At 38.1% G+C, this 144,179-nt stretch overlaps 5 protein-coding genes and 1 pseudogene across 8 annotated transcripts; 5 read left to right on the top strand and 1 right to left on the bottom strand.

Moving 5' to 3' along the window:
- The first annotated feature begins 303 nt into the window (after nt 1-303).
- On the top strand, nt 304-4,125 carry LOC308694175 (cytochrome P450 2M1-like). Its single transcript, XM_081371541.1, has 8 exons — nt 304-460; nt 602-751; nt 1,699-1,859; nt 2,685-2,861; nt 2,988-3,129; nt 3,198-3,385; nt 3,475-3,616; nt 3,859-4,125. Exons 1-8 carry the CDS (start codon nt 388-390, stop codon nt 4,041-4,043), a joined length of 1,218 nt encoding a protein of 405 aa, XP_081227667.1. The 5' UTR covers nt 304-387; the 3' UTR covers nt 4,044-4,125.
- Nucleotides 4,126-6,945: 2,820 nt separating this feature from the next.
- LOC308693738 (cytochrome P450 2M1-like) lies at nt 6,946-16,357 on the top strand (annotated as a pseudogene). Its single transcript has 9 exons — nt 6,946-7,005; nt 13,445-13,607; nt 13,768-13,917; nt 14,128-14,255; nt 15,007-15,183; nt 15,305-15,445; nt 15,514-15,701; nt 15,791-15,932; nt 16,173-16,357. The product of its transcript is annotated as a cytochrome P450 2M1-like (transcript).
- A 16,143-nt stretch (nt 16,358-32,500) lies between these two features.
- Nucleotides 32,501-37,081, top strand: LOC308693737 (cytochrome P450 2M1-like; the record flags this gene model as incomplete). Its single annotated transcript, XM_081370834.1, has 9 exons — nt 32,501-32,692; nt 34,142-34,304; nt 34,435-34,584; nt 34,790-34,950; nt 35,702-35,878; nt 36,029-36,170; nt 36,239-36,426; nt 36,516-36,657; nt 36,897-37,081. The coding sequence occupies 9 exons, from the start codon at nt 32,501-32,503 to the stop codon at nt 37,079-37,081; spliced, it is 1,500 nt and encodes a 499-aa protein (XP_081226960.1).
- Nucleotides 37,082-43,812: 6,731 nt separating this feature from the next.
- On the bottom strand, nt 43,813-83,235 carry gipr (gastric inhibitory polypeptide receptor). The gene is made up of 14 exons (XM_081371535.1): nt 83,172-83,235; nt 54,925-55,084; nt 54,058-54,154; nt 53,615-53,722; nt 53,177-53,298; nt 51,576-51,682; nt 51,066-51,219; nt 50,138-50,297; nt 49,747-49,807; nt 49,573-49,642; nt 48,148-48,236; nt 47,423-47,561; nt 47,227-47,268; nt 43,813-45,005 (listed from the first exon to the last, which is right to left on the bottom strand). The coding sequence occupies exons 2-14, from the start codon at nt 54,979-54,981 to the stop codon at nt 44,652-44,654; spliced, it is 1,560 nt and encodes a 519-aa protein (XP_081227661.1). The 5' UTR covers nt 54,982-55,084; nt 83,172-83,235; the 3' UTR covers nt 43,813-44,651.
- A 557-nt stretch (nt 83,236-83,792) lies between these two features.
- eml2 (EMAP like 2) lies at nt 83,793-105,793 on the top strand. 2 transcript variants are annotated; one of them, XM_081371526.1, is made up of 23 exons: nt 83,793-83,890; nt 84,748-84,988; nt 90,656-90,841; nt 91,121-91,247; nt 91,709-91,813; nt 95,781-95,809; nt 96,629-96,758; nt 97,279-97,428; nt 98,169-98,238; nt 98,718-98,828; nt 98,999-99,094; nt 99,627-99,761; nt 99,942-100,041; nt 100,240-100,394; nt 100,674-100,799; nt 101,261-101,392; nt 102,002-102,069; nt 102,306-102,394; nt 103,333-103,430; nt 103,542-103,629; nt 103,721-103,816; nt 103,997-104,127; nt 104,757-105,793. In XM_081371526.1, exons 2-23 carry the CDS (start codon nt 84,919-84,921, stop codon nt 104,880-104,882), a joined length of 2,418 nt encoding a protein of 805 aa, XP_081227652.1. In that variant the 5' UTR covers nt 83,793-83,890; nt 84,748-84,918; the 3' UTR covers nt 104,883-105,793. The 2 variants fall into 2 exon arrangements, with proteins under 2 accessions (XP_081227652.1, XP_081227651.1); XM_081371525.1 differs by lacking the exons at nt 83,793-83,890; nt 84,748-84,988; nt 90,656-90,841; nt 91,121-91,247; nt 91,709-91,813 and adding an exon at nt 93,288-93,549.
- Nucleotides 105,794-114,327: 8,534 nt separating this feature from the next.
- gpr4 (G protein-coupled receptor 4) lies at nt 114,328-132,931 on the top strand. Of its 2 annotated transcripts, none has more exons than XM_081371543.1 (2): nt 114,328-114,503; nt 129,883-132,931. In XM_081371543.1, the coding sequence occupies exon 2, from the start codon at nt 130,290-130,292 to the stop codon at nt 131,382-131,384; it is 1,095 nt and encodes a 364-aa protein (XP_081227669.1). In that variant the 5' UTR covers nt 114,328-114,503; nt 129,883-130,289; the 3' UTR covers nt 131,385-132,931. The 2 variants fall into 2 exon arrangements, with proteins under 2 accessions (XP_081227669.1, XP_081227668.1); XM_081371542.1 differs by lacking the exon at nt 114,328-114,503 and adding an exon at nt 114,596-115,246.
- The last annotated feature ends 11,248 nt before the right edge of the window (nt 132,932-144,179 follow it).

The following is a 144,179-nucleotide window of genomic DNA, read 5'->3' as shown; positions in this document are numbered from 1 at the left end:
GAAGTTTAAGAGGGCTGAAAGTAGCTCCCTGTATTTATGTTGCTCAAAAATTATTTTCACTTTTTCACACACTGAATCGCTGTTGGTAGCACTTCAGTGCTATCTGTATCCAAACTTGCACTACAATCAAAATTCTTCATCAAAGAACAATGCACTAATTTATATTGTTTTTGACTCCATTAAAGCAGAATTATGTCAACTACATTTGAGGTTGTTAGAGCTAATTCGAAGTGTCATTTGAATACACATATAACATAGAATGTCCCATATCAAGCCATATATCCTTTCTTCCCGTAGCTCAGTAAGAAGTATGGCTCTGTTGTCACCCTCTGGTTTGCAAACACTCCTGTAGTGATCATTTCTGGATATGAAGCCCTAAAGGAAACTATGATTGGTCTTGGTGAAGAATTCAGTGGCAGGGCCAACTATGCCCTGATCATGAAGTCCACTCTTGGATATGGTGAGGTCGCTTGATGCCCAATGTTTTACATGGTTTATTTGATCTGTTATATATATATATATATATATATATATATATATATATATATATATATATATATATATATACGTAGTAGACCAGAAACATTTTCTCTATGCGCAGGTGTTGTGTCCACCAGTGGACACAGATGGAAGGAGATGCGCAAATTCTCTCTCATGACACTGAAGAACTTTGGAATGGGCCGCAGGAGCATCGAGGAACGAGTCAGGGAGGAGGCTGAATATCTTGTGGAAATGATTAAAAAATTTGAAGGTTAATTCATTTTTATACAATCTTATATTCAGATTATCAGATGAAACAAACTGCAGACATAAACTACAAAAAACATCTGACAAAGGGTGCATCTGTAACGACTGAAACAAATCAGACAGAAGAATTTGTTATAGTTTAACAAATAATATTTAAAACTCACTCTGGGATCTGTGGTCCCATCCCCCCAACAAGGGCAAGAAGGTCTTAGTTACCATGACCACGATCAGAAAAGTTGGTTTTATGGCAGTTAAAAATGGTCACGTGGTCGAGACAGAGACAATGGGGAAGACAGAAACAGACTTTGCTGCATTAATCTGATCTATAAATGAACATGCATCCCAGAAAATTGTGTGAATGATTTACTGTCTTGTATAGTGTTTTTAATTCTATTATTTTCTTGATATGGTCAATGTAACCTCACCTATACCATGTTTGGTCTCTATAAATTGGTACTTTGAAGATCGAAATGATTGTGTACATGATATGCCGATAGCTGCGCAACATATTAGTATTACAAGAATCTTCCTTAGTTTCTTCATCAGAAACCAGTCCAGCTGCACATGCAAATGAGCACGCTTAAAACAAAGATTCATAAATCAACCACAGAGGAATTTTCCCAATAGGAAATTCCACCCTTCTCATTGGTCAAGCAAACCCGGAGAGGTGGGGCCTTTATCAGACTTTATTAGAGACAAATTCACAGTGACCCCCCTCTCTCTTCTTCTGGCTCTCTACTGCTGCTTCTTCTGGGTTGATGTCTGTGCCCCCGAATTATAAAAAGTTATGAGTTATTATTAATATTTCCCCTTTGAGCTAACTCGTTACAGTCAATAAAACAAAAAAGAACTATAATGTGTCACATCTCATGTTACTGAGCATGGTGTGAGTTTTTACAAAACTCTAAATTGAAGAAACCTGATCTCTTTGCTCTTCTTTTCTTCTTAAAGGCTCTGCAATCAGCCCTGCAGACATGCTGTCTAATGCCGTGGCCAATGTGATCTGCAGCATTGTCTTTGGTCATAGGTTTGGATTTGAGGATCCACAGTTTAAGTTTCTCCTTCAGACTGTAAATGCTTACTTCAGTATCCTCAATAGCCCTCTTGGACAGGTTTGCACTCTAAAGATTTATATATATAAAGAGTTCAGATGCAAAAGCCTCTAAGTGCCATCTGAAATTTTCTTCTAGAATGATCATTTTTATCAAGCTTGTATATTTAAGTTCAGTAATTTCACTTAAATGACAACTAATAGGTAATCTTTGTTGCCATTTAAGTGAAATTACTGAACTTATATATACAAGCTTGATAAAATTGCATTTATTAGATCAAAATACAGTGAAAACAGTAATATTGCGAATTATCTTTAAAATTCAAAATAGCTAAATAGCAAAATATATTTTTTGTTCCATTTTAATGTATTTTCAAATATAATTTATTTCTGTGATGCAAAACTGAATTTTCAGCATCATTACTCCAGTCTTCAGTGTCACATGATCTTTCATAAAGCATTCTGATATGCTGATTTGCTCTTCAAGAAACATTTATTATTATTTTCACAGTTGCTTAATGCTTAATGTTTTTGTGGACACCGTGATACATTTTGTTTTTCAGCTTTAATGAATATAAAGTTTAAAAGAACAGCATTTATTTGAAATGGAAATCTTTTGTAACTTTATAAACATCGTTACTGTCACTTTTGATCAATTTAATGCATTCTTGCTGAATACAAGTATAAATTTATTTTAAAAAAGAGAAAAATCTTACTGACCCAAAACAGGTGAAAGGTCGTGCACATAATTTTTTTTTTTTTTTTAATTAATTAAACAATTTTTAAACTGTAAAATAGTACACACAAAAAATAAAAATTATTATAAATTATTATTTTGAGACTCCTTGATGAAAGAAACCTTGATGTTTCTTTATTTTCTTCTCAGCTCTATAATGTATTCCCTAAGTTAGTCAGTCTCTTCCCTGGTAAACACCATCAGCTGTTTAAAGACCTAGAAGAGGGCAGAGAGTACTTCAAGCGTGAGGCACAAGCTCGGATGAATAATGTGGATCCCTCTTGCCCACAGGACTTCATTGAGGCCTTTGTGTTAAAAATGAAAGAGGTAAATCATTGAAAGAAATGGTCATTTAAACATATTTAGCCATGGTCCTGAATATCTGGTGGTGAGACCATGACATGATGTCAATTAAACACAATGTTAACATTTCTTACCTGTTCTCTTTTGCAGGAGAAAGACAAGCCTGACACAGAATATAATTTTGACAACTTGGTTTCTTTAGTATGGAACATGTTCAGCGCCGGCACAGAAACCACTTCATCCACCGTCAGACACTCTTTACTTCTAATGATGAAGCACCCAGATGTTCAAGGTGAGGTCAAACTAATGCTTCTCTCTCCAAGCATTAAGTGTGATTTTACTTTCACTTGTTCTGTACAGAGCGTGTTCAGAGAGAAATCGATGAGGTTGTAGGACAGGACCGTTGGCCCTCCATTGAAGACAGACAGAGGCTGCCATATACAGATGCTGTAATTCACGAGGTCCAGCGCAGCATGGATCTCACCCCCATCGCTGTCCCACACAAGACCATGTGCGACACTGAATACAACGGCTATGTCATTCCTAAGGTATTCTTCTCTCGTATACATCATCTTGATTCATTAAGTGTTTATATTATTTACATCTTTCTATTTATTTGTAAAATACTTTCTTGAAGGGAACAATGGTTTTTCCACTACTATCCTCCGTGCTTAAAGACCCCAAACTGTGGAAGAACCCAAATTGTTTCGATCCAGAAAACTTCCTGGATGGAGATGGCCGATTCAAGAAGAATGATGCATTTGTTGTATTCGGCATGGGTGAGCTCAGATCTTCATTGTGCATATTAGACCATAAAAATGTTGCTCTTAGATGAAAACTGTCAACACATCCTACATAATTATGTTTATCAGTGTTTTAGTCATTCTGGGACAAAAAATAACCATGTTAAATAATTGATTCCTCAGCCTTTAAAGAACAAATCACAGACAAAAATGGATGATACATAGAGAAAAGATTCTTAAAAAGATTTTAAACCAACTTCTGTGTGCTCTCTTGACAGGCAAGCGTGTGTGTCTCGGTGAGGCTCTGGCTCGCACAGAACTCTTCCTCTTCTTCACTTCCCTCCTTCAGCACTTCACCTTCAAAGCCATGGTGCCACCAGAGGAGCTCGACACAACACCTACAAATTGCAGTTTTGGCCGCATGCCCCGCACATACGAGTGCTATGCCATTCCTAGGATCTAGAGGAACAGTCCACAAAATAACAAAGAAAGCATTCAACATACTCTCATTTCATATTGATGCTTTAATGGAAATAAATATGTCCAAAATGATATTATTGCACAAGTGTTTTTTTTTTTTGGCAAATACAAAATTGATATTTAGAATCCATGTTCAAGTCCTCAAGGAGTCTAGACGTTACCCACTTTCTGCAGTGTACATGCTGATGAATTAAAGCCTCCAATACCTGTTTTTTTACACAGAAGCTTATCATGTCTGTGGAATGTTTTGAGGACATGAGCAACTATTTTTACAGGTCAAACAATATTATTGGCACTTTTACAAATAATGCAGTTTAACATCTGAGTTGGCACAGTCTTTTATTTTGTTTTTTTTTCTACACCTGGGAGCTTTTATCAAAGGTAGTTCAAAGGTACACTGTGACTTTGTTCAAAATTAACGAAATTTTAATTATTAGTCAATACATCATCAATCCTTCATCTACAGTGTTTTTGTCTCACCCTAATTCACTATGGTAAGCCTATTAGGCTATGCTATCAGTGTGTGAAGAGTGGGAGAACAGGGTTGCATTGACCTATTAGGCTATGCTATCAGTGTGTGAAGAGTGGGAGAACAGGGTTGCATTGACAATCCAGCACAATGGGCATCATATTGAACACATTTTATAAGTGGTCAGAACTTGTAAATAACTCATGAACGCATAAAGTTACGTTGAAACCAAGCACACCATTGTTTTCCTTGTGACATTACCAATAAGTTTTATGTGTCACATGGCCCTCTTCCTATTGAAAAAACAAAAGTTGTATCCAAGATGGCCGACTTCTAAATGGCCACCATGGTCACCACCCATCTTGAGGAGTTTGCCCCCTCACATATACTAATGTGCCACAAACAGGACTTTAATATCACCAACCATTCCCATGTTATTACGGTGTATCCATATAAATGGCCCACCCTGTACTTCAACTTCCAGTTGTCTGCTTTAATTAATCATTAACTAATGATTTGCAAATGTATCATTATGTTATGACTTTACTTGTTTGTTTGTAGCACAAGCATGATCTGGCGTGTGCTAGAGACCGCTGTATACCCTGGTGTGCCGCATGAAGTCGTTTCAGCACTTCTGGTCACAGTGCACGAGGGATGATGATGCGATCATCTTTCATGAGTAGCTCATCATCTATGCTAATAGTGTGTCTGACTGGCCAATAAGCTTGAGCAGCCATTGGGACATTTTTCTTTCTGTCCGGCCATCCTTGCTCATGTAGCTGCCGTATCAGGTGAAGCTCAGGATCTGACTGTGTAGCTTGTTGGATCCTGTGCATGATGTTACCACAAAGTATTTTATGATTCTCCATAATTTTATGATATTAAATGATTCTCCATTCACTGCATAGATGACTTTCTCTTCGCTCAGGTCTAGACTCTCTGTTGCATTAGACTGAATGTATGCTCTGGACAGCGTGTCTGCGATGTGCATCTGGTTGCCTGGAGTGTAAACAATGTGAATATCATACCTTTGTAGCTGGAGAAGCATTCTTTGAAGGCATGCTGGTGCTGCACCTATGGGTTTGGAGAATATCGCCTCAAGTGGTTTGTGATCTGACTGAACTCTAATGGGCACACCATAAACACGCTGGTGGAACTTTCTCAGAGCAAACACTATGGCCAGTAGCTCTTTTTCTATCTAGGCATAGTTCTTTTCAGCCGCAGATAGTGCTCTCGAAGCGTATGCAATTGGTTGCTGTTTCTGCATTAGAGTGGCCAACCCATCTTTTGAGGCATCTGCCTGCACTTCTATAGGCTCCTTTGGGTCAAAATGCCCAAGAACAGGTGCAGTTGCTATGGCTGTTCTGAGTTTTTCAAGTGCTAACTGCTGTTCAGGATGCCATTGCCAGTCTATATCTTTCCTTAGCAACAGCCTGAGCGGTGCAGTGAGGGTGGCTTCGTTGGGAATGTATTGTGACAGGTAGCGTGTCATACCTAGCAGACGTTGAAGGGCTTTTCTGTCAGTGGGAGGGGGAAATTGCAGTATTGCTGAAACCTTGGACTTCACTCCTTCAGCGGTGATAACATGGCCTAGGTAAGTCACCTCATTGACCATATACTGCAACTTGTCTTTGTTGAATTTCACGTTTAGACTCACCGCTCTCTTCATCACTTTCTCTAGGATGACATCATGCTCTGCTTTGGTGGATGTCGCTATGATCATGTCATCGGCCACCATGAAAACACCTTCAAGTTCAAGCGTTGAAATACCTCGCTCGCTGACTTTATGCCAAAAGGCATGCGATGAAAACGATACCTGCCCCACGGCGTGTTGAAAGCACAGAGATCTGCTGACTCCTCATCTAGTTGAATCTGCCAATAGCCGTCCTTCTCATCCAAGATTGTGAACAACTTTTTGCCAGCTAACTTACTCCGTATGTCCTCCAGGGTGGGAATATTGTAGTGCTGGCGGAGTATGTTTAGGTCTCTGGGGTCTAGGCAGACTCTCAGTGCGCCATTTTTCTTTTCTGTGATGCAGAGACTGCTAACCCATGCAGTAGTTTTAGAGACTTTGCTTATGACACCCCTTTTCTCCAATTCATCCAGTGTCTCTCTGAGTCGGTCATGGACTGCATTCGGTATCTTCCTGCAGCCGTGTATTACCGTGGTATTTTATTACCGTGTATCACACAGGGTCTGTGTGAATATGGTGCAGTCCTGGAAACTGGTCCAAACCTTGAATCACAGATGCATAGCAGCTGAGGAGCTCAGTTTTTGTGGCGGGTGATGATGGTGTGAGAGCGTCTACTTTTCTTATGAGGTCCAACTGCACACATGCCTGTCTCCCCAGTAGGGTCATATCTGACGCTGTATTCACAAAGAACATCATGTCAGTTGTTTTATTTTTAGACTGCACATGGAGTTTAACAACACCTTCTGGTTTGAAGCGGGTGCCTCCATACGACACAAGCACTGTGTTTGTCTTTTGGATGTTGAACCTGAAGCTGATCAATGCTTTTCTTTGGAATGACGTCTGTTTTAGCGCCCGTGTCGAGCTTGAAGTTAACGACTGTGCCTGCCATACTCAGATTTGTGTGCCAGCCTGTCTCTGACGTGTTTGAGTGAACTGCAGTACCGACAAACAGTGTGTCTATCCCAGATATCTCGGTATCTATGTCGAGCGCGTCCATTTTGGCTTTTGATTTGCACACAAGTGCAAAGTGGTTCTTTTTGTCAAATTTTTTACACACTTCATTATAGGCAGGGCACTGCCTTGGCATGTGAATGCGTCCGCATTTGCCACAATTTTTTTAATGTCCTCTGGTTTGTTATTCGGTGGATACATTGACTTCTGACACCATGTTGTGGTCTTTGTTAAAGGGGTGGTAAAACACCTTTTTTCGAAGGCTTGATTGTGTTTGTGGGGTGCACTGTAACATGTATTCATGCTTCGTTTTTAAAAATTCACATTATTTTTCACATATTTAACCATGATTCTACACTGCTCTGTCCCTCCTAGTAAAAACCATAGACAGTATATAAACTGGACACAGCGACCCCATTGGATTCAACGGAGAAAAGTGAAGTCATTTAGAAGCTCTCACTTTCTGATGGCTGAGCAGACTGCGCAGACTCAAACTGAGCTTTACGACGTAGATGTGACATGAGCAACCCATCTGTCTTCTAGTAGCTGTGCCAAGAGAAATCTGAATCATTCCCTTCCGAAACTTGCAGAGACGGAGAGTGAGAGTAGGAAGTGTCCATGAGCTAGGAGCAGGAGCAACTTTTGCTAAGTTTTCTGATTAATTATTTTGTCATTTGCCTCCACGTCCCCCCGATTGCGTGCAAGCTTCTCCTCCTGTCCATATGGTAATCTCTCTACTGTGCGACAGAGAGTCGCGTGGTTATGACGCAATCGTTAGCCTATTTTTACAAAAACTGCTTCTACGGGGCCATAACGTAAGATACAAGGTAATGGAGCCTTTTATACATTTTCGTGTTTCTTTAGAAATAAATAATGGACAAATGGAGTCTTTAAACGCCTCAGATGTAAAGTTATTCGCTGTCAAAGTGACGCCAAAATGAATGGGAGTCAATGGAATGCTAACAGCAGGTGGGGGTCCGCTAATCAATGGCGGCGCCCGGGGAAGCTTCAATATTTTATGAAACCAGAGCCCGTCTACGGAGGGCTTGCCCACTCCCTATTAAGTCCTATTGTACCGAATTTTGGTTGTAGTTCCACCCGAGTTCCACTGGGGGAGATCGGCCATGAGTGCAAAATGAATGGGAGTCTATGGGGCTAGACGGCTAAATTTGTCTCTTTCACCCGATTGCCGTTGAGAAATTTCAGATTCGATTGTAGGTTTTGCAAGTTCAACATGGGTTATAGGTCGAAAGTTGAATGAACGAGTACTTTTTCTTACAGGTTGAGTTGTTGTTGCCCATAACATGCTAGCATTCTGCTAATGAACGCTGATTGGTCAGTGAAGGACTGATTACGACCAGAGATACCGCTTGATGGCATCGTGGCATCCGAAGCGGGAACAGAAACAAACAAAACAAAAACTCGTCTAGCACGTGTATTTCCCTGTGTAAGCTGTGTTGTCAATGCCTCGAGAGAAAAGAAAGTGCAGAGCGCGAAAGCACCAAAGTGACTGAAGGATTGCCGTAAAGCAGTATCTCTGGTCGTACGATGTGTATGACGTCATTGACATTTTAAAAGACTTTTTAAAGCAAATAAGTGACTCTAAAAAATTTAACACCCAGCAATGTGTAATTTCTTTGCATCTCCTTTCGAATACAATATTCAAATTACTAGACAAAAAATTAGATCCTGAGAAAAGTGGATTTTGAGGGGTATAGCGCCATAGACCTCCATTCATTCTGCACTCGTCCTGTGAGCGCCCTCATATGGAATCAGAGTGGAACTGCAACCATTTCAGAAGCCGGAAGTTTACTGAGAGTGGAAGTTCTCGCCTTATTAGACATTCTCTGATGAAACTCTACCCCCCTGGTAAAAACGGTTGGATGATTTCTGGGTTCTATGAATCCGTGAACTTGATAAATGTTGATAAATGTTGATAACTGTTTTACTATGCACAAACAAATGCCTTTCAACTTATGTGTGCAAAATTCAGAATTAAATGAATGTGCAACAATTTGTACAAATAGAGAGTCTGTAGGCTAGGCCTAGGCTACTATACGTGTTGTAGCCATTAAATAAGCGTATTTAGTTTCATATTTGTTAAAAAATTATAATGTTATTTTTTTCCATCTATGTTGATTATGAAAAGCGAACAGCACGAGTAAGATAGGATGCGCAATATATCGGGAGACATAGAGTGGGTCAGACATGATTTTGACCACTTCATTAAAGGAGAACTTGGTAGCTTTTTTAACTTAATAAAACTGTCTAGAAATCATTTGGATGGTTAAACAACCTGTTCTGGTGATATTGGTGACTTTCCCCGCTCCCCCCAGCGTTCCCAGGCGGAAAACCAACCTTGCAACTTGTTCACTACCGTCCCGGCAAGATAGAAATTGGAAGTCTCGTGAGAAGCGAAAGCGAGAACGAGAACGAGCGCGAAACACAAATTGCTTTACGGCAATTCGACATAAACACACACGCATTTATGATGTATTACCAGATTACCCACCTCAGTAGACATAGCTCCACGCGATACAGTTGGCTTGCTCCGATCAAAACAAACGCACATGAGCAGCGGTAGAGAGGGGGAGGAGGCCGCCGCAAGTGAGTTTTTTACGACTGTGTTGTGAAATATACGCCCCACCACAGCTGTAGGGGGAGCTCGTGGGGAAAACATGCGACAACAAAAGGGAAAATCAGCGAAGAAGTGACTAGAGTTCGCTAGAGTTGCCGAGTTCTCCTTTAAGTTTTTTTTTGTCTTTAAAGTGAATTTAGTTTTGTATAAATTGTATTTTAATTTCTATATTTTTTATCAACCAATTGCCTGGATTTAATGAATAAGAAGCAAATATAATCATGGCATGGAGGCGCCGGCGCGGTCACTTGCATTGCAAACTGGAGGCATGATGCATCTCTTCATAAATTAACAGAAACTCAGTGCATGCCTCACAGACATGAGAACTATATCTAAAGAAAGCTTGAAATGTCTTTAAACGAAACAATTCAAAATGAAAAGAAATAGGCTAGCCTACTCTCTGATTATGTAATCCATGATGTGCATTTCTCCACATATAGGCGCGTTAACTACGGAGATGGTGATCATCAGCTTAGCTGACACTGACAGAAAACACTAGTTTATTAATAAAAGTCAATGCAGGCGTCACCGGATTTACAAATACACATCTTGCTTGTTGTACGCACACATATTATGTCGAAATAACAAGATAGTATGCTGAAATAACATTAGGCTATTAATAATAATAAATCTTTAAGAATATTTGATTGAATGCTGAATGTTGTGCTTGTTCAATTTAAAAAATTAATACTTTAATTGTGACAATTAAAATAATTGAATATTAAATATTAAGTGGCCAATTTTTGTAATAGTAGGCAATTTATATAGGCTATAATATATCTAGCACCCCCTCAGCACCTGCGTTAAAAAATTCCCTGGCGCCACCCCTGGTTATAACGGCCCACGTATTAAAAAATGGTTGGATTTAAATCGGGCTCGGGCTCATAATTACAGTGTCGGGCTGGGCCGGGCTCGGACACAACATGCACGGGCTCGGGTAGGGTCGGGCTTCATTTTTTAGGCCCGATCTAAAGTACCGGCAGAGATGGGCATAAATACATGGAAATGCATTTAAAATACAATACAAAATACTGTGTGGAAAAATGTATTCAAATACAAATACAGTATTTTGTATTTTAAAAAAAATACACAAAATAGCCTACATGTGAAATTGGCCAACCAGTGCAGGTAGGTCACAGTGGATGAAGAAACTACATAGGCCTACTGACTTTTCATTCCTAACCTCATCTCTGCACTCTCTGACCAAAATCTCAATTTTACAGTAACAATATCATGAATTCATAAATCTCAATATCAGTTTTGATTCCACAGCATAAACTGAATTTCAAACTCTTTTGAGTTTTTTGTTGTTGTTGTTGTTGTTGTTGTAATTTGATGTTTATTTTATATAAAGTTGATTTGATTCTATAAGTTTATTAAAATTAGAAAGTGTATCTAAAATTTTAAATTAGAATTAATTTAGATTCATTTGACACTATTTACCCCTTTTTTATTATTATTTTTTACGTACAATAAAACTAAAAGCTGAAGATTTTTGTGGTGTATAATTCATCAGTGTTTGTTTTTCCACTCCAACGTTCCAGTAATTCCTGCCCACTAAAAGCTGCACAGATAAATTTGCTTACCCCACAAATAGGCCCATCTATGTAAACGATTTAGAAAAAGTTCCATCAATTCAAACTTTATATCATCGCTATGATATTTAGTGTCATATCTGGGCTGCTTTCCAAGAAACACAAATACTATAGGCCTACAGAGTACATTCAAACAGAGGGAACAAGAACAGCTTCTCCCCTCTCCCCCTTGCAGCCTAGTCCATAGGGTTCAGAAAAGTAAAGGTGAGAAGTTTATCTTACATATCTAGCTATACATCTAAATAAACAAATTACACTGTAGTTTTTTACAGGCTTTGTGAGGTGCATCTGCTCCACCGTTACTAGGTGAGCGCCTATTCTGGGATTTCTAAACCCAGAAGTTTAAGAGGGCTGAATGTAGCTCCCTGTATGTTGCTCAAAAAATTATTTTCACTTTTTCACACACTGCATTGCTGTTTGTAGCACTTCAGTGCTATCTGTATCCAAACTTGCACTATACAAAATCTTCATCAAAGAACAATGCACTAATTTACATTGTTTTTGACCCCATTAAAGCAGAATTATGTCACTGTAAAATGTTTAACTATAATTTACTAAAAAAAATTGGTGAAACATTTTTACACTCAAAAAAATTGAGTAAATTTTAAAGCTGTGAAATCAATGAAATACTGTATGAATTGAGTAAATGCAAGTAAAAAAATTAAGTAAATCTGAGAAACTGCATCTGGTACATTAACAAATAAAATTGAGTAGAAATAATTTAACATTTAAACATTTAAAAACAATATTTATGAGTAATATTAGCTGTTTTTATTTATGAGTAATATTAACTTTTTTTATTTTCTCTAAACCTTAGTAGTAGCCTATTCCATATACAACCACCAAATAGTAGACTATATTACAACCACCAGTATGACATTGGCCTTTATTGTCGATGAGTACAGCAATACAGCACATTTTACACTGTTTTTAACATATTGCCTACATTTAAACTCATTTGACACTCATTAGAAGTAAAAATGAAACATTTAAACATTCAGATAGCCTAATTCAAATGTAATCAACCAGTCTGTTATCCAATATCCACCGGATCCGCACTGGTTCTCATGCCGGAGACAGACTCGCCCTCTGCGGGTGAACTTTGAACTTTAGACCTCATAGCCGAAAGATACTGCGAGCGACTGACATAACCTGCAAATAAACAAAAATGACAGTTCTGTGGACATTTTATCATCCAAATTAATTATATTCATTATCATTTGGGATAAAGTAGTGTGTTTATGCAAGGCGTTTCAATCACGCGAAAAGACAGTCGCGACTCTCGTTTAGCTGTCGAATTACGCCTCTGTATGTTGTTTTGCATTAAATAAAATGATTTAAAGCACAGTAATGATTTTATAGATAAAATAAATCATACACAAACCTGAATTTCACAGAGGAAATGCACCAATTATGCAACGCTGAGAAGAGAACTGTTGCTCTGGAGACTGGAGAGAGTTCAAAAAGCCCGCGCTCACTCAACCAACCATTGAGTTGTTGTCAGGTCAGGGGGTGGGAGGGGTGCATTGTTTTAATTGAGTAAACTTACTCAGTTTCTTAAGAATGTGTTAAATATTGTAATATGTGTAATAATATTGATTTGAATTAAGTAATATTTTTGTTTCTTGAAACAGATCAGTTTAATTCAACATTCTCAAATATTTTTATAGAAAAATATATTTCTATATTTCTATAGAAATATAGAAATTTCACAAATATATTAAGTGTATTAAATAATTGGCTAGTCAAATACTAAATCATTTTATTGGAAAAAACTTAAATATATCTGTAAATTTTAGATAAAATTTACTGTTGGATTTTTACTCAATTATTTTGGTATGTTTAACTCAAACAATCAAGTAAACGAGATTCAGAGATTTTATTAAGTTAATAAAGTTATAAATATTTCTGTAATATTTACTAAGCCACAGAATTATTTTTTAGAGTGTACATTTGAGGTTGTTAGAGCTCATTTGAAGTGTCTTTGGAATACACATTGAATGTCCCATATCAAGCCATATATCCTTTCTTCCCGTAGCTCAGTAAGAAGTATGGCTCTGTTGTCACCCTCTGGTTTGCAAACACTCCTGTAGTGATCATTTCTGGATATGAAGCCCTAAAGGAAACTATGATTGGTCTTGGTGAAGAATTCAGTGGCAGGGCCAACTATGCCCTGATCATGAAGGTCACACTTGGATATGGTGAGGTCGCTTGATGCCCAATGTTTTACATGGTTTATTTAATCTATATATATATATATATATATATATATATATATATATATATATATATATATATATATATATATATATATATATATATATTCAGGTAGTAGACCAGAAACATTTTCTCTATGCGCAGGTGTTCTGTCCACCAGTGGACAAAGATGGAAGGAGATGCGCAAATTCTCTCTCATGACACTGAAGAACTTTGGAATGGGCCGCAGGAGCATCGAGGAACGAGTCAGGGAGGAGGCTGAATATCTTGTGGAAATTATAAAAAAATGTGAAGGTTAAATCATTTTTATACAATCTTATATTCAGATTATCATATGAAACAAACTGCAGACATACACTACAAAAACATGTGACAAAGGGTGTGTCAATAAAACAAAAAAGAACTATAATGTGTCACATCTCACGTTACAGAGCATGGTGTGAGTTTTTACAAAACTCTAAATTGAAGAAACCTGATCTCTTTGCTCTACTTTTCTTCTTAAAGGCTCTGCAATCAGCCCTGCAGACATGCTGTCTAATGCCGTGGCCAATGTGATCTGCAGCATTGTCTTTGGTCATAGGCTTCAGACTGTAAATGCTCTCTTCGTTATCCTCAGTAGCCCTCTTGGACAGGTTTGGACTAAAGATTTATATATATATATTATCGTTCAGAAGTCTTTTATGCTCACAAAGGCTGCATTTGTTTGATCAAAAATACAGTGAAAAACGGTAATATTGTGAATTATCATTAAATCATCATTCCATTTTAATGTATTTTCAAATATAATTTATTTCTGTGATGCAAAACTGAATTTTCAGCATCATTACTCCGGTCTTCAGTGTCACATGATCTTTCAGAAATCATTCTGATATGCTGATTTGCTCTTCAAGAAACATTTATTATTATTTTCACAGTTGCTTAATGCTTAATGTTTTTGTGGACTTGGACACCGTGATACATTTGTTTTTCAGGATTCTTTGATGAATATAAAGTTTGAAAGAACAGCATTTATTTGAAATGATTTATTTGATCAATTTAATGCATTCTTGCTGAATACAAGTAAGTTTATTTAAAAAAAGAGAAAAATCTTACTGACCCAAAATGGGTGAAGGGTCGTGCACATAAAAAAAAATGTAAACAAATTTTAACCTATAAAATAGTACACACACACACACACACATCACACACACACACACACACACACACACACACACACACACACACACACACACACACACACACACACATACACACACACACACACACACACACACACACACACACACACACACACACACACACACAATAGACAAAAACATTTTTTGCATAAATTATTTATTGTATTTTGAGACTCAACTTGATGTTTCTTTATTTTCTTCTCAGCTCTATAATGTATTCCCTAAGTTAGTCAGTCTCTTCCCTGGTAAACACCATCAGCTGTTTAAAGACCTAGAAGAGGGCAGAGAGTACTTCAAGCGTGAGGCACAAGCTCGGATGAATAATGTGGATCCCTCTTGCCCACAGGACTTCATTGAGGCCTTTGTGTTAAAAATGAAAGAGGTAAATCATTGAAAGAAATGGTCATTCCTGAATACATTTACTTGCACCATCTGGTGGTGAGACCATGACATGATGTCAATTAAACACAATGTTAACATTTCTTACCTGTTCTCTTTTGCAGGAGAAAGACAAGCCTGACACAGAATATAATTTTGACAACTTGGTTTCTTTAGTATGGAACATGTTCAGCGCCGGCACAGAAACCACTTCATCCACCGTTAGACACTCTTTACTATAATGATGAAGCACCCAGATGTTCAAGGTGAGGTCAAACTAATGCTTCTCTCTCCAATCATTAAGTGTGATTTTACTTTCACTTGTTCTGTACAGAGCGTGTTCAGAGAGAAATCGATGAGGTTGTAGGACAGGACCGTTGGCCCTCCATTGAAGACAGACAGAGGCTGCCATATACAGATGCTGTAATTCACGAGGTCCAGCGCAGCATGGATCTCACCCCCATCGCTGTCCCACACAAGACCATGTGCGACACTGAATACAACGGCTATGTCATTCCTAAGGTATTCTTCTCTCGTATACATCATCTTGATTCATTAAGTGTTTATATTATTTACACCTTTCTATTTATTTGTAAAATACTTTCTTGAAGGGAACAATGGTTTTTCCGCTACTATCCTCCATGCTTAAAGACCCCAAACTGTGGAAGAACCCAAATTGTTTCGATCCAGAAAACTTCCTGGATGGAGATGGCCGATTCAAGAAGAATGATGCATTTGTTGTATTCGGCATGGGTGAGCTCAGATCTTCATTGTGCATATTAGACCATAAAAATGTTGCTCTTAGATGAAAACTGAAGTCAACACATCCTACATAATTATGTTTATCAGTGTTTTAGTCATTCTGGGACAAAAAAGAACCATGTTAAATAATTGATTCCTCAGTAGTTGCCTTTAAAGAACAAATCACAGACAAAAATGAATGATACATAAAGAAAAGATTTTTAAACCAACTTCTGTGTGCTCTCTTGACAGGCAAGCGTGTGTGTCTCGGTGAGGCTCTGGCTCGCACAGAACTCTTCCTCTTCTTCACTTCCCTCCTTCAGCACTTCACCTTCAAAGCCATGGTGCCACCAGAGGAGCTCGACACAACACCTACAAATTGCAGTTTTGGCCGCATGCCCCGCACATACGAGTGCTATGCCATTCCTAGGATCTAGAGGAACAGTCCACAAAATAACAAAGAAAGCATTCAACATACTCTCATTTTATATTGATGCTTTAATGGAAATAAATATGTCCAAAATGATATTATTGCTTAAGTGTTTTTTTTTTTTTTTGGCAAATACAAAATTGATATTTAGAATCCATGTTCAAGTCCTCAAGGAGTCTAGACGTTACCCACTTTCTGCAGTGTACATGCTGATGAATTAAAGCCTCCAATACCTGTTTTTTTACACAGAAGCTTATCATGTCTGTGGAATGTTTTGAGGACATGAGCAACTATTTTTACAGGTCAAACAATATTATTGGCACTTTTAAAAATAATGCAGTTCAACATTTGAGTTGGCACAGTCTTTTATTTTTCTACATATGGGGGCATATTACGAAATTGTAATTATGAGTCAATACATCATCAGTCCTTCATCTACAGTGTTTTTGTCTCACCCTAATTCACTATGGTAAGCCTAGGCTATACTTGTTTATATTTTAGACCCAGCGGGATGTTTTTTGCGGAAAACTGCATACATGTCACTTGCCCAGGCATGTCTCATAATATCCGTAAATAGAGCAAAGTTGCTCCGACTACAGGGGCGGGAGGCATAAGCCCTGCCTCCCCTGAGAAATGATCTGTCCATCTGATGATAAATTAAAATTTAAAAGTGGATTGTTTTGTGCATATTTTTCCATCGCTAGCAGATGGGTCTGACCCAACAAAAATCCAGTTTGGCGCCGTTTGACAGTGCACACGCGCTTCGGGTGTATGCGCTCAGAAAAAGTGCATCATGTGAGAACAGAACACCAATGAAATGTTTATATGAAATGTTTGAAATGTTTAGCAAATAATGAACTTTTGTGAATAAAAATAAAAGTTGCGAATAAGTGCAGTTTCCTGTGAGTGTAACTCTACCGCTGCACCGCATTAACATGTGATGTGAATGTAGGCTACGTCGAGTTTTACAGTATTGGGACTGAGGCGCCAGAACTGCAGCTGATAGAATGTGCGCTGTAGCACGATACTACCATATGTTAGTTGCCATGCTTAATGTGTTTCCACAACAATGTCAGTGAGTAAATCTACTGAAATGGCCACCATATAACAGTGGAGTATGTGATGTGTAAGACGAGAAAGCCGTGTGCAGTGCGTATGCGGTACAGGAGCAGCGCTATAGTGCTTTCACATGTGCTGCGTTTGCAGTTTGTAGGTTAACTGATCCGCGGCTGTAGCAGAAACACATATAGTCCATGAGCCAGGGCCCCAAATTTGGTCCATCAGTATCATCTGGGGACAAAGTCTCATAGTGATTTTTGGCAAGGTATACACCCCTAGTACTAGAAAAATCATGATAGCAGTGCAGGGGTGGTAGCGAAATCACTTTTTTCAGCTTATGAAGTTACTAACCCCCTAAGATAAATTCTGTTTTTGAAATCTGGTGTATATCTGGTTTAGGCTCATGCTAGGCATATTGTCAATATTCTATAATATGGTGCTTGGTATCGTTGGAACCCCTACCTTTTAGGCTTTCATTTAAGCCCAGTAGGCCTACTGAATCATTCTGACAAACACAGAGGTCACATGACTTCTTTAAACCATAAATAACACACATTTTTTCACAATTTCCACCTAAACTGTATGCTTTCTTTTATCCCTGTGGCATGAAAGAACACCACGGACACAAAACTCAACAACTTCAATACTCAAGGCACTCTGGTGACTCAGAAAATGTATAATATACCCATACTATTTATTTGTGAGAGCCTTAAATTAGACTTGTGCAGCCAGTACAAGTCTTCAAAATACAATAGAGCCAATAGAATGGACAAATAGAATACCCTATTAGTCCAGGGCCAAATGGCCTATTTATTCATGTACAGTTGTAATAAAAAGTAATTGTTTCAATAGTGTTGTCAACATAACACTTGTAAGTGGTTTAACAAAATGTTTCTATCATGTATTTTGATATTCACCCTTTCAGTTAGAATGTCAGAAACTCATGCACGGAATGTTGATGGATTTTGACAGTTTGACAAGGTTTTGTCAGTTTTGTGAAAAGATTGTTGGTTCAGTTGACTGGTTATTACAACACTACCAACTTTGCTATCTTTAAATCAACTTCCATTGAGTTCCAGGGGTATTAAATGTAAGTACAAAATACTTTTTCTCTTGTGCTTGTGAATTGGTGGGAAATAGTAGCGGTAGCTAATGTAAGCTTGGTGTTTTTAGCAGGCTAGCTAGCTTGCAGGTTAAACAGTGTAACAGTAACTGCTACAGTGCAGTCAGGGCTCTCAAGTGTCACATGACAGTCACTCATTTCGGTCTTTTGTCAGGCCCTCTCGCCACACATTATATTTCTCACGTGGAAAAACTATTTATAATAAATTTAATATGCGGCATCGCCCAAAATGTCTCTGGTTGCGCCAGTCTCATTATTTAACCGGCAGGAATCAATCGCTGTAAAAATAGAGAGATGAGCAGCGCGCCGTCCGTGGTCTGTGCATCTTCAGGTTTATAATGGACGCGCGCTGCTGTGGAGATGCTGCGGCAGATGTGTCGCGTTTGAGCTCCGTGTTTCTCTTACGAGAGTACTCTCGTGTTGTGTAAATTTAGCTACGTGAAAACTCCTTTTCTCGAGAATACTGAAGCAAAAAATTATCCTTAATTTTTAGAATGTAAAACGCATTTGCTGCAGCAGGAAAACCTAGGCGAGACAGCTTGTGCGCCTATTGGCTGCTCTGCGGCAACTGCTGCAACCTATCAGTGCGTCAGTCATGACGTCAGCACCAATGAGAGGCTCGCCTCACGCTATCATCATGGCCCGTCAAGATGGGTGTGGCCTTAGCCTATAAATACCCATCGCCCAGGTTACACAATGATTTAGTCTCTTTTCAGCGAGTGACTACACTTTGCTGGATCTCTGAGAGAAGAAGCTGCACCGTCGAACAGCACTATCAATGGGACAAGCTCGAGTTCTGAGGACGCCGGCTGGATATTCGCCACCTTCACTCGCCGTACCTGCTGCGCTATCTGGCGCCTATATCCTTTCACTGAACACACACGTTTCTCTCTAAAAGAGCCAGGCATTTCTAAATGCCTCCCATGTTCTGCGGCTCGTGCAGAGCCGTCCTCAGCGACGGGGACCGCCACGTGCTGTGCACTTCCTGCCTGGGTAAAGAACACGCGGACCATGCGGCTGCCATGAATGCGAGTCATTGCTTCTTTCGACCCTGCAGGCTCGACAGGCTTTGTTCGCCATCAAGTCCACCTCTCCCATGCCTTCTGTTGGGCCGTGCCGTAAGAAGCGCCGCTCACAAAGGCCACCAGAAGCTTCGGTGAAGGAGCACTCGCCGGCGGCGTCCCCGCGAGCCTCCTTCTCGGAGTCCACCGTCTCCTTCCTTGTCGATGGAATGGACGGATGGAAGGGGATGTTGTGGAGGACGACAGCTGCTCTCTCCTTGCGTCCGGGAGCGAGGAATAGTTGGGCTCCATCCTTGACCCCGCCCCGTCAACACAGGAGTCCAGCGTAAGGGCCTCTGTCGACGCTGAGCTTCTCCGCCTCCTCACGGAGACCGTGGAGGACCTTGGCCTTGATGGCGTCCTCTCTAGGTCGTGGGGAGCCCCGTACTCGGCCAGGCTGAGGTCCTCTGTCTCTCCACGGTTGACGGTGCGAAAGACAGGGGATATCTCTCTGTTCCTCCCGTGGAGGAAGCTGTAGCGATGCACTTGTGTCCACCCTCTGTGGGATGGCGGGCCAAGTCGAGTCTACCTACCAAAGCCTGCCGGACCACTTCGGTATTGAAGTGGTCCTATGTGGCCGCCAGTCAAGCCGCATCTGCTCTCCACACCATGGCTGTTTTGCAAATTTACCAGGCCAACCTTCGCCATTCACTGGACGAGGCTGGACCAACAAAGGAGTGTGTGACGGACTTACGGATTGAGACAGACTTAGCTCTCAGAGCTACTAAAGCCGCTGCCCAGGCCATTGGCCGCAACATGGCCTCCCTCACTGTCACAGAGCGTCACCTGTGGCTAACGCTGTCTGACATGTCTGAGTCTGACCATGCCACCTTTCTGGATGCTCCTGTTTCACCAGCCGGTCTTTTCGGCCCCTCAGTGAAGGGCTTTACGGAGCGATACTCGGAGGTGCAGAAAACGTCTCAAGCTATGAGACACTTTTTGCCGCGGCGCTCCAGCCCTGCAGCAGGCCGCGCTAAGAAGCAGCCGCCCGCTCGAAGAACAAGAAGTCTGCCCCGCATCATCGCCAGGCCCGGGATGCACGTAAGCACTAGCCGCCGCAGACCGCCTCCTCCCCGGGGACCCAGGCCCAAGCTAGCGCCGAGCTTCGAGCCTTCTAAGTCTTCCTAGCCCCCCTAGGAAAGACGCCTATTTTCAGATCCAAATAGCAGCCCATCACAGGCCATTCTTGAGATTCGCCTTCGAGGGCCAGGCTTATCAGTACACCGTCCTTCCGTTTGGCCTGTCTTTAGCACCTCGTACATTTACGAAATGTATGGACACGGCGCTTGCTCCCCTCAGATGAAGGGGCGTGAGAGTCCTGAACTATCTGGACGACTGGCTAATTATAGCACAGTCGAAGGAGGACCTGGTGTTACACAAAGCATTACTGCTGGCCCATCTGGAACAGTTGGGTCTCAGAGTCAACTGGGCCAAAAGTATTCTATCCCCCAGCCAGGAAATATCCTTTCTGGGGATAGAGTTGGACTCCAGGTCTATGGTGGCGCACCTGACGCAAGAACGCGCAGCAGCGATCCAGCGCCTAGCAGCGACATTCACTGTAGGGAAGAATCTTCCCCTCAGAGTGTTTCAGATGATGATGGGTCTCATGGCCTCAGCCTCGACGGTGCTGCGGCTGGGTCTGCTACACATGCGCCCTTTTCAGCTGTGGCTGAGACGGCGTGTGCCAGCGTGAGCGTGGACATCAGGTTTGCTTCGTCTCACGGTGAATCAGACTGGCGCAGCAGCTCTGAAACCGTGGATGAAAGCCGGCTAGTACCAGTCCGGCATGAACCTGGGCATCGCCTCAAGAATCAGAGTAGTCTCGACGTATGCTTCCTACACGGGTTGGGGCGCCCTATACGAAGGGAGACTATCTATGGGCCTGTGGTCAGACGCGGAGAAGCGTCTACACATAAACTGTCTAGAGTTAAGACTTTTTAGAGTTAAGAGTTAAGCTTTCCTCCCCGCGTTAAGGTGGCCTCAGGTCCCGGAGCCTTCTTGCAATAGCAAAACGCCTCCTCATATGGGGCAAGCACAATCTGTGCCCAGATATGCTATCCAGGGCCAAACTTTCCCCAGGGGAGTGGTCCCTGCATCCACTGACGGTGCAAGACATCTGGGATATTTTTGGCAGAGCAGAGGTAGACCTGTTCGCGTCGCAAACCAATGCTCACTGCCCAATGTTCTTTTCAAAAGAAAGAGACACGCTGGCCTTAAACTGGCCCAGGCGTCCTCTCTATGCGTTTCCCCCGCTCGCCTTGTTACCACAGGTAATCAAGCGAGTCAGGGAGAGCAAATGCTCGATACTCCTGGTAGCCTTGCTATGGGATAATCAAGTTTGGTTCCCACAACTGATAGAACTGGGGAACACAGCTCCATGGCCAATTCCGCTGAGGAAGGACCTGTTGTCCCAGGGCGCAATTTGGCAGCCATACCCCGAGCTGTGGGCCCTACATGTGTGGGCGATCAACTATCATTATTTCACCTCCCGGAGGGAGTGCTGAACACGATCACAGAGGCTAGAGCTCCGTCTACTAGACGGCTCTATGCATAAATGGTCAGTGTTCGCTGAATGGTGCTCAGCTCATGACTTAAACCCGCTAGATTGTGAGGTAACGGTGGTGCTTTCTTTCCTACAAGAGCTGTTGGACAGCGGCAGAACCCCATCCACGCTCAAGGTGTATGTGGCAGCTATAATGGCTTTTGCGAAGCTTGTGAATGGCCAGTTGCTGGGAAAGAATGACCTCATAATCCGTTTCCTCAGGGGAGCTAGGAGGCTGAACCCTCCTCGGCCACCCTCGGTTCCAGCATGGGACCTTTCCACAGTCCTAGAGGCCATGAAAGGTGGACCATTCGAACCATTACACGCGGTGGAATTTGGGCCTAAAGGCCATTGCACACTGAGTCCGAAATTCGCATCCGAAATTTTCGCACGTTAAAAAAAAAATTCAACCTCACGTTATGTCAATCACGCTTGTCTACGAAACCTTCGTCCGTAATAAAAAAATTCGGATCGGGTTCGATTTTCTGTGTTTTTCGCATCCACAGCCAGTATTTTGAGAGTTTTTTTTTTTGACAATTCAGAGCCACCGTACAAGCGAACGACAAAATCCAGCTGTTCGGTTCTGTCTGCCCAGTGCTTCCGCCGGCCACGCGCGCGTGTGTGTGTGTTGAGTCCATACCTTGGCTTAGACATACTGCCAGTCTCTGTTCAGGATGGATTGGTTCACGGAAATTGGTGGTCTTCTTTTTAATATATGGCTCCAGTATCGCTAGCAAAGCATCAAACTGTTCCACTGACATTCTGAGGTAAATTTTGAATTGCTCGGGATAATTTCGCAACTCCTTGATAAGCAGGTGAAACTCTCCTTCCTCTCGGCGCAATCTCAGGTTTGGATGGACCCAATATTTCCTCTTTCTTTTTTCTCTTTTTAAGAAGAAAGAGGGCAACAAAATCATCCTCACTGCTTGACAAATCCATTTTGTATTTTTTGCGTTTTTTTCCGCAAAGGTTTAAAAAATATGTATAGGACTCAGTGTGCAAGGTTTTTGTGCGTTGCGAATTTTAAGGCTGACGAACACGAAAAAACGCATACGAAAATTTCGGACTCAGTGTGCAATGGCCTTAATGACTCTAAGGTCATCCTCAAACCAAGGCATGGTTATGTCCCAAAGGTGCTTGCGACCCCTTTTAGAGTGCAAGTTATTTCCCTTTCGGCCCTCCCTGCATCTGACAGTGAGGCTGGGGTTAACTACCTTTGCCCAGTAAGGGCTTTAAGGATTTATGTGGAGCACTCTGCTGCCTTTAGGCAAACAGAGCAGCTTTTCGTTTCGTTCGGTGGCCGCGTCAAAGGGCTAGCCATCTCGAAACAAACCCTGTCCAGATGGATAGTAGACGCTATCGCGTCGGCTTATGCGTCCAAGGGCCTGGATTGCCCTTTGGGGGTTAGGGCCCACTTGACTAGAGGCATTGCCTCGTCGTGGGCCTGGACAAGTGGGGTCTCACTTCATGACATTTGTATGGCCGCAGGCTGGGCCTCACTGTCTAAATTTGTAAGGTTCTATAACCTGGAAGTACCCGCCCTACAGGTCAGGCTGTTCTCAGTCTGATTATGCCATATTAACATTGTCTACCCAACTCAGTTTGATTAGACTGTTGATATGCTGCAACGTCCTGTGGGCTTATGCAGTTTCAAGGTTGATATACTGCCTTAACTGTATATTTGTGTATGCACCTATCTCATAATACCGAGTCGTCCCACCCTGTTCTGCCATTTGCGACCGCTCCACTTATACATGAGCCCCGGGCTACTGCCCTTGGGACATAAGTGTTGGAACCTCAGCACGCACGGCACTTTACATAGGGTTCCTGTGGCGTAAGCTAAACTTACGCAACACGAGAGTACTCTCAAGCACACTCGGTTACTAACGTAACCTCGGTTCTCTCTAGAGAGGGAACGAGTGTTGCGTAGCCCGCCGTGCTTGTGCTGCGTTATGGTTTCGCTTCCAGTCGACTGAAATCATTGCAACCTGGGCGATGGGTATTTATAGGCTCAGGCCACACCCATCTTGGCGGGCCATGACGACAGCGCAAGGCGAGCCTCTCTGTAGTGTTTTGAGTTTTGTGAACATTCCAGCAAACTTTGTCCTCCCTCCCAGAAATATATAAAATCTATTTCTATTTTATTTTTGTGTTTCTGGACACGTTTTACTGTTTGTATCCTATACAGAATCTAGGAAAAATGTACGTTTTTGTTTTAAAATGCTGTATTAAGTTTTATAGTTGAGTGACGTCATTTCCACTGCCGAGTCATCCAATCGCGTTTCGCTCAATGCTCAGAACAGCTTTGGATTTGAGCGAGACAGGTATGTTATAAATGAGCTCTGAAGTAAAGTGTTTAAATTTAAGAAATTAAGTAAAAATGTTGACCAATATCGGTGGATGACGTGTTTTAATGATGGATTGAGTCACTTAGTGTGCTGGAATACTAATATTTTTGTGCATATTCTGAGTTTTGTGTTAATTAGCTCTTAATATGTTGGTTCAAATTGCCGCCCGCACGCCATTTTGAACGGCGGGTTTCTAAATAATATAGTTCATAAATATTACTAAAAAGGGTGGATTACATTCAAATAATATCATGCAGTTACATTTGTCAAAGTATATTGTCTTTATCTGTCTAGTATTGTGTACTGTGTACTTGAAATTTTAGTTTAAAGCAGATGCAGTTACAGTGTTAATGGGGGAGGGGTTCACTATTCTCTTTTCACACTCCTCACAGAGATCACAGAACTGAGAGTGTGTCGAGTGTATTAACCCTGTCCTGTCTTTAATAAACTGCAGGTATGTAATATTGCAACAGAGAAAATTCCACTATACGATCATATGTCATTGTAATGTTAGATTGAAACATATTTAAATGTATTTTCAAAGTATTTTCAAAGTATCAAATATATACATTGAACATTTTATTATATGCATTTATTATATATATATATTGTCTTGATTTGAATATGTGTCTGATATGTGTTATATGTAATTTGTGATGTATGTTATGAAAGAAAACAAACAAAAAGAGTGTTTTGTTAATGCTTTATTAGTAAATACAGAACAGCTTTGGATTTGAGCGAGACAGAGATCACAGAACTGAGAGTGTGTCGAGTGTATTAACCCTGTCCTGTCTTTAATAAACTGCAGTGATTCCCCGAAGAGCCTGGTGTCGGTGGTTCTTTTGTGGTGCTGGGTGAAATCCGCTACAAATTTGGTGCCGTGACCCGGATTTCAAGAGATCAGCCATCGCAGATCGCCGGGAGAAACCTCCGCTGACATCACCTTTAAGGAGAACTTTGGGGAGCAGATAAGCAGTTAAATTTAAACATGGACCGTTACAGTTATACACACACCAGATCACATGAAGAGTTGCAAGATGTAGATGTTGACCATGTGAATGTTACTCCTCTGAATGTTGCTCCAAGGTTACCAAGGGTTTCAACCAGTTTAGGGCGGGGAGCATTATTGAATAGTATGCTAGAGCATGACATGATCGCTACCCCAGTAGGGCCCCCACCAATCACGAACACAAGTCAGTCAGGTGTAAGATGTGACTCACCAGCCTTTCATAGTGAGAGACATGATTCTGTTGGAGGTGACCAACCAAACCAGTGGCAGACTATGGCAGACCTAATGAAGCAGTTAGGCAGTGAAATAGGTAACCAGATCGCTGCCAGCTTGTCATCAGCAGGGCAAAATGCCCAGAAAGAAAATGCCCAACAGTCCTCAGCTCAGCCTCCTGACTGGTCAAATCTCAACCTAGTTCTCAGACATCAGGATATCAAAGAACCTCCGACATTCAGAGGTGACAAAACTGATAGATGCACTATTGGTGAATGGGAGGAGTTGATGCAAACATATCTGAACAGAAAAGGATTCAGTGTGTCAGAACAAGGCCAGGAGATTCTTGATAGGCTAATGGGTCGTGCTAAAGATGTTGTAAGGACCTGTATTCGAAATAACCCGCTGATTAATGATAACCCTCGGAATGGCTAATTATTATTCTCATTTCATAGAGGGTCTCTCAGCATTAGCCAAGCCACTGTTTAAGCTGACCGCTGGGCAGAAGACCAGGAAGAAAGGTGGGAAAGATCGCTCCTGTTTTCCCAAACCCAAACGTTTGAGCCCTGAAGACTGGACTGCAGAATGTGACCTTGCTGTGGAAAAGATCAAACAGTCGCTCACAGACACAGCTACTCTAGCACATCCAGACTTTAAGAGACCATTCCTCTTGTCCACCGATGCATCTATGGATGGGTTAGGTGCGGTTTTGAGTCAAATACCGGAGGGAGAGAGGAAGCCCCGACCAGTAGCCTTCGCGAGTAAGACCCTGTCGAGGGCTCAGTCCCGTTATCCAGCTCATAGATTAGAGTTTTATGCTCTAAAGTGGGCAGTTTGCGAAAAGTTCGCTCACTGGTTGAAAGGGACTACGTTCACAGTGCTAACGGATAACAATCCTTTGACGTATATTATGTCTAAGCCTAAGTTAGATGCCTGTGAACAAAGGTGGGTATCCAAGCTGGCCCCCTTTGACTTTGACTTGAAATACATACCCGGAACCCAGAACATTCCTGCTGATCTATTGAGTCGACGTCCCTTTGCCAGAACTCTGGAAGTCTGTGAAGCCTTGGAGAGTAAGGCTCATCATGTAACCTTGGAATCGGTTCAAGAAGCTTTCCGATTGTCAGTGAATGTACTCCATCAAAATTCTGAGGATAGTGCTCAGAGTGTCCAAGTTGGGAGCTTGAGTCAGATAACAAGTGAAGGTGTGAAAGCTATTTTTGAGTCCTGTCTAGATTGGGAATCCAGCAGACCTGTACGTGGTGTTCAGCTGACCCGCTGTGCCAGCAGGTTGGTTCATGGAGGAGTGGATACACTCTCAGTCTTTTCGATGGAGGAAATACGGGGAAAACAGAGAGCTGACCCCACCGTCGCTCGTGTGATATCCTTTGTTGACAGAAGACGGAGACCATCACGAAGAGAGAGGGATAATGAATCCGCTCTGGTATTGAGACTGCTGAAACACTGGGAAAAGTTGGAAGTCAAGGACAGTGTTCTTTACCGCAGATCCAAGGACAGGGTGGGAAAAATCAGGTACCAGCTTGTACTTCTCTGAGAGCGGCTGCCCTAAAAGGGACTCATGATGATGCCGGTCATCAAGGGCAAAGTAGAACTCTCCACCTGGTGCGTCAGAGATTCTTTTGGTCCGGTATGGATGCAGACGTTAAAAGATATGTCTCTCACTGTAAGCGCTGTGTAGTCGGGAAGACTCAGGAACCCGAGGCTAGAGCACCTCTTGAATCTATCAAGACAAGTGTGCCGCTGGAACTTGTATGTATAGATTTCTGGTCTGCAGAAGGGAGACATGGGGAAAATGTTGACGTTCTTGTTATAACGGACCACTTTACAAAGTTAGCCCATGCGTTCCCTTGCCCAAACCAGACAGCTAAAGTTGTGGCTCAGAAGTTGTGGAATCAGTTTTTCTGTATATATGGTTTCCCGCAGAGGATACACTCAGACAAAGGAGCCAACTTTGAAAGTAAGTTGATCGCTGAGTTGCTGTTGGTGTCTGGTGTCCGCAAGTCCCATACTACTCCTTACCACCCGATGGGCAATGGGCAAACGGAAAGATTCAACCGCACACTTGGAAATATGATTCGCTCCTTACCCCCTCGATTGAAAGAGAGATGGCCTCAGATGATACAGACACTTACGTTTTCCTACAACTGTACCACTCATGAGACAACGGGATTTGCACCATTCTACTTGATGTTTGGCAGGGTGCCTAGGTTGCCTGTAGATATAATGTTTGGGAGTGCCCTGAGGAATGAGGATGTGCAGACTTACGATGAATATGTGGAGTCTCTTCAGAAGGATCTTGGGGAGGCGATGAGGATTGCTCAAGGAAACACCACAGGAGCCCAGAGAAGGCAAGCAAAGGAGTACAATAAGAAATCCAAAGGTGTTGCCTTGGAAGTTGGAGATCGCGTCCTTCTGGTGAATAAGAAAGAAAAGGGAAAAAGAAAGCTTGCGGATGTGTGGGACTCAGTGGTTCATGTGGTGACATGGAAAGACCCAATGTTACACATCTACAGGGTTGAAGATCCAACCACAAGGAAAAGTAAGGTGGTTCACCGTAACTTCCTCCTCCCTGTAAACTTTTTGCCCTTGGAGGAGCCAGGAGTTGAGTCCACAATGTTCTCCACAGTCTCTGAAGAAGAAATAAGTGAGACAAAAGACCAAGGACATAGATCTCTGTTAAGTTCTGAAAGGGAATCAAGGAGCAACAGGATAGCTGCTTGGGTCTTACAAGGCCAGGGCCCAAAACCATCTCAGCCTGTTAGGGCACATTCTGTTCAAGGACAGGGCATTTGGCAAGTCACAGGGATTCATGCTTCGGCCTCAACCGATCACATGAGACATGGTGGCCCTTCGATCACCAATGAGGGGAGCAAACCCAGCAAATTGTCTAGTGATTGTGATACAGATGACGTCCAAGAAAGTGAGTGGAGTGCAGATGATTTGAGCAGTGCATCCGAGTCAGATTCGGCCAGTGAAGGCATTGATGAAGAAGAAAGGCCTGGAGGGTCTGTGAACAGTCACAGTGTTCAAGCAGAACCAGTTACCATGCCAAGAGAATCTAGCTCTGATAACAGATCAGATCATTGCTCAAGGGTTCAAGCCTCAAGTAGTAGATCTAGAGTCACACTGAAAGCTTCCCCAAGAAAAGTGACAGGGTCAGACACAATCCCAAAAGCAAGTGAGAGAACTATGAGAACCAGGTCAGGCAGGTTAGTGAAACCTGTTAAAAGACTGCTTGAGTGCATGAGCATGATATTATCTGAGCCAAATCAAAGAGATCCATTAGCAGAATTGTTAAGAGTTCTTTCCAGTTTTGTGAGGAGTTAGATTAAGCTATACAAAGATATGTTTTATTTTCGAAAAGTGATTAGAATTATGTAGAGGAAAACTTTAAGAGGAATTGAGAAGTACTTCATTGAGGAATGTATGGTTATATGTATAAGGGCATATTTCTCCCTAGCAAAATGTTTTGCTATTCGTTTGAATGACTGACGTCTGGGTATCCCTCTTTGAAGGAAAATATCTCACCTACGGCTTTAAAGTTTGCTGAAATTTAGGAGGGGAGAGTGTAGTGTTTTGAGTTTTGTGAACATTCCAGCAAACTTTGTCCTCCCTCCCAGAAATATATAAAATCTATTTCTATTTTATTTTTGTGTTTCTGGACACGTTTTACTGTTTGTATCCTATACAGAATCTAGGAAAAATGTACGTTTTTGTTTTAAAATGCTGTATTAAGTTTTATAGTTGAGTGACGTCATTTCCACTGCCGAGTCATCCAATCGCGTCTCGCTCAATGCTCAGAACAGCTTTGGATTTGAGCGAGACAGAGATCACAGAACTGAGAGTGTGTCGAGTGTATTAACCCTGTCCTGTCTTTAATAAACTGCAGTGATTCCCCGAAGAGCCTGGTGTCGGTGGTTCTTTTGTGGTGCTGGGTGAAATCCGCTACATCTCATTGGCTCTGACGTACTGATAGGTTGCAGCAGTTGCCGCCGAGCAGCCAATAGGCGCGCGAGCTGACTCGCCTAGGTCTGCCTGCTGCAGCAAATGCGTTTTACATTCTAAAAATTAAGAAAGAGAAAAGGAGTTTTCCCGTAGTGTAAGCTAAACTTACGCAACACTCGTTCCCTCTCTAGAGAGAACCGAGGTTACGTTAGTAACCGAGTGTCGATTTCTGCCGTAGTTTCGGGTTTCCACCTCTGATGTAGAGCAGCGTACATCAACTTCCCTAAACTTTGTCTCATTCAGAGACCAGAGACCCAAACGGGGCTCTGAGTCTGTCAGAAGGTCTGAGATCTACCGTATCAGCAGAGCAATCACGTAATGCACATCAGACTAAGATTATTTTCTGAAATATAGTGACTTTATTCTTGTAATAGCCTATTAAAACTTTATTTTTCTCAAAATAGGATGACTCCTCCAAATCTCAGAGAACACACACACACACATATATATATATATATATATGTGTTGCGATTTTCTAGGCTATATGGCTAGGAACTATAGGCTACTCTCATTCCTGCGTAATAATCAAGAAACTTTGCTGCCGTACCGATATGCGTAATGATATGACGCAGCGCCTGAAAATAGTCCCTAGTAGAGGTCTTCACGGGTCCACTTGGATCCGAAAACCCGAGGTCCGACCCGAGACACGAGCGGTTTCGGGTCCAAAACTCCGACGAGTGTCTCGGATACGGGTCGGGTTCGGTATTAGTGGCCTCGGGTCTCGGGTAATTTAAAATAAATATGCCTTTTCCAAATGGACCCGAGAAGACCCGAATTCTTTACAGTAAGCTGTTTACAGTAAAGTTGCGAAAATAAAGACATGCCTACATGATAAATTCTGCTATGGCGGTTCTAATGCCCCGTTTTTTAATCTGGTTTTATCTAAACAACTTTTTAACAACGGGATTGTAGGCTAAATAACAGTCAATGACTGGGAGACTTTGGATATTTAATTGAAAATCTGTTATAGGCTACATTTGAAAAATAGCCATCGGTAAATTTTACCCTGTGGTGGTTCTAATGTTAATCATCGTATGGTCCGGTAAATAACATTATGCCAAATTTTATAGGACGTAGGACGCAAATTTCACTTCAGAGCGCAGGCTGTGCACAATGTAAATGCCGTTTACGTTCGGGTCCAGTCGGGTTCTAAAGGACATGCCGTCAGGTCGGGTCGGACTCGGGTCTAATTTTATCGGGTCTGTCTCGGGTCGAGTTTTTCTTTAAAAAAAAAAATAATTTATGCACGTCGGGTTCGGGTAGTGATTCGGGTCGGGTACAGTTTTTAGGACCCGAGAAGACCTCTAGTCCCCAGCTCAGTAACTTCCAACGTGACCGGGACTAAGTTATTAGACCTATTTTCAGGCGCTGCGTCATATCATTATGCCTGCTGGACTCATGGTACTGCAGCAAAGTTTCTTGATTATTACGCAGGAATGAGAGTAGGCCTATAGTTCCATATCAGCCTAGAAAATCGCAACTTTACATTTTCCGTCGGTCTTAGTAGCCTACACGATGTATGTAACTACAGAAGAGTCAAGTTTTAAATAGGAAAAATATCGAAACTCTTTGGTAATTTTTTTTGAGAAAGATGCTAATGGTCTTGTCCGATTCAATGATCTATCTATGCTATACTGTGTGCGGAGAGCATTCACTCAATAGTCAATATTATCTTATTTTTGACAGAGGTGGCTTTTAGAGGCGTTTGCATCGGAGGTCTTCAGTTGTAGGCCTACTTTTTGACTTGTGCGCCGTGTTTTTAAAACGCTAAAAGAAGTTTAACCAGAGATGGTCTTATTATATTATTGTTTTTACTTTTTCATTCCAGTGCCCTGCATTTCGCGTTTTTAAGCGTAAAATAAAAACTGTTCTGTGTAAAAATAGAGGTTGATAGTAGCCTATGTATGATAGCCCAACTATTAACGGTTTACAGTGGCTTCATCAGAACTAGACAAACTGTAACAGAGACTACAACAAAGACATCTTATATTTTGACAAATTCATGCCTGAACACAAACTCTTTGCACTCGGTTAATGTCATTCAGGCAGCACTGAGAGGATGGTAAGAAATTTCCTCAGGGGACGAACGCAACTCTACAACACACCTGTGCAGTTCTCTCTACGTCCACTAGGCTTTAGGCGTCAATGGATCCAGGGAATAACCTCAATGTGAAAACAACAGAATAACAGCCTCCGCTTGATGCATGAAATTTAGAAATTACATAATAAATTGCCTAAACAGTGAAAGCTCACGTAGACATCACTATTATTATTGAACTCTTCCATTCATAGCAACAGAAAAAGAATGTGTCCAGTGAAGTGAAAGCGTATAGATCTTAGTAGCCTACTTTGTGAGTGGTTAAAAAAAAAAAGGGGATACACTGATTTAGCCTTCATAAAGTTTTGGAAACAATCTGTTTCAATGTTTGATAATGTTGTTACTGTTAACTAATAACTAAATTACCCTCTTATTCTTTTAGACATACAGTTCACACTTGGTTTCTGTCATGGCACTGAATGAAAAAGGATTAAGCCATCGAGTGTAATGCAGAAACATAAAAAAGGAATTAGATTTCCTGTTGTTTAAGAGAGTGCCTACTGCACCGTTCTGGTTGAGCGGGTTACACAAGAGCCATACAAAACCTTCATGTTAGACATTTAATGCCTCCGCCCACCCAATTAACAAATTCTTATTCAACCTGAACAAACGTCAGTTTTGGTTACTTTCTGCGAGTCGTCTCAAAAGAACAGTCAAGTGAAATTTGAAGGATGGATATATTGTTGGCATTGAAGACAAATGCAGTGTCTGTTGTCATGACTGTCTTGGTTATGTTACTGCTGTGGAAAATTCGAGGAAAGCAGAGCAGTTTAGGACGGCTGCCTCCAGGACCCCCTCCGAATCCACTGCTGGGAAATTTATTTCAATTTAATTTCAAGGAAGCCTACAAATATTACCAAGAGGTTAGTAGGCCTATTCATTAAAATAATTCAATCATATAATTGGCTGCTTGTATGATTGTGTTCAAGGCTTATAAAGATGCGCAGGTAGCCTGTAGTGTTTCTAACACCTGTGCAGGTAAACCAGTTAACCTTTAAGTGCACAGAATACAAAAACGTAATGAAAGTATAATAGCCTATAAATAAAAACAAATATATTCACCTGAAATCGTTGATACACTCTTCAAAATAAAAGGTTTAAAAAATAATAATAATTGGGGCTTTCGCAGCGATTCCAAAGAAGAACCATTTGTGTTCTTCAAAGAACCGCAGCAAATGCGGGCTGAAATCGCGCAAGATTCCGCTGTTGGTGACACTGTGTCCTTCGCCACGGACTTTCCGCGGTCGCTGCCCCTATGTGTAGCCTACTATAATAAAACTGTTTGTACTGTAACACACTGACAATGTTTCAGGGGTGGTGTAGCAACCGTCCAATAATGAGAATATACATTACATCATATAGAATCTGAGACAAAGAGAAAAACAAGTTAATCTATTGCAAATTTCTCCTATATTTGCCTGGTACCCATATCTGGGCTGCTTTCAATAAAACACATATATACAGAGTACATTCAAACAGAGGGAACAAGAACAGCTTCTCCCCTCTCCCCCTTGCAGCCTAGCCCATAGGGTTCAGAAAAGTCAGGGTGAGAGGTTTATCTTATATATCTAGCTATACATCTAAATAAACAAATTACAATGTATTTTTTACAGGCTTTGTGAGGTGCATCTGCTCCACCGTTACTAGGTGAGCACCACTATTCTGGGATTTCTAAACCCCTAGAGAAGTTTAAGAGGGCTGAAAGTAGCTCCCTGTATTTCTGTTGCTCAAAAATTATTTTCACTTTTTCACACACTGCATTGCTGTTTGTAGCACTTCAGTGCTATCTGTATCCAAACTTGCACTACAAACATAATCTTTATCAAAGAACAATGCACTATTTACATTGTTTTTGACCCCATTAAAGCAGAATTATGTCAAATACATTTGAGGTTGTTAGAGCTAATTTGAAATGATGTTTTATTAACAAGGTTCGGGAGGAGCAGGTGCAGATAATTAACCCAATTAGCACAAGTGGAGATCAATCAGTAATCCACTCAGGACAATATAAATAACAGCAGAACACACCTCTGTTTCTTGACAGTTTATTCAGCATCCCACCTCCACCCCATCTCCTCATTTTAGTTCCATCTCCTCACTTCTAGTTCCATCTTACCAACGGGGGGAGTACTCTGGGTTCGGGCAGAAATTCCGAGCTCGGAGCCCTCCACCCGGACAGCACGCCAAATACGCATAACCTTTACCGTAATAATTTTATGTAGTTGTGAACTCGTGAAGTGTCATTTGAATACAACTTGAGTAACATTGAATGTCCCATATCAAACCATAGCCTATATCCTTTCTTCCCGTAGCTCAGTAAGAAGTATGGCTCTGTTGTCACCCTCTGGTTTGCAAACACTCCTGTAGTGATCATTTCTGGATATGAAGCCCTAAAGGAAACTATGATTGGTCTTGGTGAAGAATTCAGTGGCAGGGCCAACTATGCCCTGATCATGAAGTCCACTCTTGGATATGGTGAGGTCGCTTGATGCCCAATGTTTTACATGGTTTATTTGATCTCTTTATATGTGTGTGTGTGTATATATAATATATATGTACAGAATATATTCACGTAGTAGACCAGAAACATTTTCTCAATGGGCAGGTGTTCTGTCCACCAGTGGACAAAGATGGAAGGAGATGCGCAAATTCTCTCTCATGACACTGAAGAACTTTGGAATGGGCCGCAGGAGCATCGAGGAACGAGTCAGGGAGGAGGCTGAATATCTTGTGGAAATTATAAAAAAATGTGAAGGTTAAATCATTTTTATACAATCTTATATTCAGATTATCATATGAAACAAACTGCAGACATACAAAAACATGTGACAAAGGGTGTGTCAATAAAACAAAAAAGAACTATAATGTGTCACATCTCACGTTACAGAGCATAGTGTGAGTTTTTACAAAACTCTAAATTGAAGAAACCTGATCTCTTTGCTCTTCTTTTCTTCTTAAAGGCTCTGCAATCAGCCCTGCAGACATGCTGTCTAATGCCGTGGCCAATGTGATCTGCAGCATTGTCTTTGGTCATAGGTTTGGATTTGAGGATCCACAGTTTAAGTTTCTCCTTCAGACTGTAAATGCTTACTTCAGTATCCTCAGTAGCCCTCTTGGACAGGTTTGCACTCTAAAGATTTATATATACATATATATATATATTATCATTCAGAAGTCTTTTATGCTCACAAAGGCTGCATTTGTTTGATCAAAAATACAGTGAAAAAAACGTAATCATCGTAAAAACCGTAATATTGTGAATTATCATTAAAATTCAAAATAGATCTTTTAATATATATTTTATTCCATTTAATATATTTTCAAATAAAATGTATTCCTGTGATGCAAAACTGAATTTTCAGCGGTACTATACGGTTATCCGGACCACATGTGTTTACCTACCCCAACCCCGCCCCTAAACCTATACCGTCACTGGGGTTACGACCAACCAAGAGCGGTTGTGGTCATATGGTCAGGTGTGGTCCGGATAACCGTATAGTACCTTAGGCTATTATTATTTTCACATTTGCTTAATGCTTAATGTTTTTGTGGACACCGTGATACATTTGTTTTTCAGGATTCTTTAATGAATATAAAGTTTGAAAGAACAGCATTTATTTGAAATGGAAATCTTTTGTAACTTTATAAACATCTTTACTGTCACTTTTGATCAATTTAATGCATTCTTGCTGAATACAAGTATACATTTATTTAAAAAAGAGAAAAATCTTACTGATCCAAAACGGGTGAAGGGTCGTGCACATAAAAAAAAAAATAGTACATACAAAAACAAAAAAAATGTTTTTGCATAAATTATTTATTGTATTGTATTGTATTTATTGTAACTTGATGTTTCTTTATTTTGTTCTCAGCTCTATAATGTATTCCCTAAGTTAGTCAGTCTCTTCCCTGGTAAACACCATCAACTGTTTAAAGACCTAGAAGAGGGCAGAGAGTACTTCAAGCGTGAGGCACAAGCTCGGATGAATAATGTGGATCCCTCTTGCCCACAGGACTTCATTGAGGCCTTTGTGTTAAAAATGAAAGAGGTAAATCATTGAAAGAAACGGTCATTTAAACATATTTAGCCATGGTCCTGAATACATTTACACCAGATACTTGCACCATCTGGTGGTGAGACCATGACATGATGTCAATTAAACACAATGTTAACATTTCTTACCTGTTCTCTTTTGCAGGAGAAAGACAAGCCTGACACAGAATATAATTTTGACAACTTGGTTTCTTTAGTATGGAACATGTTCAGCGCCGGCACAGAAACCACTTCATCCACCATCAGACACTCTTTACTTCTAATGATGAAGCACCCAGATGTTCAAGGTGAGGTCAAACTAATGCTTCTCTCTCCAAGCATTAAGTGTGATTTTACTTTCAGTTGTTCTGTACAGAGCGTGTTCAGAGAGAAATCGATGAGGTTGTAGGACAGGACCGTTGGCCCTCCATTGAAGACAGACAGAGGCTGCCATATACAGATGCTGTAATTCACGAGGTCCAGCGCAGCATGGATCTCGCCCCCATCGCTGTCCCACACAAGACCATGTGCGACACTGAATACAACGGCTATGTCATTCCTAAGGTATTCTTCTCTCGTATACATCATCTTGATTCAATAAGTGTTTATATTATTTACATCTTTCTATTTATTTGTAAAATACTTTCTTGAAGGGAACAATGGTTTTTCCGCTACTATCCTCCGTGCTTAAAGACCCCAAACTGTGGAAGAACCCAAATTGTTTCGATCCAGAAAACTTCCTGGATGGAGATGGCCGATTCAAGAAGAATGATGCATTTGTTGTATTCGGCATGGGTGAGCTCAGATCTTCATTGTGCATATTAGACCATAAAAATGTTGCTCTTAGATGAAAACTGAAGTCAACACATCCTACATAATTATGTTTATCAGTGTTTTAGTCATTCTGGGACAAAAAAGAACCATGTTAAATAATTGATTCCTCAGTAGCTGCCTTTAAAGAACAAATCACAGACAAAAATGAATGATACATAAAGAAAAGATTTTAAACCAACTTCTGTGTGCTCTCTTGACAGGCAAGCGTGTGTGTCTCGGTGAGGCTCTGGCTCGCACAGAACTCTTCCTCTTCTTCACTTCCCTCCTTCAGCACTTCACCTTCAAAGCCATGGTGCCACCAGAGGAGCTCGACACAACACCTACAAATTGCAGTTTTGGCCGCATGCCCCGCACATACGAGTGCTATGCCATTCCTAGGATCTAGAGGAACAGTCCACAAAATAACAAAGAAAGCATTCAACATACTCTCATTTTATATTGATGCTTTAATGGAAATAAATATGTCCAAAATTATATTATTGGCAAATACAAAATTGATATTTAGAATCCATGTTCAAGTCCTCAAGGAGTCTAGACGTTACCAGAGACAATTTATATGAGACATGCCACTTCCTCAATCCTCAATACAACTATATAAGGAAAACCCGTAACGGCAAAGATGGCGGTTGTATGCACATGTCCCGCCCCTCCCGCTGGAAAGCCAATCATCTGCTTTTAACAGTCAGCAGCTGACCACTAAGGAGCGAATGTACAGTGACGTGACATAACTGCCATATTCAACCTGTGCTTTCGCGCTGTGGTTGGCGCTGAGCCAAAGACGGACGCGCTCAGCGCTTGTCATCTCTATCACAACTGTTCAGTGTTTTAACCACATAATGTTTATTTTAGGTTTCAGACATTTAAATACATATAATTGTTTAAGTGCTTGGCACAACACCGGCATTCTGGATAGAGACGTAAATGAAGTTTGATGTCCTGAACGTGAACCCTTGCGCATGCGTAGTAAAGGTATAACCTGTGGGGAAAAAAGGCATTTTAAACCTTATTTTGGGGCAAAGTCATCAAACTTTTTCAGCGATTTTTATCATATTTTACTGCTGTTTCTATACATGCAGTTTTTATGTCCCAGTGACCAGTGAAAGTAAAGTTCTGACTCTCTGCCCATTCATTTAGATAGGAGCCTGGTCTTGTTAGTCCGAAATAGCTGCCCGGAGGCGTTGCCAAGATGGCGGCCGAGTGGCACGACTTGCCTAAAAGGACTTTGACGTTACCCACTTTCTGCAGTGTACATGCTGATGAATTAAAGCCTCCAATACCTGTTTTTTTACACAGAAGCTTATCATGTCTGTGGAATATTTTGAGGACATGAGCAACTATTTTTACAGGTCAAACAATATTATTGGCACTTTTACAAATAATGCAGTTTAACATCTGAGTTGGCACAGTCTTTTATTTTTCTACATATGGGGGCTTTTAACACAGAACATGTTTTTGGTAAAAGATAGGCTACACTGTGACTTTGTTCAAAATTAACGAAATTGTAATTATGAGTCAATACATCATCAATTCTTCATCTACAGTGTTTTTGTCTCACCCTAATTCACTATGGTAAGCCTATTAGGCTATACTTGTTTATATTTTAGACCCAGTGGGATGGTTTTTGCAGGAAATTGCATACTGTACATATGTCACTTGCCCATGCATCTCTCATCGTGTGGGCGTGGTATAGGTTAATTATCACAACGAGCAAGAAAGCGAAATCTCGAACCTCCAATCTCCTTTAAAAAAGAGAGAAAGAAGTAGAACAGAGGTATGTATGTGGCAAATAGAGAACACAATAGAGCTCGTAATAAAATGATAATCAACATCAGCTTGGCTTTTAGGAAATGGCGAGAACCGAGGGATTTGGAATGTTGTAAAAGCGATGGCGAGATGACGTTTTTATTACTCAGCAGGTGTAAGGTATTTTATTGAACAGATAAATTGCCATAGGCCTATGTAGCTCTCTAATAGAGTTCAGTTGTTGTAAGGAATAGTAACATCTTCAGCTAGTCAGCTTAAAGGGGTCATATAATGGTACATGCACTTTTACAAGTTGATTGTACTGAAATGTGTGTTGGCAGTGCCTGTACACAACCATCATAAAATGATAAAAATCTATCCAGTGTTTTTTTTTTAAATCTCCTTATATGTTTGACCCTCTCTGAAATTAAAGGGATAGTTCACTTTGAAATTAAATTTTGGTATGTTTTAGCTTACCTCAAGGGCATCCAAGATGTAGGTGTCTTTTTTTCCGCAGTAGTTTCAATTTTGATATTTTTTAGGTCAAACCGTTCTTGTCTCAGTCATTTGATGCAGGTCTATGGTCACTGTCTCAAAGAGCATGCACAGAGTCCAAATTAAAACAATTCCCCATCGTAAGTACACATTGATGGCCTAAGACACGAAACGAGCGGTTTGTGTGAGAAAACGAACAGTATTTATATCGTTTTTAGCTCTTATACACAGCCACGTCCAAGTGATCTGAGGGCGCTCGCGCATCCTGGTGTGTGACGTGTGCACAGACTAGTGCATAGATATATACACTAGATGTCGCCTTGTCTACGGCAGTTCATTGGAACGAATGTCTTTAAGGCGACATAGTGTATATGTAAGGAATAATTGACGACAGGCCGTTGAATTATTAGAAAAATAATGCACACCCGAGGTGGTAATGCGGTCACGACGCGAAGCGGAGTGGCCGTTACGCCGTTACATATTAACGGAGTGGCCGTTAATATTAATTAATATTATTAATAAATAATTATTAATTATTTTTCTAATAATTCAACGGCCTGAAGTCAATTATTCTGCTTATACTACAGTTACCACACCTCGAAACATTGTTCAGATTATGTATTTCAAGACGTTTGTAAAGTTTTTGTCATTAAAACGCTCTTGTATGTAGGACTAATTTCTTACGCATCTAATCCAATGCCTCCGTTGCTAATTCCAAAACGTCATTTTAGAGTTAGTAACGGAGGTTTGAGCCACTGATAGCAGACTAATGCTGGGGACACACGACTAGCTGACACATTCTCTGACTGTTTTCATCAACTGCAGCAGATTTTAGACACCGACTTTGAACACAGACTGAACGCGCTGAACGCGTTTGGGCATGATCAGTCATACTCATAACAAGTATCAAATTACATTCATGACCGGCCTTAAAGTGTGCCCCCGGCTTTATGCAGCTATTAATGCAGTTATTAGAGAGAGATGTTGCAATAATGACACAGAAAAGCATGTGCGTCGTCAATATTATTTATTTATTTATTTATTTATTTATTCAATTCGTTTTAATTCATTTGTTCATTCTTTTTTTTTCTTCTATTATTGACAGATGACAGACTAGCCAAATAAATGAAACACAAAACCCTTTTAACAAGTAGACCTATCAATGATTATTTATTTGTTATCTGCAATAAAAATCCGTGCTGCAGGACTATCCATTTATTTAGCCTATATTCATTTTAATTTTCTATTGATTATAGATGGGACTGTATACTTTATTTATTAAAATTAAACTGCATGTTTCTATTGATTGTGAAGCTAGACATTGAAAATTGTAGATGAAGCGCATGGGGCTAAATGTTTTTTATTGTTATGAATTGTATCCTATTTTCCGTTATTACAGTTGACTATGCGAAGTGATATGGAACTGTAATGCGGTCAAGACCTGCCTGGAACTACTTTAGCCTGCGTTTCCCTGAAAATAATGCACACCTTAGAACGTCCGTCAACCAATCAGATTCAAGCATTCAACGGCCCTGTAGTATGTAGTATATATATATATATATATACTGCGCCCTCAGATCAGATCACTTGGACGTGGCTGTGTATAAGAGGTCAAAACGATATAAATACTGTTCGTTTTCTCACACAAACCGCTCGTTTCGTGTCTTAGGCCATCAATGTGTACTTACGATGGGGAATTGTTTAATTTGGACGATGGGGAATTGTTTTAATTTGGACTCTGTCTCTGCGCATGCTCTTTGAGACAGTGTCCATAGACCTGCATCAAATGACTGAGAGACAAGAACGGTTTGGCCTAAAAATATCAAAATTGAAACTACTGCAGAAAAAAAGACACCTACATCTTGGATGCCCTTGAGGTAAGCTAAAACATACCCAAATTTAATTTCAAAGTGAACTATCCCTTTAAGCCGTTCGATTTTGTGACGTCACAAAATCGACGCCCCTCCCACGATTGGTGATTGACAGCAGCGTTTCAACACAGACCCGCCCTTCCTCGTGAGCGAGCTGTCTGTCATCATAGTCCGCACGTTGTTGATACTGGAGCGCTGTCTATGAGCAGAATGGCGTCTGTTGTGTATATGGCAGGTGATCGCGGGCGAGTGCAGACTGAATGGGAGTTTATGGGGCTAGACGGCTAAATGTGTCTCTTTCACCCGATTGCCTTTGAGAAATCTCATATTTTATTGTAAGTTTTGCAAGTTCAACATGGGTTATAGGTCGAAAGTTGAATGATCGAGTACTTATTTCTTTTCGATTTCTTACAGGTTGAGTTGTTGTTGCCCATAACACGCTAGCATTCTGCTAATGACGTCAGCATTCTGACGTCATTGACATTTTAAAAGACTTTTTAAACCAAATAAGTGACTCTAAAAAATCTAACACCCAGCAATGTGTAATTTCTTTGAATCTCCATTCGAATACAACATTCAAATTACTAGACAAAAAATTATATCCTGAGAAAAGTGGATTTTGAGGGTTTTTCGCCATAGACCTCCATTCATTCTGCACTCGCTTGCGAGCGCCCCCGCATGGACAGAGACGTGTTACTGCAGCCAGTCCAGAAACCGGAAGTAAGCAGAGAGTTCCAATTCTCTTCCTATTAGACATTCTCTGGCTGGACCTCAAAGTTGAAAAACCGTCAATGCAAGTGAATGGGAGAAAATAATTATTTTTTGATCCCGTTTGAATTGTGCCATGAATTGAACATATGTTGTCTGTGAATTTTTTATATAACTTTTCATGTTACGAGTTTGACAGTATATGATATGATTCTTTTGCTAGCAGTTGTGGAAAAGACATAACGAGAAAGACTAGCCTACATGTCGCCTATGTGACGTCACCCCATAAAGTTGACTTACCCGTGGTTTTCGCCAACTTCAACGATTTTGTCCTCTCCCTGAAAGAAGGCGGTGAAGTGCACCAAAGACACAGCCATGTTTAGCGGGATCCGTGAGCTAGTGTCCGTGTGCGAGTGGTGTTGACGTTTCAAACGCGTCGAAAGCAGCGAGGAGTTGTAGTCCACAAAGTGCTCTCACACAAAGTCTAACCGTATCAAACTTCTACCCGCTAAATTGTAGCATTCTTTACACGAAAAGTTATATAAAAAATTCACAGACAACATATGTTCACATTCATGGCAAAATTCAAACGGGACCAGAAAATAATTATTTTCTCCCATTCACTTGCATTGACGATTTTTCAACCTAGAGGTCCAGTGGGGTTAGCGGAAGGGGCGGGACTTACCAGCTCTATAGACCATAGACATCATATATATGATGTCTATGCTATAGACAGTATATAATATATATTGAGGAAGTGGTGGGGGAAGTGACGTATGCCGTAAAGCAGTCGAATTTTGTAGTTCTTTTTGTGCTCTGGTTACTACCCGAACCCCGAAGTTACATAGTGCCAGTAAAAGCGATACAGACCCCGTCAGGCTATGGCAGACGTGTCATTCAACCTATTGTAAGTCGATGTACCATCACAAGGGTCTTGGAAATATATTATGAAGGTTGAAAAGTTACACAGTGTGGCTTTAAAGACACATGCACTGAAACGGCATGCTGAAAACAGAGTTGTTTTTGGCCAGGTAAAATGACTGTTTTCTTACAATAATGAGAATTTTTAATTAAAGTATATTACAAACTTTTAATTTAGACCCTAAAGAATCACATTAGCTTGTACAAAAATGGCATTATATGACCCCTTTAAAGTTATATTAATACATATTATTGAAACAAAATACAGTAGGCTACAGGTGAGGAATACCAAGATTCCAAAAGCCTCTAAGTCCGTCTAAAGTTTTTGTTTAATATTAACATTTTTACCAGGCTCCGTTTCTCCCCAAGTACCGGCATTGGACTGAGGTTGGGATTTAGTGAGTTTGAAGTTGAAAGTATTTGATGAGTAGGCTATAGGCTATGTGCGGAGAGCATTCACTCAATATTATGGTGCGTTCCAGGCAACCTGTAACCCGTGTTTTTCTAACCTTATACCCGTGAAAGTGAACTGGAACAGCAGTCAAACCCGTGACTTTCCACCCGTGAACTCCTACTAGATCGATGTACTCCCAGTTACGAGCTCTGACGTCACATAGCCCGTGAAACCATACAAAACAACAATGGCAGCCCCTATGGATGCAGTGTTTCTGCAGGCGGTACACGGTGACTGGCCTGGAACGCTACAAAGTTGTGAGTCGTGGTTTGAAGTCGTGATTTACGTGCTCAAACACCTGCCTGGAACGCAGCATTATTAGCCTATCTCATTTTTGACAGAGGTGGCTTTTAGAGGCTTTTGCATCGGAGGTCTTCAGTTGTACTTTTTGACTTGTGCGCCGTGTTTTTAAAATGCTAAAAGAAGTTTAACCAGAGATGGTCTTATTATTGTTCTTACTTTTTTTTTTATTCCAGTGCCCTGCATCTCGCGGTTTTAAGCGTAAAATAAAAGCTGTTCTGTGTTAATAACGGCCAGTTATTCTGCAATCTGTATGATTGCTGGACAAAAATAGGTAATAGATGTATGATAAATAGCCTATTAACGATTTACAGTGGCTTCATCAGAACTAGACAAACTGTACCGGAGAATACAACAAAGACATCTTATATTTTGACAAATTCATGCCTGACCACAAACTCTTTGCACTCAGTTAATGTCATTCAGCACTGACAAGATGGTAAGAAATTTCCTCAGGGGACGAACGCAACTCTACAACACATTTCTCTCTACGTCCACTAGGTGGCTTTAGGTGTCAATGAATCCGGGGAATATAACCTCAATGTGAAAACAACAGAATAACAGCCTCCGCTTGATGCATGAAATTTAGAAATTACATAATAAAACCACAGTGAAAGCTCAGGTACAACATACGTAGATATCACTATTATTATTGAACTCTTCCATTCATAGTAACAGAAAAACAATGTGTCCAGTGAAGTGAAAGCGTACACAATGTAAGAATAGATCTCAGTACTTGTGAGTGGTTCAAAAAAAGAGGGGATACACTGATGTGAGCCTTCATAAAGTTTTGGGAACAATCTGTTTCCATGTTTGATAATGTTGTTACTGTTACCTAATAACTAAATTACCCTCTAATTCTTTTAGACATACAGTTCACAGTTGGGTTATGTCATGGCACTGAATGAAAAGGGATTAAGCCATCAAGTGGAATGCAGAAACATAAAAAAGGAATTAGATTTCCTGCTGTTTAAGAGAGTGCCTAGACTGCACCATTCTGGTTGAGCGGGTTACACAAGAGCCATACAAAACCTCCATGTTAGACATTTAATGCCTCAAGAGGCACTTATCATATCAGGGTAAGGATGTGCTTAAGACATAATGCTAGTGCTAATTTGCTGTTTATGGACATTTTATAAGTTTGATTAACTTTATCATTGGTCCTTATTCTATATGTATACAGTCTCCCCCAAAAGTATTTAACCTGCACATAAAATTGACTGCATTAGATAAACATCAAACCATAACAGAATGTTTTGGCGCATAACAGAATTAATCTTGTGTCCAAATTGAGGTATAGTGGTAAATATCAAATGAGAAAAACAAAAACAAAAACAATCTGTCTGGTGTAATGTGAGAAATGTGATGTAGGAATATCCAAAAACAATGAGATCTCTTATTCCAAGACACTATGTGATATCCAGCTTGTTTGTCCAATCAATGGCCAGCACAGTCCACATCATTCAGCAGTAGCTCTCGGAAAACATAGTTGTGCCCTCTGCGGCACACTGGGGTAATGCTGGCACATCCAACCCGTTCAGAACCTGTTTTCGGGCAGAGATGTAGCAGTACGCCTTGCCTTTCTTTGCTCCAGGATGGTAGTGTTGTTGAACGGTCAGGTGGGCGTCTGTTGTTGTTGGGTCTGAGCACAGTTGGCAGCCACTGTCCAGAGGGCACTCTGGAGAGCAGGCTGGGTCATGGTGGCACACAGGACTGGCACCTCCCTGCTGTGTGTTGCTACCTGTATAACGCTGGTCATCCAAAATGCTTATTCCCAATCTCCATCGCTGCCATTTCTTTTTGATTTCTGACTGTACCTGAAATCAAAGACATGATAGGTAAAATAGCAGTTATGTGAATATATATATAGCATAGGATAGCAGGGTTATTATCGTTAATAAAAACATAACGTTTAAATTTAAAACATTAAAGGAGAACTCCGGTCAATTTTAACATTGAGCTCATTTTTTTTGTAAATTTGGAGTGCTGTCAATACAAAGAACAAGGACAAAAATCGGTGTTGCCTACACCATGTTATCCTCTTTTTAAAATTTGCACCCTGTTGACTTCAATGGGGCAAGTTTTAAACCAGCTTTTAGCTTCTTAACATCCTTGATGTGTCATTACAAGTGCACAGAAAATGTGAGTGATTCCTTCTGAGTGATCACGGGTCAATCTGACTGCAGTAGATGTGAAAGATATGTATAAAAATTATGTTTTTTCAGCCAGCGCACATACCTGTATTTACATCCTGTTTTCAGTCGAAGTCCATAGTAATCGATTGTTGAGTTCACACGCATAGGTTTAGTTACCTATGATCACGCGCGTGAACTGAACTCGACAATCGCTGGCTGAAATAACCTAATTTTTATTAATATCTTTCACATCTACTGTAGTCAGATTCACCCGTGATCACTCTGAAGGAATCACTCACATTAGCTGTGCACTTGTAATGACACATCAAGGATGTTAAGAGGCTAAAAGCTGGTTTAAAACTTGCCCTATTGAAGTCAACAGGGTGCAAATTTTAAAAATAGGATAACACGGTGTAGGCAACACCGATTTTTGTCGTTGTTCTCTGTATTGACAGCACTCCAAATTTACAAAAAAAATGAGCTCAATGTTAAAATTGACCGGAGTTCTCCTTTAACTTAAATAAAAATAATAAAATTATATATTAAAAAAAACTTATTTTATTTCAGCTATTTGAGCATTCATAATTTTCATTTAGCTGAAGTACTAAAATACATTTTGTAAAATTAAAACGTTATAGACATAGAACAAAAAAAAACAATTAATAAATATGACAAAAAAACAACAAAATTACTAAAATGTAGCCTAAAAATTAAATTGAAAACATAATATATAAAAATAAAATCTAATTAACAAACTATAATAGCATATTCAATGATAATAAAATACCACTAATTATACATAGTTTTTTAGTTCATTTTATTTAAAGGGGTCATATAATGGTACATGCACTTTTACAAGTTGATTGTACTGAAATGTGTGTTGGCAGTGCCTGTACACAACCATCATAAAATTATAAAAATCCATCCAGTGGTTTTTTTTTTATCTTCTTACATGTTTTCCCCTCTCTAAAATCAAGCCGTTCGACCGTGTGACATCGCACGGTCATACGCCCCTCCAACGATTGTAGATTGACAGCAGCGTTTCAACACAGACCCGCCATCGCTCGTGAGCGAGCTGTCAATCATAGTTCGCGCGTCATTGTTGATACGCTGGAGCACTGTCTATGAGCAGAATGGCGTCTAAGCGATTGTGGTGTTCTGTTCTTGGGTGTAATAACGAACACAGCAGTCATTTTGATGTTCCTAAATCCGAACCGCTGAAGACGCAGTAGCTGAGTTTTGTTTTTGAAGGGAATATTCCCCACGATCAACAGCAATGCTTTCATGTTTGCGCAAATCATTTCACACACCAGACTGCTTTACAAACGAGGGTCAGTAACGTTATAAAGCTGGTTTTGCTAAGAAGCTGCTCCTGAAAAAAGGATAACTATTCGTGTTCCTGCTGCACCTCCAGAAGAAGAAGTGAGTGCAACGTTTTATTAACCTTTATATTAATCTTTATTTTAATCTTTGCAAATCGCTTGCACGCTTCACGATGAATGCGGCTGTTTACACTCAGTGTACATTACGGCATGTTTTCTATGTACGACGTTCTCAATATAATTCGTAATCCCACGTTTATAATGAACAACGCGTTATGGTTATTGTGTTACAACCAGTGTACGCACAAAACAGAGGGGCGGGGTGAGCAAAGCTCATTATCATTTAAAGACACATGCACTTAAATGGCGTGCTGAAAACAGAGCTGTTTTTGACCAGGTAAAATGAGTGTTTTCTTACAATACTAATGAGAATTTTTAATTAAAGTATATTACAAACTTTTAATTTAGACCCTAAAGAATCATATTAGCTTGTACAAAAATGGCATTATATGACCCCTTTAAATACATCATTGAGTATACATTAAAAATATGACACTATACAGTATAGAAAAAATACAAACCTCTTTATTGACAAAGCAGTATAGTATGGCCACCAGAAAACCCTGTGGGGCAACAGCAACAAATGTGTCAAAATGCATTAACTGTAAGGATATACACTACATTAAAATAGTGCATGGAAAACAAAAAAGTAAGTACACTTGATGATCTAGGCCATGTTGTGACACAGTCTGTCTCGCTTGATCCCCTTAGTTGTACCTGAAAGGAATTGAAGAAGAGTTCAAAGAACAGGTTGACATTGCGAAGTACGCCCTCAGTCTGTTCCTCTGTCATCACAGCAAACACCACCTCATGAATCCCTAACAGGGGAATGAGGGTCAGCGTGGACTTGGCTAACCTGAGGGACCAAGAATATTAGACGCAGATTATTCAAAAACACAATCCGGCCCATCTCGCTTCAAAATGCCATCAACTTTTTTTTTTTTTTTGTGATCACATTTTTTCAGATAAAAAAAAAAAACCTTTTAGGTTTTACAAATGTTTGAAGAGAGATTTCATAGGCAGATAAATTGACAATAGTGAGGCACTGTGGGTGAATCAAGAATCTAAGCCTCCATCATTATTACCAATACATATGCTTGTTATATTTCAATACACGTTTTATTCCACTATGGATAAGCAGGATTAAGCTTAAAGGCTAGAAATACATTCTCTGCTGGGAAAAGAACAGCTCCCTAAAACATATGATGCCCTCAAGGCTGACATTTGAAGAAGAGGATGAAACATTCTTCAAAATGGTTGAAACATCAAAAGCTTGCTAAGGCACTTTATGTGACACATTTCCAGTTACATAACAGAAATGCCGGCTACAAGGAAAAACCAACAGATCAGGTTGTTTTAAATAACAAATTTGAGCAAAAAACAGATACTGATGAACAAATTAATTTGTGAAAATAATTTGAAATAACAAGACAAATTCTTACCTAAATTTATAATCTGTATATCTCATCTGATGTGCTTTTAATTTGGAGATGAGGATCTGAATAATCCTTATAAATATGAAAAAGTTCACCTGCAAAATATGATTATTTATATATAATTACATGTGGAATGCTCAATGTAAAGGCACACAAAACTTCTCATTCTGGAGAATGCAGAAAACTGCATAAATTATCCCAACTGAGAGTGACGGATCCGTTCAAACCAAACCACAATCATTTCGGAGTGCAGAAAAACATTTCCTCAACACAGTCTCAAGAGTGCTCTAGACTAATGAGTCATCCATGTATAATGCAAGAGTAACTGGCTATTTAACTGGTTATTCATATGGTGTGTCCCAGGGTAGTGTTGCACCAGACATTCGTAAATTCGTTCTTAAATTGGAATGTAAAGTCCACACTAGAGGCTTATTAACTAGCTAGTTTGTAACTAACTTTGTACTCTATTCGGTTGCACCATTTGTTTATAAGCTAATAGGTCGTAAGTTCTCCATAAAGTAATGCGTAGTCACGTAACGTGACATTTACCCTAAATGATCTACTAGCAGCCTTAAAATACGCAAGTTGTGAATAACATCATGAATAACATATGTATTTTTTTATATGCAAGTAACATTCAGAAACTGTATTTGAAATTTCAAAATGACATTCATGACATTATATTATTTTAAATGCACAACATGGGCCGATGCATATAGATGAGCGCATTAGGACAGGTTCTTGTTGAAGAGCCTCTAACAAAGTAATCTGCACATAATGTTCTCTCTCTTAAATATAAGTATGTGTAAATGTCAGCATTATCATACAGTATGTCTAAAGAATTGAAGTCTGTTGGGTAAAATAAAAGCTTTTTTGATGCAGTTCAGTCAGTCTGCTATTTTATTCTGACCATTACTCCCGATGGGAGACTTCCGTAAATATTTAGTTTATACGTAGAGCTATGCTTTAACTGAGTATAATGGTGCAACACAAAAATATTTAGGTTAATAAGTGCGCAAGTTGTAACAGTGACCAATTACGTCAAGTTGTCTGCTACAACTTATGCATAGCTGGTGCAACCGGCCCCAGATGACTCAGAACTTGGAATTCTCTCACCTCCCACACAAAAATAACCACTGGAACATAGGTCAGAAATCCAACTAGTAAAGACGCATCAGCCCTGACTATGATGAGAAGCACCATTTGTTGTCATTACCAAATGGTAGAAACTAACGCAATGTTCCATTAGTTGAAAACTTCTGATTCTGAGTTATCTGGAACACTGGTCGAAATTGGGAAATTTCCAGTATTCAGTAAAAATAAAAGATCTGTAAGCACATATACTGTAAGCATATGTGAATGACTATAAATACAATCAGAGAACAAATTCAAATTTTAGACAAAATGAGATAAATACGGAGGAAAACTCACTAAAATTGCCAAAAGGATTGGCGTTCGGATGATCCACCAATATGCCATATTTTCGTTGATCTCCCAGCACCTTGAGAAATGTGTAGGGACATTTGTAATGCTTAACCAAAGTTGCTCTTAATCTTTAACCAAATGAAAGAAAGCTGATGCATCAAGACTTCTGGCACATCTTACCTAGTGTTCTCATACAAGTAACGAACAACTATCCAAGGCACCACAAAGAGCACAGGCGTTCCTGTCAGAAAACAAGCAAGACACCTGCCTCACATTTGTGCATCTACATTAGCATTTAATTTTTACTTTCTCTAAAAAAATTGTTTTTGATTTAATTGTGGTAATTGTTCAAACTCATTCCATGTATGGAAATGTATGCATTTAAATTTAAATTATATATATATATATATATATATATACACATACACACACACATATATGTATATATATATATATTTTATATTTTTTAAATATAAAGTTTTTATAAATTTATAAATATATTAAATGAAGTATTCCACTTATTTTTATGATAATTGTTCTACAAAAAGAGTAGAATGAGTTTGTTACACACCCCAGCCGATGAAGAGGTACACACAGATGTAACTGTTCTCTGAGAAGACCATCAGCACCAGCAGGTTGTGAAGATATAGACCTTCTACCAGTAGCCAATAGTAGTTGGCCCCAACACAATACTGCATCAGGACCTGAGCCACACGGCAGCCTGACATCACCTGTGGGAGTTTAATGTGGGTTTACTGGATCAAACAATGTACTTGAATAGTTTTTTAGCAGGAGCGTTTCCTCAAAGGCAAAATTGGATGAAAATAAATCCACAGTACAAAGATAAAACAATGCAAATATTACAAAATATGAAATTGAATATTACAAAATTGGTCATGTGTGATATGTCACCACATCACCAGAGTCACCCAATAGTGAGCCTACGTGGTGATGTGAAACACAGACGCGCTACGCTTAAACACTACGTAAAAAGACTCGAGGTCCAGAGAGAAGGAAATGAAAAGTGGAATAAAGTCGTTATTTTTGTTTGTTTTTGTGCACAAAAAGTATTCTCGTCGCTTTATAAACTTAAGGTTGAGCTACTGGAGTCACTTGGACTATATTACCAATGTCTTTAATACATTTTCTGGGCCAGCAAGTTAAGGTGTCCATAAGCCTGTGGAGGAGTGATCCAGCTCTCAGATTTAATCAAAAATATCTAAATTTGTGTTTCGAAGATGAGAGAAAGTCTTACGGGGTTGGAACAACATGAGGGTGAGTAATTACTGACAGAATTTTCATTTTTGGGTGAACTAACTGTTTAATTACAATGTTAATATAAAAATACAAAATAGAACAGTATAAGCAATGTTTATTTACTCTGCAAAACATAAAGTGTAACTATAAAATGAATTTACATTTGACTTTGCCTCCTCATTCCAGAACAGCAACTGTTTTGCAGCGTGTAATTACTGTAATGTAATTGAGTCAGTACTTACCTCTTCACTCAGAACAATTGAAACATCTTTGTTGTCCCTGAACTCTGGAGCGTCTTTCATGAGAAGCGCGTCTCTCGTGAGGATGGACACAGCACGCAGGATAAATGAGGCAAACAGGTTGGTGTGGATGTAATTACGTGTGCAACGCAGCTTCCTGCAATATTACACACAAACACATTATGGCTTTTCACACTTGAAATACTTAACCCTGGGTCAGTATAAACCCTAAGTGAACAAATCTTGCTTCACTTTTCAGACTGATCATTAATCCTAGGTACTCATATAAACTGATAAATTCTTGAATCCTGGATTAACGTTCTTATTTGGAGTGTCAGTGTCATTGGGCGAACAGCACGCAGCATGTTTACATTAAGGCTCTTGCTTTTATGTCTTTTTATTCATCATATTGCAGGATAATGAATGAATGCCAACAGCTTTATATTGTTTTGTTTTTTTCTTCTTCTGCATGCCATGTTCTGCTCACTTTTCTGGAGGAAAACGGTCACTCACCTGAATATGAGAAGTATGACGAGGGCTAAAGACAGGCTGGTCAGGGACAGAGAGTAACCAACTGTGTACATCACCCTGAAATAGGCCAGGATCATCATCTGATTCTCCTGTGAAGACAGCAAGTGAAAGAATAGCACTACAGACATAAGCCAATTTAATTCATGTGACTATTCTGAAAGAAAAACCTTCTTAAATGTCTTGTGTGGGATATGAAGGCAAAGCTTCCGAGAAATTCAGACATTTTTCTCACTCTGCCATATTGACAACCACTGAAAGCTGCCTTAGGCAGAGTGTAATGACATCTTTATATTCACGAATCACACTAGCGAGTAATAGCCAATAACTCTGGAAAATAACTCTGTGAGCAGGAGATAAAGTCTCCTTCGCCAGTAAGAAATGAGAGCAGAGCTCTGCAAATGACACTAGTGGGACTGCTTTCCAAGTGCTTTGGTTCATGAAATTACAGAACCGCACAGCGAGTTTCCTATTTTACATAAATTCTCCATACACCACAAATCTGGTTTCTTTCACTGAGAGCTTTTCCAGTCGTTTTGAACAACAACATGTGCTCGCTAGTGTGATCCATGAAAATAAAGATGTCATTACTCTCTGCCTGAGGTGGCTTTCAATGGCTGTCAGCATGGCGGAATTTAAGAATTGACTCCCTTTCAATTCATGAATTGGAATTTTAATCATCTGGCACCACAGGAAGTTAAATTGGAATTTGAACTTGGATGACAGTAAGTGGAATTTACCAAATTGCAACTCGCATTCAACAAAGCCACAAAACTAATTTAATTGGTCCAGGATCATTTCAATAATTACATGATTTATTTGACTAATTATGCCTATTTATCTCCTGATCTGCAGATATTTTTCTTAAACCAAGTTCAACAAGATTTTAACTTTATCAAAATTATAAAAAGAAAATGAATATATACTGAATAATATAAAGCATATATTAGGGAAGCCATATACTTATATATTTGAACATTTTAATTATCTCACCCATAGGGCATATCCATTTAAAAGTTTGGGGTCAGAATTGTTTTTGAAGGAAATTTGTTTTCAACAAAAACATGTATTCAGCAAGGATGCATTAAATTGATTTAAAATACAATTTTTTTATTTCAAATAAATGCCTTTGAATTTTCTATTCAGAAAAGAATCCTGAAAACTGCTTTCAATAGATAATGATAAGAAATGTTTCTTGTGCAACAAATCAGCATATTGATGATTTCTGAAGGGTCATGTGAAGACTGGAGAAATTTATAACGACTGGAAAATTCTGCTTTGCCATCACAGGAATAAATTGACATTTTAAAATATATTAAAATAGACAACAGTTATTTTAAATTGTTTAAATTATATTTAACAATATTACTGTTTTTTATCAAATAAATACAGCCTTGGTGAGCAGAAAAAAAAAATTTCTTACGGAAACATTACATAGAAGGAAAATGCAATCTGCTAAAAACCTCAGGACCACTCACAAACTTGTGGACAGAATTAATGGCACCCCTGGTAAATATGATAAAAACTGGCAAAACCACAACCGTATACATATACATTCATTTTAGGTGATATACATGTCTCTTTACCTGTGCTATCTGCTGGCTGCCATCTGCATTGCATTGTGAGTGGTCTCTCCATGTACGGCTGTGGTTGACAGTGAGCCACTGGCCATCTGGACCACATTCCCGTGACACAAACCCACTACGCACTAAAGAGGACAGTAATGCATAACAGAGTCTTCTATGAACCTTTTTATTAATTGAGTGCATGGAAATGACAACCAACAGCATAATTTATGGTAGTCACTCATTCTTATGTTAGTATGTTCTAAATCTGTCTTATGATTTTTACCTGGCAGAAGATAAAATGAGTTTACGATAAACAATAAAAATAATATTTTCACATAAACAAATGGTAAGCTTTAAGATCCTCTTTTTAAAATGAAAATGGTGAATTGCATGACATTTATGAAGCAATTTCTTTTATTTTTCTATGCCAACAGGCACTATTATTGGCAGTGGTACCTTGATCATACCAAGGCAGATACCAGGGGCACGGCACTTTCACCGTTGTGTTGGGAACTCCATCTGTCCAACAAGCGTACATATCAAACATGCTTTTGCAAAACAAACCTATATGGAGAAAATAGAGTTAATGTGAATATAAAGGTGATCCAGAGAGGTTTAATAACTTTATATACTCCTGCCAGAGCTTATTTCATATATAAAATTGTATATCTAATTGTTGCATTCCATGTTAGAAGTATAACTACAAGATCCTCATTGACACTCCTTATGCAAGCAACATTTATATGGCAAGAAATATTCACGACAAACATTTAGAGTGTTTAGTGTGTGTCTGTGTGTTTACTTCTCTTTATATACATAATAAATCTCAACTAGCTGTTTTCCAATGTTGATACAGAAACGCACACGCACACACACACACGGGAAGAGCTAATGCCTACCCGAAGGTGCGGGTTGTGAGCTTATCTTCAAGATGCACTCGTTCCGATACCTGTTCCATTCCTGCACTGTGTCCTTCACCGTCTTCCCACTCACACTCTGAAATAACACATGACACCATGAGGTTGCAACTTTCTGTCTTAATACATGTTTCTGTTCTTATTGTACACAATGCTGCATGCAAGAAATTCTGACAGGTTTCCATGTTTTTGGCCTTGCAATTAAAATGAACAGAAAAATGTAAAAAAAAAAAAGTACACAAAAGCAGGCCATGTATCCACCAAAGAGTTTTCAATGAGAGCACCCCATGTTTGACAACGACAGCAGCGTGACAAGGCGCTGAGCGTCTATTTCATGCTCAGCGCTTGGCTTTTTTTTCGTCTGGTTGCCGATAGTAGAAAAATTTTCAACACTGGGTAAAATGCAGCACTCATCACTGTAGCTTTTTACCCAGCCATTCAATCACAATGGAAGGGCAGGACAAACACCACACTGATCAACTGCCCTCTCTTTCTACGTGGTTCAGCACTATCTTCATCCAAATCAAGCGACAGAGCAAGTACTTTACATTGTGTCAACATTTTTATATTCAGAAACAAACTATCTGCGAAATCAGAAACTAGTAACACTTCCGCGGATTTTCCATAGCGCTATCGAGCAGCTGGCTAAAAATACTTTGGTGGACATACAGCCTAAAAGTAATATAAGTAGGCCTATAGTATTGCAGGCCATATGAGTGCTTTATGGAAAACACACACTAAAACAGAATTAATGTATTTTTAGTAACTATTCCTTCAAAATGAACATTTAGAAATGCATTAACAACAAGCTATTAGTTTTTGCTGCAAAATGCATATGTTGATCAATACCTCAGCTATGCACAAGATGGACAGAGTGAGGAGGAAGATGGTGGAGGTGCTCTTCATCACTGAAACAGGTAGCAGGGGCCAGACATCTTAGAGCTGGGCCCTCATCCAACCAGAACCAGAGCGGGCCATTCTTTCAGACCTGTACGCCACCAGCTGCACCCTTCAGGACCGAAACATTTAGCAGAGAATTAATAACCAGATGGCTTCAAGCTCTTGAACTTCCAATCTCTGTCTGTCTCTACTTTATGTTGTCTTATTAAATCCTTAACACATGAAAGTACTCCTACTTTAGGAAAGTAAAACCTACTTTAACTTCAACCTGAATACTCCTCGATTCTTTCCTTCCCCTCACATCTACATATACTGTATGTACTCCAGTCTTTGTATCGTCATAAAAATTTACAGTCATTATACAGAAACAGAAATCTGCCTATTAAAATAAAAAAATGTATTAAATACATGAATACATAATTTTAATAATTAAAACACTGTTAAATGTAATCTTGTACAAATCTGAATATAAATATGAACATATCCTATGTATTTATATATATTTTAGTTATTTAAATTTATAGAATTAGTATAGAACTTGAAAATAGCATTTAATATTAATAATTTATCCGTTTATTAGACCATCCCAACTAAAATATGTCTGCGGAAACAGAAGAATTAAATACAGAAACAAACTATAAAAAAATGCATAAAAGATTAAAATAACCATTTACGTTTAGTCAGAATTGGTTGACTGAGTAGGTTGCCCTTCAGCAGTCAATTTAATCCAGACGCTGTTGCTAAATCTCAACTTAAATCGATAATGGTTCAAGGAGGAAGGTCATTTGATCTCCAAAAGAACACTTGACTGAAGTCTCTTCAAGCGTGCCCAAAAGGAGGAAACAGTATGCTTAATCGAGATGATGTGTAAATAAATGAGTGTCCTGCTAAATCATGTATGATCAGGTAGGTGTTGAATAATTTAGTTGTTTTTGTGCTAAACAGGCTGGAAAGTGCTGAGGGTATAAACACAACACACATGGAGGACTTAGAGAAGGAAATTCCGGAAGAGGACATCCATGTAGTCACTCTAATCACATTGCTAGGGGAATAGAAACAGTTTACACCATCTCTTTCCCTTGAACTTCACCTGTAATTTCAATAATTCAACAAAAAGGGGACAACTTTGACCTTGAGTGCAGTCTGTAGAGTCTTAATGCTTGAGTTGATAATTATGATTATATAATTAGTTTAGTTCATTACATAAACATGGAAAATGGTAATATTTCCTTTAAAAAGTTTCCCTAAATAGTGGTACACTGAAGCAGTAACTGATTTTGTTATTAAACAATTTATTGAACAATTTATTGCAAATATTTTGACACAATCCATATTTAACCATGTTTGTAACCATTTCTCTAACAATTTGTGTCAAAATACAGTAATATCAACAACAAAACATGCAGGAAGTCTTTTCTGCTGTTGCCTATTTTAGTAAATAGTTGGATTTTATCTTAAGTGCATTTAGCATTGTTTTCCCCTGTTGTCTTATGACCAGGACTAGATGTTCGATTCAACACCTCATTAAAGTATCATCAGCAGATCTCATCAGCCTTTATTTATGTAATGATTGTGTCGTCATGTTACCATGATAGTTGGGGTGTGGGGTGTGCTCCATGACTCTTAGAAAGAGTATGCAATAATTTACTCTGAAGGCCAGAAACCAATTCTGCAATGTTTATATTGCCTCACCTTAAAAGTTATTTTGATTAATTCAGAGTATACTTAACCCAGGATATCCACTTGTGCCCCAGCCAAAAATATAATTACACAAAACACTGGACACAGGAGAAAACACTCGCCTACCAGTTAAGTTAATCTTGACAAGTGTGTTTAGCAGGTATAAAGTGATTTAGTTAACTGAATTCATTTACTTGTAACACACTTGAGCCCTATTTGGACGGGACTAGTCCAAATCTGTTTCACAGACATACTTTGTGATTTGAATCCTGTCCAAATCCAAGTTTTTCCACATACAACCTCTCTAAAAATTCTAGCGCAAAATATGGTAAAAACAGTATTATTGTGATGTAATTTATAAATTATTTTTTAAGAATGACAATTATTTTGTAACAATATAAAATCATTACTGTCACTTTTGATCAATTCATCCTTGCTGAATTAAATTATTAATTTCTTTAAAAAAACAAAACAGTTGTGCATAAACATTTGTTTTGAACATTTCTGTTACTTGTATGTTATTGTCAAAAATTCCACCATAGAGTCCATACTGTAAAAAATTATTGTAATTTTAACTGTAAAACACTGTAAAAATGTGACAGTAAAAACCTGTTAATTGGTTAACTGTAAGTTCCCGTACAGAGGAAACTGTAATAGATCTAACCTTACATTTTGAGCAATTGTAATGTAAAATACTGCTAAATGTGCCATTTTTTAAAGTAAAAAGAAGAAATCATTTAATAATTTACAGTGAAAAAACGTAAACATTCCCAGAATTCCTTTTATGACACTTCACATTTGTAAATTGGTTTTTATTTTTTTATTAATTATGTTTATTTTAAAAAAAAATCTGATCAGCTATGTACTTTAGGGTTTTTGTTACATTTTGTTTAAAATAAATGTTTATTCCATTATTTTTGTGTTATCATTATGTGTTTTGTGTTTGTGTGTATGTGCATTAACTGTGCACCTTCTATATTTCAGTATTTACCTCAGCTTGTGGAAAATCTGCTTGTGATTAACTTTGATTCATCATTTGTTTTTTCTCTTTGCCACCTGTGTTATGTCAATATACAGCGGGGGAAATAAGTATTGAACACTTCATCATTTTTCTCAGTAAATATATTTCCAAAGGTGCTATTGACATGAAATTTACACCAGATGTTGGTAACAACCCAAGTAAGCCATACATACAAAGAAACAAACAAAAATAAGTTCAGAAATTAAGTTTTGTGTAATAATGTGAAATGCCCTGTCAGTGGAAATTAATAACAGCTGGTTCAGTCCCAAATGATGGCCTACAAAAAGGTCTCATTGCCAAGGTGTCACACAAGACACATCTCATGATGGGTAAAAGCAAAGAGCTGTCTCAAGACCTTCGCAACCTAATTGTTGCAAAGCATAATGATGGCATTGGTTATAGGCGCCATTCTAAGCTTCTGAATGGTCCAGTGAGCACTTTTGGGGCCATAATACGGAAGTGGAAAGACAATAATTTCACCATAAATTTGCCTCGACCAGTGCTCCTCGCAAGATTTCTGATAGAGGAGTGAAAAGAATGCGTTTTATTTTTGCTAAGAAAATACCCGTTCCTCCGTGAGAGATACGAGACCGGTGCGTCTCACAAGTGTGAGTTCTCCCGCGGCCCTAGCCTCGTCCTGCTCGCCACAGTAAACATGATGAATGGCGACTGTAGAGCGCAAAAGCCGAATCCCGGGCATTTTGTGCGATCTCAAAAACCCGGGCAGACTTGTCACGGAGACTCACTAGTAGCTTAGCTTTGTTGTTTAACTGCTCTCTAACCCGGATTTAGAGAGCAGTTAAACCTCAAGGAGTTGTTGTCTGGGAGTTGTTGTCTTTCATCCACATGAGCCAAAAATACATTTTCTGGCTTTTCTCATTCTAGAAGACTACAAATTCAAAAATAATTTTACATTTCTACTACATAAATGACCCAATTTAAATACACATTCATCTTTCCAGAGGTGAAGTATCCCTTTAAGTATATTTCTAAGTACATAAAAAGTAGACTGAAAAAAAGTATACTTGCTAATTTTTAATTTAAAAGTATACTAACAGCACACTTGAATAAACTATTTTTTGTAAGGGTTACCCTATCAAGAGTGTGCAGCATCGTATTTCTGTCAATTAATGTGCATAAATGCATAATACTGTGAAGTTCACAGTTGTTTGCAAAGGGTACTTTTGTTGGTATGGTTCACCCAGCACAGAAATGATAGCCATTGCTTTAGACCCCTGGCTAGTTTAATTTAGATGATGCTTTCTTACTTAGTTCAACAAGCCAGATATATAATTCATATAAATCATCAAAGGTATTGAGTTTGTTGGGTGACTGTTGTTCTCCACTCTGAGGAATGCAGAATGGGCATATTTGGAGATCTATGAAAGCACTGAAACACAGGACCTCCTTGTACTGAATTTAATGGCATACACTCTCTGTTAAAAGCAGCTTGTTTAACATTCCCATACTACATCTTTCAAAGCCATCTATGAAGATCAAAAATGGTTTTCCCAAAACCAGTCCCAAAGTTAGAAGGGTCAAAAAGGATAAAAGCGGTGTTTCCATTAGCTGTATCAGTTTATTTATTTCTACGGGACTGTAATGTATCCTCAGTTAGAGTAATGTTCTTTAGAGAGTGATTCAGAATGACTCAAATCAAATGTTTTTTGTTTTAAAAACTGGAATTGGCAATAAGTCCACAAAGAGTTTACAATATCAAACTTAAAAAATACGTTTTTAGAATTATTTAAGATAAGATTGTGTATGAGGTTATTTTGTGCACAATTGAAGATTCCTCAATTTAGTGTACTACAAAAAAAGTTCTGTGAAATAAGGCAATACATACAGTATAATAATAGTATAGTGACTTGACTTTATTTGCTATAAAACAATAAATAGTACGTACCAATCCAATTTCATAAGAAAACTTCAATAAATTACATTTCATTTGAATTTGTAAAAATGTATTCGATTGATTTTTTTTTTTAAAGCATAAAGGCCCACCCATAAACCGAACCCTCAGTGGGACGTAAGCAGATCCTACAAAAACAATGTTCATACAAATTCGCCACCAAACTATTTTACCATAATGTAAAATAATAAGGAATTGCCATGAGAGTGTTGGTATAAGTACATTAAGTAGGCTAAGTTACCCCACTGAGACACATCCCAAATGTCCAAGTCCTCCATCCTTATACATGCCTAGCCTGGGTTTCCCCATGCTGCCTTGCACGCAGCGCGATTTTATTCACGCTGCTAGGCAGCCTGGATACCATCAGAGAATGTCTAATAAGGCGAGAACTTCCACTCTCAGTAAACTTCCGGCTTCTGAACTGGTTGCAGTTCCACTCTTATTCCATATGAGGACGCTCACAGGACGAGTGCAGAATGAATGGAGGTCTATGGCGCTATACCAATAAAAATCCACTTTTCTCAGGATATAATTTTTTGTCTAGTAATTTGAATGTTGTATTCGAAAGGAGATGCAAAGAAATTACACATTGCTAAGTGTTAGATTTTTTAGAGTCACTTATTTGCTTTAAAAAGTCTTTTAAAATGTCAATGACGTCATACACATCGTACGACCAAAGATACTGCCGTACGGGAATCCTTCAGTCACTCTGGTGCGTTCGCGCTCTGCACTTTCTTTTCTCTCAAGGCATCAACAACACAGCTGACACAAGTAAATACACGTGCCAGACGAGTTTTTGTTTAGTTTGTTTCTGGTCCCGCTTCGGATGCCACGATGCCATCAAGCGGTATCTCTGGTCGTAATCAGTCCTTCACTGACCAATCAGCGTTCATTAGCAGAATGCTAGTGTGTTATGGGCAACAACAACTCAACCTGTAAGAAATCGAAAGGACATAAGTACTCATTCATTAAACTTTTGACCTATAACCCATGTTGAACTTGCAAAACCTACAATCAAATCTGATATTTATCAACGGCAATCAGGTGAAAGAGACAAATTTAGCCGTCTAGCCCCATAGACTCCCATTCATTTTGCACTCATGGGCGATCGCCCCCAGTGGAACTCTGGTGGAACTACAACCAACATTCGGTACAATAGGACTTAATAGGGAGTGGGTAAGCTCTCTGTAGACGGGCTTTGATACCATGGACCAGATTTTCACCTCAAAAAGGGAACCAATCACAGAACGGGGAGGGAGCAGCAAGACGATGATGACGTCAATGCGGCACACCGAAGCAGTTTGTTTATATCTATGGATCCAACATGGCAGCAGACGCGAAGTTACCTTTCGATGCAGCCTTAGATAGTGTTCTAAGTAGTTTAGAACGCAAGTTTATTTCGTCTTCTTCCTCGTCGAATTTCTGTCGCTCTACATACGTCATCTGGTATAATTGAAATGATTGGTATGAATGATAGACATTCGTAGCGCCCAATAAACGGCTCTGGGCATTCGTAAACCACGCCTCAAATACGACAAAATGAACATATGGTTCCCAGACCACGTATCAATGAGAAAGAGGTCTGACGTTAGCCAGGCTAATACATGCCTCTACTTTTATGCCAAAAACAATCATTTCCAACCTCATCGATTTGTTATGTGCTTCAGAAATTAGTTTGATTTCCTATTATGATTCAGATAAGTATTACAAGCTGAATCATAGGAAATCAAACTACTAATTTCAGGAGCACAAAACAAATTGATGAGTTTGGGAATTATTGTTTTTGGCCCTACAAAGGCAAAACGCAGTACCCAAACAAACACTAAAGCAAATAAAAATATATTTAAAGTATATTATATAAAAAATATTATATTTTATAATTACATTTTTTCTTTTCTCTCCTTTCCCTGCCTTTGTAGGGAAGAACATATGAAACACCACCTCACAAAATGTTAACTTCACCTTACTTTATTTTAAATTAAATTCTCTCATTTTAAATGAGAAAATTATGTTTCAGATTATTTTGTGGCATGTTCCTTATTTCTAACTGAGGATATGGTGGAAATTCAGTGATCCAGAACAATCATGTGTCAGATTCATTTCTGGCATGTTCCTTATTTCTAACTGAGGATATGGTGGAAACTCAGTGATCCAGAACAATCATGTGTCAGATTAATTTCTGGCATGTTCCTTATTTCTAATTGAGGATATGGTGGAAACTCAGTGATCCAGAACAATGCAATATTAAAAACTACATTGCATTGCACATCCACTCACAACATGTATTGCACAAGAGTAAACAAAACATCATCTGAGAATGTACAGTCTCATAACAACTTTCATTAGTATCTATTTTAGGTAAATGCAAATGCAAGATCCTCCTCTGTAGACCCACAGCTGTATAGGAACATTATTGTATGTTCAGGATCAGTCTGGCATATCCAGATACAAAGCAAGACGATCAGAATAGCACCACTGTACAGAATAAATACTGATGCTGGTGAGCTTAACTGATGCTTAAAGACAAGAAAAAAGTAAGGAGCATAAATTCCTTTGCTAGTAGAAGGAAGGAGATTTGAAAACAGGGTGAATAATCAAATAGAACAAGTGACGTCATGATAAACACACAATTCTGCAAACCAAATCATGGATACAAATACATAAATCTCAAATCAAGCAAGTAAAGCTGGCAGACACAAGTACTGTATGCATGATCTGAAAAATCAATCAATGATAATCTGAGAAACTGAACTCTTTACTGAGTGAGCTGTGAGCATATTAACTGCTTTCACTTTAGAGTGGAAAACTTTCACATGAACACACACATAGTCCTATTAATTATAACGATTATTATGACAAAGTGTTGAAAAACAGTAGCACTGTGTATATATGTCTGCTCCTGCTGCGGTGCCAGGGCCATCTCCTTTTAACTCAGCTCATATAAATGGGTTCATATTTGCACACAAGAATTGGTACTAACCGTAACCATAAAGTAGCCTATACATCACAATTCATTTTCATTCATTCACTTTTTAAATTTCATATCCCTTGTAATAATTCACACATTATTTTTTTTAATTAACCCATTAGGCATTTTAGATAAAACCACATTGTTCTTCAAAGTAAACATTTGCCACATACAACCATAAGTTTTACTAAATGATTTCAGATGTTATACATTTTTAAAGGAGTAGTTCACTTTAAAATGAAAATTCTGTCATCATATACTCACCCTCATGTTGTTTCAAACCTGTATGAATTTCTTTCTTCTGCTGAACAGAAAGGAAGATATTTAGAAGGATATCAGTAACCAGACAGTTTCTGGGTACCATTGACTTCCATAGTCCAGATATTCTTCTAAAATATCTTCCTTTCTGTTCAGCAGAAGAAAGAAATTCATACAGGTTTGAAACAAGGAGGGTGAGTGATGACAGAATTTTCATTTTAAAGTGAACTATTCCTTTAAGTTGCACTGGTTATTTGTAGTGTTTTTTTTGTTTTTTTTTTGTTTTTTTTTTTTTTGTGTGTGTGTGTGTGTGTGTGTGTGTGTGTGTGTGTGTGTGTGTGTGTGTGTGAGATTTTTTTTATTTTAATAGCACATTTTATTGCAATAGTCTGTCTTCTTCATCGTTTTATGTTCATTCAAAACCATTGTGCTGTGTATAAATATTACCACTGAAAAATTGAGAAATTGTTTATATGTAGGCTACCACAGACATTAATTTGAAGTGACATCGTTTCCTTCTGACATATTTGGCTTATATTAAAATAGCCTACATTATAAAGCCTTGTGGACAATATATAGAGCCGGTCAGAGAGAGAACGAGAAGAGTCGTGTTGCCCGCTGTTGAGACATGTTCGTTGGGCTTTTCTCAAGACAATCCCACGTTCTTTAGTTTCACTTGCACGCCTGTATTGATTTTAAACTCAAAAAGACTTTAATTGGCTGAAAGCCAAACAAAACAGATGATGAAATTGATTAATATGTTAGACTATCTAAATTGAATCACACCTATTACATTTATGACCATTTGGTTAAAACTCCCTCAACCGCGTCTAATGGCACAGCACCTTGTTGTTATAAAATACACTTATAAGAGCACGGTTACATTAATTCAATAGGCTACGTCAAGCAATGGTAGTTCTTCTCTGATTAATAATAATTCATAATCTGCTAAATACCACAACTCAGACAGAATTAGCCCGACAGTAACTTGTCAAGTCAAGCATATTGACAACCTAAATTCATTTGCAAATGAAAAGCGCGCCATGGTCAGGACCTGCACAACAGCATGAGAATCAATTTACCCATTTGCAGAGAAAATATTTTATCACTCAGGTTAAAAAAAGAGAATCGTTTTAATAAGCTATAGATAGGCTACTTCATATTAAGAATATAGTTACAGAACATGGTATAGACACACATAACACAATTTCAAAGTATTAAATATTCAACGTCCTACCGTTCAGAGAAACATGTTTTTGGATAATAAGAAGTTCTTTGAATTCCTTTGGTCAAGTTGAAATGGTGCTGTTAGCCAATCCAATTTCCTTAGTAAATGAGAAAAGTTGTGATGCTCGGCTTCAGGGCGAAATGAATCATTCTAGAAGTCAAAAGTCAGAAGAAATTAAACTGAGCTTCCACACGTTCATCGCATAGACAGTATGACAGCGCGCGCACAAAACAACGTGTGGACGCGCGTCACCTACAAAACACAGTGAGACAGAAGGATGTTCTTTTTCTTTAAAGGGGCAGGAGCTAAATAAAGTCATAATTCATGAGAATGAACTAAATCGGTAGCTTTTGCTAAATTAAACCGACTTAAATCGTGTGAAGGCTGAAATTACAATAATAGGAATATATATGGCCTATACATGATAAAGAACACATACAGGCTAAAATTGTACTGTGGTGTTGAAATGTTTGTATTGTAAGAAAACTTTCCTCACAATGGCTCTGCCTTCTGCTTGTTCATCATTCCAAAATGGGTCATCATCTATCATTAGCTATCAATAGCAGCATTCTTGTTCTGCCTTTTGCAAAACAAGAAGCAACCATATTGTTCAGACTATTCAACAGCATTCCAGGTTTTAAGCCTAGCAATTATGATAAACAAATTCACACCCTGGACATGAGACATACTCTTATTTTCTGACATATATAAACCAACAATAAAAATATATGTTTCAAATACAACTGTTATCATAATGCATGAAATAAAATGGTACATTAACAATACAGTGAGTATAAAAGCAAATTTACTTGATTTAGTCTCAGAAATTGATCACAAGTCTTGTAATAGAGTAGCCTATATTTTAAGAGTAGCCTAATATTTTGCCCTTGAATTCATGTAAATCACAAATGACCTTTCCACCAGGCTAAATGTTTTTGTTATGTTTACATTAGCAACTGAAAATCTGCACTTTCATTTTAATCCACAGCACAATTACTGGTGAATTTGGGATGAATGTGTCATCTTAATTATACTTTCTAAATTTAAACAGCACCAGTTGAGTCACTTGGTATAGAAGGTTTGGCATTCTAACCTGTAACCCTGCCCAACCACAAGGGATTTTGTATGTTTTTCACACCCAAAGCAATGGCACCAGTAAAGACGATAGATTAAAACACATTACTAAGCAGAGTGATAATAACCAAACCCAGTATGACTCAAATGAATATTGCCAAGATGGAATGTACATCTGTATCAATATTTCCCAATAAAATTCATCATAAGTTACCAACTATTGTTTAATATACTCTCTCTGATGACACGTGGTGCTTTCACAGAGTGTTTAATCACAATTTCATGCAAAAGGTGAAGCTCCAGAACTTAATTCAGTGATTAGTTCAATTTATGAAATTTTACAGTGAAATATTTTTCATTATTTTATGTGTATTTTACGAACATTCAAATCTACAGGTGTGAGAAATAATTTGCATGTGCCTTGGAAATTCAACATCATAAACACAAAAATATGTTTCATCCTGACAGAGTGAGTGCACACTTCCAAAATCTTATGTAATCTAAAAAGGGCTGTATTAAATAATGTTATAAATTAAAATGGGTAGAATGAACCTATGCACTAGAATCTATTCAATGAGGTGAATGTACCATTACAGTTTTGCCTAATGTCTATTGCAACTACAGACACATTAGCAACATAAAGACATTATAGTCATTAGTACAGTTTAGCAGACACTTTACCAACTTAAAAGCAGAAACTAAAGTCATTTCAAAAACAGGAGAGAAAATATAACTTAAGCCTCAACAATTAACTTAATTTTAAATCCTAAAACTATTCAAATATAATTAATATGCTCAGATGTTTCAGCAATTCCACAGAATAATGTTTGATGGAGACACAGTCCACCGCAAAAAATTACACTTTAATCAACTTATATTTGAGGTAAAGGTACCTCAGTTTTCAGAACCACATTTTGACTTTGACATGCATCATTATAGTCCAACTAGGATGGTTTTTATCTCTTAATATTCCATGAAATTGCATCTAGAATATTTAGGTAGCTTTAATAAAAATGACAGCACCGGACCCAGACAAATCATTTCAAGACACTTCAACCATTATCAATAGGTTTCATCCAGGCCAATATTACTTGTTCTGCTTTAGTGGCCACTCAATATAAAGAGAAATAGGTTTCATTTAATTATCTGGTTTCATTATAAGTGGAATCATTAAATTGAATTAGCCAATGATCTCAAAACTGTTCAGCTGAGGGGGTAGGTTTTTAAAACAATGTGTGAAAGGGACATGATCTGCAGAAAACTATGCATGTGCTGTAAAAAGCTGTACTGCGACATTCAGTTCAAAGGTGCAATGCAGATTCATTTTGCATACTTTATTTTGCATAATGTACTAAGACTCAAGGTGGACAAATAATTTACTTTCTACAGAGTAAAAACAAAGATGACAAAAATCAATTTTAAGGTCACAGATAGGAAGTGGTTAATGAGTAATTCAGGATCTCAGGATCTTCAAATCATTTACTTTGTTTAAGGTTAATCTACATGTTAAATGTAGATTAAGAGGCCGACCAGTTGAATTCTGGACATTTACATTTCTTAAAACATCTGCTCTGACATCCATAAAAGAATATTTAAAATAGAAAAATACACCAAAATAAGGTCAGACAAGTTTAAAGTGGCACGAGGCAGGGTGAATGACTGAATGTTCATTATTGGGTGAACAATTGACATAGGCTAGTGTCCTAGATATGTCAGAAGTAGCAAATCTAAAGTTGAAGGGTAAAAAGACTGAATAGTCTGAGATAGAAGTGGACCAATTGGTTATCCATAAAACCGTGTACTGCCTGTTCCCATCAAGATCTATAGTAGTGAAGCTATGACAGTGGTAGTTAGATGACAGTGGAAATATATTTATATTTTTTTTACATAGATCTTCTGGAAGTCTCAGGACCAAAAAATGTTCTTCCAATCATTGTATTTGGTAAGGATGTCTTAATTACCTGCATGTCAACCTATGTATTTCCATACCTTCGCACAGACACATCATACATCATCAGTGCGTTCCATGACATGAGGCTCAATGCATTGACACACAGTCACTGAGCGTCGCAAACAAACAGCAGCCAATTTTACAGTTCCTCCTGAACCAAAACAATGAGCTCATGCTGCGTTCATGCTATGACGTAATTATCGTAATTAAGAGATTTCAACCTGAGACTTTTGCTTTCGGAACAGTTCACCAGAGACGGTCTTATTATTGAGAAATATGAGGGTCCGTGGCTCTACCATTGGAAAAAGCGTAACTTGGATCACATGTGCCTTGATCACATTACAACCTTGGTGTCATTGAATTTGGGTGACAGTCAATCATTGTTTACGGATACCATAGAAGTGAATGAGAAATACCATAAACGGAATCATACCTGTTGCACAATTGTCTGTGACTTCTCTTATCAGCATTTTGCATTTTCTCGGTGTGAACTCTAAAAAGATCAATCCAAAACTAATGTTTAAGAGCAAACATGTTGAAGATTAGCCTATGGGCTGTCGATTCATTAAATGACAAGCTTTTTCCTCACAAAAGCGGTGTATTCAGAGTAGTGAAGCCTCTCCTCCATTAACATCCATTAAAAAAAAAAAGCCTCTTCTCTCCACCCCTGTGTACAGCATAATTAGGTTGCAGGCTTGCAGCTTTCAGGTGATATAAATCAGAGCTCTAAGTTGTTTACCTTAATTATTACTGTAATGTTATGTGCTTTGAGACATGAGGTAGTTAATGGCAGTTCTCATGACGCTTTGCATACACAGCTGTGTGCGTTCATGTGTTTTGGACGAGGTGTGACTTTAGAGACGCTCTGAAGGGAGGGGGTGGGATTTTATGCTTTCAAAGCTTGCTTGCTATTGCTAGCCTCTCCAAAATTGTCTAGCCTACCTTTAAACGCACGCAAACAAGTAATTGTTCCTGGCTTGTTTAAAATGAGATGGTGGCTCATACCTGTAAATTTCCAGTTGTCACATGAGGGTGTGAGCATATCGTTTGTACAGTACGGCTGGCTTTATGACAATAACCTTATTGTCAAAGTGTTTTTCTTCACTCATATCCATTATTTAAATGAGGGACATTTGTGGAGCATGCTTATGCAGTGAAGCTCCAAGAAACTCTAAGGGAAGAGAAAAACATCATGATGTCTTAGATGTCATTTGCAATTCTTATCAGTAAGAGCAGTAAATACAGCAATGCAGCATTTTGTCCTTGTTCAAAGGAAATTACAGCCATTGACATATTTACAACATGTTTAAAAGGTGTAAATGAAGATGAAAGCAATTATCCACCACTTAAGCACATTCTGTATACAGTAGATGCAACAGAGAAGAACCTTGGGTGCTGAGAAAAAAGAACCATAAATCCTCAGTCTAAAGGACAAAGAAATGGGCAATGCATCACTTGTGGGCTACTTGTCATCACACAACAATCTATAAAAGAAAATAAGAAATCTATACAGAAATAAAGCATGAAAAAAAGCTATTTTTCCAAATATATCCTTGACTTAGTGTAGACGTCGCTGGTGTTGGTGAAAAGCATGAGTTCCAGACACAGGTGCTTGTCTCCAACAGTTGATATCTACTTTACACAGGCTGACACTTTCTACCGAGGCTGCCAAATTGTGCCAAGTAGCAGCAGAGCTTTGAGAGGATATGAGCTAACAAGACAAAACAAAATCTCTTCACAATATAGTGACAGTTGGTTTTGGCAGTGCTAGCTTAATGCATAATATTCTGCCAGGAACGCATTCGGCAGTCAGGTCTGTGACGACGGTGGCCATGTTGTAATGCTGTTTGTTGTGCACATTTGACAAACCTATTTCTAGTATAAAAAATTATAATACAATATACACTATAATTATAACAAATTATTCAACCGTGTTAGAGAGATGTGGACGACCACTTTGCCAAACATTTGTGTAACGTTCACTCTAAGCAAAAAGTCACATGATGAGCTAAGAGCATACAAACTATGAAATGTCCTCAGTGAACTCTAGCCATGAGATTTGAGCTTTGTCATTTATTTCAGTTAAGAATAAGAATAAAGTGAAATGGAAGGGGAAAAAATTAATGAGATGTTATCAAAAATTCCTCTTCTCTTATAATAAAAATGATGTATATAAATATTTTACAACTGAAAAAATAATTATAATTATTATTTTGGGGTCTGATGCTCTCATATTGTGTTTTTTTTTTTATTGTCCTTGTATAAAAAATATATATATATATAAACTTGTATATAATAACCTTCAGTATATTGCATGATCAACATGTCTAGAGAGGTATTATTTCAGCAGCTGAAGGCTTTAAGCCTGCTTAATATTAGTAAATCTTTCCAAATACTCAACATTCCTCTTTTTAATCTTTGCAACTTTGAATTGCTATAATACCTTCCACTTATCCTCAGCATTTTATGTCTAATTTTTTAAGACAAAAACGTTTGGAAACGAGCCTTTACTAGTGACTACTTCACAATATTATCACGCAAGCAAGACAAGGTAATTGCACTGGGTGGTATCTGCTGTTTTGATTATGAGAATAAAATGTAATTTTATAGAACAATTATCATAGTAGGAAACTTCCTAAAGCAAACAGTGACACTCAATTAACCAAATCAAATCTCAGCTCTCAGTGGACTGTGCTCTCCATTTGGTGATTCCTTATATTTCACAACATTCACACAGCCACAAAAGAGTCTTTCAGGGGCAAAGTTTTTCAAACTAAATTCTCCATTTGTTCTGTCCTGTACTTGTGTGTCAGAGTGTAAGTGTTAAAGGAGAACTCCGGTCAATTTTAACATTGAGCTCATTTTTTTGTACATTTGGAGTGCTGTCAATACAGAGAACAACGACAAAAATTGGTGTTGCCTACACCGAGTTATTCTATTTTTAAAATTTGCACCCTGTTGACTTCAATAGGGCAAGTACTAAACCTGCTTTTAGGCTCTTAACATCCTTGATGTTTTATTACAAGTGCACAGAAAATGTGAGTGATTCCTTCTGAGTGAACACGAGTGGATCTGACTGCAGTAGATGTGAAAGATATGTATAAAAATGATGTTATTTAAGCCAGCGCAAATACCTGTTTACATCCTGTTTTTCGGTTGAAGTCCAAAGTAGTCGATTGCCGAGTTCACGCGCATAGGTTTAGTTACCTATGATCACGCGCGTGAACTCGGCAATCGACTACTTTGGACTTCAACCGAAAAACAGGATGTAAACAGGTATTCGCGCTGGCTGAAATAACATCATTTTTATACATATCTTTCACATCTACTGCAGTCAGATCCACTCGTGTTCACTCAGAAGGAATCACTCACATTTTCTGTGCACTTGTAATGACACATCAAGGATGTTAAGAGGCTAAAAGCAGGTTTAGTACTTGCCCCATTGAAGTCAACAGGGTGCAAATTTTAAAAATAGAATAACTCGGTGTAGGCAACACCGATTTTTGTCGTTGTTCTCTGTATTGACAGCACTCCAATGTACAATAAAATGAGCTCAATGTTAAAATTGACCGGAGTTCTCCCTAAAGCATGTTGTCTCAGCTGGGCTTGATTCTTAAAGATAGTAAATAATGAAATATCAAGCTTTATCTAAAATAAACAAGTAAATAAAAACACAAAGATCTATGTATGAAGATGGCTAATGAAATTGACAAATGAACTATCCATGGGTCTTTTTCACTGATCAATAAGAAGATTATACTCTTCATCTGGGATTGCTCCAGGCAAGCATGCTGACCAAAGAGGCGCCCGATACAAGCACCCAAAAAGACAAAGAGGAACTGTTTGTGTGTGTTTGAGGGAGAGAATTAACATCCTGTGTTAGATGACAGAGCCTTTTGAAATGCTGGAAAATCATAATAATTGCTTGACATTTAACATGGGATGGAAGATAACATGATGTGACATAATACTGTTGCATGCCATAAATTCTAAAAAATATCATAATGCCTTTTAATAAAAAGAAATGTTCAGAAATGTAGTTACAGTTGGCCCTCATGATAGATAGAAGCTGTGAGTGGAAAATAAATTATTCCATTGATTATATAAACAGATTTTTTTTTTTACTTTTTTTTTTTTTTACTTTTACATACTGATCCTTGTTACGTGATTTAAAATGATTTATTTAAACCTCCTGAAATTGTCTGACATCATACAAAAAAAATGTAAAAAAAATTCTAAATATGCTGGTATGACAACAGAAAATAGTAGGCTACGTTTGCGAACTATTTGCAAACCATCCTAAGAAAGAATTTTGCATGTGCTTAATTGTTGCAAAGTCCAAGATTCTTCCAGCAACATGTCAGTGAGCTGATCTGACGAGTCTAGTTTTCCAGCAGAGATTTATGCATTCTTAATTCCCATTACCTCAGTATCTGGCACCATTATATTCAACCTACACTAATCACCAGAACTGACAGAAATGGACTTAAATATAAATAACCTGAATATAAAATGACAATTAAAATGCCAATTCAGTCAGATTCTTTGAAAATATTCCTTTTAGTGATCATGGCAACTGCTTTAATAACATTTAACTTGCATTATTTTCTTTCATCAGTTTTTTATGACATTCACACATGCTGTTAACATCTTGGGAAATGTCAGCGAGGATAGAGAGCATTTCTCAATCATTCTAACAATTTAATTGTAGATTTTTCGATCAGGGTTTTTAGAGGTACATTTAAGACCTTTTTAAGACCAAATAAAGAAAATGAAGGAATATATTAAAAAGGGAATACAGATCGTACATTTTTTCTTTAACTGTAAATGTCTAAGGAGAAGCCCAATGAGTTGTATTAGCAACACTTCAGAGTTTGAAAATACAACTTCCAACAGATATTCATTACTTTTTAATTCATTTTGACAAAAAACGTAGCTTGAATGCTTCTGCTCCCAACCACTATAATAAGGGAAACTTTTACTGTACCTTCTGATCACACTGCAAAGTGATGTTCTTCCTCAGTATTTTTGCCAAGTTTTCCAGTGCAAATGACTAAAGATTCTTAAATCAAGAAGCATTTAATTTAGAGTCTGAGAAATTTATCAAGTGAACAAATATCTGCAAATGTTCTCAGAAAAATCTGCTTAATTCAAAGTGAAGTTTTCTTTCAAGCATAAACTCAATTAATTTAGTTTAATTTTACATTTAAGTAAATGTATCTTAATTTAAAGATGTTTAGAGATTTTTACTGGAAAAAAGGACAAAAATACTGAGGACAGATATTACTTTTTTGCAATGCATGCAACATTTAATGCCATGATTTTATGAATTTAAGACTCTCTACTCTGACTGAGGACCTTAATTTGTGTAGGGGAAAATTAAGACCTTTTTCAGATGTGCAGAAACCCCGTTCAGCGCATAGAACCCACTTCTTGCATGTCATTTCTGCCTTCAGGCAATGTCATTTGACCTTTTCTGTAGTCTTGCTTTGAAAATCCAAGCACTTTCAAGGGGTTATTGTGAAGAGAATAACGTGACAGATAAAAATGACTGGCGAAATTACTTCATTGAACACAATAATGAACAGGTAAATAATCACAAGATGACAGTTCTTTTGAAAATCAGGAGAGGAGAAAAATCTCACCAGACACCATAACGGCCCATTCAGGATGTTTTCTCTTCATACTCTAGTGCAAAATTGAAATCTTTTAGAGCCAGAGAGACCAACATTTCTCTCACTCACCACAAAACCCACTCCACTCCAGCGGATGGCCATCCACTGTGATGAGTGCAAAGCCCAACAAGTAAGGGCACAGCTCCAAGACTACTATTTAATTGCCAAGGCATTTTATCAATATATGCAGGACATGTATTGGTGGAAGAACAGCTTTCAGACACTCTTTCTTCTTGAGAAAGTGCAGCCCCTTTGAAAATCACTTTTTCCTCTGCATTCATTCTAGGGATGCAATGATCCGATACTCAGTATCGATATCGGCTCCGATTCTGCCATTCTTTACCAGAGGGGGTATCGGTTAGATGAGGCTGATCCAAATCCGATATTGTGCTGTGTTATTGTTAAGCCCCACAAAAGGCACACAAACATTATAAAGCACCATACAGTTTTCGTGCATTATATTATAAGCGTTCAGAAGCCATTCTACAGTATAATGTGAGGTAGAAATAAATATTTATTGGGCTGTATTGCTGTACCTTAATCAGGGCCGTAGCTAGAAGATTCGGGGCCCCCTGAAAAAATATTTATGTGGGCCCCCACCACCCTCCACCAATATCATATGCTGTACAATAGATGAGCATGGAGGCCCACATATAACAGAAGATGGTGATGTTATTGTAAAACCTTTATTTTAAAAGTTAAATGTTTATATATAAATTACAACTAATAAAAACGAACAAAAGAAATAGTTAAATAATAATAAAACCAATTTAAAAAAAGTAACAGTAAAATGTGATTTTTTTATCAGTTTGTTATAATTCATAAATCAAAAAGTAAACATTTAGAAATGAACAAGAATGCAGTCAAATTTAAAAAATAAAATAATTTATTGTCTTATTTTCTAATAAAGATAATATGGAACTGGTAATATATTATTAAATAAAGCTAATAAATGTGTTCAATCAAGTGCAGTGTGTTGTATTCGTGTTTTCTTGATGTAATAAAATACATCATCAGCCATCATGTGCATAATGCAATGCGTCGTGACTCGTGTAAATTTTTTAACTCTATTTACAAAAGTGTAAAAAGACAGGGATTTTGACCACGTAATCATTCGGTCGATTGTGGTGCGCACCGATAATGAAAGGTGACAGTACCCGGCAGGCTGTAGACAGTAGTTTTCTTATTCCCAGCCAAATAACAGTACAACCTGTCTTTAGAACATCTTGATCGACTAGGCTACAACAACTCTCCTGTGTCAGAGCCTTTGGTGTCCGTTCTGGAGACAGTGGTGTCCGTGCCGGAGATGGTGGTGTCCGTGTTGGAGACTTTCGTGTCCATGCCGGAGACGGTGGAGTCCGTGCCGGTGTCCGTGTCGGAGACTTTGGTGTCCGTTCCGGAGACTGTGGTGTCTGTTCCGGAGACGGTGGTGTCCGTGGTGGGGTTCGTGCCGGAGACGGCGGTGTCCGTGCTGGAGACGGTGGTGTCCTTTCCGGAGACGTTGGTGTCCGTTCCGGAGACGGTTGTGTCCATGCCAGAGATGGTGGTGTCCGTACCGGAGACATTGGTGTCCGTGTGGGAGTCGTTGGTGTCTGTTCTGGAGACGTTGATGTCCATGCCCGGAGACGGTGGTGTCCTTTCCGGAGACGGTGGTGTCTGTGCCGGAGACGGTGGTGTTCGTGCCGGTGTCCTTGCCAGATACTTTGGTGTCCATTCCGGAGACTGTGGTGTCCTTGCCGGAGACGGTGGTGTCCGTTCCGGAGACGGTGGTGTCCGTGCCGGGCCAAAGGTGGTGGTGTCCGTGCCGGAGTCGTTGGTGTCTGTTCCGGAGACGTTGGTGTCCATGCCGGAGACGTCCTTTCCGGAGACGGTGGTGTCCGTGCCGGAAACGGTGGTGTCCATTCCGGAGACATTGGTGTCCGTGCCGGAGGTGTCATTTACGGAGACAGTGGTGTCCGTGCCGGAAATGGTGGTGTCCTTTCCGGAGATGGTGGTGTCCGTGCCGGAGACATTGATGTCCGTGCCGGAGACGGTGGTGTCCTTTCCGGAGACGGTGGTGTCCGTGCCAGAGACTTTGATATGTTCCAAAGATTTGAATTTTGGCGAAATTTTTTCTCTATAGAGTGTTGATATGGCATCTAGTAAATACAGTAAGTTTCGTCATGCTAGCATGTGTGGAAGTATTTAAAACAAGGGTGTTACAACTAGCCCCGCGTTAGGTTGTGCCCCGCTCTCCCCTATCCCTGGGGGTACGTGAGGTGACAGAATTAAGTATGCAAACAAAATGCTGAGTTTTGTGTTCATTTAATTCTACCCCACCTTAAAGGTGCTCTAAGCGATGCCACAAGTTCTTTAGGCTGAAACATTTTTTTGTCACACACAGCAAACATCTCCTCACTATCTGCTAGTTGCCTGTCCCCTGAACACACTATAAAAAAGACGGTCTCTGTCAGTGGCGTAACTTTGTTTTAAAAAGTGGGTGGGACGGGGTTTTTTTTTTAAACGGGGGGGGGGGGATTTATGAATGCTAAATCATAAATCGATGTATGTACAATAACATTACGATGTCCAGCAATCGATTGAAATAGTGCATGGGTTTAATTTGTCGTTTAATGAGGTTTGATATATGTTGGTGTGGGTAAATACATTATGAATACATGTATTGAAATGGTCCAGTGGTAGAACTTTTGCCAAGCGTGTCAGAGGTTGTGGGTTCTAATCAGGGTTCTAATCCACACTCCTATAGGTTTTTTTTTTTCTTTTTTTCTCATTAAAACTGATTATGTTTATCAGTGGTTGTATATCAGGCAAGCATACGTTTGTATGCATTTTGTTTTGTAATTTCACCGGAACGAATAGAGTCTCCACAACGGATTGAAGCGCGAAGTGAAGACTGTGCGCAAGCCACAAGAGAACACAGTAGCCTATCCGCACCACTGATCGCAGCGGCAACGAGCACTTTGATCACTTGATTTCAGAAACACCACATTTCAGCGCTAGATCGCCTCTTACACACGAACTAAATGAATGCTCTGCTAGTTAACTGGAGATGTTTTATTTATTTGTATTGGTACATTCGTGCCGTGAGATGTTTCAAAAGTGGTGGGGACAATATCGACCTTAGCAAAAAGTGGTGGGGACATGTCCCACCCGTCCCACCCGCAAATTACGCCTATGGTCTCTGTAGACGGCCCAGGCTCCACAAACGGCAACAAAAACAAACTGGGCCAACCTGTACCACGAAACATAACAAACAGTGTTCCAGCCAATAACCGACAAGAATTTATTGTTTATTATTACATGGCTTGGCTGAATTCCAATGTAAAATGCGGTCTGTTATTTCTTGATAACAGACCGCTGCGAAGTATAACAGACCGTTGCCATGAAAAACAGCGCGTTGCTATGGACGCGGAACTGACTATTTTCTTTAGCGGAAGCAATACAATCGTTTTTAAATCAATAAACTCCTTTTTGAATAAATAATTTGTGTCAAATTATTTATTTATTTTGTATGTAGCCATGTAATAAGCGGGATAATGTATAGTGAGCCGGTTGTTATAGTGAAAAACAACCCCTTCAGGCTGATTCAAGATCCCTCCGCTTCGCGTCGGGATCCCGTTCAGCCTGTCGGGGTTGTTATTCACTATAACAACCGGCTCACTATACATTATCCCTTACTTAATTCTAAGCAATGTATATATCCGGGGCGTGGGAAATGTCTTTATTACTTTACAGTACTACTATGAGCAAGTAGTCAAGATCTACGATTAGGGACTCCAGATATGAGCTTGAGATACGTACAACTTTACGTGTGACATGAACAAAACTTTATTAACTAGACTAAACGTAAACTACTCTAACATACACATACGTTTACCAAGAGAGCTGAAGTATCAAATAATGAGACTAAGTTTGATACTTGCATGTCTCGCCCATTTGAATTAAACTGTCCTGATGCAATTTGTTGAGGCTCCAGTTGATCTTTGCTGATGTGGTCTTGATGAGAGAGAACCAGTGGTAGTCAGAGGATCTTTGCTGAATGGAAAGACAAGGCCGCAGTCTGGCACAAGCTTGGGGGTCCTTAGAAAACTTCTAGTTCAGCATCATCTTCACGTCAGCATTTCAGAAAGGGACTAAGAGAGCTGATCTTGTGATCAGTGATTTTTAAAGAGTGAAGATGTCACCATCTGGAGGTGTGTGAGCCAATGAGGAGATTTCCCTTTGGAGGGAAATTTTACGACCCATTGTGTTCTAGCAGGGCATTTGAATATGTAATTTCATTGGGTGTTTAAGAAAAGAATCTTCAAGATTCTTATAATACTAATGCATTACAAAAGTTAGCAAAATGTAATATAAATCAACAAATGGGGGACGAAGATTGGAGTTCATAGAGACCAAACATGCCACACACATGATTTTGGTTGACCATAGTGCAAAGTCTGAAACATTAACCCAATAGAGTTTACAAGGATACAAAAGCCAAACCACATAAAAGGACAATCATGAGATGGGAAAATTAGATACGTTTACACATTTCTCAAGTGGTTATTTATAGAATATATAGTAGGGTTTATTTCTCTTCCTTAGTAAGAATTAAGTGAGCGTCACAGCCCTCTGCAAATTCCTTTTTGGGGTCATAAAAGGTCTTATTAATCGTAATGATCCTGTAACAGGACACCGGGTTCTGCCAGTGTGTTAGCTTCATTTGGGATGTTAGTTTTGGGGGATGTTTTATAGACCTTTGTTGGGAAAGTGAGTTTACTGGATTATTCATTAAATATAATGAATAATTTGTGTGTGTCTGATTGGTCCAGATGCTACAACAGAAAAATGTTAAAAGCCTTAGGGCAGGGATAGGCAACTTCGGTCCTGGAGGGCCACTGTCCTGCAGAGTTTAGCTTCAGCCCTGATAAAAACTCACCTGCCTGTATCTATCTTGTAATCCTGAAACATTGATTGCCTTGTTCAGGTGTGTTTAATTAGGGTTGGAGTTAAACTCTGCAGGACAGTGGCCCTCCAGGACCGGAGTTGCCTATCCCTGCCTTAGGGGGTACGATAGCCTACTCTAAAAAGTTTGAGAACTTAACTGTTCAAATGGTAGCTAAGGTTTACAGCTAAGGTTTTAGAACAAAGTGTGAAGAAAACAAAAAATTTCGTTTTGAAGACAAAAACGAGAACACAAATTATCTGACCTGGGCTGCGTTCGGCCCCGACAAAAAGTTTCAAAACGTATTTAAACGGAAACGGTGGTGGGTTGGACACCCTGTTCTGATGACGCAAGAGTTGCAACTATGGCAGCTGAGAAGGCCATATACTGCAAAATACGCTCGATGTTACAGTCACTGCCCTTGTTGTCCAGAATAAAAGAGAACATCGAGTGAAGGGATTTGTGGAAACTGACAAAACAAAAACAAACAAACTAATAAATAAATAAACAAACAAGGAGGCGTTTCTCTGACTGGATGTTCTTCCTCCATTTTTGGCCTATACTGGCGCTAAAAGAGGAGTATGGGAAATCCAACTCTAATTAATATTCATAAACTCATTACCATAGCTATTCTTGTAAAAATTACATTTCTAGATATCTGTAATACTATTTTCACTAGTTAAAATGCAAATTCTTGATTTCAACAATTGAATTTCAACAAAACTATAATTCTTGATATCTGTAATTGTATATTCACTACCGTCCATCTAATGTTTGTCACTGACTGAATAATTAATAAATACTTTAGATCGGACTAAACCATTTTTAAGGAGGTAAGAGAAGCAGATATTTGTCGGACAGACATTGGATTTTGGTTGGAAATGAAAGTCGGGTTGACGTTAGAACCCGACTGATGTTGGTTTCTGACATCAACACAATTTTCAACCACAATACAACGTCTGTCCAACGTTGGAAATTAACGTCAATCTGACGTTGGATTCTGTCATCAATCTGATTTTCATTTTCAACGTTGGGTTTGGTCTTTTAAATGCAAATGTTGTAATTGTTTTGGAGCACACAAGCTTATAACAGCAAGGCTAACATATTCATACTAAAAGCCAAAAAACTTTAAAGAAGCCACTGTTTGAGGGAACAGGCATTTGGGTGTCCGAAACCATTGTGGACGTTATTGAGTGCACTTATTCAAGCTCACATTTAATCCCACTGGAACTGTGTTCTAGACATAAATTAGGCATGGAGGGTAGGCATGCTGTAAGTGCTGTACTGAAGTAAGGAAGTGGTGTACTTTGTCCACCTGTTTACCAGATTTAGTACTACACTTATTGTCTCTTATTTGTTCCCCACTAAATCATTTTTTTTTTTTCACTAAATGTTCAGATTTTATAAAATTATTGTGCACTCGTGATTTTTCTAGAGTAAATTTTACAGCTGAATTATCCACTAATCTAGTTTATAATAGTATTTTTGTCATATATATATTAGCATATAAATATATATATATATATTTTTTTTTTGTATTTCTTTATAATGAAGTCTGTATTAAGTAGATTGTGTTTAACACACAAAAGAGTGATTATCAGTTCAACACACGGAGTTGCCACCTACAGCATGTGTAGAGCTGCTCCAGGCAGAAACAGCTGTGTGGTTATGTCATGCAGCACGTTGTTCTAAGAAAAGACATTGGCAAACGAAGATAAAAAAATCTTTTAACATTTCTATACGAGAGTGCTGTTCCCTGAAGCCGAGATTTCCATGTGAGAGATCTCCAAGCCATCTCAGGCTTGATTTCCGGGCTAGATAACTCACGTGTCCTACTCAGGGGCGCCACTATCAATTTTGGGCCCTATGAAAGAATATGAGGTTGGGCCCCCTACCGCACCCATTCCGTTAATAAAATCGATCTCTGGGGCCCCCAAAAGTGCCTGGGCCCTTAGAATCGTCCTAACTTTCCCCCCCCTTAGCGGCGCTCCTACTTACTAATGGAATGTGACCCTGTTAAAATGTAGAGTTAGGATTGGGAGGTAAGACACAAATGTGTTCAGGTATATCCATTGTTTGGCAGGTCTGTTTGTTTACCATTTCCATGGCAACAGTGCCATGTGCTCAAAGAACTTGTCCTGAAAGGTGTATAGAAGAAGATATTTAAAAAAAAAAATTAAGAATGCCATCCTTTTTCAACTTTACTTCCTCATCAGCAGTTAAGAGCAGGATTAATTAAGACTTTGTGTGGGCAGTGTCCTTGACATGACAAAACACAGTAAAAATGGCTGGCAATCAGCATGTATTGACCAAAATGGTCTGTGTTGCATCTCAAATGACATTTACAATTTTAATTATGAGTCAACAATTGATTATTTAAATTCTCTTTACTTATAAGGCATTAGGCAATAACTATGAATCTTGGCACATATTAGACTATATGTACCAAAATCCCCCATATGCACTATAACAAGACAGCCTTATTTGCAATTTCTACAAAACCTCTATATTAGCCAGTCAGATCATTTTACCTTGCTTGCATGTTTAAAAAGGTTTACAAGCATAAAAATGATTGCAAGGTCTAAAAAATGCATATGATAAAAGAAAATGTGATCTAACAGGTCAACTGTCCCGAAACTCTCACACGCTGACCACGGGCTATAACACATGGACAGTGATGCCAGTCTGAACCACTTATTGTAAGGGGCTGTTTGAGCTTTGCTATATGTACATACAGTCAAACCAAAAAATTTTCAGACACCAGATATCATTTGTTATATTTTTTTACTAGTGGGTGTAGGACACTTTAGTTCATTTATGTAAGTCAGGATAACAAAATAAAGTGAACTGTGACATTTTATACCCAAAAATTTGGGACAAAAAATAATAATTCAGACACTTTGACCTGACCTTGTTTAGCTTAAGTGTTTTTTCTTTAACTGCTAATACAACCTTTTTACACCAGACTGAACAAAATTAAGCAGTGCTTGGTAATTGCTTGACTTAAATTGGTATTATCTAACTGTACTTAAATTTAACAGCTGACAGCTTTTCAACCTAATTTATTTTTGAGACGAGAGTTATTGTCCTATTTTATTACCATTTTCTAAACTATAGCGAATAAACTGTGATGATGTGAGAAATGTTGAAGGTGTCTGAATACATTTTGGTTTGACTGTAGTAGTGTGGTAGAATCGGTTTATTCAAATACTCATTGACACACCTTTTCATGTATCCTGGATGCTACACTGCAGAATACAATGCATCCTTTAGGCCGTGTGTCCACCAAAGCGTTTTTACTCGCGGCTGGCGTGTTTTTTCAATTGTTTTCAATGGGAGCGCCGCGTTTTTAAAACGCCATGAGCGTAACGAGGCGCTGAGCGTCTTTTTCACGCTGAAGCGCTGAGCGTTCGGCGTTTTTTACTGGTCGCCGAGAGTTGAAGAATGTTCAACTTTTGGTAAAACGCAGCGCTCATCACTGTCACTTTTTACCCAACCGTCCAATCACAGTGGAGGAGGGGCGGGACTAATACCACACCGACCAACCGCGTCCGCCACATGATTCTGCCTGTACAACGTCAACAGATGACAACAACAAGCATAATAACGGAACAAAATCAAGAGCCAGATAAAATACATTACATTGTATTGACATTTTAATATAGAATCAACACAGAAACAAAATATGTGTGAAATGAGATACTAGTAAGACTTTCGCGGATATTCCGTATCATAACAAGCAAAGTGTCTCGGTCTCAACTGTCTCAACTGAAAAAACGCTGCGCTGCCAAAACGCTCTCAAGCGCCCACAGCTGAGCGTTTTTAGCAGAGCGCCTAGCGTTTTCAGCTGGCTAATAACGCTTTGGTGGACACACGGCCTTAGTCTAGTGTGACAATGCCAAACAAACCTAACCACTTCCATTGAAAGTGTGATCAGTTCATTAGGAAATCATAAACATGAATTGGAGTTTCAGACATGCATGCTTAATGTACAACTATTGCACTTGAACATTCACTACTCATAATAAGGCTGTTCCACACTGCTCCTCAAACCACTTGAGAAGATATAACTGTCATTAAGATGAATGGGAAATCTAGTTTTGTAATTTAAGGAAATTAGACCTTTTAAAATTTAGTTCATGAGTTTGTGTGCCCATATAATCTCAGCATAAGTGGTAAACAGATTTGGTTTGCTTGGTTTAGAGAGGATTTACTTGAGCTCCGATTGCCCCCCCATTACAAAGGCAAAATAAAGGAGAAGAAGGGGAGGAGGATGGATGCTGAAATAACTGGCAACAGGAAGTGGTAAGAGGTTGTTTTTATACCTTGGTATTAATTAGAAGATTAGATGAGATTATTCCTCCCAAAATTACATGAAATAACTTCATCAACAAGTTCATCAAACCTTTGAAGTGCACTTCAAATTATGAAGTGAATCAAAAGTGCAATTTGTGCTTTTTATCTTACTTTATCACTCTGTGAACAAAATTAGTACTCTGAAATTTAAATTAATGGTTTTTTTTTTAATTCTTCAAATGCTGCAGTGTCAGCAGAGTAGAGCCTTTTAGAATGATGAAAAATCCATATAAAAATCACAATGCATATATTTATCATTCTCATTCGGTCCACAAACCAATTAAAACTTTCTGCTCCATTCAGCCATCCACTAAAACTCTGGGCCTTACACATCTGACATCCACATGAAATCTCTGTTCTCTCTCCCTGGTGGCAAGTTACCACTGAGGGATGAGATGAGAACTGCATAAACATCAAGTCAATGCACCAGTTATCAATTTGCCGGAACTGCCAACCATAATGATCTTGCATTAGCATGACCAATGAAGCCATTAAGCCAATGTTAATAATAACCACTTTTGATTCATGAATGATGGGTGTGACAGAGCTGCTCAAAAATGGTTTGAGAATCAGTTGGCTTAAGTCACTTCCTGATTAAATGGTAAAATGAATGTGAGCATTTCTCTCAGAAGAGTTTGGCCTAATGAAAAGAAAAATTATAAACGAACACAAAGAAGGCTGTTATGGCCTCAATGTCAACTAAATTCACCTCTCACTGATGCAGTGATAAATAGATGTTCAGTGATTAGGCAAAATATGGCAGCGGAAACTAAATTAATGGTGCATGAAGGTAACAAAGTGGTAGACGGCAAATTCAATTGCCCGTACAATATCTATCAACTCTAATCATTATATAAGCAACAATGTAGGATTTTTTACCCTCTGCAAATAAAATTAACTATAACATCATATAAATAAAGGATAGCTTAGCATACTCTCCCATGTTTGCAAGCCTTCTTCCACCTTCTGAAGTCGTGATTATTTCGAGCTCATCGCATTACAATTTTGTTCATGAGTTCATGTCCAATTTTTTAACTAGAAACTAATATTACGATAATTCCAATAGCATGTGAAGTCAGCATTACATCTCGTGTAAACAGAGAAGTTGCCTTTGTTATCAATGAACAAAATTCACGCTGGACTCACCACTTTTGCACTTCTCGGCCACCGTACTACAGCCTACGAAGTGCACGCAACACCCAAAAAAGACCTACGAATATAATAGATTTAGAAAAAAGAAGAAAAAAGAGAGAGTATATTTAACCATTTATAAATTATACCAGGGGATTTTAGTCCACTGGTGCACCGCCCCTCCATAAAAAAAAAAAAAAGTGTAAGCCTACCCTTATTTTGTAATAAGTTTTGTAGCCAGGCGTTGAACCTAATAAAGATTTTCTTCATCGCTGGTAAACAATAGTGTTAGCAGATTTTGTTTCAATGGATTGTCCGTAGCCTACTGTAAATATCCGACTGCATTATCGCTCGTTTTGCTCTCGGTGTTCTAAAGTTTGCCGTTTTTGTGGAGCGAGAAAAGTTTCAAACGATGCAGTGAAAGCACGAGTTGAGCTATCCAAATGATTCAGCCTAAACCGGTTCAAGCCACTATAAAGTAGACCATTTCATTGAAACGAGTTGTTATTCATTCGTGGATTGGGCATCGATATTGTTAGTTCTAATTCTAAACAGCCGAAAGAAAATACTGGACACACAACATGTTTGCTTAAAAATGTGAGCATTTGTTATAGGCCTACGGTAAAATCACTCATTAGACAAGGATATGTCAGGCTCGTGGCATACACTCATTAGACAAGGATATGTCAGGCTCGTGGCATACGAGTCACACATTTTTTTCGATGCGGCTTTTGGTAAATTGGCTCACCTCAAGAAAATCTACGGAGCCCCGAAAGGATGGTGATATGAGATGAGAGAAAAAAAATCATATTTCGATGCTTTTGCGTCCTCTAGTAAATGTGTTCCCAGAGAAAACATTTGTATGCTTTTTGGGGGCCTAAAAATGCAAACTTTTGAAAACATATATTAGCCTACGTGTTTAGTAGGTCTATAGCGAGTGCTCTGTAAAGGAAACGTGTAGGCTACGTGTGAAGTTGCTTAGTCTTTAATTGTTTTCGCGGATCGGTGTGAATGGGGATGGTTTTTATGACGTTGTTATCTGTCCCTTTTGTGCTCTGTAAAAATCAACATACAATGTTTATTTTTCTTGTTATATAGCCTATTGGTCTCGCAACAAAACCATGGGAATTTGTTGCTCATGTGCTTGAAAAACGTTATGGGACGCCAAAGTGTAGCATATTTTAATGTGCCAAATATAAAACATTTTGTAGCTTGACATCGAATAGCCCACGTTTTAGTCAGACCTGCACTGCCATCTAATGTTAAAGAGTAGAAATAACAGTTGCTTGACTGTCAAGGACATTTTATGACACCAGCATCATAAGCAAGTAAATCCCCAAGATAGAAATCTTTAGACCTGTTACTGGCAATAAGGAAATTGCCTATTCATCTCTTGTATAGCCTACCTGTGTAAAACAGTTAAATATCTCAATATGGTTTTTGTCCTCGGGGCTTGTTCATTTGACTAAGCTGCCTCTCGTCTCATATCTGAATATATATATATATTTAAATCATGCTAATAGTGGAAGTATGACTGCATATTATGGGACTCCAAGAGTAAACATGCACTCTTGTTCCCTCTGGGAAGCAGCAGATCAGCGGTGAGGCTGTTGCTATAGAAACGCAGGCAGCACAGGTTGACTTCGGCTGTTCGGTGGAAAGGTGTTGAAGGCGCTGACTCGTATGTGAGGAAAGTAGGCTGGCGGATCTGAAGACCGGCGATTAAGAGAGAAATAATAAAGGAATTGATCAGAAGAAGGACATGTCGGAGCGAGTAGCCTCATGTGGGAACCTGTATGACACGAACACCCTTCTGCTTCGGTATTGCAACGGTAAGTTTGGCAGCGACTTGACTGAGCATTCATAATGAATGCGCGAGAGAGCCACACACGAGATGGTTTGTTTTCGTTTCCATTTCAGACGTCTTGTCTTTGATATCAATATGTTTTATATCAACATTCCAGCAATGTAATGTTATTGACATTGTCTTGTCAATGCGTCACTGCCTGCGAGGGCACAACAAAAGAAACTGTCTCAGGGTTATGTGATGAATATCATTTGTTTAAATTACTGACCAGTTTTATATCCTGTATACATGCAAATTTCATTCTCCCTTACATTATTTTCTTATCGCATATTTGCGGTTTGGATCAGTGTCACGGTACAGGGATGAACATCTACCCAGATTCAGGCACTTGAAAGATATTTGAGAATTACAATCCGAGCTATACATATGCAGGGCTGCCAACTCTCACGCATTGAGCGTGAGACTCACGCAATTGACACTTTTCACACGCTCTCACGCCACACATCCATTTTCTCACGCACAGAAAAATTGCGGAGCAAAGGGGTACTTTTAATATTAAACTAATTCTCAGCTCTTAGATTCCGTCAATTTTATTACGAAATTCAGACAAAAATACGTTTGGCGCTTGTAAATGTGACGTGACAGATCGCTGAGCGCCTCGATCAGTTCAAATGCACGTGAACCGATCATCTGTTACTTTTTTATTTAAAGATACAGTACAACTTACCGAAAGTATACATAATATCGACCACTCGTGGATTTTTCAACCACTGAAAGAGGTCAATATATAACAGCAGGAGAACAATTATGTCACATAACGTTACATTTACCTCAGGAAAGCCATTTAATGACCATGTTAATTGAATAGAAAAAATAGCTAGAGAGGAGATTTTGCTGAGCACTATATTACATATTTATTATATTTTTACTTATGCCATTAAATAATTGTTATTATAACAAAAACTGCATTATATTTAATTTGTTATTTTTAACCTTTAATAATACCAGCAGATTAGGCCTTCTATGTTTACAGCATTAGGTGAGATTATTTTTTTAAATAAAATTTAAAATAAACATGTATCCAAATGAGTCAATATTGATTCAAAATCGGAATCAAATCACAAGAATGGAATTGAAATCTTGAAATGTTTGTCAAGCAATAATAAAAACTGTATAGCCTACTACCAGTCATTGTACAATGTAAACATTGTAACATGTTGTCACTAAACTTCATGAAATTCTATTTAGTTACCAAATTTTTTTTGGTAACTAAATAGCAAACCCCCCCCCCCCCCCCCCCCCCCAAAAAAATCTCACTCCAAGCTAAACTCAAAAGTTGGCAGCCCTGCATATGTGTTGTTCAATTTTTTTTTATTCATTTTCTCATCAGCTTTTGATATGCTTGGAGCCTCTCATCCTCAGCAAACCTGATTCAGCTTGCTTCACTTGGGCTTTGTTGTTTGGTTTCAGCTAAGGTTTTAGTGGAAAGAATGTACTAAGTTGCTTATTTATTGTGAGCCATCTAGTGAATAACATTACCCACCTATTAAGATGGATTTACCAGGGTTATCCCTATGATAACAATACCTTGAAGCTTAGCCTAGTTGTAAACATCATGTCTGTTTTCAGCATTATCATGACTATTAAAGATCTAATCATTAACAAACATTAGCCAAAATATTAGTTGTAAACGTCATGTCTGTTTTCAGCATTATCATGACTATTAATACAATAATCTAATCATTAACAAACATTAGCCAAAATATATTTGATCTGCAAAGCGGTGGTTCTCAACTAGTTTTTCTGTAGGACCCATATTTTGAATTATTTAAATTGGTGACCCAGCAGAGCACCAGATTTGATTATTATACTGAATTTTACCATGACAATGCATAGGCAAAATTGACATGCATGACACACGTCTGACAACTTTGCATACTGTGAACAACAGCAGAAATGCGATTTACCCGTATAAAACACTAGGCTAAATATTGCATTAGTATTATCCACTTTACCAACTGATGAATGTGTGTCAAAATACCATAAAGTTTGTTGAACACGTGTCCTTTGACCTCAACGACAAAAGATATTGATAAGATATTTCTCCTGCCTAATAAGGATGATAAGCCTATCAATTCTGCTATCTTAGCTGAATAATTAGGAGGCGGTCCACCCGAGCCTGAGGAGCACCACACACACATCAGCTCACACACACACACACACACACACACACACACACACATCAGCTCACACACACACACACACACACATCAGCTATGTTTAGTTGCAGTTTGTTATTTCCATTTATAATCGTTTCGCCCCGAATAGACCTGCAACTAATTTTGGGGTCGTGGCTTACCAGTTGAGAACCACTTGATATAGGCTAAAATACATTTAGTTGAGAAACAATGATATAAAATACATTTCAAAACCACAGAAAGTTCTATACAGCCGATGCAGATGCAAATATTTCAAAGCAATTTACAGGCAGTAATCGATTTTTGAGAAACGCTGTTGAAAGTGGATCAGACTGAGCGCTAAAACCACTGTAAAAAGAAATATGGACGTAGTGTCCGTGATGTCACCCGTAGGTTTCTAAAGAGCATTTTTGAAGCCCAAAGTGGGCGTAGCAGGTCGTCGCCATCTTGGCAGCGTGTCACTCCCGGATAACCGTAAATGGGCAAAGAGGCGGGATTAGCTGAGGTGAAGTGACGGCTAAAAGACAGCAGCGGCTAGCAGTGACAGCAGCGGCAATCCACCTGTCACTCAAGTGGCCACACCCTTAATTATGCAGAACTTTAAGGCGTAATTTAATTTAAACCAATGAATTATGAAAAAAATTCACCACCCTCACAGTTGTCATGAAGGGCAAAATTAGCTATAGGCTATAGACCAAAACCACTTTTTGTACCAGGCTGTAGGCTAAACATTTTTTTTCTGCTGTAAAGTTGACCATTTTAACATGGAGGGTAACTGGATGGTTGTCGCTTGGCCAAAACACACTTATAGCCAATCAGCAGCAAGGGGCGTATGCACTCATTAAGGGGGAGGTGCCTGTGCCAGTGTGTTTGTGAATTTGGGGGAGGCGCTATCAAATATGGGGTGTGATCCGTTTCGGTTGGGGTGTGTTTGTTTTTGGTGATTTGAAATATCAACAGCTTTTTTCAGAAATCACTTACTGCACCTTTAAGAACAAACACATAAAATGATTGTATTTTATGTACATATTTATCTTTATATATACATTATTTATTGTTATTTTTATTTAATAAAAAAAATTAAGAAATAAAAAAATAAAGCACAAGTAAAATGCTTGAGTAAAATTAAATATTTCAATTTCAGTCAATCACTGAAGGTCTTGTTAGAGAATTCGATATTATCACTATGGCTTCTTCATTCTAACAACCATTGTCCACAGCTTGTTGCTGTTGTCACTTAGAAACGTCTGTTTCATCAGTTCTTGTGGATTACAGGTTCTCTCAAGAATAGGTATCAGTGTACATTGTGGTCATTGTTTGGGTTCTCCAGTAGGTCCATTTCCGCAACAGATGGTTTGGCTGAACGACAGATGGATGGGTAGACAGTATATGTCATGATGAGACTGGGTCAGAGTCTGACCATGTTGTACAGTTGGATGGTTTAGACAGATTTTAAATGTTGTACATGAAGATCTTATGGTCAGACTATGATATTAACAAGTTGAATGCATTTAAAAATCCCTGATGTGAATCGTATTGATTCAAATGATAAGAAAATGAGCATGCGCCCCAGGGATATGAAACAACAAGTCATAAATTGTCAAACTGACATGCACTTCGGTGTGTTATTAATGGAGAGGCTGGTCAGTGCACTTCCTGATAGTGCCTGGCTAACAGGTCTGGAGTCGAGCCAAACCTCTCTCTCTGCCAACAGCACATCCAGCAGTTTTCTACCGCATAGCAGACGGGGAATAGCGTCCTGTTACAAACATCACCCTTCTCCTCTACACACAGCACTGAGGGTGGGGGAGGGGGAGGAAGGAAGGTCCAGGCACGGGATCAGCCATCCAGCAAGCCAAGGGGAAGGTGGGAGAAAGAATCTTTGGCCAGGCAGGCGTTTGGCACCTTTGGGAAACCCCTAGAGAGCTGCAGCGGATCAGGCTGTCTGAGCGGCTGACTGACAGGCGGACATAGCACTGACTGGAATGGCAGGTAGGAGGAGAATACAAGCAGAGCGGGATGATGAATATTTCAGTGCGCTTGGTTACTGAGCATCCGGTTTCCTCCAGACTGCTTTTGTCTTCCAGCATCACTAGCTCCATCCTGCTTTCTTCTCACCTTCCACTTTTGAATCCTATTTTCTTTCACTTTTATTAGTTCAGTTGACATGCTCACCACCTGCTGATGCCACTTTATGGATGGGATCTCCATGTGTTAGCAGGTGCAGGCACTAACAGAGGTTTATACTTAGCATGCAGCTCGTTGCATTGCCTTTGAGATTGAAACAGAGATGGAGCCACTTTTTTATGTGAAATATGAAATTGAGGAGCTACATTTGGAAAAATGTAAATGTGACAGGAATTTTCCTTCTGGTTTTGATTATTGTGTGATTTTTGTGTATAAGTTGGATATTTAAATGCAATACACCCAATCGCCGTCACTTTGAATCAGCATTAGAAACTTGCTCAATTGTCCACTCATGCTTTCAGCTTTTTAATAATTTTTGTTGAGTAAAATTGGGTAAAAATTCTTCAATGTGCCTATGTAATCTCTCTTTTTAATCACAGATGTTTTCATGTTGAAAGTTTTCCAACACTTAAAAATGCCAAAAAAGCTTTTCTTAGAACTACCATCACTTTTTTTTCAATAATCAGCAGGAAATTTTAGTCAATGTATGAAGTGACAGGTGTGCTAGAAAGGTAAACACACGTGTACAAATACTTTGTATCTTTATTTTATGTAATATTTGCATTGTTTTATCATTTCAAATGTTTAGCTAGCTATTTGACATTTACTGAAACAGTGATGTAACACTATATATATAAATGTATATATAAAAAATTCTAAATTAAAATATGACCAACTTTACTAGATTTGCAATGTTGATAACTGTGTCAGTCTGTGAAAAGGGTCCATTGTTTAAAAACGGCTTAAAGCATCAGTTCTCGGAGCCCAATAGGCAGTCTCAGCTAATTTCCAAGTGGAAAGCAGGATGAAAATAATTTCATACATTATTATAAATCAAATTTTATATTATTAATATGTAAACTGAAGTCATATTTATATTAAACAATAACAAAAAAAATCCTTTTTTTTTTTTTTTTTTTTTTTTTTTTTTTTTTTTACAAATCACAAATTCATATATCATATATTGTTAATATATCAACAATCCCAGTTTCTGTTAATACAAATTTGGAAAACAAGCAGTGTTATCATAATTACATCAGAAATACCAGAGGAAATATCTTACTTTATATTGGGGGTCCTATGATTGTATAATGGATTAATGGGAGGCTTGGAATGAGAACCACTCATTTAAAGGGATTCTCTCGTCATTTGCTGTCCAAAACCTGTATGACTTTCTTCTTTGGAGCACAAAAATATCTTCTTTTGTGTCCCACAGAAGAAGGTTTAACAGCTTTGGGCCAATTGTAATGTACAAACTCCAATCAGTACAAATTCTCATGCTATGACTATCTGCTTGTCTCTTTCAGATGACAATGTGTCAGCGGGGAGTGGGATGGAGATGGATGACCGTCTCTCTCACCTGGAGCAGAGGGTGCAGCTGCAGGAGGACGAGATTCATCTGCTGAAGGCGGCGCTGGCGGATGCTTTGAGAAGGCTGGGCTGCTGTGAGGAGATCACACAGACCAGCAGCAAGAAACGTGGACCTACTAAAGGTCAGAGCTTCATCGTGGCCCTCTGCTTATTATCATTACGTGTTTAAAGCCTAGAAAACTGACAATTGGAAGATATTTTTCCATCTAAAGCAACTTAAACTGATAATCTGAGATGTAACCTTTGTGTTAGCATTCAAGGTTCTTAACTGTTATTGGATATTTCGAACAGGGATGTATTGTAATCCATTATACTGGTTACATAAATAGTTTCATGTGGGAGGTGAAGATAATTTGCATGTCATCTCACTGTGTTCCTCTGTTTCTTCCTTCCTGATTTAGTTCGTCAGATACTGCAAGCTCTGCCATCCAAGCCTTTGACAAATGGCTATGTGCAAACAAAACGCTTGAGTGGCTACCCTTCCTCTCCCTCCTCTCCAAAAAAGGAGGTACTGATGTCTATCAAAAGGTGAGAGTTAAAAGCAAGATATATATATCATTTTTATTGCATATTATCTCTACACATTTTGGAAATATTTGCATTTATTCTACACCGAGACATTTGTTGCTCAACAACATCAGTGCAGTCTACTTCTCGACCTCAAGATGGCGGTGTTGAGTAATAAACCATTTGGAACATTTAGCCTAAAAGATCCCTATGTAATTAAGTACCTGAAAACTTTTACAGAAGAGAGCTGTAATGGTTCCTTGTGATTTATTAATAGTTAAATAAAAATTAATCGATATTATAATCGATATTAATCATTTGTATTCATGTGGACTTGAGAAAATGCTTGTTGTCCCACCACAACACCACAAAGAGCCTGCTGTGTTGTTTAATACTTCCATCCAGACTGGCATTTCTTTGATGTCCTTCTTTCCTGTCCTCTGCATTGTGCCTCACTCATTACTCTTATCTCTGTGTGTCAGGAAGAGCATGTCCACAGAACGCCTTTCCACGGTGAAGAAGGAGATGGCCGATTCCCGCAGCAGAACCACCTCATCTGGCAGCTCAACAAGTGGAAAGAGAGACGGGTACCTTTTCATCTAAATAAAGTGCATTGAACTCAATGATTTTTCTGTACACAGAGATGAAAACTCTTTCCTTCCAAGCCTTGAGACTAGTACAAGATGTCAACACAGCTAAGAATAGAGGCTACTTCAGTGTCTAATTAGATGACAAAGCTAGACCTTTGGTCAGCAAGACACCAGAGACAGTAGGGGAAGAGAAGGCATTTTATAAAATAAAATTTTAGACCATGATTTGAGCTGAATCAGATGATTATATTATTGTTGTATTTGTATTGCTGATTTGAAATATGTTATGAAATGTACAGCTTTGCCTATTTAGACCTTTATTTATTTAAATAGAATGGTCTGCAATTGTTAAAGGTTACCATTGTGTGTTCTGGTTCATAGAAACAGAGTTCTAGCCATGTTTTCTTACCGTAATGTTGGTACATAGACAATATACATTTGTGTTCAAAAGTTTGGGGTCAGTAAAGATGCATTAAAATGATCCAAAGTGAAAAGATTACAACAGTAAAAGATTTCTATTCCAAAGATTTGTATTTCAAATAAATTATGTTCTTTTAAACTTTATATTCATCATTTCATCCTGAAAAAAACATGTATCATGGTTTCCACAAAACATTAAGCAGCACAACTGCTTTCAACATTGACAATAATCAAGATTGTTTCCAAATCAGCATATTAGATTGATTTTTGAAGGATCATGTGACACTGAAGACTGTAGTAATGATGCTGAAAATTTAAATTTAATATATTACATTTTAAAATATATTAAAATATATTTCACAATATTACTAAAAATTTTACAGAATTTTTGATCTAATAAAAAAAGCATTTCAAAAACGTTTAAAAGATCTTACAACCCCAAACTTTTGAATGGTAGTGTTAGTGTATACTGTTTTGTTTCTTGTTAAGTGAGATATTTCAACTACTAAGTGTGTTTGTTGTGCACACACCAAGAAGGCTTAGGAACAATTTGATCAAATAGTCATAAATCATTTATGGTGAGTATACACGGAGTTCCAGGAAGGAAGATAAACACTGATGGTCAAGCTAGACATCTAAGTGTTATTGACTAAGATCCTGACTGTCAGAGCTGAATAGCAATCACTGGAAAACTCTCATTAAAATTTCATAAAAAGAAATCCATTAACCAGGTTACCACTTAATATAGTGTTCAATTCAATTAATTTTTTTATTCTTTTATTTTTATAGTGAAAAGGAGGGTAAAAATTACATTTGAATAGAGAACACTTCAAGCTTGTCATCATATGAGTCCATTAAACATTTGTTGCTATCGCAAACTACTACATAATAAGAGCTTCATCCTACTAAAGGATTACGTATCAGTTCCAACAGGTTTCCCACCAAGCTCCTACAGGATGTTTGTACAGCAGATAATCCTACACCTTAGTAGTTTTATATTTATGGCATGATGATTGTTTGTATGGCACATGGCAGCTCTTCGCAGTCACTTGGTTGACACACACCACTAAAACAGTCTCCTGACCACAGAGTGCTTCATGTTACAGCATTAAAGCACTGGGGGGAGTGGTCACCCAGAAAAGGGCTGTCATGCACACTAAGGAAGTGTCCTCCCATTGGTTAGTGAGGTCCATGTTCCTGCAGAGCTTAAGTTAACTCAAACAAGGAACTCAGTCTTTTGCCTGACGCATCTGCAAACTCCAGCTAGCACTTAAACTGAATAACGGGAAAAACAACATGAAGAGGTCGACAAGGTAAAGCTCATGTTCTTGTTAAGCTCTTTCAGGTCTTCAAAAAAAAAACTTTTGGTAGTTATAGGGTGAGCGAGGTTGATAATGGAATTGCTTTTAGCTTCCTGCAACAAAGCAAACATTGGTAGGCAAACAAGAATATTCATAGCATCATGGGTTTTATAGATAAACAAAGCGAATGCACCAAGTTGGTGACGTAACTTCCCAATTGGGAACAAAAAACTATGAGCAAACTTTAAAAACATTGATGGAATCTGACAACCTTTAGCTTATGCATTTTACTTTGCTGTTGCAAGCCTTCAGTTTTTTGTTTTTTTTGTTTGTTTGTTCTTTAGGGCAATTTTGCATCATTTTGTGAGTCATTTAGCAAAAATGCAAATGTTTCCATCTGGTTTTGATTGCTTGTTTCCTGTTATTGTCAGGCTGAATCCTTGTTATCCATTCAACTCCCATTCAAGTAATCTAATACATATAATGCATACATTTTACTAATTGCTTTAGTGCATTGTTAGCTAGCAATTTGAGTTAGATATTGATTGTTACTGCTGCTCAGCTGTATGTATTAAACATGAAACCCACCCACTGCCACACTCACACGCACACAGACACACTCACACGCAAGCACAAACACACACAGACAGCTCTTTGAAGGCAAATTAGAGTGAGTGCCCTACATCAGGAAATAAAATGGTTTGAAGGACATCATGTCCAGAGAACTTCAACAGAAGTTTTTAGTGAATTACTTCCTTTAGAGATTTGATTTATTCTGTAAAGATACTGTGCATGCATGTATCTGTAAAGACACTGTGTGGTGATTTTCATGCATAAAATCCATAAATCGTCACCCGCACTGTGTGGTATGGATGGGTGTGTGCATAGTCAGTGCATTAGTATGAGGTCGTGCACATTAGTGGTGCATACTCACTGTATTATATTGAGTTTGGTTGCTACACAGCCTAGGGTCATTACTGGTAAAATAGATTTTTCCGGGATGTGCTTTTGAGAAAATGTTGCCAGTAGCTGCCATTTTGTGTGCCATCACCTAAAATCAGGTGTGTGGAGCACTGAAATGTTCCATAAATGTCCATAAACAACATAAATTGCTGAAAATCAACAGCATGCTTGCTGAGAATTTTTTTTTTTTTAACACACCCTATGTGGATCCAAATGATATGAACTATTCATCACATTCCTCACATATTTTCCTAAAAAAATTTTTTTTAAAAGGCTGCAAATGCACAATAATTATATATAATTATTGTGCATTTGAACAATGTTTCCATTTTTATATATATATATATATAACACACCACACTGGCTAATAGAAATATTGTTTTATTTTAGCCTGCACACCACTCTAAACCGGTGTTATTAGAGATTGGCTTGCTTTGGTGTGGCCTGCTTTGGTTCAGTCTTTGCTTTAATGAAGTGTTTGGATGGTTTCTGCATGCCTGGACACAAACAGATTATTGTGGGAGCATTTCTTTTCGACGGCACCCACGATCCTTCTGTCTTCCCTTTACATAACATTTAATTTTGTAAACCGTTTGCTGTCCATTCTGAGGATTCCTGAGTTCCGCAAAGGTATTGCAGCAAATAATGCTGGATTGATGGGTCTAATTTATTACTTTCAGCTGTCTAAGACAGGCTGTCACTCATGACAGTCTTGCATCAGCACAGAGGAAGTGGAAATCTGTGTGGTTTGGAAAAGCAGCTACAAAATGCACACACAGACACAAATTGAACATTTAATCTTATATATATATATATATATATATATATATATATATATATATATATATATATATATATATATATATATATATATATATATATATATCAAGGTCTCGACATTTAGAACAATTTTGTCCATGTTCGTTTTCAAAGCAAAATCACCACCCCACCAAATGTGTTTAGTCATGTAAACAAGCTCTGAAATTTCCTGTATTTAGTTGAAAGCAATTTTGGGTGCCCCTCTCCTCCTGTCACTTTAGCTTAGTGTTTTCTCCATTGCACAGATCTATGAGAGGCCACATGAAAGCTGGGTCAGTATTAATGGATGAGCTCAATGAATTAGTCATCCTCCTACAAAACACAAGTCAAAGACAGCAAACAAAACTTTTCAGAAATGACTTTAGAAAGTTTTTGTTTAACTTATGGTGCTGTTTTTGTCTGGCTTGTTGTCTGTGAAGGTATGAATGAATGACTGACCTCTTTCTCTTTTGGTCTTTCAGCAAAACCAAAGAGTGCACCTTCAATGCTGGTAAGTTTTCATCTATTTTGAAGTCATTTGATGAATATCACCCAATTAAAACAAAAGACCTTTTTATATTGAGCGAGAAATCAATAGCTGTTTGGTATTGCCTTTAGTGCTTTATGTGTCAACTGTTAACTGAAATAAAGGTGAAATAAAATATAAATATATGATGAAAAACTTGTATTAGAAAATAAATTAAAAATGCTGTATGATTAAGTTTAAGCTTAGGTACTCATAATTACTAAAACTGATATAAAAATAAATTGAAGCTACATAGAAATATAGAAAAGAATAAAACAACAAAAGTGTATAGTAAAATTATAAAAACTAAAACTAAAATAAAAAGTATAAAAATAAAACCTAATATATTATTAAATACTATATAAATAATACTAAAATAACACTGCTACATATAAACTGTGGGAGTGAGTAGGCCTATACAACAAACTTTTTATTCCATTACAGTGTTTCCTTTTCCAGTGGAGGAAAAATAATGTTTTTTTGTTTGTTTTTTTCATATATAAATGCATGTAATATTTGTTTAGCTATGTTTAACTAGGAGTGCAGGGAGAGACTGAGCCCTGTGTTATGGGAAATTATGTATTAGCCTGACTTGATCCCATTATCGTGTGCATTACAGATAAAAACTATTACGGATCAACGTAATGCTTTCAGCCAGTCTCATTCTGTAATGGGCAAGTTGGTTTCTAAGTGAACATAGTTCTGTCAGTATAGGGCCAGGATAATTTGACAAATCATCCTTAACAAACCTTGTTTACTGCTTGTTTCTGTTTGGCAGCTAACATTTCTGTCCTTCTTGAACAGATGATGGTTACGTTAGGATGTTCATACGTGGACGTCCAATCACCATGCATATTCCAGACCAGCGGAAGGAAGCCTACAACCTTGACCACAAGGTGGCGCTGCCAGAGCGCAAGCTAAAACTTCAGTGGGTGTATCCTTTTGATTTAGCTGAAAACTATTTTATAATGTAACTAAAGTGAATTGTGCAGATATTCTAATGAATAATGATGTATTTTGATAGGTCATTGTGAAGTTATGTATATTTTATTCTTATTATTTTTCAATAATTTAATTAATGGCTATCAACTTTTCAAGTACAATTAATAATTAAAGTGCATCAGTGATTTTCAATTAAATTTCAGCTCATTTCTTAAATAGTTTGAAATGAAATGAAAATTTACAAAATGTATATAAGTGAGTACATCATGAATTCATTTTCCAAACCATGTTTTTGTCTTATCCTGAATCACTACAGTACACCTATAATAAGTGTTTTTAGACTGGTTCTTGTCGTACCACTGCCGAGAAGCCCAGTACCTGCGTGACTCGTCATAGACATAAGACGCATGCACTTCTGTTTATTAACCGCTAGAGCGCCAAAAGTTACCGTCTGCAGCTTTAAAAGTACGTATCAGTGAAAAAGCTTTTTATTTCTTAACACACTTCATTAGTTATGGCTATAGGGGAAGAGACTGCCGTTCCAACCTCTACCTGTTGCCGACGGGGGAGATTGTGTACTTCAATGCTTCGGTAGTGGTGCTATACAACGTAGAAGAGCAGCAACAAAGACACTATCTAGGCCATAATGATGATGTCAAGTGGTAAGTTAAATATATATTTATTTTATGGTTTCTACATTCTTTTGCTCATTTACTCTACAGTTGAAGAAGATTAACAGCACTGGTGGAACTACTACGGGAGAGAAATCAGTCTAGTGTTGATGTCATACAGAGAAAAAAGCATCCTGCAATAATCCTGCAGATTATTCTCAAACTAGGTCATTGTTCAAAGGTCCAAAAGATGTTATCATTGTGCTTATCAGCCTCGTGAACAAATATATTGTACCACTGTATCGCCATCATTCAACAAAAAGAGCCAATGTACTCAGGAAGTGTTGCTAGTTTCTGAGCAAATTTGCATTTTTAGTTCCAGATCTTGCTTGGCTTAACAGACTCTTATCTTCAAGATAAGCGAATCCAGCAGTATATTCAAATATACCTGCAATCAAACTAGATCTCTTCTGCCTTGTAGTGTTTTTATGCTGTTTGGCTGCCAACTGTAAAAAAAAAAAAAAAAAAAAAAACCGTTGTAACTGAGCGACAACATGCTGTCTCTTGTCAAAAATGTTGTTATTTAACATTTGTCGCTAATTAAAATAACACTGGAATGCTTTCTCTGTGACTGTCAAAATCCCTGCTTGCAAAACTGTTGCAACCTGTTTACTGGTTTTTCTGGGATCAGACTGCATTCATTTACTGTTCCCGAGAGAGAGAGAGAGAGAGAGAGAGAGATGGGAAATCTTTTCTGACAAGCACTGATCCTGACAATGTTCTCTTTGCAGTTTGGCCATCCATCCAGACATGGTCACTATAGCAACAGGACAAGTTGCCGGAACATCCAAAGATGGCAAAGTTAGTTCACATTTACAATTGTGTAGCAGCATAAAGATTTGTTAATCCTTCAGTTTAATCCTGCCTTCTGTGTGCTCAGGAACAAAACTACTGTGCTCAAACCAGTTTACATCAGTGTTTTAGCAATTTGCAAAGTATATTAGCATTGTATATTAACCTTAAAGTAATATACTTTTATTCAGCAAGGATGCATTAAATTGATCAAAAGTAACAGAAAAGACATTTATAATGTTACAAAAGATTTCTCTTTCAAATAAATGCTTGGTATCCATCACAGGAAAAAAATAACATTTTAAATTATATTTAAATAGAAAACGGTTATTTCACGTTGTAAGATTATTTCACAAATTACTGTCGTTACTGTATTTTTGATCAAATGAATTCAAAACATTTTTAAAACTATGAACTATTCCTTTAATCTGATTTAAAGATGCTCCATTCATATGCATATAATAAGTGAATCTTTGTTTCCCTATCAGCTTTTGCAGCCTCATGTCCGTGTCTGGGACTCGGTCAGTTTGAACACTCTTCATGTGATCGGAGCAGGTGTGCTCGACCGAGCCGCCACCTGTGTTGCCTTCTCAAAGTCGGTAAGCCAACTTCCTTTTTTAAGTTCTTGATAAAACAATCTGTGTGCTTTGATGCCATATGATCAATGAGAAAAGTGCACAATGGGTATAGGCAATGAATATTTGAACAGTGATGAATGGCTGAATGAACAATGGTATTTACATGGATATAATACCTCTTCTCTTCACAGAATGGTGGTGCTCATTTGTGTGTGGTTGACGATGCAAATGATCACATTTTGTCTGTTTGGGACTGGCAGAAAGAAAAGCAGCTGGCGGAGGTTAAGGTGAGGTGGCATCCTGTATTAAAGCAGCGATACTAGACCTGCTGTGCTATTTCCTTGCATAGTGTGTCTTGTGTGATTATGTCTTTTAATAACAGAAACCTGAGTGTTCACAGACCAGGTGGTTTAAAGCCCTGACCGCACATGTACGCCACCATGACGTCTTTTTGACATGTGCATTTTCATCTGGAAGATGTCATGTTTGTCCTCTTAATCTTGTAATGTAATGACTTGTGCGGCCTATGATTTTACTTTCCTTACATCAACAATCCGTCTTTATATTTTTAACCCCTTCCCACCCACTTTCCACAGTTAAATAACTTTGTGATGTATCAAATCAAGTTTTTTTTTTTCTTGGAATATCCTGTTTCAAGCTGTTTCAGGTAGATTTGAATGTATTTAAATGTTTAAAATGCTAAAATTATCACGTTTGCTCAAAAATTTAACATATTGTAATAGTGTGCAATGGTCACTGATGTCCTGTGAAATAGAATGCATCTTGATTTGTGTCAAATATCCACTCACAATTTTGCAGTGTTCCAATGACTCAGTGCTGGGCGCTGTCTTCCACCCCATGGAGGCCAACCTTATTGTCACCTGCGGGAAGTCTCACATCAACTTTTGGACAATGGAAGGGAGTACTCTTACAAAACGCCAGGGACTGTTTGAGGTTTTGTTGCATTTACTTTTCAGTATTACTAATAGAGAAATATCCGCATTAAGTGATATCTTTGAGTTTATTGCCTGCATGTGAAATTTTATTTTGCATTCAAAATCCCCATTGCACAGAAATCGAGGAACATTTATGATAATTTTATTTAATGTATTCATATTTTTGGTATACTTTCAGAAACATGAAAAACCCAAGTATGTTCTCTGCATCGCTTTTGCTGAGAATGGAGATGCAATCACTGGAGATTCTAGTGGAAACATCTACATCTGGGCTAAAGGTCAGCAAATAATTATGCCATTATTTGCTCTGCCAAAATAATTGTCCAAATGCCACATTTTTAAGTAATAAATTGTATTTAATCCATCTATTTATGTAACGGCAGTTAGAAAAACAGCACCTTCATCTGTGTGACTGTTATTAGTGGAGATATTCGCTCAGTGCAGCCTATGATTTGATGATGAACTCTGATTTAAAGGGGGGAACAAGATCAGCCAGGTGGTTTCAGGAGCCCATGAGGGTGGGATCTTCTCTCTGTGTGTGCTGAAGGATGGAACGCTGGTGTCAGGAGGAGGGAAAGACCGCAGGGTGCTGCAGTGGGACCATGACTACCGCAAAAAGAGCGAGATTGAGGTGAAGTTGTTGTCATGTTCTAATTAAAATTTTACTGACTTTCATAATGAAATGCAGAGATGGATACGTATTTTTAATGATCACCATATACCCTAAAAAAGACTTTTATTGTTATGATGTTATCGTATTCCTAGTACTGAAATGTAATCCAGGCATTTTATTTATTAGATTCATCTATTTCAGCACTGAGTTAACTCAATTTAGAACAATTCGCACAAATCATGTTTTAGCTGAGATGTACAGATTACAGGTTCCTTAACATAGTTTCTCTGTAATCAGGTTCCTGAGGCTTTCGGCCCCGTCCGCACTCTAGCTGAAGGAAAACAGGACGAGCTGTTTGTGGGAACAACCCGAAACGCTGTTCTACGGGGCTCTTTTTCTGGTTCCCTCACTCCTATTGTTCAGGTATTGGTTGTCAGATTATATTACCTTGTGTTTAGATGCCTTTTGGCCTTATATCTTTGCCAAAAGTCAACAAGATAATTTTTCCTCAGTCTCATGTAGCCAGACCTCAGATTATAAACAGCATATGCCATGGACAGGGCCGTCCCAAGCATTTTGTGATTCGTCGCGGTTCGCCGAGGCACCCTAAAGCGCGGGCGCGGTACAGTCGCATCGATTACACCTCCCTAAGGACGGTCCTGGCCCTGGACCATATTGTTGTTTATACTGGCCAAAAAAGCACACTTTGTACAGGAAGAGACCAGATGTAAAGCAACAAACTACAGCTATGTGTGTTTACATGCCTGATGGGTATTTATCTGAAATGGATGGTACCAATTATCAATTCTACCTGCCCAAAAGTAATAAGCACAGGGCATTGTTGCCATTCTTACCCTGGTCTCTATGTTTTCCATCTGTGAAAGGGTCACACTGATGAGTTGTGGGGCTTGGATGTGCATCCCAGTACTGAGCAGTTTGTGACATGTGGTCAAGACAAGCAAGTCTATCTCTGGGACACATCTTCTCATCTGCCTCTATGGAGCAAGACCATTGAGGTTTGTATGAAACCGTTTTACTTTCACATTCCAGTGATATGTAATCATAATAAAAAATAATCTCATCTGCTTTGCATGTTTTAGTTTGTATACTGTATGTTCAATTTGAGGACAAATTGTTAGAATATGCTGTTATGCATATTGATTTTAGATTTGTATAGTTTAATATTAATACATTAAAATATTGCAAATTAAATTATATTATAATACTACGTATAATATAAAATGTAATATTTTATTTTTACATTGTATAAAATATATATTTTTGATATTTATTTTGTTTAATATATATATATTATAATATTTAAAAAACAATATAATAAATCAAAATATAAAATATAATTTTATTTGTTTACATTATATAAAATATATTTTTTTTTAATACATATTACAATATTAAAAAACAATATAGTAAATCATAATATAAAATGTAATTTTATTTGTTTACATTATGTAAAATATATTTGTATGTATTTATTTTATGTATTTACTGAGATATATATATATATATGTATGTGTATGTATGTGTGTGTGTATGGGTTTTTTACATAGTATAAAAATATGTAAAATATTTATGTATTTTTATTGATTGATTTATTTTTATTTTAGGACCCTGGGCGTACCATTGGATTTCATCCCAAGGGCCCTGTGCTTGCTGTGGGCACCATGACAGGAAGGTATGGTTGCATATGGGAACTTTAAAATGATTTTTGACTTACTTTACATGTCAATCAGCTGATTTTCAACAACAAAAAAAGCAGAAATATTTAACAGGTCTGTTTTCAAAATAGGATGTTTTTTTCCCTCAACTGTACATTTAATAAAAAATATTTGTAATTCTGACTTATTTGATGCATCAGTATTCAAACCTGTATTTTTTTTTTCTTCTTCTCTTTTTTCCCCCATCTTACAGGTGGTTAGTGCTGGACACTGACACCCGTGATCTCGTCTCTATGCATACAGACGGCAATGAAATCATCTCCGTTGTTAAATATTCTCCAGGTGTGATCTTTTGTGCTTTTAGCCATTAGTCACAACTATTCCTCATTCACTGTTTCTTGGCTCTTAAACCTATTTTCACTCTAGCGAAATACATGCATATATATGAAACACAGTCATGCTCACAGTTTAGCTACATAAAACTTGCAGAATCTGCGAAATGTTAATTTGAACAAAATAAGAGGGAGTATACATATGTTATTTTTTATTTAGTACTGTCCTGAATAGATATTTTTTATAAAAGATGTTTAGATATAGTCCACAAGACCAAAAAAAGCTGAATGACCTCGTTCAAATGTTTACATACCCTTGATTCTTAATACTGTGTGTCGTTACCTGGGTGATCATGGCTTTTAAGAACTATCTTTTCACACTGAGGACAATTGAAGGGACTCAAACACAACTATTGAAAAAGTTCAAACATTCACTGATGCTCCAGAAAGAGACATGATGCATTAAGAGCCAGGGGGTGAAAAATATATTTAAACAAAATAAGAAAAATGTGGACATCTTCATCCTGTTAAAAAGTTTTCACCCCCGGCTCTTAATGCATTGTGTTTCCTTATGGAGCATCAGTAAATGTTTGCATCATAAAGTCACTGCTGGAAAGGTTTCAAATATGCAAAAGATGCTGGAAACCTGAGGATTTTGCAGGACCTGAAGGAGTTTTCTGAAGAACATTGGGCAATTTAACTGCTCAGGACAAACAAGGGACTTAAGAACAACCATCACAAAACAAAACAAAACAGTTGCATTTCCTATTACTGTCAATGTTTAATATTGTATTTGTGGAAACGGTCATACTTTTTTTCAGGATTCTTTAATAAATAGAAAGTTCAAAGGAACTGCATTTATTTGACATTAAAAATGTCTTAACTGTCACCTTTGAAATAAAAAGAATACATTTTTCAAAATCACCTCTGACATCCTCTATCTCACAGATGGGGCGTACCTGGCCGTGGGTTCCCATGACAACTTTGTTTACATCTACTCCGTTACTGAGAATGGCAGGAAATACAGCCGTGTTGGCAAATGCACTGTGAGTTTAACAGAGAAATGACTTCAGCATCTCTTCAAAAATCTCTCTATTTCAATGGTAATCAATTAGGGACCATTAGCACTCATTTAATACCATGTCTTGCATCCGTAGGGACACTCCAGCTTTGTCACTCATCTCGACTGGTCCACCGACAGCCAGTTTATTGTAACCAACTCAGGCGACTATGAGATCTTATACTGTGAGTTGTTTTCTCAGCTAACAGCTTTGTCAGTGAATGGAGCTCAGATGTCATTGTTTTAATGGCTGGTGTCATGTTTCCTGTTGAAAAGGGGAAGCATCCAGTGGGAAGCATGTAACTAGTGCAGATGCAGTGCGTAATCTAGAGTGGGCCACCTCCACCTGTGTGCTGGGTTTCAGTGTGTTTGGTGAGTCACTCCGTACACATAAAAGAAAAGAAAAAAACATCAGCTTCCATTTAATTATTTTCCTGGAAATGGCTGTGAAATAATAGTTTTGGAATATTGTATGTCACATTAACACTTTTTCCTCTTCTCGTCCTTTTCCTTTTTATTTTATGATATTTTGTTGCTTTGTTTTATTTTAAGGGATCTGGCCAGAGGGTGCTGATGGCACAGACATTAATGCTGTATGCAGATCACATGACAATAACCTCCTTGCCTCAGCTGATGATTTTGGCAAAGTGCACTTGTTCTCTAACCCCTGTTCCCAGCCAAGGGTGAGTTTTTCTTTTTTTGCGAAATTTGTCACTCAGTCAAATAGGGGTGTAACGATACCCTCATCATGTCACGATTCGATACATATCACGATACTGAACTCATGATACTATATTGTTGCGATACTCCAAGACATATGATGAAAGGTTAACCAAAAATGTACTGTTGATTAAAATGCCTAATTTGGTTTTACATTGTTGTGGGTGTAAATGAATAGGGTTGGACTTTGTGCTGATGCACAGGACCATGGTGACACCAGAATAAAAATATTGATAATTCTGAAGCTGAAAATACAGAATTATTTTAGACGAAAATGCTTGTCACTCACTAGATATATTTAAAATAATGTTTACATCAGACATTTGGCATTATCAGGACCCACAAATATTCCCCCATTGCATTATTATTCGTTATATTCAACATTATATATAATAGTTTAATGTAGTACTGACACTAAAACTCTGAAAACTTTTTTCTTTTCTTTTTTCAAACAGTAATTTTTATTTTGGGTGAACTATCCATGATACATATTGTTACATTTTTGTATTGTGATATATTGTGACACGACATATTGTTACACCCCTACAATCAAATCATACTCCTGTAAAACCTTTTTTCCCTTCTTCCGCAGGCTCCCAGCCATGTCTATGGTGGGCATAGCAGCCATGTGACCAACGTTGCCTTTCTCCATGATGACAGTCATCTTATTTCTACTGGTGGGAAAGACACCAGCATTCTTCAATGGGTGCTCGCTTAGTCACATCTGAGCCGTCCTGCTGCAACCTCACTGTAGACTCCTGCCCACTAGAGGGCAGCACTGCTGTGCCTAATTCCCTTTCCTGCTGTCCTGTTTGCCTGTACTGTTTAATATTTTATTAGGTTTTCCATTAAGTGCTGGTACAGAGTCAGTTTTCTCTCTTGTCGGGGTGTAATTACCATGATTGTTTGAGGGGTTGAGGCTGAGCTTAAATTGGTGATAATTGGCTAACTCTAAAGTCAATTGTACGCTTTGCTGAATCACCACTAGAAGGAGCTCTGGTGCAGAAGAAGCATGTTGTCTACTGTTGACACTATTTAAGCCTATTTAAAGAGTTTTAGCTGCGTTTATTTGTGTTGCTGAAGCCTATAGAAATATATAATGCTGTCACTTAGTGGAGGTTGTATTTTAATATTGGAAATACATAATAATGCTGTGGCACTTGGCTTTTGATGCATATCTAGGGGAGAACTTAAGCTGTGCTTTGCCTTTTATTTGTTAATAAAGTTTGTCATATAGCAATGAATTTACTCCTAAAATGTGTCTTAAAAAATTATATATCAAGCTGTAGTAGTTTCTATTATATATACCATAATAACTGCTATGACCTATTAACAAAATGACGAGTAAAGCTCTGTTGCTGTTTCTTTAGTCATGGCTTTGCTTTTCTATCTCCTAGTTGAGGCTTATTTAGGAATATGTTCTGTATTTACAGCCAACATTTACACGGAGACTGTCAGAAAGGTCATCAGTTAAAACTTTACAACATAAACAGCCACCTGCACCATCTACAATTTCAAGTGTTGACATCCAGGCCAGAACATAACTTATGCAATTTGTGTATCTGGCCATATTTTGGGAAAATAATAGTTATTTGGTGTTAATTAAAGTATTTCATACTTTTTCCTCACGCAAAGTCTTATTCAGTATGTGTGTGGGTACATGAATAGACTGTCCTAATAATTCCTTGAAGCATGAATTGCTTGCTTCAGTGACAAATGATGAAATTGCAGAACATCTGCCCTTTCATTACTTCCTTCCTTCTCTCTAATCATACTGTAAGTGTGTTTGGAATTGAATGGGGAAAGTGTTTTAGCAATATTCGTTACACCCATCCACCCTTTTCAACGTTGTTATAGCTGAGCACATAACTGAGGCAGAGTGAGTTCTGGCATTAGTTTACACTGTGAAAATGCCTCTGTCTTTCAATCAAAGATTTCATCTGACGATTAATAATTAATTGAGCACTGCAGCAATCAAATTATCTGATGTCCGCTGTGCTCAAGCTGGCATATCTTCATCTCGACATACTTCACAGTCAGTGCCCTAGAATAAACAAAATATATTCCTAACATTAACAGCAAACAACATTCAAAGAGGAAGTGCAAATCTTGGATAATTGGTTGCTCAGCAACGACACAGTAGATATTGGCTTTTAAAACGCTTGTGTGTGGGAGCTCTAATCTACAGCTCTCCAGCTCCTGAATGGAGGGGGAAATAATATCTGCTTCTTAGTGGAATGAAAAGCTGTTCTCTCTTCTTTTTAGACAAACACTTCTTGAGAAGAATTAGCCGGATGGAGCTTGCTCTACTGCTGTGATGAGCAGCTACGTCAAGTGTTTTCAGCCCAAGATTAAAGCCAATGGAAGCTCAAAATAGACCTGCTTAAGTCATGAAAAATGGAGGCATCTAAATGTGTTGCGCCTAGTTCTATCCCCTTTTGCCCTTTATATTGCTAGGAATTAATTTTTTCCCAAGATGTCAAACGTTAATCAGTAAAATCAAAACTGGATTGTTTTTATTAGGATACTAACGGCTCTAGAACAGTGGTTCCCAAACTTTTTAACCTTAAGTAGGCCTACCTTCACAAATCCCATCAGTAATGCTCAAGTAGAAACTCCTTCATCGAAATTAAACCAAATAATCAATGTTGTGGGTAAAAAAGACTGGGCAAAATAGACATTCTAAATTTCAAAAAAAAAAAAAAATTATTTCAACACTTTTATTTAAAAAAAAAAGTCAAATTACCATAACCAGTAGATGGCGGCAGATTAGCACTTTTTTTCCACATGTTTTGCTTTCAAATATTAGGAGGCCTAAAAGATTCTTTGCAAAAATAAAAAATATACAGACTTTCGTGTGTGCACAAGAAAAAATGTGCATGCGCACAGGAACCTTTTGCGCACTTACTTACATGTTACAATTTCCGGTTTATGTAGGCCTATACTATAACCTATTTCCTTTGTGCGTCACCATCTTTGTTCACTATGAACAAAACGAGAGCATGGATGCGCATAAATTAATAGAGATTTATTTGCTCAAAATTTGGATTATGTTGGGCAGAAGGCCTATCTCTAATCAAGGCCTCAAGTCCGCAATAACACATCCTCTGTTGCAGCCTAGAAACCGTATCATAAAATGGACTGATAGCGCAATATGCTGCTCATATGCTAAGTTCAGTGGTTCATAAAAATCAGAGGTGGACAGTAATAAAGTACATTTACTTGAGTACTGTACTTTACTTGAGTATTATTTTTTCTGGAAACTTTTTATTTTAACTTCACAACATTTGAAAGACAAATATCGTACTTTTTACTCCACTACATTTCTGTCAAGGTCCTCAAGTAGAAACATCAGTCAGGGGATGTTTTTGGTTGCAGGGGTTGCATTTTGGTTGGAAATCAAAGTCGAGTTGACATCAGAACCCAACGTCAGATTGACGTCAACATGTTGGATTTTGGTTGGAAATGAAAGTCGGGTTAGAACCCGACTGATGTTGGTTTCTGACGTCAATATGATTTTCAACCACAATACAACGTCTGTCCAACGTTGGAGATTAATGTCAATCTGACGTTGGATTCTGACATCAATTTGATTTTAATTTTCAACGTTGGGTTTGGTCTTCTAAATGCAAATTTTGTCATTGTTTTGGAGCACACTAGCTTATAACAGCAAGGCTAACATATTCATACTAAAAGCCAAAAAACTTTAAAGAAGGCACTGTTTGAGGGAACAGCCATTTGGGTGTCCGAAACCATTGTGGACGTTATTGAGTGCACTTATTCAAGCTCACATTCAGTCCCACTGCTGGAATTGTAGCCTGGTTAAAACCAGACCATTCTCAGTAGTAACTGAGTTATGGTCTGGCAAAGCTTCATTAATAACTGATTTCCAAAGAGGCGTCACCAACAGACGTCGCTCAAATGCCTCTGGGCGCAATTGGATAGACCTAAAACCAATCAGAGCGATCGTCATCGTGTAAAGCCATATGCTGCGTCCCAATTCGCCTAAGTTACACTACGCCATAAAAGTATGTACTCTTTTTGTGAAGAAAAGATATTTACTTTTGAATGTGTAGCAAAAAAGAAGGCAAGCTTTGGGACAGACTACTTCGTCATCTTTATCGGACGGATCTGTCGCATGCATCCTGTCACGTAAACTGCCCTGTCAATCATCTTGTCACAGTTAAAATCCTCTATTAAATCTAATTTAATTTCCTACCGCTTCGGAGAGAAATGTAGTAGCACGTTCATCTGCCAGTGGGTCTTTCATGGAGACTTTGTGTGTTTGCAATCTGAATATAATAATGCATTTAAAAGTTGGTGCGCTTCACCAATGGACGTCACTCAAATGCCTCTGGGCGCAATTTGATAGACCTAAAACCAATCAGAGCGATCGTCATCGTGTAAAGTCCGCCCCAACGTTTCTGATTGGTGCCGCGATTTCGATGGATTAGAAATGGGCTCGAATGAGCTCTTTGTCAGACTACTTGCAGAGCAAATCTAAATTTGCCGGAAGTTGCCTGGGTTTTCGCAGGCTACTGGAATTGTGTTCTAGAAATAAATTTGATATTGATATGAGGGCAGGTAGGCAGGCATATATTCAGAGGCATAAGGTACTGTAAGTATTACATACAACTATGCAACAATAATGAAAAAATGCACTGACATTTACTTTTTACTTTTGATACTTAAGTACTTTTAAAAACAAGTACTTCTGTACTTTTACTTAAGTAAAAATCAGTCTTTACAACTTTTACTTGTAATGGAGTAATATTTGACCAGTAGTATCTGTACTTTCACTCAAGTAAGGAAGTTGTGTACTTTGTCCACCTCTGATAAAAATAGATTGGTACAGTAAAAAGTGCTAAGAATTTGGATCCGCCTAAGCATAACAAGCCAAGCAAAATCAATATATTTTTGCGTAGCTACCCCATAGAACCTGCTCACGTCCCCTCTTGGGAATGTATACCCCCATTTGGGAATTACTCAGTAATTACTAGGCTAATTTAATTGGTTAAGGTTTGGCTACGGATATGGTTAAGGATTAGTGTTTGGTGTGGGCAGTCAGAACTGTAATTGACATGGCAAATGAAATTTTCAGAATTGGCTGTGCAGAGTTTCCACTGAACTGGTTTGGGGAAAAATACCACGCAACCCTGAGATATCTTGCTTCATGTTTCACACTGCTCATACTTTAAAGAGGGTTAACAATTAATCTTGGGTAGCCTACTCATAAACTGATGTTTTACACTGAACATTATGCTACTAATCCCTTGATTAACGTCCTCATTTGCATATTCACAGTATCAGTGTCATTGATTAGACGATTACTAGGACACATGAATTTAAAAAAAAAAAAAATTAACCAAACTAACGATTTACACGGACCAGTTATTTATAATAAATACTGCAATATTCCATATAAAATAAGAAGTCTTTAAACAGAAAACTGGATGAAAAAAATTACATCCCCAAGTCAAAAATTTCAAGTGACCGATAACATCTAAATTTTTCAATTAGTCTGACGTATTATTTCTCATTGAGCCAATGTTAACAGACTATTGCAACAAGAATTTCACTTGGGCCAATTGAAAAATGTAGATGTTATCGGTCACTTGAAATTTTTGATTTGGGAGGGTTAGAAATTTTTTACAGTATAAGCTACTTATTTTTTTTAAGCTTTTTTTTTTTTTTTTTTTAGATTTTCCTAAAGTTGTTGTTTGGTTTGGAATTATTCATACTAAGGGGCCATTCACACAGAACACATTTTTGTGTTAAAAAAACACAAGATGTGGGCAGTGGAATGGGGAAAAAGAAGCATTTTTTGTAGCCTAAAAGTTAAACTTATTTTAACTTGAGCCTGTGTTTTTAGAACGCTATACACGGGTTGAGAGCGCAATGGTCAAACACGTCCATCTAGAGCATGTGTACATATGAATATACAATTAGGTAAAAGAAGTGCAGTGGAATGCGAAAATGCATTCTGTGTAAAGCAATCTAATATAATTATATGGTAATGGACTCATTCGGATCGGAACCCACTGTAAGTTGACACTCTTTCTTTATATTAGCATTAAGAGCAGTAACGATGTTCATTAAAAAATGTATGACTGTTGGGTTAAATAAATTACATGCCATCTTTGTGCCTCGCTGTTCATGCTGTTTACATTATTGAGGCAGAACAAAGCAGCATTCAGTCTGTGTTTATCAACAGAGAGGAGGGCAAGGGGTAAAGAAAGTAATTTTCATATACTGTAACCTTTATCAGCGCTGCTTTATTAATATATCAGGAACATTTGGATTACTTTGTTATCTTGTGTTTAGATATAACAGATATAATTCAAATATTTTTAGTGATCTGTTATCTGTTCGGCATAAAATATACAAAATATAATCACTATATAATGTGTTCCGTTTCTGGAATACTGGCCTCTGTTATGGACTAGACTGTTGTAGCCACCCAGACTCCAGTTTGTGACCTGACATTCCAGGCTTGTCTCATCCTGAACCCAGTTTTCAGTCTGCTCCTTGGAGACGAGGTGACAGAACAGAAAATAAGCAATGCTGTCATCTGGGATTGCAAGTCAGCGTCAGGGAGGAAGGGAATTCTAGATGTCCCTAAACATGCTGCAGAACAGTGTCCTAATGCAAGTGTGTAATGGGTTCTGACCACTTCACAGATATAAATTCCACTTCCCCTATTCCCAAAGCTGATTTATATATGCTGTAAAAGATATGCTGACACTACAGTTATTTTCTCCCTGATTTCATCAACTTAGAGCTGAAAATGTAAATCCATCCCATGCTGGTGTTGACCACCATTCTTTTGCACTCACATTTTGCTTGAACACTGCAGATACTTTATGGATGTGACACTGAGGGTTGATAATAGTGTAATTGGATTTCTTCACAGCATGCCTTCAGTACATCAGTGCTGATTGATGTTACACTATAGATTCAAGTCAGAGTGGTGAGATTTTCACTGACATTTTCAGAAATATTAAAGCAGCACTCAGTAGCTTCGGGATTTCTTCGCTGTATTCTCGCTTTTTGCTCGCAGGTTTCTCTCTAGAGCTCCCCCCACAGCTTCGGAATAGATATTTGACAACACTGTTGTAAAAACTCGTTGGTGATTCTCAGACACCAGAGGCTAGTAGATCAACGACATCAAAGCAGATGGGACATTCTTTAAAACGTCTTCTTCATTCGGGTTCGGACAGCGTGAGGGAGTGCAATAATGACAGCATTTTAGCAGATTTCTTTTGGCCGTAAAGCAATTGTTTACATCGCGAGACCTGATATCACGCGAGACTTACTGACGCCGGCCGCCGGCTCAAAGTTGCAAGTGCGTATTTTCCGCTCACGGGCACCAGGGGGGTGCGAAACGACCACCATTCAACCCGAAATAAGTAATATAACCATTCCAATGACTCCGAAGCTGTTCAGTTAAGGTAAAAAAAAGTTACTTAGTTCACCTTTAATGGAATGGGTGAAAACATGTGAAAACAATACAACGGCTTACAACAGAGCGTGTGCTGTTTGGATTTCATGCACCAGACCACAGGGTTGTGTGCCATTCAGAATTGAATTGAGAATGCCTTATCATTGCCAATTCAGTTCCTTAATCTCAATTGAGGATGCAGTACTGAAGATTAGAGAGTAAAATTAAAATAAATGGAAATTCAAAAGAATTCATGTAAATGTCATTTTTTTAACTAAACCAAAGTTTGGCAAGACAAGCTTTGAATGTTGGCCTAAAAAAAGGTTTGTTTGAAAGTTTTGAAAAGTTTTAAAAGGTTTGATAGATAGATAGATAGATAGATAGATAGATAGATAGATAGATAGATAGATAGATAGATAGATAGATAGATAGATAGATAGATAGATAGATAGAAAGAAACAGCAGGCAAGGACCGAGACTGAATGAAAAAGTGCTTTAGAGGAACTGCTATTTTAATAAACCTGTGAAGCTTATATGATGTAAAGTTAGAAGTGTGTGTGATCAAGATAGCCATACAACCCTATAGTTGTGAAGGGAATCAACATTAAGAACATTTCACAGAACTTGCATTTTAAAGAATTACTTGAGGCTATTTCTGTGTCAAGGTAAGAGCATTAAGAGGTTATGGTTTGGAAACTATCTCTGCTATGACCAATTTAATTCTGCAGGTGAATTTAGCTCTTTCTAATTTGCAGTCATTGAATAATACAAGTATTGAGTAGGAAGGTCCACTGCAAGGTCCAGATGTTTCTGAGTTGAAACCAGGCCAGTGCAATGAATCCATCTCCTCTTTCAAGCTGTCAAATACTAATTCTGTTGCTCTCATCCCCTTGGAGATTTTACTGGCTTTGTTTATCAGACTTGTTTGTGCAATGCATTTGAAACACCATTTGTCACAACTGTAGGTTGGCTTGATGTAGCACTGCCTCATTACAGAGTTATTGTGACCCTATGTGACTGTGGATTATGGAGCCTAACATTCTTAATGCTTTCAAAAGCTCATTACTGCTATTTAATAACTATATAAACATTATTATTTCTCTAAATAACTGTAATCAAAGCAAAATGCATGGGTTATCTCAAACAAGTGAATTTTCCATGACTGTTTCCAAGACTGACAACGCCCTGAGAGTGATGCATTCTTTGTTTGTTCATCAAACAATCAAACTGCTTTTATACTCAAGCACATGATTTTTTTTAACTCGGTGATACCTCTAATCATATTTTCTACAAGAGAGTGCAGTTAGGGGAGGGCTTGAGTTTTAATGGACTCTAATGTGTTTGTTTGACCCTGGGGAAAACCATCGTGATGTACAGTACATGCAGGTGATTCAGTCCTATTTGCAGGTAAGTTCTGTATTAAGTGAGTTTCTAAGCAGTTAAGCAGTTAAAGTTAAATTATTAGCTACAACAATTTTGTGTTACGATTATTAGGAATTCCATAATGTTTTTGCATGGTAAAAATAATTCTTAATTCAAGTAAATAATACTGACAAAAAAAACAATCAAACTCGAATGTATTTATGTTCAAACTTTAAAACACAATTGTGTCTTACAATATATTTTTTCCCCATAAAAATGATTTTGTTTGCTTCATTTACAGCATGCACTTGGCATGAATATTAATATGATTGAATTGTTTGACCTTTTGCTGGTTTTATTTACAATGAAGTGTTGTGGATTTTGTCAAATTTAGCAATGTTTCTTGTGATGCCTGGATGAGTTTTTTCCTCTATAAATATGGCCATTTGATTATTACTCTTTTTGTGGTTGAAGTAAAAATAGCTGAGGTCTCCATGTAAGGGATTTTTATTCATTTATGATATGGTCGTATTAGTGTTGGTTGGATGTTGTAGGCCAAGTAGTGTAAGACAAGCACTTTGCTCTTCACATTACTTTTCTCATTGATGAAGCGCATACTATTGAACATTTTGCATCTACTGTAATTTTGTTAAAAAAGTAGGCTACATATAGCCTACTTTTATGCACTTCTTAACATAACCAAACCAATCTGCTACTAAAACACGCTCGTGATAAAGTCACGTTGGCCTGGAGGAGATATATCCATAACAACAGTGCTGGCCGTAGGGGAGAGTGGGACACAACCTTTTTGACTTTCTCAATTTGTGTTAATCTACTTAGATTTCAGAGTTTTTATTTTTTTTCCCACATTAATTTCCCACAAGTCTACAACAATTATGTGGTTTTGTTTTATTAATAGAGTGTATAGCCTACTTTTTTCTTGATATAGGCCTACCCCGAGTGTCTTCTGGTGGTCAGATCAGCATTAAAGAACTATCTCAACTGTTAAATATTGGAGTTTAAAATTATTGGAGACTTGTCTAATTTAAAATAAACAACAAAAATAGAGATGAAAAATTAACATAAGTAAGAAATTTACTTTTGCTATGGTTAAATAAATGTTCAGTGATATCTTCCAAAGATTTCTGAATTTTGGCGCAATTTTTTTCTCTATATAGTGTTGATATGGCGACTAGTAAATAGGCTACACTAAGTTTCATCATGCTGGCATGTGTGGAAGTATCAAAACAAGGGTGTTATTACAACTAGCCCCGCGCGTTAGGTTGTGCCCCGGTCTCCCCATCCTTCTCGAATTGTTGGCTACACTCTAACACACTGGTTGACCCTCTTCACATTTCCGGGTTTCTTGGAAGTCGTCATGTAAACTTCGGTGAATAGAGACTACATTAAATATAATTCTTTTTGTGTTCCTATTTGCTCAAATAGCAAAGGGAAAACTCCACCGTAGTGTTATCACAACTTTCAAAAAGAGAAAACAGAGAGAGATTGATGATGGCAGCCCGAAGAGAGAAAGATGTAAGTTTTACCATCACTCCCAGACGCTGTATTAGAAACACACTCACAGCAGTGTTAACTAGTTTTTCTTTTTTGTGTGTGTGTGTGTGTGTGACCGTTAAAACGCGTCATCACAAGCAAGCGAGACGAACTTCAAATGTTTGTTAAAAAGAGCCCTTAAAATCACCACTGAAACAAGTGTCCAGGTATTTAAAATACATCGAAATGTTTAGTCACATTTTACATTATGATATTATTTTATAGAGCTATTTGTTTTATAGCCTAATGTAAGCTAGTAGCCTACGAACCTGCCAAATGTAGACTATATTTAGCCAGGAACAGTAACGTTAAATGAACTGATATGGATCGATAAAGCAAACCATAAACGTAAGATAACAGCTTCATAATATCAGGTTGTCTGTTGGTTTAGTGGCATCCCATCTCAAATGGCCAGCCAGTATTTCAATGGGACGGTCAGTGTTGGATAACGCGACGCACGTCACATTTCTCCTCAACCTCCTGCGAGCTGCTCACTTTCAGTTTGCGCTTTGCAACTTCGCGGTTGTCTCTGCTTTTCCGCTGGTGTGATGTGAAGATAATGATCCTTTAATGTATCTAGTTCTCGAAGTTTGTCCGGATCTTCATTTTGGTTAGGGAAACGAGAGTTTTGGTGGTTTTATCGCTGTGCGTGCTGTTAGGAAATGCAGAAAACATCACCTCTGTCAATATCAGTATGAGTGATTGATCTACGGAAACACTATCATGTAAGTGTCATCATTTATTTTTCTTGTGTTATGTAAGTCTTATGATAAATGGTTATGTTATATAGGCTGTAATCTATTAAATCTTGTTTTCTTTAATAATTACTTAAAATAAGTGTTCCAATACCTGTTGAACAACTTTACAACACAATTGTACTTTTGCCTTATTGCCACGTCTTAATATGCCTCCAGATCTAAAATTATGTAATTTAGGCGTGTGCTATATGGACATTAGGCTGATATTGCCTTAGACATAATAAAAGTTATTGGGGTGATTCTACGAGGTGCCTTTTCCATTTTGTAAACATCTTAAAATATGATGGGGAAATGGAAACGTAGTAACGGTTGATGGCACTTGTGTTGACAGTTTTACAGTTCCTTTAGGCTAGTCATTAAAAGCCTTGTGAGGTGAGCTTACGAAACTACAGGGTATTTACAGTAGGTCTATTTAAAAAGAGAATTAAATGCTGATATTTCTACATATTTCAAGGTTTTGGTAAGCATTTGCTTACTGTACAAAACCATCATTACAGTGAAGACTATTTAAGATTGACATACATGCTAAAACAGAATAGAGGCTTTGGAAACTCAAGGGTGCAAAAGGCCACAATGGCATCTTCATTTAATGGATTTTTGTTTAAAGTAAATGACACACAGTAAAAGTAGGCCTAGGTGTCAGCTTTTCATTGTTAAAGTCATTATTCATGAGGGACACATTTTTCGTAGAATGACTCATTTACAGTATGTTGGCTACTTAGAACAGAGACCACACTATAGGAAACTGCATTTCAAATGTTTTCCATGAGCCATAAATTTAACCTTTTCATTAAGGGGTCATTTTAAATGACAACAGTCATGCTGTAGTTATAATAGCTTATGTATTAATACATTTAGTTTGATGCTTGAGTGTTCTTTCCACTGAATTCCTCTGTTAAACATGTGGATTACACTGTGTGCAATGGCATGCTCCATTTCTCACGATTTAACAAGCAATTTAACAAGCTATAAAATGCCTTTGGCAGTGTTTACAGCAAGTCAGTTGTATTGTGTACAATGCAATATATTTTCATTCACATTTGTGATAGGAAAGGATCAGTTAAACAGTCATTGCATTTCCCTTTTTGGCAGCAAATGATCAAAATATATGAAAACGACACCACAGCAGTTGCGTTTCATATCTCATTTCAGCTCAGTAGCTGTAGATGTAATACAATATGAATTCAATACAGTGGCTCTGCATTGAGATGTGTGTATTCTCTTCTCCTCCTTGCTGTAATTTGTGGCTGACTTTGTTTCGCGCAGCATCTTGTTCTCTCCAGTGTGTGGCTGGTCTTAGAGGCAAAGGGCATGTGGCACGTGAAACGGTTTTATGGAATGTCTTGGCCGATATGGTGTCTCCCTCTCGGTTTTGTTAGGAAACAAACGCAACATTTAATCAGTCCTTTTAAGCAAACAGTAATTGCCCTCTTGGGGATGCGAGATAAGAACTAACATTAAAAGCATGACTAGAAGAGAAGAGTAATCTTCCCGTGAACCAATGAGGTGTCTGCTCCAGTGCCACCCGCCTGAGCTAATAAGAGTGTTTGTGAGGGTAATGTCTGGTTTGAGCACCAGATTGTGTGAGGAAAGCAATAACCCAGTGGCATGGTGGCCCCACAAGTGGCTGTTTTCAAACTTACTAATGAACTCATAACATTTAAGTGTATAATTAAATATGTGGAGTAATTTGTAGTTTGAAACATCTACAGTAGTGGCAGATTTTATTGCGCCAACAGTTCACAGCGAAGGTTGAGGAGGTTAATGACTGCTTCAACAATACGCATGTATAAGGCTTTATGTGGTCAGTCTTTTTTCCCTCACCTACCATAAATGCAATGCAGTTTCATGGGAAAAGCTAACTCTGATGTAAAGTGCGCAGTGTGCTAAGCGTATCAGTGAGTTCTATTGAGCGCTTTGATCTGTTTAGCAACCTGACTGACTTCAGCAGAAACATGCCATATGTCAAGTTATATCATATTACAGCATCAGACATTATGATTATCTTGCATGCCCATCTCACTTCTCAGAACCGGAGGCTCGATCAGGATCATGATTAACACGGCTGAATTTTTCAATGGCTGGATCACTAGAATCCTGTGCAAACATTCCCACCATGCCAAATGGGTTATGTAAAAAGTGAAAACGCTAACAGTCCACCAGGTCTCCGATGAAGCACATTGTTGTTTGTCTCTCTCCACATTAGACGGTGTAACTCAACACGTTCTGTATTGGCTGTAATCTTCAGCCCCTTGTGGTCCTCTGGACAAAAGTAGAAGCTTTTAGTGAAGCTATTGGTGTACTCACTTCTGGCAGTATTGACGTGTGAGAATAAAATACGGAGGTTAGGTCACCGTCGACAGTTTAGATGGCTCAGAACAAAAGGGTTTATACCTTTACTTTGGCACTTACAACTACAGCTTTTATCAGGCTTTCGTCGAAAGCAGATTTATTTTTATATATATTTTTTTTAAATACAGCAGGTGATTGATGAGATAAGCTTCTAAAACTATATGTGTAATTCACAATTTTGAAATAAGGATGCTGTTGTCTGCATGTTCTTTTCAGGTTCAGAAGTTGTTTAGTCCTATTTTCCTCGAACATGCACGTTCCAGTTAATTATTGTCAAGATCATGTTCATTATCAGCATTGTTATCAACAAGGACTTTTGAAGGACCTATTAAGCTTTTATTATTAGACTTTTATTAGAAGGTAATGAATGAAGTGTGTCTTTACGTTTGGGAGGACTCAACCCTGTCTATTAATTATATAATACAGCATTCATAAAAATAGTTGAAAAAAAACACACAAAAAATGGCATCTATGGTTCTTTAAAGAACTTTTAACATCCATTTTTAACTTTTCCATTGCACAAAAGGTTCTTTATAGTGAAAAAAAAGGTTATTTACATTATTAAAATGTTCTTCACACTAAAGGCAAAGTCGCATTAGCAAAATTTCAGTAAAATTTCTTGACCAAAAAAGGTCCATTGTCAACAGGGTTGCGATGCATGAAGCACAGGGTCACAGGGTCATTTTCATAAGCTTTCGGTTGGTCAACACAACAAATTTGCATGACCAACTTGAACGCGAACAAAATTTGCCATCATGTGAAAATAAATTAAGGGGTTTCCTATTAAAATGACTGGATTTTGGCCCCAAAATTTTGCCAAGCAACGGTAAATGTGACCACGCCTCATTTTTATGAGCTGTACACTGAAAGGTTCTTTGAGGAATCCAGAATGGTTCTTCTATCTTCTCTTTATTTTTTAGAGTGTAGGAAAGGAGAAAGTACGCACAAGCAATCACAAACATTACCAGAAATGCACAAATGACCTTTTTGCATGAGGACATAATGACAGTAAACATTATATCAGGCTTCATTTGAATACACTTTTGTGACAATGTTGTGAGTCTTGAAGTTCTCCTCTCTTTTTCGTGGTGATTTTCAACTCTTTACCCTATCCTGACCCCACTAAACTATTTGGCCACTTCACTGTCACATAAACTAATCCGTCTCTGCTTTGAAGTTTTTCTCAGCATGACACTGCATCTAGTTTCCTTTTAAACATCGCTTTGGTTTTTTTGCTAAGCAGGTGCCAGCAATTTCCCTGTCTTTGCTACATTGCTGCCAAGTTACAGCCTGTCAACACAATCGGAGATTAAACAGAACAATAGCAGAAGTGGACCAGATGCACCAGATGAGATGTGGAGGTGTTTCCTCTGAGCTTTATCAAAAAAACAGCATGAAGCCAGCCGAGTGAGCATGAAGCGAATTTAGTGTTGAGCTCTCTCTCACTCTGTTTCTCCTCTCTCGCTCTGTTTCTCCCTGTTCTTCATGTTTTCTGTCTTCAGAAAACATATCGTCATGTTGATACCTCTTCTAACTGTGATTCGGGGTAAAGGTGATTAGCATTTGTGACCGTGCCTAAAGCAGCCGACCAGTTTAAGCCAAATTAAACCTCACCAATAAAACTCTTGACTGGGGACTTGAGTGGAAAATGTGGCACTTTTATTGAAGTCATTAATTCGCCTTGCAGGATGCCTGCCCTGGTCTCTCTAGAGACACACGGCCGCCTCTCCAACGGAGCATAAAACACAGTTAGGAAAGGATTAAATACCTACCCTGAATCAATACCAAGGGAGACAGGCAGTTCTTACTCAGCTCACCTGCCATGGTCATTCTGCTATGTGGTCGCTGTGTACTGATATAATGGACCGTTCCTTGTAAAGCACATTGCCCCTCTCTTTTATACAAGAACAAATAAAAAGGACCAATGATCGGTGGTTACAAAGGAAGATTTTGTTAAGTATCGCTTAATTTAACAGTTGAAGTGAGCAGTGATCCGATTTGGCAAAATCAGAATTTAATCTATTAATTAGTTCAATTAATATGACAAAAAACCTGACATTTTCACAGAAGTTGTTTAAATGAATCCCTTAACTGATGTGTATTGTCATCATGACCTCAAGCACAGAGGTTAATTTGTGTGTAATTCAAAGGTTATGAAGTTTCATTATGTGTAGGCCTATCTCTGAATGTTTGCATATTTGCTTATGTGTGTGTGTGTATATGTGCACGTCTGTATAGAAACAGACATATAAGGAAGTCAGTTGAGTTTTTTTTTTCTTTGTTTATGCAATGTATAACTTACACAGTGAGTTATAGGGGTTTTAAATGAGTAAAAGGGATTGTTCATCCACAAAAAGAGATATTCACAATATCCAGATTTATTTATATACACTAGCCTACTGTTGAAAAGTTTTGAGTCAGGGCCATTCAGTATAATAAAGAAGCCCATATGAATGATGTGTTATTTTTTTTTATTTATTTTTTTGAAGCTATATGACAGATTTGAGTGAAGAAAGAAATTGTTATTTACTGAAATTCTCCCCATATATCTCACTCTCGTTTGCACATTTTAAAAGTTGCTGCAGTGATGAGACGCATGATAACTATTATGTTTGAAAACATGCATGCAGTAGTGACATTTGAGAGCTATGAAGAAAAGGAAGTTGAATTTTGGTCTGTTCCTCGCATAAAGGATATAAATCATAATGACTTCAGAAGACATAAATAGCACATGAGTACTATAAACCAATTTTTTTGCTGTACTTTTTGGAGCTTTACAGTTTCTGGTCATTGTGTGCTTTCCACTTATGGTTCATTGTTGGAAGCAAACCATATCCTTCAATAACTGTTACAGTAACGCGACTACAATGGATATATAGCGAGCCGGCATTCCAGAGGGTTTAAAGTTGAAATGTGAAGCACACATTTTGTTAAGGCACTTGAATTAATCATTTAGTAAAGCCCTGGTTATTTATTTATTTTTACTGTAAAGTTGTCTAAATCATCTTTTTTCACGTGGGACTACTTTTCTAGGTACATGAACTTCTAGTTTATTACTACAAACATAATGTGGGTGGAGTGTGTTGCGTGTAAATGTTCCCTTTCTGGAGTTGAAAACATTTGATGTAACTACAGTATTGCATGCATTAGTTTATGTGACAGTGAAGTGGCCAAATAGTTTAGTAGGGTCAGGATAGGGTAAAGAGTTGAAAATCACCACGAAAAAAAGAGGAGAACTTCAAGAAAAATCTGCTTCAAGACTCAAAACATTGTCACAAAAGTGTATTCAAATGAAGCCCATAACTGATATAATGTTTACTGTCATTATGTCCTCAAGCAAAAAGGTCATTTGTACATTTCTGGTAATGTATGTGATTGCTTCTGCGTACTTTCTCCTTTCCTACACTCTAAAAAATAAAGAGAAGATAGAAGAACCATTTTGGATTCCTTTCCTTTTCCTTTAATCCTCCCTTGTCTGGCTTATGCTACTCTGAGCAATGCCTGAAATTTGTATTTTGAGCACTTCTTGCGTTGTTTTTGCCTCTTCACGATGACTCGCTTAATTCAGTCCTCATTTGTAAGTCGTTTTGGATAAAGGCGTCTGCTAAATGACTAAATGTAAATGTAAACTACACAGGCAAGGTCAATAAGTGATTCTATCACTCTCATGATATTATGTATAATATTGAAGCATTGTGTTAATTAATAAATAATAATAGGCATTTTAGTGTTTGCGGCCTGGCCTTGTGCTCACTGAACTATTAATGTGCTCACTGAGCTATTTAAGTTGGTCAGCTTGATTTTTCAGTTTGATCAGTCTTGTTGTGCATCTGTGATTGAATTGGAAAGCGTTTTCAAACTGTCAGATGGCAGCATGGTGTGTTGAATGATCTGGTTATGCCCTCAGGTAGACACCATGAGTTTGTGTCCTGCCTAGCTACCTGCTTATTCATCATGCTGAGCAGTCTGAGACCCAATTGAATTAGTTCCCTTTCAGTTGCCCAATGTTCTCGTGTTAAAAGCCTCTGCTGTTTAAACAGCCAGGTGGGTCCTGGCAGTAAAAAAGTTTAGTTGGGCTTCTTGCACCACTATCATCATACTGAAGTCATCATGTCACACTTAAAGGAGCCAGGTTTCAAAGAAAATGACCATATTATTCATCACTGGTAATGACACCTTCATCAGCTCTTTTGTACTATTGGCTAATGCAGACCGCAAGACCAGAATGCTGTAAGTCTTTAATTACATTTATCTTTGAATGATTCCGTTTTTTTCCACTCAAACTTCACTCTAGGACAGGAAAGACTGCTGGAGGGAAAATATGTCTGGATAACATCAGGAATATATTCAAGTGTTCTGTTCTAGACTAATCGCTAAATATAATTCTGACACATTGACCCGTTTTGCAATAGTTGATTTTCTTTTATTCGAGTTTGTGTGTGTGTGTGTGTGTGTGTGTGTGTGTGTGTGTGTGTTATTAAATTAGTTTAAAGTGTACTGGCAGAGCATAGACAGTCCCTGTTCCTTTTTTTCTGGTTTCATAACATGTATACAACCGTTATGGCCTTTGTAGTTGCATGCTTGATATCTGAGGAAATGCATAGCAGGTGCTAAACCAGATCTGAATGGTGTTACATAAGTTCAGAATGCATGGCTTCATTTTGAAAGCTTAAGTAGGAAAATATAAGTTGACAGAAAACTTACTCTCTGCTTTGTGTATGATGTCTATCATAAATTACAAAAAATATAATATATATTTAATATAAGTTGCTTTGTGACATAAATGCCAAAAAATTGAATTACATGACTTTATTATAGCATCTTTAAATAGAGGGGAAACTATTATGCATACTTTAACAATTATCATAATAATTGTCTGAAATAAATTATTAGATAAATAAAAGCACCGTTTCACTAAAAAATTGTAATTCGTCACAAAGGTGTGTGATATGAATGTATAAGGATAAGTGATCTTTTTAATCATCTTTATCCCTTCACTAGTTCATTTTTTTATTTATTTTTTGCGATGTGACAAATTAATATTTAGTAAATATATTCCATGTAGGTCACAAAATCTGATTGCATAGTAATTATAGAAAATAATAGTTATAAAAGTGCTGTTTGAAATAGTTTTAAATTGACTATAGTATGTAAATTATGATCAATCACAAAGAGTGTAGATATTCCAATGACATAAGATTTACTACATTTTTTGTCCCCATGAGGAAAACAGCTTATAAATCATCACACTAAGTGATGTTTTTTGAAAATGTAAATGCAGAAAGTTTTCTGTGATGGGTATGTTTAGGGGTAAGGTTAGTGTATAGAATATACCGTTTGTACAATATAAAAATCATTATGTCTATGGAAAGTCCATATAAAACATGAAAACAACATGAGTGTGTGTGTGTGTGTGTGTGTGTGTGTGTGTGTGTGTGTGTGTGTGTGTGTGTGTGTGTGTGTGTGTGTGTGTGTGTGTGTGTGTGTGTGTGTGTGTGTGTGTGTGTGTGTGTGTGTGTGTGTGTGTGTGTGTGTGTGTGTGTGTGTGTGTGTGTGTGTGTGTGTGTATTACCAAGAAGAGATTTTTATTTCTTTGAAATGTATCCGTGTTACAAAGGAGCACGGGAAAGGTGTCAAAGGAGCAGGGAAAGGTGTCAAATCTCACCAGTCAACAATCTAGAAAAAGCAGTTAACCACAGGACTTGACCTCGCCTTTTGCTGTATTCTCCAGGGCTAGGCATGAACCTGATATGACAGCAGTGAATCCATTAGTCTTAAAGGACAGGACAAATGTGCTTCTTTTTTGAATTGTATGCATATTTATTATATATATAGTTGACCAAAATGGGTTTTTGTAATGGTTGACGCCAATACCAATATCTATAGAGATGTAAATATATTGATGTATGTCATACTGTCTAATGACAGCAAATAAGATGTAGGCTACACATATTGGACAAATGAGCACTTCTACTTACTCAAAATTCACTAAAAAGGTGAAAGCAGGTATTATTTATTTTCCACTGAAAATGCAATATATGGGTCTATCGTACGCTCATGGTAGTTCTCACCTGCATTTCTTCATTTGCATTTATCATGTGTATTTTCCCCTCATAAAGTGGCATGTAATAACTGTGGTGAAACAACCTGTTAGGCTTGTGATTGTAAGCTTTGAGTGAGAACTGGAGAGGACTTTTAAGGTTTAATAAGATGATTTTTCTTGAAAAAATAAGGTTTCTGAGCTCTGCTCTTGACTGAGCTCTTGCTGCTGGGCGATTTCAGGAACAATGTTGAATCACTCAGCCTGTTGTAGAACTTTTCACTTTCATGGAATACAGGTCATTTTCTGGTGTTTCCTTGTACCACAGCTGCACAAACCTTATAACAGGTATTATTGGAAATTTTGAGAAATATATATTTAGATTTGTGTCGTTGTGCATCTATAAACTTGGGTACATCTGTTGTCACCTTTTATATGGGCTTCATATAAGGTTTTATCAAGCTTTAGATCTAGTTGTCCTTTTGTCCTTCCCGTGGACATTTTAATAAACCTTATTTGACCCCGGTGTCTGTTGTGCGTCCTGGAGTTTTGCCAGGCCTGGCTGTTGTATCCGTGATCTGATCTCCCACTAATGAGTGAATAAATGAATAATCAGTCATTTCTATTTTAGATTCAGCCTTTTTTCTGGATGCCTCTCTCTCGCCCTGTCTTTCTCTTCCTCTCTCTACCCGTCTCTCTCCAGCTCTTTCATTAAGAAATAGCGGAAAGACCCGTCTCTCAGCACCTCCTGATTGGAAAGCTGCCGGCTCTCCTCTTCAAATACTAACTGTATTTGTTATTGTGAGGGTGCCGTGATAACATTGGGGTCTTTCCCATCAGACCAGGAAGGGGGGAGATTTGAAGCAAGAAGGCCATTGTGTTTACACTCATTATTTAGTATGACCCCACAGGGCAAACCACGGGGATGACTGTCACAAAACATAAAGCTGTTAATAGCTCTGACAAGATCCATCTGGCAGCGTCCAAAACTAGTTTGTCACTCTTAGTTATGCTTGCGCACCGAAAAATGCAAGTCGTTACATCATGTATGCAACGGTTTGTTTCAGAACATATTTCCGCATGCTACTTTACAGAAACCTTCAATTTGTTCTTCAAACTGGACAATAACAACATTTGTCATTTCATGACAGAGCCAGTGCCTTGGGAGACCAGGTCATTCAGGGGTCAAGTGTCCAAAGCCTTCCTTTTCCTATTAATTTTCCCTGCACGTACCAGTCTGTCACACACAAAAAAAGTGTGTTTCACACAACAAATCGAAAACTGTATCCACAGGAACGGATAACAAAATGGACATTTTAGCCGGTGGGAATAAGGCTGATTTGATTAAGATAATTACCGTATTTAGAAACACTTAAAATTGAACCTATAAAACAGGCTTTCTCGGAACGTGATCACATTTTGCAAGAATTAATTAGCATTTTTTATGTATGGAGGAAAACCATGTTATTCTGCCTAGCTTTTGTAATAGATTATTTTTTTGAAATAGCAATAGTTGGTGACTGCCCACACTTAATGTTTCTTATGCAACATGCTTTACCCTTGGGCAGTGTGTCCTAATAGATCAGAAACTTTTGTCATTAAATAAGTTCTGTATGTTCTGTACCTTCGACATTACTGCTTAATCTTTGCCTGGGAAGGCAGCTTTTGTATTTGTCAGTAATTTACATATTAACTATTCCAGTCTATCTATCTATCTTCCACAGAAAAAAATAAATACAAACATTTTTAGAATGACATGAGGGTGAGTTAATGATGACAGAAGTTTCATTTTCTGGGTGAACTGTCCCTCTATTTCTGGTGAAAATATGATGCAAGTGTGTAGTCACTGATGCTGACAGTTGGCAAAAATATCGTACACTCAGTGTGTCATAGTTGTGCAAATCCCATGTTGGACACATGTCCCAAGGTTTGAGTTTGAATTAAGGCAGCGGCTATTTACACTAAGTAAAAATAGCAATATTTTCTTTGCACTAAGTGTAAAGTTATTAAATGCAATTTATACTTAGTTTAAATAGTGGCAGATACAGGCTATGTATACCTTAAAACAGTATGCAATAATAACAACATATATATAATGTTTACAACATAAGTATAAATGTTCATATTTAATAAAATCATTAAATGGATGGCGTCTTATTGGGACAATAAAGCCCTCCCTACTTTATTGCATTTACTGCAAATAGACCCTCCATTGAATCAAACACCTCCTTTCGCTGATCATTTGCTGAAAAGAAAAAAAAATATTTTTAAGAGTTTCAGCCCCTATCTTCTACATTAATCATGCTTATATTATTATATTTGAATCCATACAGCTTCAATTTATTTTAAAGAAGTGCCAAGTATCTGCTGGATTACATATCTATCAAACAGAGAACATTTGATTTTTGTCTTTATGCCTCCCTCAACTCAGGCCCACGCTTACAGCCATAAACTAATGAGTAACTTATGGAGAGCCAATAATTTGAGATCTTTAAAAAGTGAGTACAAGAAATGACCCATAAATTGTTTGTGAGCTTTAGCTGCGAGCCATGGCCATTGTTACAATGGAAACTTGTTCGCTCTGGTGGTCTATAACACACATAGTGCAACAGGTTTCAGGTTATGACGTGATTCAAATTTTGTGTAAATTAGAGAAAGCCAACAACGCAACCCTATTAGAACACTTCTGTTTCATTACCAGAGTTTCACACAAATGTTTGAGTCCTGCATTTCAGTTCGTTTGTTTTTTTGTGCCACCATAAATCAAAAAGAAATATAAAAAACACTTATACGAACGGTTGTCATTACTGATAGGTAAAGGCTCATTTAAACAGCCCTGATCGACCATTATGCAATGGTAGTCAACTGAACTATAATGCTGTAATCAACACTTTTCCTGATTGCATAATTGTGGTAGCTGTAACCAAAGTCTAAATTGTATTCAGTGAATTGTAAAGCTATTTGTGTTATGCTGTTTTTTTCCAGACATCCTTCCAGTTCTATTGAGCGGTCTTCTTGTGAAATATGTTTTTTCAATGACTCCATGACACTCCATGACGCATTTTCTTGTCTCATTAGAGACTATAGAGACAATTATTTTACCCTAGAGTGTCAATATTGAGACGAGTGTGATAGTATCACTGACCACTACCTTTGTGCAGGTGTCCCTGATTATTCATGGCCTCGTTTTCGGGGTTATTGGGTCTGACGTCTCAGTGTTTTGTTCATAATCTCCACCTACCTATAGAGGGAAAATAGAGAACCAGGTCTTTATTTTGTGCTTTATGTTGCTACATTGATCATAGACAAAGATATTTGTTTACACTGTGTTAAAAGATCTTCTTCTTTTGTGTAATGCAAACTTTGATATTATCAAGAGTTGTAAATGCACACAAACTGCATATTTTAATCTGGGAGATCTTTATTTTTTTATTTTTTTATTTGCATCGCACCAGCCACTTTGCTTTTTATCTCCCAACCTGAATGAAAATGAAGTCGGGTTGACAACTTTCCAGTAGTTTACATTCCATCATCTTTAAATCTTTCTCACCCTGTAGTGCTTTCTGTTTTTCTCTATTAAAGGATACATTGTTATCTGCCACTGTGAGATATTGATATTGAAGCAGAATGACAGATTGGATTAGGTCAGGGATTTTTAAACCCCTGTTGGCGTATCGGTCACCGTTTCTGGCCCCAGGCAGGGTAGCGGTCCTCTGCTGTTATCTCATGTTTCTTACTGATTGAAAAGCATCAGGCTCATAAGCAATATCTTAAAACTGGTGACACACTAGGAAAGCTCTCTGGTACCTGATCTGTTTGTTTCACTGTTTTTGACTGGACGCTGTGATGGACGGTGACAGACATGATAAGGTGTTTTTACCACATTGAAAGAGAATTCAATCTCAAACCTTTTTAGAGTCAAAAATTGTAATCAATTGTCCAGTAATATCTGGAACAACTGAAATAAAAAAATGTCTGCTTTATATCACTGAAATGATGCAATGGTACCTGCCTAAAGGGTTAAGTATATTAAAATATTTAATATAGTATTATAATACTTTTAAAATCTTTTAATATTTTAATACTTTATTTTAATACTTTACTTTAATACTTTACTTTAATTATTTTAAAAGCACAGGATCATTGTATTGTTAATTTGTGAAAAAACACATGCAAATATTTTGATACTTATTATTCATGAACAGCATTACAAGTAAAGCAAGTTATAAAGCTTTTTTTAAGTAACTTTAACGCATTACTTTTACTTTAAGAGTTACTTTTTTAAATAAGTAATGCAAGTTATTTATTTTCCCAATTATTGACTGACAGCTCTCCTGTCCTCATGTTGACAGAAATCAGGAGTAAGTGCAGAGGCGTTGTGTGATCTGTGATAACATGATGCTTATTGTAGTTATAAATAATGAGCATGTAGACTAAATATAAGCATGCATAATAAAAACAGTGAAATGCTAACTTTGAATACTATACGCAAACCTGCAATAATTACACTGCAAATTACTCAAATATACTTTATGTATTTAAACACAAATATACTTTATGTATTATACTTTATGTATTTTATCTCACTTTATTAAACAATGTCTTTGCTGCTGACCTTTGATGATCAGATTCAACCATATGAATAAGATAAAATTACTCGTGTGAATGTGCATTTCCTTCAGTCTAAAACCTATTCATTTCACTTTTGGTGTGAAAGGACCTTTACATTTGCCAAAATAGAACTTTTGTTTGTTTTTGTTTTTTGTCATTAAAAAAACCACGCAACCCCTGCCTAGGTGGGAAAAAAGTAATGCATTACTTTCCATAAAAAGTAACTAAATAATGCAATTAGTTCAAGTTCTGAGTTCTGAGTTCAAGTTGTCAACCTGACTCAGTCTTAAAATGTATCCTTTCCAAGAAAAATGTAAAATCTTAGTAATTCTGAAATGGGAAAACGTAGGATTAAGACGTTTCAGAACAACAGTTATTTTAGTTCAGAAAAAACTGATCTGTTTTATGGTTTAGGAACGTTGTCCGTTATCCCTAGAGCCTGAATCACATTGAGTCATTTCTTCACATTGTTCAGCTATTTCCTTTGAGTCTGAACACTGACCTGCTTTGAAGTTATGAAATTAGTTACATTTACTTTAAGAGTAAAGACCTAAAATTTCACTAGAATCATTTTGTGGGAATATTCGGTTCTTTTACTTGTAATGTGTTTGTGAAATAATATTGTGCAGTCTTTTTTGTTATATGGATGCTAAGAGATGCACATGCTTTGCTACCCAGTTAGTTTGCATACTATATCTCTCATTTATCTCTTATGCACAGCCAATTTTTATGTGAATCTATAAACAATTGGAAGCAAAGAGCAAACTTGGTTTCACTCCAGACACTGTAGCTGTGCCACATCACTGTGGTTTAACAACAACACCATTTACCTTGTACCATTTGTACCAGTTACTATTTAACTTTCCATGATGAGTGTACAGGAGCTTTACATGTGACAAATGATGGACGTGAAAGTGAAGTATTTGTAAAAATATGAAAAAAAAAAAAAAAAACGATAATAAATGTAAAATTGTACATTTAAAAGATAAATGGTAAATTATTAATAACATAGATTATTACTTTAAATTCATAAAATATGAATAATTTTTGTTTGTTAGGCAAGCAGAAAAATCCTTATTGTTGAGGCGCTTTTCTCAGAAAAACTGTATAAATCTGAAAGGTTTTGTAAAAAAGGCTTGCATGTGCAAGGAGCATATTGGTCACCTGTCAAGTCATAATGTTCTGCATAATTTCCTCATGCTAGCAGGTACATATAATCTGCTTGATCTAAGGAGAGAAAATGCCTCCTTGGTACATACCAAGACCTACACAAATGCCTGTACAGAAAGAAACTTCCTCCTAGAGATTTTGTACCAGCAGATACAAACCTTGAAAAACAAGATGGAGCTTTGTAATAAATGTTAATTCAGTTGAACTACAAACAAACAGATGCTAATGCGAGGATGACCAAGGTTAGAGGTGGGAATAGGAAAACATACGCTCATTGTATCACAGAGCAAATCTAATCTAACAAATACACAACACTGCCCTGGAGAGAACATTTCTCAACAACAAAGATCGCAGAAAAATTTCAGCGACTCATAAATAATGAAGCGTGACTTCTAAACCTCACATAATTGCTCTTTTTCCTCTTTTGCAGATTGATGTTATTGGACAGACCAAAGAAGATTAGTCATTGTGCGACCTTCAGAGATGGAGTTGACCATTTCATTCTGCTGAAAAAACCCTGACCCTACCAGAGACCTCTCCAAGGTGATAATTTCACAAGGATTAATGGCATGTTCTCTTGTGGTCATGTATTTGACCTCTGAGCCCTCCGAGAGGTTAAAACACTAGCCATGAAATGTGGTAGAGACATGTGACATGTTAGGCCCACCATGCTAGACCAGAGTGGGCTACAGTGTTACTCTCCCTATACAATACATGAAAGCCAAATGGAAACCTTTTGACTTTTTAGTCTCATTTTTAAACATGGCTTGAGTTTGGACCGTAGAAACCTCAGCCAATTTCAATGATTATATAAGTCTCTGAGGAAGCAAAGAGACCATGTGTAACACCACAACTTCGTGCAATGTGGCCTCGAACATAGACCAGTTCTTTCAGCCGGCGCTGTATATTATAGTCATCGTCCTTGGCTTACCCACCAACTGCATGGCCCTGTGGGCCGCGTATATGCAGGTCAGGCAGAAGAACGAGCTGGGGATCTACTTGATGAACCTCTCGGTGGCTGACCTCTTGTATATAGCCACTTTGCCACTTTGGATCGACTATTTCGTTCACCATGACAACTGGATCCACGGGCAAGAGTCCTGCAAGCTATTCGGTTTCATCTTCTACACCAACATCTATGTCAGCATCGCCTTCCTCTGCTGCATATCTGTGGATCGTTACTTGGCGGTGGCTCATCCCTTGAAATTCGCTAAAGTCCGCAGGGTCAAAACAGCCTTACTGGTCAGCGCGGTTGTATGGATAACCGAAGTAGTGGCTAACTCTGCGCCTCTCTTCCACGACGAACTTTTCAAGGACCGATTCAACCACACCTTCTGCTTTGAGAAGTATCCCATGCAGGACTGGGTGGCCGGGATGAACCTTTACCGCATTTTTCTCGGCTTCTTGGCGCCTTGGGGTGTGATGCTGGCAGCGTACAGAGGCATCCTGAGAGCCGTGCGTGGTAACGTCTCCACTGAGCGACAGGAGAAGGCCAAAATCAAGAGGCTGGCCCTCAGTTTGATCCTCATCGTCCTCCTCTGCTTCGCTCCCTACCACGTCCTCTTGTTGTGGCGCAGCGTGCTCTTCCTCAGCAACCCCTGCGACTGTGGCGCCGAGGAGAACTTGTTTGGTGCTTATCACGTGACTCTGGCACTCACCAGCCTCAATTGCGTGGCGGACCCAATCCTCTACTGCTTTGTCAACGAAGGGGCCCGTCATGACGTGGGCCGGGCCCTGGCCACCCTCTTGGGTCTCTTCCAGCGGGGCCAAAGCCCAGAGGAGCTTATGGGGGCATCCCTCACCGTAGAGACGCCCCTGGCCATGAAGAAGCCTGATTTCTACAGTGAAGTCAAAACGAATGCCTATAAAACTGACATTGAAGTACTCAAAGACGAGTGCTTTCAAATGACCATTCTCAGTGTTAAAAAGTGAAGTTAAATGTCAATTGTAAATGTCAATGTCAATAGTAAAATATTAAACCAGGTGCAATTTTGAAGCCCAAAGAATACTTCAGTTTTGACATGAACACATATCGTATGTGTACACTAGTCTACACATGTGCACTAGAAAGTTTCATCTTTGTCCAGTGTCTGTGCTATTTCTCTCCAGAAGCTATGACCGATAAAAATGTCAAACAAAAAATGTTGTTTATTGCATGTATCTCTTAAACCCCTCACCAAGCTTTTGTCAATGTGGTCGTATATTGTTGTTGTCGTCTCCAGTAGTTTGTTGTTATGTCTCATCTTTTTTTTCAACCATGAAACAAAGGGGCAGTGTCGCTACCTTGTGGAAAAACTAAATACTGCAAAAAAATTCATGTTCAAGCTGCACATACAGAGTACACATTGCTACTCGTATAGCCTACGCATATACTATGCTGATGATTGAATTTATGGCACGCACACTGTACACATACCTTAGTGTACGTGTAAAAACCGAAGTATACTTTTGGCTTAACCAACAGGTTCTGTGGAGCATAAAAGAAGGTACTTTGTACAATGTCTCTGTGTTTTGTTTTTTTGTTTTTGTCCAAACAATGGAATTCAATGGGGTCCATGGTGTTGTTTTGGACCCCATTTACTTTCATTACAAACCATACAAAAACAAAATTTCATAGACAAAAACAATTGACGCATTTCTTAAACTACCTTTTTTTGTGTGTTTCACTAAAGAAAAGAAAAGTGAAACAACATGAGGGTGATTAAATGGTGACAGAATTTTCATTTTTGGGCGAACTATCCCTTTAAGTGTAAATACTTTTTGGGGCCACTGTACATGAAGGTGCGCTTTCTGAAGATAACCATACCAACACCTATGTGTACCTCAAGTTTCACCCAGAAACACTGTCTAATGATGAGGATTACTGATGTCAGTGAAGTGTTGATGTCAGAATCCCTTCTCCTCTTGAATGTTTTATATGTATACATGCCTGCCATTTGTGTCTGTTCTTATAGATTTTGCAGGAAATATACTCTACTATCCCTATTTTGAAATGATTGGTAATTTTAAGCAAGTCCAATAATGCCACAGTCAACAAAAATAATGGCCAGGCTATTTTAGGTGACATGTCTTAATATGCATCTTAATACGCTGTATGTAGTCTTAAGTTTGTCCATCTCTTGTTTGATATACTTTATGTACAGTGGCCCACAGATACCCAAAATGGAAACAGTTTTCAAACAATGGGCTTTGCTGTTGTTTACATTTTTTTCTTCATTAGGTCTCCAGGTGCCCTGTTTCAGCCTACCAAACTGTAAGTCCTGAATGTCAGCAGTGAGAAAGTGCAATGTACTGGATTTGCTGTTATGCCAAAATAAAACACATGTCAGTCATTTTTCTGTTGTGTATTGCTTAGCTATTTGCTTTAAATAGTTCTGTTAAATTATTTCTTTGGCAACAGATGTTGTAAATGGAAATAAGAGTGATATGTAAATAAAAAAGTCAAAGTTATATATATAACTTTGAGAAAACCTTGCCAGAACTATTTGTTGGGATGACATTATGTGTGATCAAGGGCACTGACACTTAGCTTTATAACCTGAAGTTATAAAGGTCTTGTAGTTCAGTGGAAAAAACTATACAACATTAAGGAAAGTCACAAATGTGTCAACGTTGACCATTCACGTAAAGATGAGTCATTCTGATTCCCACCAGTCACTGTAAAGAAGAATCAAGCTGTGTGTCAGCTGATTAATAGAGCAGAACTCCAGTAAAATGCTCAGGGGGGAATTCTAACATAGTCTGTAAACACAAGACTTTATCTCCAAAATATTTATGTATGCTAAGTCTGCTAATTCCATCGTGTTGTACACGAGAAAGTTAAATCTTTCTGCACTTGGAATCTGTTTTTCTGTCTCGGTAGTGTTAAATATTACAATTATTTGTTAAGACATTCACCCTTAATAATCACACATAAACTTTAAGTACTTTAGCCATCCCTAATAAAATTGTTTAAGTTAAAAAAAGAATAAAAAGGGGAATAAAGATTGAATAAAAAACTATTTTATTCACTGTCAATGTCATTTAAAACAAGAACAATGCAAAATAGTCTTTATGCAAAAATGCGAAATCGTCTTTAAGCTGCATGGCCTGTGTGTTTATTAATAGACATGTTCAATAGCACGTGCCATGCCAGCATTTACTTTTACCTTTCAACATCTGTGTGACTGAAGTCATGTCTTCATGCTCCTTTATTCAACAATGTACTGCAGCACACTGCCCATCTGTCCAAGGTCAGTGTTCACTGGGTCACGTTCCTCCTGAGTGAAACACAATGTCTTGGCACTTCAGCTCTTTGTCGGTGCGGTGTGGCTGTCCAGTGACCTGGAAAGGAGTAATGCAATGGGTTCTTATCTGAAAGTGTCAGACAGGACAAACGTGTCGGCATACTGCTCCTTGACAAAATTTTGACATTCCATTTAAGAGGAAGAAATTATTCATCAAAATTATTTTAAATTATTATTAGTAGTAGTACTATTACAATTATATTTTTAATTATATTTAATTTGAATCATTTAAATATTGGTGCAATTGTGATGCAGGCACTGTATATGCATCGTTGATTCTCATACCCTTATGAAAAAAAAAGTTAATTTAAGTTCATTTTATGAAGTAGCCTATTCTTAAGTACAGTTCAAGTATATTTTTAAGTATACTTTAAGTAGTAAGTATACTAATATCAATGTACTAGTAGTAAACTTGTGTACTATTTTAATACTGCTTGAGACTAAATTGGCCCACTTTTTAGTTTATAAAAGTATATACGTTTCAGTGTAAGTGTAGTAAACTTTGCATAAAGTAAGTAAACTTTAAGTGCACAACTATAGTTCGCAACTACGTTTCTCGTTTGTACTGCATCTGTACTGCAAGTATACTAGTAGTTTAATATTTTAATACTTGTAGTACTTTTTTAGTTTATGAAAGTACACTTTGAAGTATACTCTCAGTTAACTACTAGTTTAGTAGTTTTATACTGCAAGTATACGAATAAGATTTCTTTAAGTGAACATAACATCATATTATAGTTATACTATTTATATATTATTTTTGCACTTGAAGTATAATGTTCCTATTAAGGCATTCATTTTTATACTTGAAATATACCTTTAAGTTAACAGTACTTTAACTCTTTCTATTAAAAAAAAAAAAACATTTTATTTTAGCTTCCTACATGCTTTTTTATCAACATTTGAATGTGGGTAAGTTTCATAAAAAAGCAACATTTTAAAGGGGACATATCATGAAAATTTGACTTTTTCTGTGTTTAAGTGCTATAATTGGGTATAGCAAGTAACAAGAAACTTTGTTTTGGTGAGCCTTTCTCTGCAAACATGTCAAAAATTAAGCCGATCTGATTTCACTCCCCTTCTGACGTAGGAAGGGGATATTATTATAATATTACCGCACCCTTAATCTGCTCGTTTCCACCCATGGCGCCGCCATTTGGTTTCGCAAGCGCCAACAGTGTAACAAGTTCTAACGCAATGGCAAAAGTTTGAGCAAAGCATGCAAACTATTCTGTCGTTGGCTGCACAAACAAGCACAGAACACTATTTGACCAAAAAATTTCACAATTGTCTTATAAAGACCTCAGGGAACTGTCAACTTGTGTAAAAGTTAAACATGACATGACAGTACAAGTCAAGTCAAGTCACATTTATTTATATAGCGCTTTTTACAATACAGATTGTTTGTAACTACTATTAACTAGCTTAAAAGAAACTTAACAAATGAGTAAGTAGTAGCGCTCAGCTGAATGAGGTAATTCACTATTATCTAATCCAGTGTTTCCCAACCCTGCTCCTGAAGGACCCCCAACACTGCACGTTTTCTTTGTCTCCCTAATCAAACACACCTGATTCAACTCATCAGCTCATTAGAAGAAACTCTAGGACCTGAAATGGGTGTGTCAGAAAGAGGAGAGCAATTAGGCTCATGGCAATTTTCATGCTTGTATCACCAACTAAATGATCTCTTAAGCCTAATTGCTCCACTAAGGTGGTGGCCATCTTGAAAAATGGCCGCCATCTTGAAATTTCGAGTAGCTGTAGGTGGCTTATTGTCAAGTGACCCACAGAGACTGCTCATACCAATTTTCATGCTTGTATCACCAATAAACCACTATATCACTTAACTGGTCCACTAAGGTGTCGGCCATCTTGAAAAATGGCCGCCATCTTGAAATTTCAAGTGGCTCGGACAATTTTCTTGTCAAGTGACTCATGGAGACTGCTCATGCCAATTTTCACGCTCGTATCATAAACTGAACGATTCTGCCAAACATAAGCACTTAGCCGCTCCACTATGATTAATCATGCACAATAAAGGCCCTCACATCAAGAACGATAACTAGGACTATAAATCGTCTCAGGTTACGTATGTAACCATGGATCCCTGAGCGGGAACGAGACGCTGCGTCAAACGCTGCGGGAACGCCCCTGCGTGATTGCGTCATGAAGCACTCGTGAAATCAGTCCAATGGCGTGACGGGACGTCATAGGCGGGTGACGTCATTGACCAGGAAACTATAAAGCACCCCCAGACCAAACAATGACAGCTTCTGATAGATCGAACAAGTTGGTCACAGGCATGCCGGGAGTATGGCAAAGCAACGCAGCGTCTCGTTCCCTCTCAGGGATCCATGGTTACATACGTAACCTGAGACGTTCCCTTTCAAGGGAACTCGCGCTGCGTCAAGCGCTGCGGGAACTGAATACCCACGTCGCCATAGTCCTCAAGTGCCTGTATATGTGAAATCGTAATGCACATTATACTAAAAACACCCGAGAACCCAGAGTAGAAGCCACATCCAGGTTATAAAACCTTACAAAAGTGTGCGGAGAGGACCACCCTGCCGCATCACATACCTCTTGAAGTGAAACCCCTGACAATAGGGCCATAGAAGCAGCCATACTCCTAGTCGAGTGGGCTCGGACCTTTAGTGGTGAAGGATGACCGGCCGACTCATATGCAAGTGAGATAGCCTCGACTATCCATTTACTTAAAGTCTGCTTAGATGCGGGCTTCCCATTATTAGGGGACCCAAAACACACAAACAGTTGATCAGACTTGCGCCACAGGGCAGCTCTGTGGACATACGCATCTAAAGCCCTAACTGGGCAAAGTAAGTGTAATTTCTCCTGGTCCTGGTCTTGAAACGGAGGCGGAGAAAAGGCCTGCAGCATTATTGGACCCGCCTCATTATTGGGGACCTTAGGCACATAACCTTCCTTTGGAAAAAGGAACGCTTTCACCATACCAGGCGCAAACTCAAGACACGAGGGAGCAACTGACAATGCTTGTAAATCCCAGATCCTTTTAAGAGAAGAGATAGATAGAAGAAACAGAGTTTTTAATGTGAGAAACTTCTCTGGAACCTCTTCAATGGGCTCAAAGGGGGCCAGGGCTGGGCCTTCTAATACAATGGCCAAATCCCAAGTCAGCACCCTCGAGCGTGCCGCAGGCCTTAGCCTCAAAGTACCACGGAGGAAGCGAGTTACCCATGGGTGTCTCCCCACTGACGCACCCTCTAGAGGAACGTGATAGACAGATATAGCTGACACGTATACTTTCAAGGTGGAGGGGAACAACCCCGAAGAAAATTTTTCTTGAAGAAAATCTAGCACTGAACCTACTGGGCAGTCAACTGGATTCACAGACTGGTCTGTACACCAGGCAACGAAAACTCTCCATTTTAGGGCATAGAGCCTCCTTGTGGAAGGAGCTCTGGTTTGCAACAATGTCTCCACTACCTCAGTAGAAAGACCTGAGTCTATGAGCTGATCCCCCTCAGAGGCCAGGCCCACAGTCTCCACAGCTCCGGACGCGGTGCAACACTGACCCCGCCGCCTGGGAGAGAAGGTCCCTCCTGACCGGAATTTCCCACCGAGGACCCTCGAGGAGGGACACAATGTCCGACAGCCACACTCGGCCCGGCCAGAACGGGGCTATCAATAAGAGCCGAACCCCGTCCCGGCGAACTCTCTCCAGAACTCCTGGCAGTAATGCTAGGGGGGGAAAGGCATACAGACGTAGCCTCGGCCACGTCTGTACCATGGCATCCAACCCCAAGGGGGCTGGGTGCATCAGGGAATAATATAGGGGACAGTGCGTTGTCTCTCGAGACGCAAACAGATCCACCTGAGTTTGCCCGAATCGACTCCAAAGGAGCTCCACCACCTCGGGGCTTGACGCAGCGCGAGTTCCCTTGAAAGGGAATCCTATGTACACTACCAGTGGACTAGCCTACACAAAAATTCAGATACTCAAAATTAGGAACATTTCCTTTATAAATCAATATTTTCAAACAATGTAAGTTTATAAGACTGTATGTAAAACTATAGGCCTATGTGAAAAAGTATTTTTCATTTAATTTCATTCAAAAGATTAAACAACTACAAACCAAGTATACTTATTTTGGGGGTTTCCTGCGCACAAAACGTATTCTCGTCGCTTCATAATATTAAGGTTGAACCACTGTAGTTACATGGACTATTTTAACAATGTTTTTACTACCTTTCTGGGCCTTGAAAGTTGCAATGATGTTGCTGTCAATGGAGGGACAGAAATCTCTCCGATTTCATCAAAAATATCTTCATTTGTGTTCCGAAGATGAACGAAGGTCTTACGGGTCTGGAATGACATGAGGGTGAGTAATTAACGACAGAATTTTCATTTTTGGGTGAACTAACCCAAGTACATGTATAGTCCAAATATACTTAGACCCTTCTGTCAGTATAAGTCAAGTATACTTAAGTTTATTTTTAAGTATATTTTTGAGAAGTAGCCTACATAAAAAGTAAACTGAAAGTGTAGGCTACTTTCTTACTTTTAGTTTAAAAGAAGTAATACCACACTTGAATAAACTTTTTCGTAAGGGTAGGTGTAATGATGTTTTTCAGTCAGTCTACATGAACATTTTCGCGTGATGGATCTTCTTTATGAATAAATAAGACAATATTTTGATATCTATAGCGGATGTTACTGCTGACTTTTCCCAGAAAACGCAATGCAGAGGTTGAAGTAAGCTACTTGAACTGTATCGTGTGTCTCTCTAGGCAAAGGTCAAGTTCTCACTGGAACATTATAATGCGTATAATGCCATCTGTAATTTATTACATTTTCGTAAAAATGGACTGTATTGGACCATTCCGAAATACAGGCTTCTTCATGAATCATCATCTAAAACAATGTAATTTAAAGTTAATAGTTCACCCAAAAATGACGATTCTGTCATCACTCACCCTCATGTTTTTCCAAACCTGTAAGACTTTCTTTCATCTTTGGAACACAAATGAGATCTTTTAAATGAAATATTTCTGTCCCTCCAATGACAGTCTACACAACTATCACTTTGACACTTCAAATATTTCATAAAGAGATTGTAAAACTAATCCATATAAATTGAGCGGTTTAGTCAAAGTTTTCTGGAGAGACTTGATCGCTTTATGATAAACAGATTTAATGTAGGCTTTTTTTCACATATAAACATTATTTAACACACATCTGGGGGTATTCCAGAAAACAGGCTATATACCCGGGTAGATTTGCTCAGAGTAAGCAGTTAAACTCAATTTTCAGTTCCAAAATCAGAGGTAACTTTCAGGGTATGAAGCCACAGCAACTACTCTCTGAACATAACAGGATCTGTTCCAGGGTTAGTTTACTTCAGAGGTGTTCAGCACATGATGAGGCTCCAGTTAGCGTAATAGATTTCACACAATAATATATTACATATTTATATATTTTAGCATCAAATAAACAATATAATTCTTGTTCACAGTAATAAAAAAAATTATTAATGATAGATTAAAAGATAAGATTAAAAAAAGATAGTAAACCGCCCAGTAGGTGGAATGTAAAGAATGTAAATCGCCATTAAACAAAAGAAGAAGCGCCTTCTTAGCGTCCGTTTCCATGGTGACTCCTGGATTCAGCGCTCGGTTGAGAAATGTCTTTGTGTGGTCAGCGTTTACTCTGAGTTTCATACTCCAGGATCACTGAACTTGGTTTTGGAACCTGTATACCTCGAGTATGCAAGCTTTAGGTTAATTAAGTGAGAGTTCAGGGTATATGTGACGGTAAGTTGGAATACCCTCAGTTGTGGTAAACGGAAGCTCAAACATGTTCGCTTGACGTGCGAGAACCAATGAGGTTCATTCTGTGTGATGCACAAGTAGCCTGCGAACTCCATAGAGCTGGTAAGTCCCGCCCATCCGTAAAACCCCAAGTGGACCTCTAGGTTGAAAAATCGTCAATGCAAGTGAATGGGAGAAAATAATTATTTTCTGGTCCCGTTTGAATTGTGCCATGAATGTGAACATATGTTGTCTGTGAATTTTTTATATAATTTTTCATGTTACGAGTTTGATAGTATATGGTATGATTCTTCGGCTAGCAGTTGTGGAAAAGACATAACGAGAAAGACTACATGTCGCCTATGTGACGTCACCCCATAAAATTGACTTACCCGTGGTTTTCGCCAACCTCAACGATTTTGTCCTCCCCCTGAAAGAAGGCGGTGAAGTGCATCAAAGACACAGCCATGTTTAGCGGGATCTGTGAGCTAGTGTCCGTGTGTGAGTGGTGGTGACGTTTCAAACGCGTCGAAAGCAGCGAAGAGTTGTAGTCCACAAAGTGCTCTCACACAAAGTCTAACCATATCAAACTTCTACCCGCTAAATTGTAGCATTCTTTACACGAAAAATTACATTAAAAATTCACAGACAACATATGTTCACATTCATGGCACAATTCAAACGGGACCAGAAAATAATTATTTTCTCCCATTCACTTGCATTGACGATTTTTCAACCTAGAGGTCCAGTGGGGTTAGCGGAAGGGGCGGGACTTACCAGCTCTATAGCAAACTTCTCCCCACCAGTCAAAGCGGCGTTACGTCACGAATGTGTGGACTCAGAAGACGATTGCAAGGGCTTAGGGCTCCATTTGGGACAGGGCCTCAGATTTTATTTAAAATATCTTCATATCTGTTTCGAAGATGAATTAAAGTCTTACAGGTTTGGAACTACATGAGGGTGAGTAATTGATTATTATTTTATTTATTTTTTGGGGTGAACTAACCCTTTAAGAAAGCACTTGCCATGCACAAAAAAATGGCTGTAGATACAAAATAAAAACCTCAAGAACCCACTTACTTTGTGCACTTAATCTGCGCATTACAAGTCTCACAGTATGTATTTGCTTGCTGTTGGGTGTTGGTAATCAGCAGAGCAAATTGGGAGACAAAGCCCTTATTTTCCACGAGAGATTCTCTCCCACTCACTGACATCCTCATGAGGAATACTTAAGCAAAGAGGACCGAAGCAGACACATTTGCAGCACTAAAACATGTAATTGGTTGAGTGTCATTTAAATTGCAAGAGAACGGCCGAAGCGGAGATGCATTTTTTAAACACTGAGTGTCTCGCCAACATACCGTGGCGTTTTAAATGCATGAGGTCTGGCATGTTGTTAGGAAAAGTGTAAGATGATGTATTCTGAGAAAAGGCATCAGTGTGTACAAAGAGATTTTTTTTCTTTTCATATTCATGCTTGAAAGGCTGAGAACTATAATCAAAATGTGTGTTCACTGCACTTTAAACAATGGTAAAGTGATTTTTTTGGGACTTTGTATCATGGTTCACCGATTTGACCTTGTGTCCACCTTCAGCTGTGTTGTGTGTTTTAGACCGAACTCAATCTGCCTCACACTGTAACAGGTTCTATTGCATTATATCTGTGTATGTGTGTATATCTATTTAAATATACACTACCATTCAGAAATGTAAATTTAAGGACATTAATGCTTTTACTGAGTAACACGAAAAACATTTATAATGCAATTAAAAATCTGTTCATTTGAACTGTCATGGTTTCCACAAAAATATTATGCAGCTCAACTGTCTACATAATAATAGGAAATGTTTCTTGAGCAGCAAACCAGCATATTAGAATAATTTCTGAATGATCATGTGACACTGAAAACTGGAGTAATGATGCTGAAAATTCAGCTTTGCCATCACAGGAAGAAATTATTAAAATAGAAAACAGTTATTTAAAAAATCAGTTTTTAGTGTATTTTTGATGAATAAATGCAGCCTTTGTGAGCATAAGAGGCGTCTTTCAAAAACATTACAAAATCTTACTGACCCCAAACTTTTGAAAGTTAGTGTACTTACAAATATTACAAATGTATGCATATTCAAAGTATTATTGGTAATAATAATTACACTATCAATAATCATTTATTATTGTATAACAATGTCTGACACAAGGAATTATAATTTCTGCCCTCTCTACGATTAGTATCAAACACCTCATAGTGAGGGGGGCGGGGTGGTTTGAGGACGCGAGGTGCAAGATAACCGCTAGCAGGCCTCGTCTGCTGTAATGCTGATGTCATGGCGTCTGCTGGGGGTCCAGGACGAGACAGAGGGTCAGTGGAATGACGCGCTCCCAGTTGACTGGACTGCTGTGGGTCCAGAGGGATGGAGGAAGCGAGGCGGGATGTGGTTGATTTTCCCATGTTCCCATCCCCTAAGTGAATAACCCCTTGTAAGAGCAACACCAACTCAAGATGTGCTTGTGCTGATGGGAAGTAACCACAGACCAAGCACCTCGTCGTCTGGCTGTGCTTCCCAGTCTAGATAATGTCAGAATGTTCCAGTTCTCACTGGGATCGAGGTCCTAAATGTTCTACTTCAAGTCTAGATGGCATTACATTGCCATTCATTTAAAACATGAGCTGATTCTATATGAAGAGTTCAGATGCAAAAGCCTCTAAGTGCCATCTGAAATTTTCTATGATCATTTTTATTAAGCTCGCATATTTAAGTTCGGTAATTTCACTTAAATGGCAGTGCAAATTACCTATTAATTGTCAAGTTAAATTACTGAACTTAAATATGTGAGCTTGATAAAAATGACCATTCTAGAAGAAAATTTCAGATGGCTTTTGCATCTGAACTCTTTATATATACAGTCAAACCAAAATTTATTCAGACACCTTGCTATCCTCACTTTCATGAATTAACTATAGTGTCCTGCACCCACTAGTAAAAAAACCTCAAAAATGATATCTGGTGTCTGAATAATTTTTGGGTTGACTGTATATATATATATACACTACTGCATTTATTTGATTAAAATTACAAACAAAAACACTCATATTGTGAAATATTATTACAATTTAAAACAGCTGTTTTTTAGTGTAATTTATTCCTGTGATCAAAGCTGAATTGTCAGCATCATTACTCCAGTCTTCAGTGTCACATGATCCTTCAGAAATCATTCTAATATGATGATTTGATGCTCAAGAAACATTTATGATTATTATCAGTGTTGAAAACAGTTTTTTACATTTTTATTTCATGATGCTTTGATGAATAGAAAGTTCAAAAGAACAGCATTTATCTGAAATGGAAAGCTTTTGTAACATTAAACACCCTTCAAAGGTTTGGGGTCAATAATTACAATTTTATTTTGGGGGGAAAGAAATAAAATAAATTAATACTTTTATTCATCAAGGATGAGTTAAACTGATCAAAAGTTACAGTAAAGACATTTATAATGTTAGAAAATATTCTATTTTAAATAAATGCTGTTCTTTTGAACTTTCTATTCACCAAAGAATTTTGGGGAAAAAATTGTACACAACTGTTTTCAACATTGAAAATAATAATGAATGTTTTTTGAACATAAATTCAGCATATTAGAATGATTCCTGAAGGATCATGTGACACTGAAGACTGGATTAATGATGCTGAAAATTCAGCTTTCATCTGAGGAATAAATTACATTTTAAAATATATTAAAATAGAAAACTGTCATTTTAAATTGTCATAATATTTCACAATATTACTGTTTTTTTATCAAATAAATGCAGCCTTGGTGAGTAGAAGATACTTCTTTTAAAAACATAAAAAATCTTACTGATCTAAAACTTTTGACCAGTGTATATATATTTAGCCTCTCTCTCTCTCTCTCTCTCTCTCTCTCTCTCTCTCTCTCTCTCTCTCTCTCTCTCTCTCTCTCTCTCTCTCTCTCTCTCTCTCTCTCTCTCTCTCTCTCTCTCTCTCTCTCTCTCTCTCTCTCTCTCTCTCTCTCTCTCTCTCTCTCTCTCTCTCTCTCTCTCTCTCTCTCTCTCTCTCTCTCTCTCTATATATATATATATATATATCAACCCAAAAATTATTCAGACACCAGAAATATACCAGAATTATTAAAACCAAATATATATATATATATATATATATATATATATATATATATATATATATATATATATATATATATATATATATATATATATATATATATATATATGTGTGTAATGAGTAGGTGATTTACCCACCACACACCTTGTGGCTTCACATAAATCAGCTCATTTTAAATGAATGGCAATGTTCAAAGTTTTTGAAAGAAGTCTCATGCTCATCAATTTATATGATCAAAAATACAGAAAAAGACTTTCTGTAATTTATTTCTGTGATGCAAGGCTGAAAATTCATCAGCCATTACTCCATATCACATTTTATTCAGCAAGTTTAAAATTAAATTGATAAAAGTTATTTATATTGTTAGAAAAGATTTCTATTTTGAATAAATGCTGTTGTTATTTTTTTTTACTTTTTATTCATCAAAGAATCCTGAAAAACGTATCACAGGTTCCAAAAAAATATTAAACAGCACAACTGTTTCCAGCATTGAGTATCAACTCAGCAGATT

This window comes from Scardinius erythrophthalmus (genome assembly GCF_964197995.2).
Source record: "Scardinius erythrophthalmus genome assembly, chromosome: 7".
Classification (NCBI taxonomy): Eukaryota; Metazoa; Chordata; class Actinopteri; order Cypriniformes; family Leuciscidae; genus Scardinius; species Scardinius erythrophthalmus.
Note: the sequence above shows the minus strand (reverse complement) of the source record. Positions and strands in the feature narration are given on the sequence as shown.

Coding starts and splice junctions, on each gene's coding strand:
- gpr4 (XM_081371543.1), top strand. CDS start 130,290: ATGTGTAACACCACAACTTCGTGCAATGTGGCCTCGAACATAGACCAG.
- eml2 (XM_081371526.1), top strand. CDS start 84,919: ATGTCGGAGCGAGTAGCCTCATGTGGGAACCTGTATGACACGAACACC. Junction 90,842..91,120: donor GAAACGTGGACCTACTAAAG/GTCAGAGCTTCA, acceptor TTCCTGATTTAG/TTCGTCAGATACTGCAAGCT. Junction 103,817..103,996: donor GCTGGGTTTCAGTGTGTTTG/GTGAGTCACTCC, acceptor TTTTATTTTAAG/GGATCTGGCCAGAGGGTGCT.
- LOC308694175 (XM_081371541.1), top strand. CDS start 388: ATGATTGGTCTTGGTGAAGAATTCAGTGGCAGGGCCAACTATGCCCTG. Junction 1,860..2,684: donor TCAATAGCCCTCTTGGACAG/GTTTGCACTCTA, acceptor TTTTCTTCTCAG/CTCTATAATGTATTCCCTAA. Junction 2,862..2,987: donor TTGTGTTAAAAATGAAAGAG/GTAAATCATTGA, acceptor TCTCTTTTGCAG/GAGAAAGACAAGCCTGACAC.
- gipr (XM_081371535.1), bottom strand. CDS start 54,981: ATGAAGAGCACCTCCACCATCTTCCTCCTCACTCTGTCCATCTTGTGC. Junction 53,723..54,057: donor CTCACAACCCGCACCTTCGG/GTAGGCATTAGC, acceptor TTCTCCATATAG/GTTTGTTTTGCAAAAGCATG. Junction 51,683..53,176: donor GCAGCCAGCAGATAGCACAG/GTAAAGAGACAT, acceptor CTGTCTTCACAG/GAGAATCAGATGATGATCCT.